Genomic DNA, 144,179 nt, shown 5'->3' with positions numbered 1-144,179 from the left:
CAATTTAGAGAGAATCTATGTGCCTTTGTTCTAAAATGCAGAGAAAAAAATCACCTGCCTCAGTCAGTGCAGCAAGACATTTTAGATGACGTTAATTTCTTATTTAGTTTTTTCAAAGAGAACTATGATGCATTTCTTGCATATCACCTTAAAGAAAATGGATTTAATCTTGCTGCATGCCCAGAACTTCAAGAAGTGCTACAGTCCCCTGACTTTTTTTCAGAGGCCTCAAGACTTGTTAGGTCTCCATACATGTTCAAAGAGTTTTGCAAATCAAAATTTGAGTTGACTGAGCCTGTGCAGTATACACTAAGAGACTCGCATGGTAACAAGACTGGAAGTTACTCGTATGTTCCTATATGTGAGGTATTGAGGAAATATTGCTCCCATGAGGACATTTGGGACCAAATACAAACTGAGTTAAACACTGAAAAAGATGAACTTGTTCTAAAAGATTATCGAGATGGACTTCATTTCAAAAACCACAAATTCTTTGCAAATAACCCACAAGCCCTGAGACTACATCTTTATGAAGACGAATTTGAGGTGTGTAATCCTTTGGGTTCTAAACGTAACAAACACAAACTTTGTGCATTTTACTATACAATTGGAAATATAGGTACAAAGTATTGTTCTCAGTTAAAACATATTCATTTAGCTTTACTTGCTCGCTATTGCCATGTGAAACAATTTGGATTAGATGAAATTTTGAAGCCATTGATAGATGATCTTAAAAAGCTTTCATCTGAAGGAATTAATGTACTTGTTGATGGTGTGGAAAAAAATGTTTGTGCAGCTGTTGCAGTTGTATCTGCTGATAACCTTTCATCTCACTTAATAGGTGGATTCAGCATGTCATTTAATGTTGGTAGAATTTGTAGATACTGCATGGCCACACATAGCAACATTAAGAGATGTTTTACTGAATCTGACTTTGTTTTAAGAACTGCTGATGTCCACAGATACCACTTGGAGTGTGTAAAGGAAAATCCTGACACGAAAGCCATTTATGGTGTTACCAGAGACTGTCCTTTTGACAAACTGGACTACTTTGATGTCACTTCCTCACTTCCACCGGACGTGATGCATGACTTTTTAGAAGGTGTAGTTCCTCTAGTGTTGCGCCTTGTTTTAAGTAAAGCTCACAGAGAAAAAGTCATAACCATACAAGAGTTTAACGAGGAGCTGAGGAAATTTACTTTTGGACAGAATGATAAAAAAAACAAGCCTGTTCCTCTTTCTGAAAAACTTCTACACAACTTGAATGTAGTAGGATCTGCCACACAGAAATGGTGTTTATTTCGCCTACTGCCCTTTTTGGTAGCACACAGAATCCCTGAGGGCTGTAGATACTGGCATGTCTACTTACTTTGTCGTGAAATTTCTGACATTATAATGGCACCAGTTGTAAAAAAAGAATGGCTTCCCACTCTTGATCTCTTAGTTTCTGAGTTTTTGTCATGTACAGTTGAAGAGTTTGGTGATGTACTTACTCCAAAATGTCATTATTTAATACATTACTCTCGTTTGATGCTATGCTATGGGCCTTTGCGTTCTTTATGGTGTTTGAGGTTTGAAGGCAAACATCAATATTTCAAACAGGTCGCTAGCGCTTGTAAAAATTTCATTAACATTTCATCCACTTTAAGTAACCGACATCAGCATAGACAATGTTGGGAATTGTCTTCTGTTAATATGTTGGGGGAATATGAGAAAGTTGCTGGATGTTGTGTGAACACACCCTTTCAGTCTTTACCTTCAGCTCTCCAGCATTCAATAAGTGTGAACAAGAAGTACAGCCATGTCAATTTTGAAGGCAAACAGTTTCAACGAGTAACAGAAGTAGAGATTAATGATGTCAAATATTGTGTTAAAGATGTGCTTACTGTGGGTCACCTCCATGCAGAAGAAGTTCCATTGTTTTTTCAGATTAAGTACATTCTTAACATGGACACAGACTGGTTATTGTGTGGCAAGCTGTTAATACCTGAATCCTTTTGTCGTCATTATTACTCATACTGTGTGAAATATGAAAATGAATGGACTGTCCTATCACCAGGTGAGGAGGTTGACTACCAGGCACTAGATACCTACAGTGTGGATGACAAATTATTTATTAGCAGTAGGTATTCTTGCTGAAAGTGCCCTTTGCTATTAACTTTAATGTGCAGAACATGAAATATTTTTAGCTGTATATCAGTTCTTGTATTTTTCGGATGTGATTTGTAAGGATTCTACAGTAAAGACAATTTCTTGTATTCCTGTTAATTTTATTGAAGAGATTGCTGTTTTAAAACTGTTTTATACCTTTATTTATATTTAAGTAATGTCTGATGAGCTTTTATGTGCTATGAACTTGTCTATTCTTGTACCTGCTGTTGTGGTATGATGCAATACATTTCAAGTATTCATTCTTTTTGTAATAGAAAGTTTATAAATAAAATTGCATCTGTAAAATCTGCATGTCTGTAAGCCAGTTTAAGATATTTTTTTCACCCACATAGGATCAAAACTGCTTTCATTGGGGTATACCCTGGGAATCCTTTTAATAAGGTACAATTGTGTGCTCTTTTCAGAATGCACAATTGTACCTTGGGGTACAAAATTGTTCCTTAAATGGTTCAAAGTTTAAAGGTACAATTTTGTACCTTGCTTTAAAGGTACAATACTGTACCTTTGAGGGTACCACCCCAGTGACGGCCACATGTACCCTAAAAGGTACTGTTTTGTACCCTAAAAGGTACTGTTTTGTACCCTAAAAGGTACCGTTTTGTACCCTAAAAGGTACAGTTTTCGTACCCCAAAAGGTACTGCTTTGTACCCTAAAAGGTACAGCTTTGTACCTTTTCTCTGACAGTGTGGGGTACAAAGTTGTTCCTTAAATGGTACAAAGTTATAAGGTACAATTTTGTACCTTGCTTTAAAGGTACAAAAAGGTACCTTTGAGGGTACCACCCCAGTGACGGCCACTTGTACCCTAAAAGGTACAGTTTTGTACTTTTTTTTCTGACAGTGTGCCGTGGGCTCTGATGTTTCTGAGATATGATTTGTCTTGTGTAGATCAAACGGCCGATCTTTGGTCTCATCATCTGAGGATTTTTTTCAGACATAAAATGCATAATTCTCTCGTCTCAGGGGGACATGAGGGAGGAAAGTACGATAATTCGAAATCGAATATACTACCAGGTTTCTACTGATACAAAGCTTAATGCTAAAGCAACCCTTTAAGAAGATTTTTGTGAATCCGGCCCCAGACTCGACCCGAGATCAATCAGTCAAAAGTCACAACCAATCTTGCTTGCCTTGTTTTTCTTCTTTGGTATATATTGGCGGTTGGCGACAATAATGGAGCCTGCCAGTCATTTAGCCTAGCCCAGACTTTTCAGCTAAATCTCAATGTTAGTGAAATGGGTATAAAAAATATTGGGATTAATGAATTGAATTGAAAATAAATGTTCGTTTTACAGTAGGCCTATGTGTACAGGTTTAACTATAGAGACTAAGACTGTAGCTATAGACTGTGAGGGCCAATACTGAAATATCATAATAAACAACTTATGAGGACATTTAATGTATGTCCTCACTAGTTAAATGCTTATAAATCAGCCAAATCTTGTTTTAATGATGTGCACGTGGTTCTGTGAGGAACTGATAGTAACTGTGGCTACAGATCAGTGGCAATGAGGCATTTGTTGAGGAAAAAATAAGTGTTTTTATTGTAATATATATATGTAAATCTACACCATCTGACATTGTAGAAAATAGGTGTAACTGACAAATAATTTTTTCAATCTTTTAAACCTTTTATCATTTTGGCATTGACTTGGCCCCAGAATGTAACTAAGAGAATTTTAGAAGTGCTGATAAATTAAAATGGAGTCATGAAATAACTCAATAATTATAAAAGAATCAGACAAATTGTTTAATAGGCAATGACACAGGGCTAGCTTGACATTTCATGTCAGCTATTCAAAAACAGATTCCACAGTGTGAGAAGAGACTTTAGTATTTAATTATCAGATATGACTGTGCTTATTGTCATCTTTTTATGTCAGACACCTTAATGGTGTTATTATGTATTTGAGAAGGACACGTGGAAGCCAATTTGGTATACGTCAAAATGCAGGTGGAGTAGAGATACACTACCCTATTAGACAATGTCCTAAAATAAAGACAGGAATTAGACATTGCGCAACTGGTGTAGTCAGTTGACTGAGACAGCACTCCTTTTGTACGTTACAAAATATGAAAAAATGCAGGTAAAAAGACACACCTGCTGACTTGGACACCCTGGGCAAATTGACACATGCAGAAAACAATGACAATAGCAATGATATCATGTTAAGATTAAGTAATCTGAAATATGTAATTTTATTTATAGGTAAGAAATAGCCTTTTATGGGATAAGGCATGTCTGGTTAAAGTTAATTGGCCTTAGGCATTACTAAGTTTTTGTATTTGTTCAATTACTTTCATGCTGAAAGAACAAATATAATAGGTATAATTGTGTTTTGTAGCTCTTCATTCTCATTTTCTCTTTTCATTTAAATGTGGTTATGCTAAATAAACACTTACAAGGAAATGGGATGTGCATTTTAATGACTTAGGGAAATGATTTTGCTGAATAGGTTGGGAGCCATGACCTCTCACCGTGTAATATATGCTTGAAAGAGGAACACTGAAGCTACTTCATGATTTATATAGGCAGACTCGCCGAATATATTCTTCTGAAGTAACCTTGCATCCATTGACCTGGGTGAGTATCTACTTAAAATCCACAGAAAAAATAAGTCAGCAAGCGAATACTGCAATCTAAAGACTGACATAATGCAACTTAATGTAAGCAGAGCATCAGAACTCATTTTAGAAATAGAGGGGATAAAACATTGCAATATGGACACAGTTGCATAAGTTTAAAAATGAAACTCGTCTGGATGAAAAATTGGCAAAGAGATGACAGCTTTACAGTGTTTTTGAAGAAACAAAATGCTGTAAATGAACAGGAATTTTATCTTGAATTCCATTGAGGTCAATGTATGCTCTCCTGACATGCTTATATTTATGTTGTTATGAAAACCTGGCATTGGTATGCAGATGAAAAGGTTGACCCTATACAGGTGACTTTCTAAGAATACAGCATTGATAAGCAGGAAAACTAGATTTTCAAGCTGTGCCGCACCACTGTTGGCTCTTGCAAACACTTATTTTTTTTTGCCTCTGCAAAGCAGCTGGATCCTGATCTCCGCACAAACCCTCAACAATGCTTAAGGTTAGCTAGTCTTTCCTCTCTGAATTTCTTTAAAAGACTTGTAATGGAGATTTTTGTAATGAGACGCTGTTTGCGACAAACAATAGTTTTGACTTTACTTACCTAAATTGAGGAAGTTGTAATACTTGACTTAGTTTTAACCTTCTACGTGAGTAAACAGTGTAGATCTTGTGATCGTAGATTGTGTTATTCAAACACTTTTATTTTCAAATGGTATTATTTCTCAACCACTTCATTTTCTGTTTTTGGTGTTTTTTCTTTCAACAGAGAGAAGTCAAGCCATACTGGAATCTGTCTGTCAAAGTTTTAAATGGGAAGATCCATCGGTCCCATGACTACTGTGAGACAATCCGTCCTCTTAACAGCAGCCAGATATATTTATTTACACATTTAGCAGAAGTTTAAAACTTACAGCAAACATGTCTGAACCCGCTTGCAGTTTTGATTAAAAATGTGTGTTGTGTGGACTTGCTTGCTGGTTACATGTGTCTGTTTATTAATGTAATATGAGGTACAATCATTTTTCAAATCTCAAAGTCCTTTGCCCACCTAACAGATTTTTTTCTGGGCCTACAGGCACAACTAACAGAACAAAAATCTCTATTCATGATTATTAAGGGCTGTGCACTGTATACTGTAAATGGATCAAGTTTTTTTTCAGCTGTCAACTTTTCCAACCCGACCTCTATTTCTCTTTAGTGTCTGCATCTGACTGTTATGTCATCCTGAACTTACCAACGGCATCGGCCCGTACAAATCGCACCAAGACTATCCCAAATAGCGACAAACCTGAATGGAACGAAACTTTTATCTTCAGGGTCCCCAGCAACGTCAAGGTAAACCACTAAAATATTTGTCTGATCTAAGAATGTTTTCTTTTATTGTATCCTATTTCTAATTTCACTATTAAAAGAAAACATAAAAAAACATAAAAGATATGTTTTTAGTTGAGATTTAAATGAGGATATAATAGCAGTGTCACGCAGAGTAAGAGGGAGAGAATTCCAGAGTTTCTGGGCCATAGCACTGAATGATCTACCACCCATAGTAGAAAGACGGGAACAAGGTACAGTAAGTAGTTTTATGTCAGATGACCGGAGAGAACAAGGAGGAGAATAACAGAAGTTCAGATAAATAATGGGGAGCCAATCCATGAAGACATTTAAAAGTTAACAGTAGAATTTTATACGTGATTCGGACAGAAACAGGTAGCCAATGTAGATTATAAAGCAAAGGGGTAATGTGATCCAATTTCTTGACTTGATTGATGACCCTGGCAGCAGAATTTTGTACATATTGTAGTCTAGCAATTGTTCTAGCGGGCAGCCCAATAAGAAGTGAATTACAGTAGTCAAGGCGTGAGGTTATTAAAGCATTGATTAGAGTTTCTGTGTCTTTAGTGCTGAGAGCAGGTTGCAGTCGGGCAATGTTACGAAGGTGGTAGAATGCAGTCTTGGTAATAGAACTTATTTGAGCTTGAAATGTAAGTGAAGAGTCAAATGTTACACCCAGATTTTTAACAGTGTGAGATGGAATTAATGTGGCCCCATCAATAGGTAGACACAGTTCAGACTTTTTCTAAAGGGATGGTGGACCGAAAACAGTAACCTCAGTTTTATCATTATTAAATTTAAGGAAGTTTCTATGTAACCAGATTTTGATGTCAGTAATAAAAGTATTCAAAGAGTGCAGGGGAAGAGCGGAGACGGAGCGGGCTGATATGTAAATTTGCAAGTCATCAGCATAACAATGATGTAGCTGAGACCATGACTACGGATAATGTGACCAAGAGGTAACAGATAAATATTAAACAGAAGTGGTCCAAGAACAGAGCCTTGAGGAACACCCTGAGAGAGAGAACATGGAGAAGATATGAAGTTATGAATAGTAATAAAAAATTGCCTATCATGAGATATGATATGAACCAAGATAAAGCTCTACTCGTGATGCCGATAGCTGATAGCCGAGAGGTAAGTATATGATGGGATATAGTGTCAAAGGCAGTTATAAGGTCAAGCATGATGAGAACAGTAAGACAACCAGAATCAGCAGACATTAGCAGGTCATTAGTAATTTTTACCAATGCTGTTTCAGTGCTGTGAGCGAGAGTCAGATTGAAATGGACCAGGAAGATTGTTAGCAGAGAGATGAGCTTGTAGCTGAGAGGCAACTACATTTTCCAAGCAGTTTTGCAACGAACGGAAGATTAGAAATAGGTCTGAAATGATTTATCACTGAAGAATCCAGCCCAGGTTTCTTTAAAATAGGAGTGACCGCAGCTGTTTTTAATGATAGCGGGACAGATCCAGAAGAAAAAGAACAGTTGATCAGATGAACAATAGGAGGTGAGATTTCAGATAGGCAGTTTTTAAGAAGTGAGGTAGGAGGTGAATCTACCTGACAAGTAGATGAGCTAGTTTGAACAATTATGTTGTTTCCTCTGTTCTCCTACACAGAACATTCTGGAGATCTTGATCTATGATGAAGACCCATTCATGACAGATGACCAGTGTGCCACTATCTTTTTTGACATCAATAACCTTACACATGGGAAAAAGGAGACCAAATGCTTTATTATAAATGATACAGTGAGTGCTATAGAGATCTCCCATCTAAACTGACATCACAGCATAATAAAACAGACACGTGACAGAGCACTTGTGAATTTTTAACTTTCTTTCTCAGACCAAGGATGAACTGTGGATAGAGTTTGAGGTCACTAAGAGGTGAGTGAGATTGCCTTTACCAGTTCTCATTAACAATTGCAAAAATAGGTGCTAGTGAGAACCTGTTTTACAGATGCATGTGCATGCCTATACACATATGTACATGTCTGAACTAAATGTCTGTTTTGTGTGTCTATGTGTTGCAGCTCTGAGAGTCCAAGGTCATGTGTATCTAATGGAGTATTGGTGGTACGAATCTTTGCTACAGCTTTCTAATCGGTCTCATGGGTTTTTTATAGTCAATATTCTATGAAATTTGAAAGGGAATGGAGGATTTTGTTTTCCAAGGTGTACAAGAATCACTTATTGTCAGCTATTCTGAAACGGAGGACCCAGATGCAGAGTAAGCGTAAACAATTTATTGACAGGACAGTTTAACAAGGCACAAGGTATGGATGGACTGCATTTATATAGCGCTTTTAACAGACCTACGGCCATCCAAAGCGCTTTACATTTTGCCTCACATTCACCCATTCACACACTCATTCAGCCATGCAAGGCGCCATCCAGCTCGTCGGGAGCAGCTGGGGTTAGGTGTCTTGCTCATGGACACCTCGGCACTTGGTCAGGTGGAACCGGGGATCGAACCACCAACCTTCCGGTTTGTAGACAACCTACAGAGGCACAAGGTAGTGGAGGAGTGACAGTCCAAACAGAAGGGCCAACGGGGAACAATGACAGGACAGATGAGGGTGTCAGCTGGAACCAGCTGCAGGATACAGCAGGTCGAAGAACCACTGAGGACTTGACCAGGCCCGGTAGATAGTAGTGGCGAAGACAGGGCAGGGTGCAATGAAGCAAAGATCAGGTATTTGCTGCTCAGACTCAGGACCAGTCTAGCTGCCAGGCAGAAGGAACCAGGCAGGGAATCCCAGGGAGTAGGCAGGAACCAACACGAGACAACAATCAAGACAACAAAACAAAACAAAAAAACTGGCAAAATTAGTATAACTGAAGCTAGAAAAGGGAAAAATAAAAGACTAGCTAACAAAAAAGAGGAAAAAACAAGAAAAAACTAAAATAAAGCCTCAAGAAAACTAGAGCAAAATAAAGCCTGAAACTTGAATAGACTACAAATTCAGGAACAAAGAAAATAAATTAAAAGCTAGAACTGACAGCACTAAAGCTAGAACTGCCTTGACAAGCTATGCGAGAAACATTTGGACACACTGAATACGTACAACGAACCAGCAAAAATAAGAGGGAAAGTAGCTCAATATAAAGGGATCAGCACATGAGGAACAGAACAGGTGAGCACAATTAGTGAAACGAGGACAAGACTAGGGCTGAATCCGAAATCGCCCCCTAAATGACTCGGTTATTTAACATAACCTAAAGTTCCCTGAGAGAAGGGAAACGAGTATTGCATAGCAGTACGCTAGGGGAAAACTCCTTTCCTCGAGAATATGAAGCAGAAATTATTATAATTTATAATTGTATCTATGTAAAACGCAGTGCGGCCAAGACTGCATGCTAGATCTCCCGCACCTGGGACTGTATAAGCTACAACCCTTAGCAAAAAGAGAAGGCTGGCCATGGATTTCCCGATCGCCTGGGCAGTGGCTTTGGTGGCTCGCAGGGCCAAGTCAGTGGCGCTGCGAAGATCCTTGAGTGCTTCAGGGTCAGGGATAGACTCGTCCAGTGAGCGGAGAAGTTTAGCCTGAAACACCTGGAGTACTGCCATTGTGTGAAGAGCCGACACCGCCTGGCCGGCGGAGGCGGAGGCGTAAGCTTGACCGGCGAGGGCTGACGTGGTGCGGTAGGGTTTAGACGGGTGCAACGCCTTTGCTTGCCATCCTCTGGAGGAGGGTGGGCAGCGACCGCTTCCTTGAGCGGGGGGATGATCTCGTAACCTTTTTCCCTCGCGCCGTCGACAGTGGAGAGTGCTGGGGACAAGGCAGATTTGCCGCGTGCTGAAAATGACGCCTTCCAAGCTTTAGCTAGTTCGTCATGAACTTCTGGGAAGAAGGGGACGGGCTTTTGCGGAGAAGAACGGCGACGGCCTTGCAGGAACCATTCGTCCAATCTGCTTCGCGAAGGCTCTTGGGGCTGGGACCACTCGAGCTCTAGGTCTCCCGCGGCCCTCGTGAGCACGCGGTCCAGTTCCGCGTCAACTCTCGCCCTGACGCTCGTGGTGGCCTGCGTCGAAGCTGAGTACTCCGAGACAGAGTCCGACCACGCTCCAGATGCAGCTTGTGAAAAGCTGTCATCGTCGTCCTCTTCCCGTCGGGGTCCACCGAAGGAAACTGAACAGGTTGCTGCAGTGGAGGGCGCTGTTCTTCCTGCATGAACGTGACGGGTGAAGGCGAAACACGTGGGGAATAATCCGGCGTGTTTTGGCCAGCTTGCTCTGGTAGCCTCTGGTCACAGCGATTTTTCTTGCGCGGTGCGTGAGGGAGAGCAGAAGGGGAGGGATCGTCCTCAAAGATGGCTAGCCGAGCCCGCAGGGTCTGCATTGTCATATCCTCGCACCTCGGGCAGCCGCCCTGTGAGAGTGCAGCCAGGGTGTGGTCTCGTCCGAGCGCATGTGATGTGGCAATCCCCGCCGAGCAGAGGGCCTCTGCATGAGGCGCAAGATGGACGAGGCATTTGTAACAACGCGCTCGTACACTAGAATACACAGATAATGCAAAAAGGATATAAAGCCGGATAGCGCAGCTTGAACGGCAGAAGGTCTGAAGGCGGATGGCTCTGGCGTCCTCAGAAGTGCACGTAGTTCCGCTGAGGTGCTGTTCGACGGTGGCTTCAATGTCCGGAGATCAGCGATGTGGAGAGTCCCTATGGCGTGACAGGGTCCTTTATAGACTCAATATGCAAATTCAGGCAGGCTTTTAGGTGGGAGCTCAGGTAGTCACCTTATTGGGCCTCCCGCTCAGCCGCCTCGCCATATGTTCCCTGCAGTTGTCGCAGCACAGCCAATCAGCGTGCGTATGCGCTCTGTAGGATCTGCTGGGCAGCTGCACTGCCTTTTACATAGATAAAATTATTAAATATAATAATTTCACGAGAAAACTTCATATTCTCGAGGAAAGGAGTTTTCCCCTAGCGTACTGCTACGCAATACGAGTAATTCTCTCGAAAGGGAACCCTCAATCACTATTCCCTACTAGTCCACTAATATAGTTCACTTGAAGGAGTGAATGAAAACGAGTGCGTGAAGTCGGACAGCCGCTGTGTGTACATCGGCTGTACACTCGTTATTGCGGTGACATGTGATTGAATGAGTGCACTCAATAACGTCCACTATGGTTTCGGACACCACTACAAATGGCTGATCCATCAAATAATGCCCTAATTGAGGGTATAGGGGGCGATTTCGGATTCAGCCAAGGACTAAACAAGAGGGCGTGGTAACAGGAAACAAGGAGGCGGGACACAAGGAGCACATGGCAAACATAAACAAAGACAGTGCCATGTGCTTAGACACAACACAAACATAGAGACAATAAACAATGACAACACAGACAAGGCTGCCAGAGCAGAACCCTGACACTTATATAAGTTCTGAACTATAAGCAGGGCTAAAGATGTCTTTTTAAAAATCTTTGGTTTCAGTATAGGCTATGTTTACTCTTACCTCTAAATTCTCAACAAACAAAAAAATTCTAGATAAGCATAATCAGATAAGCTTTATGCTTTCCCATGAATCAGACAGGTCCTTTTTGTGAGCTGAATGTGGAGATTGACAAGCTTCTCAAGATGTCTGAAGGTAAATATAGACATTTTCATCCAAATTTCACATAGATAACATATGGCTACTGATGTAATAGAAAATAAAATGCATAAGCAGTGTAAAAGTAAACACAAGAAAGTGATATAATCACAGAGGTGATTTTTGCCTATTCTCTTTGTGTTCCAGCAACGCAGAACATGGTGTTAAAACTAAAAGGAGCATACAAAGAGGATTTTGTGATCTCAAATTCTGAAGAAAGCACCGGCTTCGACAAAACATTACGTTACTACATGAACCGAGACCTGGAAACTGAGCTTAATCTGACCTCTGAGACTGTTGTCAACACAGTAAATGTACGCCATTGATGTGCAAGGGTCATTCCTGACTCACATTGTTAATTGAAAATTAAAGTTAACTAAAAACTACACATTCATTCTCGATATTTGTTGCCATAGGAAACAGTATGTATGTATATATGCCTCTGTGGGGTTGTAGATTTGTAAAGCATCTAAAACAGAAAGTGTGCAACAAAAAGGCTTTAAATGTTTGTTTAAACATACTTTTCTCCAGGCTGGGACAGTTGTAGTGGATGCTGCTGTTCCAAACCCTGTCGACATCGAATTGACGTCTTTTCCTTTAAAACCACTACCAGCCAAACACCAGCTTACTGTCTCTTTCCCTGTAGGAGAGGTGAGTACTGTAAAAATCAACTTTGCTTGTAGGTTATTGATTGAATGGCTCTCCAAAAATGGTTTATTGATAACATAGTAACTTTTAAATGAGCATTATAAATGGCTCTCTTTATCTTTATAATATAATTAATATAATATAATATAATATAATATAATATAATATAATATAATATAATTAAACCATACTGTATTTGTATTCATACTCAGTGCATTTTATCTAAATAAACCTATCTTTCTTTTCTTTTTTTTTCAAAGAATAAAGTTGATCTGCAACTGAAAACAGATGATCGGTAACCATGAATTCATTTATACATATCCTCAGTAATACAACATTAAATTATAATTTGGATGTGTAAAACAAAACATTGTAAACTGCAATACTATTTATCAGCTTTCATTTCAAATCCATCTTAATGTTAGAATAAGGATGTTTTTGTTTTTTGTTCCGAAGCTCTGATGAAGAGCTGGATGTGCGTCTGGATTTTGATATTCCAGTGGAGGAAAAGAATTTTCTGGTGAAGAGAAAAAAAGTCGTGTCACAAGCTCTACAGAAAGCTCTGAATCTCAGCTCTGCACCTGAGCCCGGCAAGGTACAACTGAAGCAAGCACACAAAAAAACACACTCAACAAAGAACTAAGATTGTGATATACACAACGGTATACACAATAATAGAACAAATACCCATTAAAAACGAATGTAATCTGATCAGATCTGTGTATGATGTAACCTCTCAGGTCCCGTTGATGGCTGTGGTGTGTTCTGGAGGCGGGAGCAGAGCATTAACATGCACGTACGGTAGCCTTAAAGGTCTTCAGAAGATTCAACTTCTTGATGCAGTCAGCTACATCACAGCGGTTTCAGGTGCCACTTGGTGAGATCGAGGAGCCTCAATGTACTTTTAAACATTACTTTATATCTTGACTGATAATCACTCAGTGAGCCATTTTTCCCGGAAGTCAGTTAGATCGAGAGTACCAGTTTTGTGTGTAGTATGCATCAGACCGACTGAAAAGATACTTTTAAGTATAATTAACCTAATTTAAGAACAAAATAAGTTGATGGGTCCACCACCCTGATCTGCATATCACAGTCACAATGTCATATGGCTAAAGAATTGATCATGTTTTTTGTTTAATCTCTGTAATTCAGGGCTTTATCCTCTATTTATGAAGACCCTAACTGGTCAAAGGGGGGCTTTGATAAGTCTATGGAGTCTATAAAGAAGGAACTCTCTAAAAAGGTGCTCAGTATGTTCTCCCTGGAGCAGCTACGGGAATACAAACAGAAGGTGGAAGAGCGAGTGAAAGAAGGACACCTTGTGTCTCTCATCGATATGTGGGGTCTGGCTTTAGAATATCTTTTCAAAGGCAAGGTAAAAAAGCACAAAATGTGTTTGCTGGCTCAGTATTAACATTTGGTACGTTATATATAATACACTTTCCTTTTATAGAAACGCATGGGTACACTATCTGAACTGCAGAGGACAGTGTGTGACGGCCAGAACCCTCTACCCATCTTCGCAGCTGTCAACCTGAAGAATGGCAAGACAGAGAGTATAGTAGATGCAGGTATGTACAAGATAATGGCCATTCAGCTTCTATTCTCAGATTAAGACATATAAGGAAATGTACATAAACATCCCACGGGCAACATTTTTGTAATATAGGTGTGTTAATTGTGTCAAACAAATATTCCTGACCTAAGTCCACTTTCTGGATTTCTTTTAGGATGCAGATGCTGCCTGCTATACTGTTCTTAAATTTGTATCTCACACATGATATTATTTGACGTAAATATATATTCTGCTTTGTTTCAAGAATTATTATATTTCCTGGAATAATATGCACATATACATACAGTATTACATAATGCTTACATAATGTACTTGTACAGAGAAACTGCTGTGCCATAGTTTGAATAAGCTACTGTATCTTTTTACAGGGTGTATTATATCTGTTAGACAGTTTACATATCTGTCAGACTTCTGTCTAAATGAGTGGTTCAAATTGATTCTGATGAAAAGACTGGTGTTGAAGTTCTCTTTATTTAATAAAATGCGTTCATTTGGAACGGCCTACAGCGGCGTCAAACATAGATAAAACTTGAGTTGCCCATATTATATAACATAAATTACCTATGTTTGTGTAATATACTTGTGTATACAGTATAATACATCCATGTGTATTAATACATTTTACATTAAAATAATATTAATTGTCTGTGCGATGTTTAATATGAAAATAAACGTTATTTATACTATATGTATTATCCTATTCAATTATAATCATGAGAGTTGCATTGTAACTGTTGCATCTCACACACTTTATACCCTTGAACAGTCGACTACCGCACATTTATTGTATTCAAACTTCTTAAAGTGCTGGAGTGATCCGCAATGACTCTTGGGTAAATTTCCCTTTTAGCTTCCTGTGAAGCGATCTATTGATGGCTATACAAGCCTATTCTGCAACAGTTTCAGAAGATATAAACACATGCAAATGATTTCCTTATCCAAAGACTTACAGAAAATTTTATAATAGGTTCACTGTTTGGTCAAGAAAAGAGTAGATAACAAACAATTAGCTTGTAGCTTTACAGTGTTGCGACTAAAAGTGCTTATAGCAGATTAAATATCCCATGTTTATTTCTGTTCTCTATTTAGAATGGTGTGAGTTCACCCCATATGAGGTTGGGATTCCCAAATACGGTGCCTTTGTACCTGCACAGAACTTTGGGAGTGAATATTACCTTGGTCACATGGTCAAGAAACTCCCTGAAACTAGGTTGTCCTTTCTTGTGGGTGAGTGCATGTGTGTTTTGTACATAATGATGACATAAAATAGAAGATAACCTGAATACCATAAGGAGGAGAAAGAGAAAGTGGCATGTTGTCCTCTGAATCTGAACATTTGTGTAGCTTATTATGGCCAGTAGGGGGAGTCTAGCCCTGATTCTGTGCTGTAAGCAAACGATGTTAACTGGAACCAGTCACCATTAGTAAGTCTAAACTCTGTGTGTGTTTATTTAGGAATGTGGAGTAGCATTTTCTCTATAAATCTGACAGAGATTTGGCGTCTTGCCACAGGAGTCGCCCCTTCCTGGACCCCTTGGTTTGGAGGTGGGGTCAGTAACACAGGTGAGAGTTTTTGATGCATTTTAAACCCTATGTGTATACTTGACAAAAGTTTGGGGTCAATAACATTGTTTACTTTTTTTCAGCAAGAATGCATTAAAGTGATCAAAAGTGACAGTGAATACATTTATAATATATTAATTTTTTTAAATAAATGCTGTTTCTTTGAAAAAAAAGTTGATCAAAGAATCCTGAAAAAACTGTATCACAGTTTTTCACAAAAATAATAATTGTTTTCAACATTGATTATAATAAGATTTTTTTTCTTGAGCACCAAATCAGCACATTATATTACAAATTAGGGCTGTAAAAAAATGATTCATCGCAATTAATCACATCCAAAATAAAAGTTTGTGTTTACACAATGTGTGTGTACTGTGTATAAGGTATATTTGAATACACACACATACATGTTAAGAAATATTTGCATGAATATACTGTATATATATTTATATTATTGATATTATATATAAATATAAAATAAATCTTCAATATATACATGCATGTGTATACACATAATATGTAAACACAAACTTTTATTTTATATGCGATTAATCACGATCGTTTGACAGCACTATACAATGATATATATTTTAGCAGATTTCACAATGTTATTGTTTTTACTGTATATTTGATCAAATAAATGCAGACTTGGTGAACATAAGAGAGTTTAAAAAAGAACATAAAAATATTACTGTCCCCAATTTTTTTGAACATTTGTAGTATTAAAAAAGTATTTCATAATTATATATTAACTTGAAATAATTGTCTTCTTGTCCTCTTCTGTAAAGAGACTGACAGTAAACCAACAGCACTTGGCACATACCTGGTCAGCCCTGTGACTGACTTTGCTAAAATGCTGTGTGGCTTTATGACTAGCCGCCCCATTGTCAGCCAGATGTACAACTTCCTGAGAGGCTTCAACCTGCACAGGAACTACAAGGAGAACACAGGCTTTATCGCATGGAAAGGTCTAAGAGCTCTACTTATTCCTTTAAACACTTCAAGTGATTCTGTGTTTTTCACCCCCTTTTGTTGTTAATCAGTTCTGATTGGATTACAATTGGGTTTTTAAAATTACTTTTATTCTACTATATCTTATATATCATTTCAAGTTTATGTAATTAGGGCCCGAGCACTGATGGTGTGAGGACCCTATTGGAATTGCTCTGTTTATTATTGATGTTTATTATTGTATGAATTATAATCAGGGCCCTTTACACATTGTCTACAGACACACACCCAGATGCCTTTCCTAACACCCTGACTCCAAATGATCATGTGCTGAGTTTAGTAGATGCTGGACATGCCTTAAATTCAGGATTCCCTCCTGTGGTTCGCTCTCACAGACATGCGGACGTTATTCTGTCTCTAAACTACTCCTGGGAACAGGATCAGTTTAAGGTGAGGGAGACCTGGAAGAGTATGTAAGATTTGGTTGAAATCGATATGTCAGGATCTTAAGAAACTTTGAAAAATGAAAAATACATATTTATGCTTGTTTGTGCCCAGGTCATAAAGCAAACTCAGGAGTACTGCACTGATCGCAAGATTCCATTTCCGAAGATCGATTTCAAAAAGGTGGAGTCAGAGCCGCTGAAGGAAGTCTATGTGTTTGAGGATAAAGACAGTCCAGATGCTCCCATAGTGCTTCACTTTCCCATGGTCAATGTCTCATTCAAACAGTTCAAAGCTCCTGGTAAGCACTGGACATCACTAATAGGCCAACACTAATGTCATGTAAGGCAGAACTGTATTTATATTCCTCAAATATATATATTATATATATATATATATATATATATATATACAACGTGCTCAAATTTGTGAAAATAGATTAATTATTGCCTATAATGTTACAAAAGATTTTATTTAAAATAAATGCTGTTTCTATTCATCAAAGAATCCCGGAAACAAAAATGTTTTGCACAACTGTTTTTAACATTGATAATAATCATAAATGTTTCTTGAGCAGCAAATCAGCATATTAGAATGATTTCTGAAGGATCATGTGACACTGAAGACTGGAGTAATGATGCTGAAAATTCAGCTTTTCATCACAGAAATAAATTACATTTTTAAAATATATTCAAATAGAAAACAATTATTTTACATTTTAATATTTCACAATATTATTTTTTTTGTATTTTTAATCAAATAAATGCAGCCTTGGTGAGCATAAGAGACTTCTTCTAAAAACGTTAAAAATCTTACTAATAATTTTTTTTTGAACAGTGTATTTCTTAAAAATAAAAAAAATCAATATGACTTACTGAATGGCAGTGAAATTTAAGAGAAATTAAAGCTTCAAGTTTGAAAATCTTCCTTTTACTTGTATTGATAGAATGCTCAGCATTCAATTAGTAACTGAAGATAATGACAACATTAGTATTTGCATATCTTATTGTTCTTTCTTACACAATTTGCATACTGAGTTGTGATTGGTCTTTTCTTCATTTATAATTTTACAATGCACAGACTGTCATTAATGGCCAACCAGCTCTAAAAGTCAAAGCTTACCTAAAACTTGAACAATATTCTTTCATTGGTTTTAAGTTGATACTGTATTCTATGCATTACCGGTTGGATTGTAGTTTATTGTGATTAGACATTGCCTTCTTTCAGAAGCCTATGTCAGCTCAAATGCTCAAATAACCAATGATAATGTAAAATTATTTGTATATGTGTGGTGTAGGAGTGAAAAGAGAAGGCGAGACGGAGCGGAAGGAGGGAGCCGTTGATGTTGAATTGAACAGTACCTCCTCTCCATATCTCACTCAAAACCTGACTTACACACCGGAGGATTTCCAGAAGCTTATCAACCTCACTTCCTACAACATCCAAAACAACAAAGACGTCATTTTGAATGCGCTAAGCAAAGCACTAAACAGAAAAAGGCAGACAGGTGAAGCTGCACCAAAAAGAAGGCGGCAGTAGGAAACTGGCCGTTCAGCGTTTACACAAAAACCAGGATCACATAAAACACAAAAGACTGAGGCATGGTGATCTGCAACACTGTTACCGTACAGTACATTTCTGAACAGAAAGTCTCTCTTCTGCACCCCAATCAAAGCCTTTTTTAAATGTTTATGTAGTAAAGTTTTATCTTTGTCAATCTTATTATTAAATGAAAAATCGTTTGCAATGACATACTTACAAAATCACTTGGTTGTTGTAACTTTTCTTACAATTTTTGTTATTTGTGTTGAAAAAAATTGAAGGCATTAATTTCAACATCAAAAACAGTTTTAATAGGTTAAGGCCACTAATTTGGCAAACCAAACTGATTAATTAAAATATATTTTATTTTGTTTTAATTTATTGACATTTTAGATAATAGCTGTTACGATCTGCCTGTTGGTTTTCGTTTTCATGGACTTTTAGTTTGTTTTTCTTAGTTACCTGTTTCCTTTGTTCCATTTTCCCGCTCTTCATTTGTTACCATGGTTATTGATTTTGGTTATTGATTTTTCATCATTGAGTTCATTAACCCTGTGTATTTAAGTCATTCATTTTATTCCATGGTATTCATTGTCTGATTTTGTTGTGTTTTACAAGCTGTGTCGTTTGATTTTCTTCACTATTGGATTATCTGTGTCTCTTTGACTAATAAACTTCATTTCTATTTGAACTACGTTGTCTATCTTCTTCCTTAACGTTACATTAGGCAACACATGCCAGCAAACCCAGCAATCCGTAGTGTACAAAATGATTCATTTCTGATTGGCTAAACTGTAAGAACACTCAGGATTTTAACAATATCAGGTGTTGAAGACATATTATGAATAGTATTCCACACACAAAATATGTGGCAAGTTTTATGGCCAATATGACTCATTTACTGTGTATAGGGTGTTGTTGGGGTGTGCCATAGCACTGCATATCATTGAATGGCATCATTAAATTGTTTCGATACAAAATACACTGACCATCCTAGAGTCTTCCCTGGATTAGAAGCAGGCTGGGGCATGAATGAAAGTCAAATTGCAAATCAGGTTTATTGACAAAATGTCAGACTTTCAGCTGTTTGCAAAAACTAACCAAACCAAAGTAATTGAAATAGCTCAACACAACAAATGTGGTTTGCCCAAATTCAACCAAAAATGCAACTTTCAATGACTTTTGTAGTCTCAAAATTATTTAACTCCTTCATGGCAAGCATCTTTAGTACTTAGCAGAACACCCGTTTGCTGTTATGACCTGCTGCCAATGAGATGTATAACCAGACACCAGCTTCTGGCAGCGTTTTTGAGGAATCTTAGCCTATTCCTCATGAGCAATGGCCTCCAGTTCAGTAATATTCTTTGGTTTGCGTGCTGCAAATGCTTTCTTCAAATCCCACCAGAACTTTTGGGGTTCAAGTCAATTGACTGTAATGGCCACTGTAGCATCTTCCAGGACTTCTGCAACCAAGCCTTGGTGGGATTTGAGGTATGCTTGGGATCATTGCCCTTTTGGAAGGTCCAATGATGCCCAAGCTTCAGCTTCCTCACTGACGGCATGACGTTTTCTCCTAGGATTTACTAATACTTCAATGAATCAATCTTGCCTTCCACACGCTGCAGGTTTCCAGTGCCAAAGGCTGCAAAGCAGCCACAGAGCATCACAGAGCCACCACCATGCTTAACTGTAGGCAGAGATTTCTTTTCAACATATGCTTCATTCTTCTTCCTCCAGACATACTGCTTATCCATAGGGCCGGAGAGTTGTTTCATTGCTCCACAGAACAGAATCCCAAATCTTCCGTGGCTTATTTATATGATTTTGAGCAGATTGGAGCCAACTTTTCTTGTGCTTTTTTTTTTACTGTGCAAGCTGAAACCTGCTCTCGCTGTAGGTCTTTTGCAATCACTTGAGGGTTTTTCTGAACCTGCCTTCTCAGAAATCTGGTTGTAGCCGTTGATAGCTCCCTTTTTCTGCCCCGTCCAGGTACTGTAACCACTGTTCATTTAACTGTGTCTCTATAGGAACATTTAGTGCCTTCCCTATCTTTTTGTATCCTGTTCCTTGTTTGTGAAGGGATGATATCCTCTTAACTTTTTGGACCATTCTTTTGACTTAGCCATATTTCAAACATGCAGTCAAACATGACACTCAACAAACCTAGCCAGTTCAGATATTTCATGTGTTCTAGCGCTAACTATCTCCTAACGAAGCCCTTAGTTGCATCAGGTGTGCTTGGGACAACACCTGTTTTGCAGATTTGTGCTGTTGTGAGGGATTCTATTCAGGGGGTTGAATCGTTTTGAGACAGCAGAAGTAATTAAAAGTTGCACTTTCAGTTGGATTTAGGGGGACATTTGTTGTGTTGCACTATTTAAATTACTTTTGTTTGACTTGTTCATTGGAAACAACTGAAAGTCTGTACATTTTTGCCAGTAAACCTGATTTGCAATGGGGATTGAATCATTTTGATTACAACTGTAATTATCAGATTAAACAAAAACATACTGCATAAGCTTTACAAGGAAACAATGCAGTGTTAATGGTTTATAATGGCTCAATTTTTTCTGAAGGAGTGTGATGATCCCAGTTGAATGACAGGAGGGCTAGGCTGGTATTTATAGGCATGGGAGGGTTTTCTTCCACAGAAGAAAGACTTCCTTAGAATACACCCGAAATGTAGCTTTCCAAGTTAAGTTTCAACTCTCACAATGTATCACCTTGATTTTCATAATCACAATCAAAGACAGTCCCCAGACAATGTATTTAAAGTTTGGCATGCAGCCATTGAAAACTTTTTTCAAATGTTTTTTTCAAAAAGTTGAAGCTTTTTTTTTTCTTCTGTTCTACACTAAAAAAATGCTGGGTTGTTTCAACACGTTTGGGTCAATTGTGGGCAAACCCAACCGTTGGTTTTGGTAACACTTTAGTTTAGGGTCCAATTCTATTTGCTTATATTAGCATGCATATTTTTAGGATAAAGGCTGTTTATTAGTTATTGTAAAACACATTAATGCCTTATTCTGCATGACCATATTCTAAACTAAACAAGTAGCTTACTAACTATCGATGTAACGTACTGCTCCGAAACACGAAGGTTGAGGATCCAAATGCAGCTTTATTGAAGGGTAATCCACAATTGTAGTCAAAAACAGGCAAAAGGTCATACACAGGCAAGCAGTCAAAACAAGCAAACAAGACAGGAGAGACAGGCAAAAGGGTAATCCAAAGCCAAGAGACAAGAAACCAGGGAAAATGCTCAGAAATGCAGTGATACAACTAACAAGACTTCACCATGAATGACACAGTGAACATGGTATATAAAGGCTGAGGTAATGAGGTAAATGAGACACAGCTGCAAACAATGAGTGCTGATGAGTCCGGGCAAAGGAATATGGGATATGTAGTCCTTGATGGAGTGACAGTCTTAAAGGGGTGGTAAACCACGATTTCACTATTCTAACTTACGCTAGCGTGTAATGTTGCTGCTTGAGCATAAACAACATCTGCAAAGTTGCAACGTTCAAAGTTTAAAGCAAAGGGAGATATTTGCTTTTAAATAAATAAATTTCTAAGGACTACAGCAAACGGCCGGTAGGGACTACAGACTTCCTCCAGGGTTGCGGACATCACCAACCCCAATATTTACATAAACCCCTCCTCCGAGAATATTAAATAAGGGGGGTAAGGCCATTTTGTATTGCTGTGTTGTTGTGGTATAGTTAGTGTTGCTGCAATGGTGACGAAACGCTATTATTTTCATCCGGATTTCAGGTCTGGGGTACTTGCTTTGTTGAGCCTTCCTAGGGAGGGGGGTGCGTTGCAGTGCATTTAACATACAGCATGTTATATGCATGTGTGTTTGAGACAGAGGGGAACAGGTCGCAGATATATGCTGCCCATCATAAATCACGAGACAGACAGGGGTCGGAGGAGAAGACTGGAAAATGTGACATAATGGAAAATATTCGTCTGTATTTGCAATTCATGAGCCGCGGTTCAGCTGCGCGAGATAAACACTGCCAGTGTGTGGATGCACGACGCGCGCGCTGCACATTTCACGGAGGAAAACTTCCACAATCTTCGCAAGTTCAATGCAGGATTTGCACAACGGCTTGTCCTGAAAGATGGATTTAAAAACAGAAGCTGTTATAGGCGCCATCTATGTGTTTTCCTGTAATAGGTTAATTGTACATTGTAGCAAGGAAGTAAACAGATGACAACGCTGTTCTGCAAACCAGTCTGTTAAATGCTCATTCATACTTAACGTTATCCGACGAACACCTAACATTACAAACACCTAACGTTAAAATCTCAACAGCGAACTTGGCATTAGTGTAAATTATTCTTTGATTAGAGCTTTTATGTATTGTTTATCTACAGGCATGCTAAACATGGTTCTGTGTGTGATTTGGCTACTAGTAAAGCCAATGTTTAGTTCTAGCGACAGATATTTGGCTAAAATCGTTCTAAAAATACAGAAGTAACAGTGCCATTCAGTAGCCATCACTGTAGATCGACAGTCTTTACTCTTGAGGACTGAACAGGTTCTGCTCGATCATCTTCACTAAAATTTTCTGGGTCTGATTCAGGCTCAAATTGGTATGGTTTTATTGACGCCATTGTTTCTAATACTGACCAAAGCACAGTCTACCGGTAAAGGTAAGGGGCGTGACATTTCCGAAAAACGTGCACTACGGTTAGCGAATCACAACACACTGGGCCAGCTAACCAATCTGAGCCCATTGCGTATTTTTGAGGGACCGGCTTCACACAACCTGGAAACCATCAGACCGTTTTTACAAGGAGGGACAGAGCAGTGTAGAATAAAGGTCAAATATATGAAAAATAATGCAATTTTTTTTAAAAACGAAGCATGAACACATGTTACAGTGCACACCACAAACACAATCAAGCCTTCAAAAGAATGTGTTTTACCACCCCTTTAAAACTAACATAGTGTCCCATGCACTGACAACCAAATAAACATTCAAGATTTCCGCATTCTGTAATTTCAGTCAAATGCAGGCAATTTTTCGCTGTGTATCAAACATACAATACGCTTCAAATGATTTCGATTTTACTCGTAAATATGCACTACATTAATGTCAAGGCAAATAAGACGACCTAACGTTAGAAGTAGGCCCTACGTTAAAACGACACGCCCATCTTGGGAAATTGGGTATCAAAATTATGCTGCCTTCACGTGCTATCAGAATTATTGTTAATACGAGTTCCATAGGTAAAAATTGCACATGAACGCCCTCTGATGTCGTAATTTAGTGTAGGTAGGCCGGGTACAGTTTGTACATTTTTTTGCTTTTTCCGTTACCACACCAAAACTAGGAACTGAAAATAAGTGATTTTTTCATATTACATTTCCTTTACTTGTCTACTAAAATATTAATAATTATTAACATCCAAAAGTAGGTCATATTTGCCACAATTAGCTCATAAACACAAGAAGCTTTTTTGTTCCAAATGTACCCATGTCGGATACAGTTGGAACAGTACCCGAGTAGCCTACATTTCTCTAGATTTTATGATGACCTTGCATGACACAAAGGCTGCGTCCGAAAACCTAGGCAGCTGACTCGTTGCCTCGCTGCCTTATCAGACAATGGCTTGTAAGGCAGCAATTTGTTCATGAAGGCACCTCACGAAACTGATTTCGGACAGACTTCTTAGGTAGTGTAACAGTTTAATGATCTACAAGATAGAGAGAGCTTTGCTGAGAACTAAACACATATTTAATTACTACATTAGTAATTTCTCGCTAGAAAAGACATCAGAAGTGGAAAATGTTGGTAAAAAAACATACATTTACACACAAACTGACCAGCAAACGCAACTTTCGGACGCCATCTTTTTTTTCCAGCTCAACTGATACAGAATGGAAAGCACAGGATTGTGGGATATCAAAGGTAGTGAAGGATACAAATATGCTGCCTTCCAAAATCGATCAGATGAAGGTATCTCAGGAGACAGGAAGTGAAGCTAACATAGATTCGGACATGCCTTGGTGCCTTCCTGCCTTGAAGGCAGCATTTTCCAGGTTTCGGACGCAACCAAAGTCATGCAATAGACCTACGTCAGTTTTTAGAGCACAGATTAAGGTTTACGAAAATGTAAGTTAACTTTAACAGTCATGTAAGGAGACGCGAATTTCCCACGAGCGAAGAGAGGGCGCTAAAATGTATGGGCTTATATTTCTGCCACATTTCAGCGTGTGCAAGATCAGATTTTGACCGAGCAAAAGAGAATTTCGCACGCGCGTGAACTGAGTTTTGCAGAGAAATTTTCGTCTCGCAAATAATAAAGTATTTCAAGCGAACGAAAATCAATTTTGCGTTTAAAATATGTTTATTTGGATGTGCGCAGACGTTCTCTTTCACATGTGCAACGTTTCAGTTGCTTGCTCTCCGATACCCGCTCTGATTGCTCTCTAGACGACGGCTCGCTTGCTCAACACAACCCAAGGTTACAATATGCCATAATTCCAGCCAATCAGAGATGAGACTGCTATATACTGATTGGCTGGCGTAACATCAAAAGACTCCCACACGTAAGTATCTTTTTTTTTTTTACTAAATTAATATCAAATCGTATTGTTACATAATGGCATGCGCCAGTGTTTCCTACACCTCAATTAACCCTCTGAGGTTCTTCATTTATGGGTCACACTCAGGACCATCAGGTCAAAAATGACCCGGAGGGCGGGATTAAGATAAAAAAGATTTGAGTAAAATCAATTAAATATATTTTTGTTCAATAATATTTTTTCTTTTCTTTTTTGGTGTTTTGAGATAATTTTATGATTTATAATTTTATTTTATAATAATTTTATAAATTTATAATTAATATTTATGCAATACAATTTTTTTTTTTACTAAAGCTGTATTTCATTTTAGAGTCAAGCCTAGGCCTCATGAAAGCAATTTTTTAAATGTGTCAGGGTTCTGTCACTTCTGTCTAGTTTATTCATGGTTTTGTGACAGAGCCCTGACACTCCTGTATTGTTTGTCTTGTCTTGTGTGAGCGCGCAGCTTTGAGCATGCTCGAGCTGCGTGCTCTTCTGTCCTTGTGTTTTGTGTGCGGGCGTGGTGTTCGGATCCCATCACTTCGGTCTAGTTTGGGTTTCAGTTTTGTGTTGGGATTCGGACATTCATGCTCCGCATGTTTGTTTTGTCACTCTGTCGTGTCACGTGAGCGTGTGCTCTTCTGTCTGTGTAGCACACGGTTCATGTTTACATCGGCCGCGTGCTTTCATGTTATGTTTTGTCTTATGTTGTGTAGCACGTGGTTGGTGTTTTTCTCTGGCTACGTGCTACGTCATGTTGTCATGTTTTGTGTGAACATGCAGCTGATGAGTTCTCATTAGTTGCATGTTCATGTCATGTTTGGTGTGAGCACATGTCTTGTCAAGTGTTTCTCTGTGCCATGTGCTCGTGTCCATTGTCTAACCCCGCCCACCTTGTTTCCTGATTATTGGTTCATTTGTCCCACCTGTTTTCCCTCGTTACCCTCTTTTGTTTGTTCCCTATTTAATCTCCTTGTGTTTGCAGTCCAGTGCGGAATTGTCGTCATATGTACCTCTTGTTTTCCTGGTCAGGTCAGGTCAGGTCAGGTCAGGTCAGGTCAGGTCAGGTCAGGTCAGGTCAGGTCAGGTCAGGTCAGGTCAGGTCAGGTCAGGTCAGGTCAGGTCAAGTCAAGTCAAGTCAAGTCAAGTCAAGTCAAGTCAAGTCAAGTCAAGTCAAGTCAAGTCAAGTCAAGTCAAGTCAAGTCAAGTCAAGTCAAGTCAAGTCAAGTCAAGTCAAGTCAAGTCAAGTCATTCCCCCTCGGGGTAGTTTGTTTTGTCTTGTTTTTTGTTTTATTAATATCATTAAAAAGCCCATTATCGTCTGCATCCTTGAGTCCTCGCTCCTTTCCCTTCACCAACCCTGACAGTACGATTCCACCAAAAAGAGGACTCCGCAGACAATGGGCATCTTCCTTTTTCCTTCTCCCACCACTGTACCTTCCAACCGCCAGCTGTTGGTCCAGCATGTAAATGCCCATTACATCCGTCAGCAGGGGACTGACGTGAGAGACTTTGCGTGTGACTTCCTCATAGAATTTGACCACCTGGCGTACAGTGAGGCTGAGATTAAGGAGGTATTTAACATCTGTCTTGATCAACCTCTCAGCCTGTGGGAGATGGAAAAGCTGGGGAGTCTTTGTTTTTGGGACTTCGTTTACCATGTTTTCCATCTTGGGGAGCCTGAACCTCCACCTCAAGCGGAGTCCCATCCCACTGACTGTTCCCCTCTTCCATCGGCAGTCAGTGGAAGCCCCAGCCCTCCGATGATCCGGAAACGGAGTAGGAGGAGGAAGAACCGGCCCGCCTCATCGGTCTCCTATCCAGTCGGGGAAACACACCCTGAAGGTTTGCCCTGGTCGGGTGTGACTGCTGCAGCTCCCCCAGAGGCGGTCGAAGAGGTTGCAGTACCCCCAGAGGCGGCCATCAGCACTGCAGCTCCCCCAGAGGCGGCCGAAGATGCTGCAGCACCCCCAGAGGCGCCCATCCACACTGCAGCTCCCCCAGAGGCGGCCATAGAAGCTGCAGCACCCCCAGAGGCGGCCGTAGAAGCTGCAGCACCCCCAGAGGCGGCCGTAGAAGCTGCAGCACCCCCAGAGGCGGCCGTAGAAGCTGCAGCACCCCCAGAGGCGGCCGTAGAAGCTGCAGCACCCCCAGAGGCGGCCGAAGAGGCTGCAGCTCCCACCGGAGTCGGTAAGCACCTGACCACCGCCTCGTTCTCGGAGGAGGAGAAAGAAGGCTTCCTCCACCCTACATGGCCTGGAGGCCATCCCAGAGCCTGCTGCTGGCCCAGAGACGCCCCCCAGATGTCTTGCCCTGCCCGCGCCACCCAGGCGTCTTGCCCTGCCCGCGCCACCCAGGCGTCTTGCCCTGCCCGCGCCACCCAGGCGTCTTGCCCTGCCCGAGCCACCCAGGCGTCTTGCCCTGCCCGAGCCACCCAGGCGTCTTGCCCTGCCCGAGCCACCCAGGCGTCTTGCCCTGCCCACGCCACCCAGGCGTCTTGCCCTGCCCGCGCCACCCAGGCGTCTTGCCCTGCCCGAGCCACCCAGGCGTCTTGCCCTGCCCGAGCCACCCAGGCGTCTTGCCCTGCCCGAGCCACCCAGGCGTCTTGCGCTGCCCGTGCCACCCATTCGCTTTGCCCTGCCAGCCACAGCCCCTGACCCGAGGCCGGTGAGGTCTCCGGCCCCTGATCAATGTCTGGTAATGACTCTGTCTCCCGTCCTGTGTCCTGTCCTGCCTCCGGCTCCTGTCCTGATTCCTGTGAGGGTCCCAGTCAGCCATCCAGACCCGCCAGAGCCCGCCTGGCCCGTCCGTCTGGCACCACCCTGGCCTTCAGCCAGGACTCCTGACCTGCCGGAGCCTGCCTGGTCCATCCCTCCAGCACCACCCTGGCCTTCAGCCAGGACTCCTGACCCGCTGGAGCCCGCCTGGTCCATCCCTCCAGCACCACCCTGGCCCTCTGCCAGGACTCCAGATGCACTGGAGCCCGCCTGGACTGTCCCTCCGGCACCACCCTGGTCTGTCCCTCCAGCTCCGCCCTGGTCTTCTGCTGGGGTTCCAGGCCCGCCTGAGCCTCCCTGGCTCAACCCTCCCGTCCCTCCCTGGTCCACGCTGGAGACTCTCTGGACTGTCCTGCTGGCTCTGACTTGGCTCCCCTCCCTCCCCTCTTTGTCTCTGTGTTTTGATTGTCCTGTCTTGTGTTTCGGTCTGTGTATCTGTCTTTTGTTGTCTTGTTCCTGTCTTGTGTTTCGTCTGTGTATCTGTCGTGTTATCTTGTTCCTGTCTTGTTTTTGGTGTCCCTCGCCACCTGGCGTCCCTTTTGATGGGGGGTAGTGTCAGGGTTCTGTCACTTCTGTCTAGTTTATTCATGGTTTTGTGACAGAGCCCTGACACTCCTGTATTGTTTGTCTTGTCTTGTGTGAGCGCGCAGCTTTGAGCATGCTCGAGCTGCGTGCTCTTCTGTCCTTGTGTTTTGTGTGCGGGCGTGGTGTTCGGATCCCAGCACTTCGGTCTAGTATGGGTTTCAGTTTTGTGTTGGGATTCGGACATTCATGCTCCGCGTGTTTGTTTTGTCACTCTGTCTTGTCACGTGAGCGTGTGCTCTTCTGTCTGTGTAGCACACGGTTCATGTTTACATCGGCCGTGTACTTTCATGTTATGTTTTGTCTTATGTTGTGTAGCACGTGGTTGGTGTTTTTCACTGGCTACGTGTTACGTCATGTTGTCATGTTTTGTGTGAACATGCAGCTGATGAGTTCTCATTAGTTGCATGTTCATGTCATGTTTGGTGTGAGCACATGTCTTGTCAAGTGTTTCTTTGTGCCATGTGCTCGTGTCCATTGTCTAACCCCGACCACCTTGTTTCCTGATTATTGGTTAATTTGTCCCACCTGTTTTCCCTCGTTACCCTCTTTTGTTTGTTCCCTATTTAATCTCCTTGTGTTTGCAGTCCAGTGCGGAATCGTCGTCATATGTACCTCTTGTTTTCCTGCTCCCGTCAAGTCTGGTTTTTCCCCCTCGGGGTAGTTTGTTTTGTCTTGTTTTGTTTTATTATCATTAAAAAGCCCATTATCCTCTGCATCCTTGAGTCCTCGCTCCTTTCCCTTCACCAACCCTGACAAAATGAGATTGGTGCCATCCGGTGGACACATTGAGCATTTTTATCACGCAATAGCAAATTTTTACCACTATATAGTGGAACTTGCGTTTTATAAAAAAATGTAAAATCGTAGCTTCCTAAAACTTGGTGACTTTATTGGTACTTGGCATATGAACACCCAAACAAATTGGGGACAGGATTTGAAAAGTCTAAGTGGTCGTAAAAAAAAATTGTCACACCTTCGGGTAAAAAATGACCCCCATAGTAAATGGATGGGAAATTCGTTTTTTGTGCATACAATCTACAAATCAGCCAGGATGCAGAAAAAAAGGACTCAACAGTGAAGGGGTGAATCTCTAAAAAAACCAAGAGTGCAAAACAGACAAAAAAAAACACACACACACACATACACACAAAAACACACGCACACACGTTTGTTTTTGTGAAATGTGAGGACATTCCATAGGCGTAATGGTTTTTATACCGTACAAACCGTATTTTCTATCCCCTTACACTGCCCCTGTCCCTAAACCTAACCCTCACAGGAGACTGTGCAGTTCACTTTCTGTGAAAAAAAAACTCATTCTGTGTGATTTATAAGTATTTTGAAAAGTGAGGACATGGGGAACATCCTCATATTTCACCCTCTTTTTGTAATACCTATGTCATACCCATGTCATTATACACATTTGTGTCCTGATATTTCACGAAAACATGCCCAAATTAACACGTGTTAAGTGTGTGTGTGTGAGTTTTTTTGTCTGTTTTGCACTCTTGATGTTTTAGAGATTCACCCCTTCACTGTTGAGTCCTTTTTTTCTGCATCCTGGCTGATTTGTAGATTGTATACACAAACTCTGTATTTTCATATTTTTGCCAATTTCCCATTCATTTCCTTTGGGGGTCATTTTTGACCCGAAGGTCCTGAGTGTGACTATTTTTTTTACGACCACTTAGACTTTTCAAATCCTGTCCCCAATTTTTTGGGGTGTTCATATGCCAAGTACCAATAAAGTCACCAAATTTCGGACCATTCCGATGAAGCTACGATTTTTTAACATTTTTTCTTTTAAAAAATTCGGGTCAGAAATGATCGAAGAGCCCCAGAGGGTTAAGTGGTAGTTCTAACTTCTTTACTGATCTTCAAGTTATGTAATTATTGGAATTTGAATGTGACTGAGCTAGGGTTTCTTTCTAATGTTACATATTTTCAGAAATGAAGATGGACATACTTTTTCCATTTTAATTAGTTAAGTGTGTAAGCACTGAACAAAATTGGCATCAGAATTTTTAAAAATAAAAACCATCAAATTAACGTAGAAATGCAATAATAACAGTAAAATAATAATATTCATATCCTTGAAATTATTTAAACAAAAAACATTCACAACAGAGTTCTGTAAAAAAAAACTATTGTGCTAAAAATATAGACTGGATTACTAATATTACATAGTACTACAATACTACTATATATAACATTAAGTGAATATCTTGGGTGTGACCCCAGACTTTGTGGGTTACACACCCAAGATTTTCACTTACTGTTATATTTGCATGTACGTAATTGTTACCCACATAACTAGATTTATTGCAGTGAGGGAGAACAAGCCTGCATTCCAATGTGCATACTAACCATACTAAATAGTAGGCTATGTAAGATTAGTAATCCAGTTCACGCGCGTGCGAAATGCCCTTTTGCGCGCTCAAATCTGTGGCAGAAACGTAAACCCATAGTAGTGATGTGCGAAGCAATATCACAGATCAGACTGGGCACGCAAGTTATTTAAGGTGTTTCAAATGTAGCCTACCCCTGTAGCTACCTGGTCTACCTCTATGTTTGATAGGCTACTTTAGCCTGCATTTGACTGAAATTGAAAAATCGGCAGATATAAGCGGATATCTGGAATGTTATGGTTGTCAGTGCATGGGACACTACATTTTATGTTGGTTTTCCCAATAAATAGGCAAGAATAAACCTGGTGTTCTCCATGATTCCTGTTTATTCCGACCATTGACCGTAAAAAATAGATTCCGACAACAAGCACTTGAATGCAACAACCTCCAATCACAACTTCTAACGTGGGAATTAGGAAATTTCCGATAGCACGTGAAGGATAATCACACCATCAAATATTTTATCAGGGTGCGAAGGGCTGGTGACAAACAAGTTCCTCGGGTTTTCTGTGTTATATCTCACTTTGACTGGCGATATCTTCATTTGATCTTCTGCCTTTGAGACTTCACTGTTGGCTTGCTGAAATGACGACAATGCTGAAGGTAGGCTACTTAAGCTCAAATATGAAAGTGATGAATTAACCTACTTGTTTTTTAGTATTAGCCTACTATTTTAGCTTACAACCCACAAATAGCAGCTTTCTGAACAAACCTGCAGGAGCTCGATCAAGGGTCCGTTATGACAGTGATTGCCAACCAGGGTTAGCAAATTGTTTAGAGTGCTTCCTGGAAAGATTGTTTTGGTTTGTTAACCAGAAACTATCGAGAAGGAAAATTATGCATCTCTCTCTTTTTGTAGTTAATGTGTTAACTCATTCGAGAAAAGAGTTGGGTTTGGCTATTCATTTTGGCACTTTTGTAAATTATTTGTACATTAATACAAAATTATTTTGGATAAGAATTTGTGAATTTGGTTTAAATACATTTAAACAAAAGCGTAGAACATATAAGCTATCTTTGTGTCAGAAGTTTCGTTTTTTGCAAGCTAGTAAATGCTTGTTTTGCTATGCTTATTGTTATGTTAATTTGATGTAAATCTATTTGTAACAATAATAAAACCGAAATGCAACTCTAAATATGACAATTTACAAAAAAATAAGAAAAAAAGTAATGATAATGAATGCATAATTTTTATATGTCATCCTATATTTTTATATTTTCATTTGTTGTGAAGTTTAGCCTGAAGGGTTCAGTTCAAATGAGTGAAATTAATTCACATATGTCTTATATTTTCTGTATGAAGCATATATTTTGCTACTACAAATTCCAATCAAAATGTCTGTTTAAACCAGTTTCATTTTGCTTCTGTCTCACAGAAAGAGTTCATGCCATACTGGAACCTGAGTGTTACAGTGTTGCGGGGAAAATTCAGTCAGTCATATGACATTTGTGAGTACATCAGCCCTCAAAAACATTGTGACTTGTGGTGAAATATGAATAAAAATGCTTGTGTGAGTGTGTGTCTTAGGGGGTATTGTGTTATTGGGGAGAAAAGCAGAGCTGTGGTTTATGTTTTAAATATACAAGATGTGGTATCTGCACAAAATGCCAATAAAAATATTGTGGAAAAAAAAAGCTTTTTAACAGGTGATATGGGTGTGTTATGTGTTTGTGTGACTTTGCTGACTTTGATTTGCTGCATAGTACAATACATACTCCACCTAAGCGTGCTAGCGTGCACTAACTTTGCTCTCTCTCTCTCTCCAGTGTCTAAATGTGACTGCTACGTCGTCTTAAAGTTACCCACGGCCTGTGCCTGCTGCCATCGCACCAAGACAGTGAAAAATTCTGATGCTCCAAATTGGAATGAAACGTTCCGTTTCAGAGTGTACAGCGGTGTCAAGGTGAAGAACTGTTTGTTTTCAAACTGTTGCAACTGGGCCTTGCCCTTCCAACCTCAGATTCTCCACCCTCATAATTCTTGAATAATGTCAGAGATGATGACTGACATGCTGGTGGTGCCACATACAGTGAAATGCTGTTATGCAAGCAAAGTCATCCTTTACAAATAATTAGAATAATCTAAAACTTTATTCACAATAATTCAACCACCAAAATATTTTCCGAGATAAAATTGACAACCAATGGCTATGTTCCATGTTCCATTGCCCTGAGTTTTATTTTGATCTGAACTTGCTAAGTTGCAGACATCCGAAGTCTCCCGGAAGTGCCGGGAGTCTCCCGCATATTTATAGCGGCTCCATAATGCCCGCAAATTAGTTAAATTCTCCCGCAATCTAGAGCGAGCGAGCAAGAGCATGCGCGCACGACAGAGAGGGAGAGAGAGCGAGGCTGCGTCCCAAATCGCCTACTTATACTACGTCCTAAAAGTATGTACTCTTTTTGTGAAGAAAAAGTACATACTTTTGAGTGTGTAGCAGAAGAGTATGCAAGCTTTGGGACATACTACTTCGTCATCTTTAACGGACTCTGTGCGTCCCGTCACCGTTTAAACTGCCCTGTCAATCATCGTCACAGTTCAAATCCCCCACTTTCAATTTAATTTCCTACCGTATTGGAGAGAAATGTAGTCGCTCGTTGATCTGCCTTTCGTGGGTCTTTAATGCAGAGACTCCTCTCATGTGTTTGCAAAGTTAATGGCCAAACGTATCATTACAAAAATTCTCAATGCTGCTGAAGGAGAAATATAATGTGGATAATATTGAATAAATATCTTTTCGTCAGGTTAAATACTGATAATTGCTCACTCAAACCACTTTATCTAATCCTCTCCACTTAACCGTCAGACTCGCGTAACCGTCATGTTTGTAGTTTTTTAACACTTTTTATCCGCGTTTGTAGTTCTAATCGAATCCTCGTCCATCTCGCAATGGGTTGTGGGCAATATCAGCTGTTAGAGTGCGCATCGATCTGCACTTCGGATTCTGACCGGAAATAGTAAACCATCCGGGAATCTTTGGAATACTTTTTTCAACATACTAAGATTTGGGACATACTAATTCTTTTTTCGAATACTATTTAGTACGGATAGTATGCGAATTGGGACGCAGCCCGAGAGACCTTGCGTGTGTGTGTTCTAGTGTGCACCTAATGAAGCGCATGTAAGACAGAGAGCATCCTGATTGGCTTGTTTCGGTAAGTCAACCAATCAATTGTCAGTGTGGGCGGGCTTTTATCTCTTCTCCCTAACCGAATTAATCAGTTCAGTGTATCTAGAAACTGGAGCGCAATGGCAGAGGGAGAGTGCCCCCAAAAATGAAAGTATAAACATAATGACAATCTTGCACGCTGTACAGTTTGTAACTGACATGTTATGGTTGAGTTAAACAAGTTTCATTTCATGTGCATATTTTTCAGGTCGGCTTGTTGCCAAGGCTACATGAAAACAACAAACTCCTTAGACCTGTTTAAAGTTGCAATGAAATATAAATAAAAGCATAAATAGTATAAGCAGCTTATGTAAATAGTAAAAGTGATCTACATAATTTCTTACAAATAATTACCTAGGCCTATAGAAATTATATATTAATGACATTATATTATATAGGCTACTATACAAGTAAAGTCATGTTCTGTGGTGAAATGTCATCTTCGGGACACCTTTCCTCCTTTCATGTTTTTTGAAACATGGGGGGTCTTCAGGATACCTCCCTGAAATGACTTTTTTCAGGTTGGGATGTCTGAAGTTGTGATACTTATAATATGATCTAGGCAGAATTTTGACCTTATATTTGACATTATGTTCTTGTCTCCTCAGAACATTCTGGAATTCCACATTTTTGACGCTGACGTGTTAACGAAAGATGACTACTTCTCCACCATCCTATTCGACATCAATAACCTCTCAATTGGACAAAAGCAAACAAAATGCTTCATTTCAGATGGAAAGGTAGATATGTTTTTGAAGATGAAACTAACTATCTAACTTAACATTTTATTTTACAAAGTCTTTAAAGTGGAAGTGGCATTTGGTGGTTTCCTTTAAACATTTGTGAATGTTGTTGAGTGAGTCCTATCAATGATTACGATGTCCTTGTTCTTTCCAGAAAAAGAGTGAACTGTGGGTGGAGTTTGAATTGACAGAGAGGTGAGTGAAAATGGTAACAATCTGTAAAAAACAAACAAATACAAAAATCAGCTAAAACAACAATGGTGGGGTCATTACCACCACAAATAACCACTCAGTCATACGTACGTATCATACAGATTAGTTTGTAATAGTCTAGTTCCTCCCTATTAAAAAAATGCATTTAAATTACTATAACATTAATCTGAATTAATCAGTCATTTATCTCTTCCTTTTCTTTTTAAAGCTCTGAGAAGCCTGTACCATACTTCTCTAATGGAGTGCTGATGGTAAGAGTTTTGATACATAAAAAAAAGAACAGGTTAGAAATGTCATGATATTTGATCAATATAATCTAATTTTATATTTCAGTAAAATCAATCACAGCTAAAACCACTTACACTTGATAAAATGTTTACATGATGTTGCAAAATAAACGCACATATTGTATTCAGTAAAACACTTATGTGCATCATGTGACATTTATGTTTTATGGCTGTATATTTCACACAGACATTGTGTACAATTCTTCAGCAGTATCATAAGGAACAAGTTCAGGTTGACGTTGAACTTAAAAGTAAAACTCTAAAAACACAAATTTTTCATAATTTTTAGGCAGGCCCATTCTGTGCATTGGATGTGAAGGTGCAAAAACGGCTAAAGACTAATGGTAATGGGATATATACCGCAAATCAGACCCTCAATCAAATATTTATTTATATACATGAGGCTTCATAACAACCACTGAAAGCATGAGAAAGAAAGTCTTCTAAAATAAAATGTTTAAAAAATGTTTTTGATTTTGTATAAATAGGACCTTATAACATTTTTAAAGGTGTTGCAATAAGAACAGAGCAAAAAATGATCTCGTCTTTTTCTCTGTGTTTACCTCAGTGGAGAAGAGCATGATGTTAAAACTGCGAGGTGCATACAAGGAAGACCGTGTGATCTCGGGCTCTGTGGAAAACCCCAGCGGCACACAGACTATGTGCTACTACATCAACAGAGACTTGGAGACTGAATTTAGTCTCATCCCACCAAAAGTGTGTCATCGATTAAACTGAATCTTCGCAGATTTCTTACTAAAATGATTTACAACAGCGCATGCACATGACTAGAATAGCTGACAGTATATGATGCTTGTTTGTTTGTTTGTTGTTTGTCCAGGCTGTGACGGAAGTGGATGGGACAAATCCAAAGACTGTAGACATTCTGTCATCAGTCTCTATTAAACCATTACCAGCCAAACAGCAGATTAAACTCTCCATGCCTGTCGGACAGGTGAGTTCTGGTGAAATCAAATTTGAATGTCTTTTTTTCCCACAATAAAAAGAAAATCTAGTAACTAACTGCAGTAATAAACTCTTTTAGGGCGAAGTGGATCTGCATCTAAGCACAGCAGAGGGCCGGTAAACAATTAAAATGTCTTTTCAAAGAAACTATTTTGGCATGTAATATCAACCAAAACTGAAATTGATCATTGTTAAAAGACACTGTAAACCAACAAAATGTCCTCGATTAGTTTTGGTCTGATTCCATTCAACCCTCAGAATAATCATGTGTGTGTGTGTGTGTGTGTGTGTGTGTTCTGCAGCTCTGATGAAAAGTTGGATGTGCGTCTGGATTTTGATATTCCAGTGGAAGAAAATAACTTTCTGGTGAAGAGACGAAAAGTCGTGTCACAAGCTCTACAGAAAGCTCTGAATCTCAGCTCTGCACCCGAGCCCAGCAAGGCAAGAAAACAAACGCAAATATGAGGAGCCTATAAACACATTCAACTCACACTTCCTGGCATATACCTGACATCATTTTTTATTTAATTTATATATTAATTGTTATAATTCTGATGAATTATATACGATTTAATAAACTAAATTACCTGTTTTTTAAGTTATTTATTTATTTACATTTTAATAGTTTAGTTTATATGGTATTTCTTATTCAGGCAGAAAATGCTTGTTTGATTAGTATATTTATAAGACTGATGTGACTCCTCAGGTCCCATTGGTGGCTGTGGTGTGTTCTGGGGGCGGGAGCAGAGCAATGATTGGCACATTGGGAGCCCTAAGAGCCCTGCAAAAACTCCAACTTCTTGATGCGGTCAGCTACATCACAGGGGTTTCTGGCTCCACTTGGTGTGTATAAAGAGCACTACAGGCTCCGGTTTGACCTGTTCAACTCTAAATAAGTGGTTCTGGTTCTCATCAGGTTTTGTTTCAAAACTCAAACTTTCTCTCGTTGTCTCACAGGACTATGGCTTCTCTTTATGGTGACCCTAACTGGTCAAACAATGACCTAGACGGGGTTATTGAGTCTATAAAGAAGGAGGTCTCTAAAAGTGTGTTCAGCGTATTTTCTCCTGAGCAGCTACATCACTACAAAGAGAAGATGGAAGAGAGCACAAAAGAAGGACATCTCGTATCTCTCATCGACATGTGGGGTCTGGCTATAGAGTATCTCGTCCAAGGGAAGGTACATAAAACCCTTGATTGCACAGATGTGAAATTCATTTTAAGAATAAAAATGACATAATTTTCTCTGTCAGAAACTACTTAATAAATTCTTCTCTTCCTCAGAAAAAAATGGGTACGCTATCTGACCAGCAGATGGCACTATCAAAGGGCCAGAACCCTCTACCCATCTACACAGCCCTCAACATGAAGAATGGCAAGACAGGAAGCGTCATAGAGACTGGTACGTGCTACTTTCAGTCCTACAAGATAATGGTCAATAAGTTAATTATGTTTCATCCTTTACAGAACAATTCTTTGTATTGATACACTGTAAAAAGTGGTCAGTTGACTTAACTTAAAATGAAGTAATAAACTTATTTTAATTAAGTAGGTAAGACACAGAACCATTGGGTGAAGCGTCATGTAGGCTAGGCTATCGAATTAGTTTCATAAATGTCAATATCCATGGATCACTGGATCTTTGGTAAGTTGTAAGGAACTATCGAGTCCAAAAGTATGTCATTCCACAATTTTCATTCCATTTTTTCAATTACACATTAAGTTTATTTAATAATTGAATTTTAAGGCAATGGGTTTCCTCCCTTTTTTTTTTTAAATTAAGCCAACTGATCACTTTTTACAGTGTAGCAACTAAAGTGCTTACTGTAAATATGTTGTCCAAGCTTCTCTTTGCTCTCTTCTTAGAATGGTGTGAGTTCACCCCATATGAGGTTGGATTTACCAAGTATGGTGCCTTTATACCTGCACAAAACTTTGGGAGTGAATATTACCTCGGCCACATGGTCAAGAAACTCCCTGAAATTGGGATATACTCTCTTTTGGGTAAATATTATGTAAATACTCCAAAAGTTAATGAATGGTAAACTATTTTAAGTTAAAGATAGTAAATTATTTGTATTCAAAATGTTATTGTGTGATGTGCTGTGTTTGCAGGGATATGGAGCAGTGTTTTCTCTCTGAGTCTGACTCAACTTTGGAGTGTTGTGACTGGAGTGGTCCCATCTTGGGCCAGCAAGATTGGGGATGAAGTGAACCACACAGGTAAGAAGAAGGCAATATCCATGAGAATACCGGATCAAATATTCCCAGCGTATCTTTTCAAAAGTTTGGTTGACTTTTAGCTTTATTAATGAGTACCCCAGTGAAAAAGAAGTGCGCTTAATTGTATTAAATATATGCACTTTTAGTGTACTTCAGATCTTAAGAGTATATTAAAAAAACTACTTGCAGATAATATCACTAAATAAAAGGCCACTTAAGTGTACTTGTCATGAGTTGTAGCATGTGTGGTATAATCCACAAGGAAAGACGTGTGACACAGGCAAATAGATCCAGGAAGTCTTTAATGAACACAAAGAAACACAGAAAACATACAACACTTCCACAAAAGTGTTAATTACACCGAACAAAGAGCAGTCAGAACTCAGGTGCTGTGTCCCAATTCGCATACTATCTGTACTAAATAGTATTATAATAGTAAATAGTAAAAAAAGAATTAGTATGTCCAAAATCGTAGTATGTTGAAATGAGTATTCCAAAGATTCCCGGATGGTCTACTATTTCCGGTCAGAATTCGAAGTGCAGATCAACGCACACTCTAACGGCTGATATTGCCCACAACCCATTGCGAGAACTACAAACGCGGATAAAAAGTGTTAAAAAAAACTACAAACATGACGGTTACGCGAGTCTGATGGCTAAGTAGAGAGGATTAGATAAAGGGGCTTGAGAGAGCAATTATCAGTATTTAACCTGACGAAAAGATATTTATTCAATGTTAGCCACATTATATTTCACCTGCAGCAGCATTGTGAACTTTTGTAATGATACGTTTGGCCATTAACTTTGCAAATACATAAGAGGAGTCTCTGCATTAAAGACCCACAAATGGCAGACCAACGTGCTACTATATTTCTCTCCGATACGGTAGGAAATTAAATTGAATGTGTAGGATTTTAACTGTGACGATGATTGACAGGGCAGTTTAGACGGTGACGGGACTCACATAACTAAGCAACAGAGTCCGTTAAAGATGACGAAGTAGTATGTCCCAAAGCTTGCATACTTTTCTGCTACACACTCAAAAGTATGTATTTTTTCTTCACAAAAAGAGTACATACTTTTAGGACGTAGTATAAGTAGGCGATTTGGGACGCAACAAGGGCTTGAATACACAGGGATGGTAATGAACAAAACAAGAACCAGATGCTTAACTCAATGGAAACAAACAAGGAGCAAGACCTCAACAGGAACAAGGAAAACAAAACAAAAAAGAATATGACCATTACAGTACTTAAAGAGAGTATACTTTTATTACTTAATTTCTGTACACACTTAAAGCTGCAGTCCGTAACTTTTATTGGAATACAAAGTATAACAATAATAATAATTTGCACGGTTTGATGTGATATGGGCTGTTGGTAGCGTGATTTAATGAAATGCCTTTTTTCTCAGTCGGTCAGAACAAAAGTGGCAGACATGTTACTTACTTGTTCAGATGACATTTTCCGGTGAAACGTATTATTTTGGTCATGCTTCCGAGACGAAGAATCTGTGATTCCGAAGTATAGTATCCACACCGGTGCGGTGACAGCCTACACATTTTACACCTCAAAACGTTAGATTAATCCACGTTGAGGACCCATGACGATGCACAACCCTCGTAAAAATAATCATTCTAAAACTAACTGCAGGAAAACTGCACATTGTAATAATGTCAATATAAATGTTTTGTTATAGCTTTTGTAGCTAGGGTTGTACTTTTAAATTCTTTTAAATTGTTTATGTTTATATTATTTTTAATTAGAGTGGAAATCAATTTATTAAATAATGTTACCCCTAAATAAGGGGCAAATTAGTGACAAAGCTTTACCCTGCCCCAGTGACAAGTTATACCCTTAAATATACAAATAACTACAATAAAGTGCAGTCTGGCAATATGTCATAACCCCCCCCAGAAAACTACACAGACTGAGTATACATAAACAGCTGTGATTTATAATGTTGATGCAAAATGTTCAGTTTTATGTTAACATTTGTTTTATCTACATGCAAACAATGAATAAATGCAATTCTCTCTTATCTGTAGACACAGACAACAAACCAACAACGTCAGACACGCTTCAGGTCACCCCAATGACTGACTTGGCAAAAAAGCTGAGCAACTTTTTGACCAGCCGTCCCGTTATTAGCCAAGCGTTCAACTTCCTGAGAGGCTTCAGCCTGCACCGGAACTACTATGAAGGCTGTGACTTCACAGCACGAAAGGGTCAGAACATCATTTATGTTGTTAAGTTTAGCCTACTTTGTATCATTACCCTTTTGAATAAGTTTAATCAAACTGGGAATGGCCTAATTATAAAGTAGACTTTCTGCAGACACACACCCAGACGCCTTCCCGAACTCTCTGACACCAGCAGATGCCACGCTTGGCTTGGTGGACTCTGCTTTTGTCCTCAAGTCAGGATTCCCTCCTGTGTTACGGAGTAACAGACATGCGGACATCATTCTGTCCCTGAACTACGCTTGGGACCCAGACCACTTCAAGGTGAGAAGTCCTGAAATATTCAACCGATTACAGGGAGAAGGTTCATGAGGAAAATGTGATTTTGATGTTTATGTGTGTGTCCAATAGGCCATTAAGCAAATTCAGGAGTACTGTGCCGATCGGAAGATTCCATTTCCGAAGATCGATTTCAAAAAGTTGGAGTCTGAGCCAATTAGGGAAGTTTATGTGTTTGAAGATAAAGAGAATCCAGAGGTTCCCATAGTGCTTCACTTTCCCATGATCAATGTCTCATTCAAACAGTTCAAAGCTCCTGGTGAGTATGGCCATCTTTAACTTTTACTATTACCATAATGTTTACTATTAACACAAGTTTGAATTATTAGAGGGATAGTTGACCCAAAAATGAAAATTCTCTCATCATTTACTCACCAAAAGTAGCTATTTTGAAGTTGTTTTTCCCCATGCAATGATAGTTAATGGAATCCAAAACAACTTTGGACCCCATTGACTTTCACTGAATGAATAAAAACACTGAGGTATTTTCAAATATCTTCAGTGTTCCTCGAAGGAAAGAAAGTCATACACGTTTAGAACAGTAGGAGGGTGCATAAAAGATGGCAAACGATAGTTCTTTTAAAAATCTTAGATCGAGATTCTGCTTTAGCATGAAGATACTCAGTAGATTACGAAGTGTATTCATATCAACTAAAAGCAATTGTGTGTGTGTTTGTGTGGTAGGAGTGAAGAGAGAGGGTAAAGAGGAGATGAAAGAAGGAGATATTAAAATTGACTTTAGTACGTTCTGTCAATTCGCCACTCACAACCTTACCTACCAGCCTGAAGATTTCCAGAAGCTGGCCAACCTCACCACCTACAACATTACAAACAACAAAGACGTCATTTTTAACATGCTGAACAAGGTGCTTAAGAGAAACACGGAGAGAATTCCTGTCACTAAGTCATCCAAATTTTGAGTTGATTTTGAGGCCGGAAGTTAAGGCTGACAGCAGGAGCAATTAGCGAGTGATTTCTGTATATTTAACTCTAAAAGGATTCATTTAATGGGATAGTTCACCCAAAAATATAATTCCTCATGCCCATGTTGTTCCAAAAGTATGTGGTTTTCTTTTTTTCTGTAGATCAGAGGGTGTTAATGCAATAATATATTCTTTACAATGAAAGTGAAGGGTGACCTGGGGCTGTCAAGCTGGGAACTCTTATGTTATGGAATGTTTTATGATGGGAAAAAGCAGGTGTAAAGCAGATTTGCCCTGTTACACAAGCTCTTGAAATAATCCCCCCCCCCCAAAAAAAAATATCAGCAGTGCTGGGTAGTAACTGATTACATGTTATCTGGATTACGTAATCAGATTTTAAATTAAAATTAAGTACTTGTAATTAGATTATATTACATTACATTTTAAAATACTCATAATCAGAGTTACTTTTCTATTGATTACATGTTATTCTCATGATGGCAGTAAATTATTCATAATTCATTGATTATACTTTATGTTTATAACTTGATATGCTCTTTCCTATAAAAGCCTACTGCTTACCGGTGTATATATGTTCAGAAGGTCTTCCAGGTTTGTGGAATTGCACACACAGACCAGCCACTAGTCATGTGACTTTCACTGAAAACTGAGACCCACACAGAACTTGATCACTGGCTTTACAGAAATAATTTCACTTTTAAAGGAGTCATGAACTGCATTGTTTTATTGTTTTATAATGTTTCTTGTGGTGCACTTATAATATTAGTATGATTTTGTCATGAAAATTGTCATTGATAATTTAGAAATAAAAGGCATTTTCCTACCCTGATTTTAGCCCTTTGATTTGAATGCTTTGTTTGAAGGGGCGTGTCTGCTGTGAGACGTCAGTGTAAATGCCCACTGCATATGAAATAGCTAAGTAGTACATGTGGAACTCAAAAACTTTTAGCATGTTTTTACTATTACAGCTCTCAAGGTGAAACGTGTTATAGCATTATATTTAGATCTAGCATTATATTTAGATTGCAGCAATAAAGGTTGCAGCGATGAGCATTGTAGCCAATCACAGTAATGTTGAGTGCATGAATGCAGCGATCTTGTCATTGCAACTGGATTTCGGCACACTAACAAATGCTTTCATTATAACTAACAGTGCAAACACAATGTAAATTAGAGATTTGTAGATTATTACGGGAATTTTGGCGCAAGTCCAGAACTCGGTCACTGATAAACTCTCGCTGTTTGATTGACAGCTCCAGCGATTGCAGAGATCACTCTTTGATCGCTTTCTATATATAATTTATATATTATAAATAACAGATTATTTTCATCCTACTAAGAGAAACAATGTGAAGTTGACCGTTTAGTCACTTGGTTTACTGACACATAGACAAAGAACATCTGAACAGATCAAGCGTTAGAATTAACTCAGAAATAACACGCTGTCGCATTACTGTCGAGTCCATATCGTAAAAGTCCGTTTGCAAAGCCTGCGCCGAAATTGCGACTGATTTACCAAAGAATCCACATTGAAATACAAATAAATAATGCTCAACTGAGACATTCACATTATTATCATTTGTAGTTCATCCTGTATTGCTCTTCTCTCCTCGTCATCTCACTAACACACCAGTGGGCGGAGCCAAATTTTCGATGAGGTGTTCTTTCACGATCACTGTAAAGAATTATCGTGATTTTAACGGTAAAAGACTGTAAAAATGCTACGGTGAAAATCAGTTAATTGGTGAACAGAAAGTTTCCGTACTATACAGTGAATACCTGTAATAGATCTAACCTTGCACAAGAACTACAACTGACTTCAGCCACAGCCTTAGATGAAATCAACTGAAGATAAAAGAATATATTAAATCTCTCAAGATCTCAGCAGAGGAGGATTAAACAACTCCACAAACAGCATTACCAGCTTCACACACTAACCAGACTGACTTTATTACTGTCATTTATGTTTTAATGAAAATAATAGTTTCATTTGAGTGTGTTCATTTCAGTGTTTGCTTTAGTTGGGCTCTTGACCCTTTTCTTTTTAGCTTAATTTTTTTCTATCTGCTTTAACTGTGTGTTTATTAAGCACATTTGTTATGGCAAGAAAAGCCAAGAGAAAATGTGATCAGGTGATGTTGGTTGTTTATTGCTGATGATATAATCATCATGTAGTGGCCTAAATCGCTGATCTCATTCAGAGTCTAATGCTCTCGTTATAGAGGTATTGTGTTATAATTGAATAGAAGCCATTTGATTCTACAGCATGAGATCCAGAACGATTGTGGTAGGCTATTCCAAGGATATGCAAGATTTAAAAAAATACAATTAGTGTACAACAGGTTTTCATCTACATAATTACTTAGACACACACAGACATTAAGAATCAGTGAAGCAGCCTAACCCTTGCGATGAGCTTTGGGTCATCATGTGATTCTCAACACCACTGTGTTTGGTGGTTATCAGTATGTATTAGTATTGTTCTCCTATAAAAGGTGCTTGCAATGAGCTTTGATTCATCATGTGATTCTCAACACCACTATGTTTGGTGGTTGTCAGTATATACCAAAGGTACATAACAGATATTAGTATTTCCATAGGTTGGTACTGTAAATTTAACTTAAATCTGTAAAACCTAAAATGTTACTTCTGTATTTTTTACGGTAAATTTCTGGCAACCAAAGCTGTCAGTTTTTTAACGTAAATTTAACAGATATTTTTTACAGTGTATCTATAAATAGGCACATTCCACAATGAGTCGTTATGGGCTACTCTTTTTGGACTAACATCAAAGTTTTCAGTTCTGAAACTTGCAAGATAATCATATAGTATGATGAGTCATCATTGATGACCTCTTACTATATGTCAAAAGCTCAAGGAAAATTAATTTTCTCAGTTCATGACCCCTTTAAGAAGAGTGTTCTTAACATTGCAACCCTGCATATCTAATAAGCTCCTGACAAACATCATTATTTGAATTATCACTCAGTCATTTAAGTCATTCAACCATGTATTACTGCACTTTGGAAGGCTTTTGTATTTCAAACACATTAAAATGTACAAATTCATATAATTTTATGTTATACAGGCTTTCAATGAACTTAAGGTCTGGACTCAGAGGTACCAATTCATGTGTGAAAATGATTCTTCATGCTCCCTCCCAACCATTCTTTTCCAAACATATTAATCACTGCATTAATGAAACAATCATTGACTCTTAAACATTTGCCTATTTTTAAATCCAAACAAAGATTAATTAAATTTTTTACTGTCCCCAAATTTTTGTGTAAGGTGTAAGGTTCATGATATTTTCGGTTACACTTTTGAACATGTCACAGGCCTGTCTGTCATTGATTAACTTGAGATATGCACTTTCTTCAATGTATATCAGTGTTGTGCTGTTGCAGTTTTTCTCGGGTTTAGCTTCTATTTTGTCTCTGACTTGTTTGCAAGGAATTATGGAATGAATTATGGTGTCTCTTGAGACACAGCCGTTGCCTGTCATGATTTGTTCAACAGGAGTGATATTGATGCACAATGTTCAAAAAACCCCGGGGCTAGTATGTGTGTGAATGTGTTACCAGACTAAAAATATATGTTTTATTAATAACCAAGAGGAAAAGCAGGTGCAAAGAAGCACCTGTTTGTGCAGATTTGATTGATTTGCCCTGGGTGACACAAGCTCTTGAAATTCCATTGAGACCCCCCAACAGACACACACACACTTTTATAAAAGTTATTTTTCCTCAGTTTAAAATGTAGACATTACATTGATCTATATTTAGATGAATATTAAAAATGCAATATTACATTTCACTTTTTACACTTAATTATTCACAAAGAGTTTTGGTTATTAAAGAGACCAAACTCACACATCAGCAGTTTAACCTAATTCTTCACATTGCCAAATGAAATATTGATACAGAAGCTGTTGAGTCATATGGTTTCCATTACACATATTCTGAGTTTAGTCATTATCTGACTCGGAACATGTTGCACCACTGTTATTTGGAAAAAAATATGCTAAAGAGAAACTAAATCTGACCTCAAAGTCAGACTGACGATGCAGGGTGTAAATATGACGCTTCATCATGATCATGATCCTGTTTTGCAACTAAGATGATTTTACCAATAAAGCTGAGCTATTTTTATATGAGAAAGAAGAAATCCACCACAGAAGTCTGGGAAATATTGTAACACAAATATTACAAGAGTGTTTTTGTATGTTTAATATTACACATTATAAACAAACACTGAAGCTGTAATCTAAATTAGTTATGTGACTGTAGTGAAATGTATTTTTAATTCTCAAAAGATGAAGTTAAAGAAAAACAAAAGTAGAAGTCAAAGAAGTTTGTTTCAACAAACAGTAGAGGACAAAATAAAAGACAATCTAAACAGAAGCCATGATATTTATTTTTGTGTATGTGTGTGAGAAAATGAAGATCAAAGAAGCTTTGAATGAACAGATCTGGAGTATCTCACACAGTTTGTTTCATGTTTAGATTAAAAGGAAATAGCAAGCTATTTTCCCCAACAGTAATTTGTGATGATGGAAAAACAAACAACCTTTCACTAGTTGATCGAAAAACATAAATTTGTCCAAATCAGAACCATGCAGCACTCAATGGATTTGAATTTAAGATGGATACCCCCGCTGGAGTTTTGTAGTGTTTGGAAACAGCAGTGGTGTTGTAATTCAGCTTCATGGCAAAACATATTTAATTAAATCAGTATTTTGCCTGGTTTTTGAATAACATTCATCCATTTTTAAAATTGCGCAAGACATTACAACTTGTTTTCAGAGAATATGGGCCCTTTCATACATCCGGCGCAATGCAACTCCAGGCGTAACGCAACTCCAGGCGCAACGCAAGTGTTTTTGGTAGTTTCAGCCTGACCATTTTCACGTCCAGAAAATTAAATAGTTTAAATAGCACATGCACTCGCATGTTTGCCCATAGGAGTGCTGGTCTGAAAACGAGATGTGTTCAGGTGCATTGTTGCTATTTTGAGGCAACTGAAAACATCTCGGGTTACGACTGTAGCTTTCGCTCTTCAGCAGGCGCTCTGTGTTACTGTTTGTCTTATTTGGTGTTGTCTGTCCAGGGCCGGCTCTAGCTCTTTGGTTGCCCTAGGCGAGATTGAGTTTTGTGCCCCCCCCCCCCCCTAATTGTTAAGCCCACCGGCAACTATAGTTGCCAGTGTATAGTTGTCATTTTCCTTCTGTAAGTATTTTTCTAGATATTATCCATGTTTTACATCTTAAAGCTACACTGTGTAACTTTTTTAGTCTATTCTTAGCTAAAAACACTTAGTTCTTTGAAAAATATATGTGCTCATTAATGTATATTTACTTCTTTCAAGTAATAAAGTATTCTCGTAAGTTTATAATATGCCATTGAAAATACATAAGGTAATGGGATCTAACGGTGGTCGCCATGTTGCCCCTCCATCTTGAAAGTACATTAGCCAAAGAGGGACATACCCGTAAATTCAAGCTTCGCCTTTTGCGTTTCACTCGATGGCACTGTACAAAATTCTCTGCCTCGCGCATGTGCGCGTCAACTTGTTCAGACTTGTCTGGTGCATGTGCAGAGAGTTCATCTCAGCAGCTCCAGAGTTATACAGAGTTTTCCTGGCTTGTTTATTCCTCAAAAGTCTGTTTTTCCTTGTGTGGTATTTCTGTGCGTTAATAACTCCGTAAGTAATAATAGTTATTGTCATTGTAACGTTAGATGTGTTTCAGAGTGTGTCATCGCGTAATTCAGTTGATGTCACCTCAGAAGTATTTTTGTGTCAACATACAATAGCGTAATGCTCACCTATTTGAATAATCATTCAGTTATTTTGTTATCAACAATGTTTATTCGTTTTTAGAAAATATTTGCTTGTAATGTATGTTGACGGAAATATGTATCAGGTCTGATCGGCATTTTAACAATTGTTATACAGAGCGCACTGCAGTGCTACCGTTAAAGCGCCGCACACACTTTTGTAACCGGACACCGCTTGTTAGCAGCGGCAGCTCCGCTCCTTTTAATGCAGCTGCCTTTAGCGCCTATATATGGTACAATAAGCTCTGGTTTACGGTTACATTATACAAATGTAACTTATAAGTATACTTATACAGTTCTTAACTGTGTATGTATATTTACCATCCTTATTTGTTCTCTCACAGAAACCACATTTATGTACATATCCACGCAAACCTGTTTATGCCTTGCAATTGGATGACTGAATAAACATTACTATCATCAAAGTTCACTCTGGATTAGCTGCAGTTCTTTCTAGCCGAATAATTAGGCCAGTTGAGTTCCAACCATCCCACTGCGCACAGAATATCCCACAGGCACCGTGTCGAATGTGGACAAGGTCGAACTGGAAGCCATATTAATCTTGGACTAATTCGGCCACCGTAGGAGTTGAAACGAAATCGGAATTGAGAAGAACAGAAACTAAAATTCACTGGATGGTCATATACCTTTTAACCGCTAGATGGGGGAAAATATCACACAGTGTAGCTTTAATGACACACAAGCAGACAACCAAATAAAGGATTTCAAGAAAAAAAAAAATATTAACTTCCTTCCTGTCACATGAGACTGCCAACTTCCTACCCCTACTTCCAGGGAGCACAGCGAAGGCAAACCCTCCCAAAGAAAGGTAATTTTCATGTTACTAATAAGTATTTTTTGTTGACATATATATATCAACATGATCATGAAGGTCTCTAGAATCATCCAAACAAAACACATCTTACAACAGATCTATAGTTTTTGTTAAACATAATAAATTTGATTATGAATAAAGATTGATCTGTTGAAAGCAGTTATTTTGAGTTAGATGCTAAATGTTCTCCTCTTATTCATATTTGACATTGAAGGGGTGCATACGACATATTTGCCCACCGGCAACTATAGTTGCCACAGATTCAAATACGAATTTTCAAGAAAAAATACAAAAACCTGGGGAAAATAAATGCAGAACATACCATTCAGAAAAAATTGGGCACAAATGGGTTAAGTATTTATAAAAACTATTTAAACAAAAATGCTCCTATTGTTACTCCAAGACTTAAAAAGCTAATTATGACTTAAATTATACACTCTAATAAATTGCACATACAAAAATGCTACAAAGAACGTTGGAGGATATTTAACAAATTATGACTCAAACTATGGATGAACAAACAAAAATGCTTTTATAGTCACTCCAACACTTAATCAAGAAAATTAAGACTTGAAGGATCAACTGCAATAAATTGTTCATACACAAATTCTAGAAAGAATGTTCAAGGATATTTACCAAATATTAACTCCAAAAACTGTGCAAAAACTCTCTTAAGCACCTGTAAAGACACTTAAGCAAATGATGACCCATAAACTGGATTAACTATACCCTCTACAAACAAAAGTGCTATTATGGATACACTGTACTTACCACTACAAAATTAAAATATATAAGTTCTTGTAGCTCTATCCCTATCTTAAATAATAAAAGATGAACAGTTGTTTCTGGCATTTCTATTCACCTTGAAAATTGACGCAGCATTAAAATTTGGCTCGTCTGGATTTCCTTATTGTCAGTGAAATGCGTAGAAATATGTAGATAACTAGCTAGCTAGTGATAGCTTAGTGACAGCAATAAAACGTCCAATGCCGTCCAATATTAGTTGATAATATCGATAATACGAAGTAAATTTATTTCGTTTGACACCTTTATGGCTGAGATGAGAAGACTTACCTCTATACTGGGCTTTCTTTTGATCGTCTGCCTTTCTCTTTTTCCGTCCCTGTGTACTCGAGGGTTTAGACCGCGTCATTTTTGAAGAACGCGCCAGTGCTGAGCACTTGCCTGACATAACGCCTGTGCTAGACAATATTCACTTTCAATTCAATCTAATAATCAGGTTAAGTAATTAAACTTGCGGCTGAGGGGGCGCCCAAGGATGATCATGTTTAATAAACAGTATGTTTTATTTCGCTTGTTTTAATTCTATGCTTAATGGGAAGTAAGTTTAAGGGCGCCACTAGAGGGCGCCTGGCTGCGCCCCCAACACATTTGTCGCCCTAGGCAACCGCCTAGCTCGCCTATAGCAAACGCCGGCCCTGTGTCTGTCAAGTAACAAAGTCTGTGATATGGCGAGTGAACAATTCAGGAGGTGTGTGCATCCCTGCCCGCGTAACATTTCGGGAACGGACACACATCAACATCAACTTCAATGTTCTCCCTCTCCGTGTGGAAGCCCGCACTTTGGCTTTCTCCCCCGGGGTGGAGAACAAGATGCTTGAGCTGTCTGATTCCGAGGATTTAGACGTGCTCAGCATCGAGGCAGTTGAAGTAGTAAATGAGAGCTCGCCACTTCATAATGCAAGGCTCGATCTCACGTTTGCAGAGGCAGCGCATAGATTACGGGTCTGCAATAAGATTGACACGCGATCGGTGTGCATGTGATACTATTTGGGTGTAAGGCATGCACAGTCAGCTCGCTTTCAGGTGTTTCAGCCTCGCGCCTGTTGATTTTCATCTCGAGGGATGAAAGCCAAATATATTGATCGAATCTCGCATTTGCCGAGGCAGCGTGTAGATTGCGAGACTGTATACATAAATATTAAAACCGTATCGTCTGGTGATTATGCCTGCATTTAATTCTGAGGAATTAAAATGAAATATTATCTGACTTTGATGGTTAGATATTTTAAATCAGCCTATCATCCAAACTGTGTTTCACTTGTCTGAATAATCATCTAAGATGGGGACATAACATGCATGGGGTGGAGCAATCGAGGTCGCCTCCTCTGAGAAGCTCTCTGGAAATCGATGTTGCGATCCCCCGTCCAGGACGCTCGGGCCATATCGATTTCCAGCGAACGCACACTGCTCCATCCGCCTCACAAACATCCGGGGGCGAATTGTTCCAATATCGGGATCTTCCGTTTGGTCCAGTTCTTTCCCCTCGCATGTTCACCAAGTGCATGGACTACATTAACGACTGGCTCATATTGGCTCAGTCACGAGAAATGGCATTTCGGCATCGAGATGTAGTCCTTGGCCACATTCAGTGCTTGGGGTTGAGACTCAACTCGAAAAAGAGCGTGTTGACGCCTTCTCAGAGGACCACGTTCCTGGGAGTTGTATGGGGACTACGATGCAAGCACAACTCTCTCCAGCCTGTATCGAGTCTCAAGAATGAAGAATGATGACAGCGGCATCCAATATAATACCTTTTGGCCTGCTGCACATGAGACCCCAAATCCGTTCCGTATGATCAGGGTAACGCACAGATGCCTTCGTTCCCTTTCCATATGGAAGAAATCTTGGTTTCTGTCCCAAGGCCCAGTGTTGGGAGCGTCATGTTGCCGGAAAACCGTTTCAACAGACGCTTCCCTCACTTGTTGGGGGGCAGTCATGGACAGCCGCTTTGTGGAGGTCTGTGGCAGACCCAGCATTCCTCCTGGCACATAAATTGCTTGGAAATGCTAGCAGTCTACAAAGCTCTGAGGAGCTTTTTCCCAGACCTCCGCAGCCACCATGTCCTAATACGGGCAGATAATATGTCAGTAGTCTCGTATTTGAATCATCAGGGGGGTCTGAGGTCGCGGACTGGCGCATAAGATCCTCCTGTGATCCCAGGGGAAACTGTCGTCTTTCAGAGCGACATACGTCCCTGGGGACCAGAATCAGGGAGCAGACGTCCTGTTGAGGCATTGAGACTTAACCCAGAGGTGGTGAAGGCCATATGCGAGAGGTTTGGCCCAGTGGGAGTGGATCTATTCGTGTCTCTAGAGACAACCCACTGTCCACTGTGGTTTTCTCTTATGCATCAAGCCCCACTGAGTCTTGGAGAGGGTCCGTTGAGAAGGGATCAGTCTACTTCTAGTAACCCCCTATTGGCCAGCCCGAGTATGGTTTTCAGACATCATGGCACTGCTAGTAGGCCTTACATGGCAGATCCCTCTGAGGAGGGACCTGCTGTCTCAGGCAGGGGGCACAATATTTCACCCCCGGCCAGAGGTGTGGAAGCTCTGGGTCTGGCCCCTGTGGGACCCGGTACTTAGAGGCTGGCCTATCGGCAGGTGTAGTTGAGACCATATTTAGCTCCAGGGCCTCTTCCATAAGGAAGTTGTACTGCCTAATGTGGAATGTGTTTTTCACTTGGTGTAGAGAGTGTGAGTTGGACCCAGTTAACTGCCCGGTGGCTTCAGTGCTGGAGTTCCTCCAAGATCGCTTCTCTGCACTTAAGGTGTACGTGGCTGCCATTACGGCTTTCCATGTTTTTTGCCTCTGGGGAAGCACCATTTGGTTGTACGTTTCCTCCGTGGTACTCTGAGGATGAGGCCTTTGGTACTTTTTTATTCATCTTCACTCAAGAATTGATGAATAAGAATAAACAACACAACTGTTTTCAACATTGATAATAATGGGAAATGTTTCTTGAGCACCAAATCCGAATATTAGAATTATTTTTGGAGGATCATGTGACACTAAAGACTGGAGTAATGAGGCTGAAAATTTAGCTTTGCATCACAGAAATAAATAAAACACAAAAATAATTTGTTTCACAATATTACATCTTTTACTTTTTAAAAATAAAATAAATGCAGCCTTAATGAACATAAGACTTCTTTCAACAGCATTAAAACTCAAACTTTATCACACACACACACACACACACACACACACACACACACACACACACACACACACACACACACACACACACACACACACACACACACACACACACACACTGGAACACGGGGTGAACATACTGATTAAGATAATCATTTTGTTGGACTTCCATGACAATAATGAACATCCGTTCATGACTTCATTCATGTTGCTGGATGGATGCATTATGGAAATGCATGCATGCATAATATTTAAAACAGCAGGGTTTGCGTGCTCTGATAGTATTAATCAAGCATTTCATTTAATATAGGACCAAAATAGCAATATTAACCCAAGACCCAGTTTTGTGGTTCCTTTTCAAAATTGTTTAGAATTACACTCAATAGGTCAATAAAGCTGATTTGAGCACAAAAAGTGCCTTTAAGATAGACTCTAAACATAATATAGGACAGTGTTGTGAAGTGATGAAATGCCATCTGACCCATGCATGGGGTCATTTTTTGTTCCACAGCCCATCTCTCTTCCACAGCTGTGGCATTTTGTGCAGATAGAAAGAGGTGATTTTGGTTTGAGATGAGCATTTGGCCTCTTGGCCCTCTGGTTTGATGGAAAACTGCAGCTGAGGGAAAGCAGGCACGATGACTGGAGTCTGTGGGGAAATGAACGTGATGTCTGATCCGAGGAAGGAACCACAAGAATGAAGAGAGAATGGAAAAGAAGATGAGACTAATGAGATGGCGGGTATGGGGTTAGATAAGAGAAATGAGGACAGAGGGATGGTAAACAAGTGTTTTTAAAAAGGCAGATGGGGAAGGGAATGAAAATGGATGGAGATCTCAAGAGAGGGAGGGATGAATGAGTATGTTTGGTGTCCTTATTCTCAACCTGGACCTCAGCATGAACTGACAGTCAAAGTCAGAGGGGTTATTGTTCTCTAGAACACAGACATCTCCAACTCCTCTTCCATGACCTTAAAACTCCTCAACGCTCACTGCATCTGGAAAATGTAATGTTCTTTCATATATTCCCCAAATATGGACATTTAATGCTTATCAGAAAATGCTGTGGAGTCTGTCATCTTACAGATGGGATGCATCCTGGAATAGACTGTCGAAAAAAAACTATAAATCCAAAACATAAAAAGCGACAATTAGCTGTGTTAAAGATGATAGATGGTTTTAGATTGCACTGTATTTAACTGATCCTGTCTCCATAATAATTTAATGTCCCCCTATACTAAAAACACAAAAAACTAAATGCACATGTAAAAGCATGTGCCAAATCTTTTTGCTCTTGCTTTTTCCTCTGCATCACAGTAAAGAATTATATGATCAATAAGTTATGACAACATATGTTTTTACATTGCTTTAACTTATCAAAATAAGTCAAGCTATTTTTTTTACTTTTTTTAGAAGTTATATAAGATTCAACTCCTTTAAGTCAGTCTAATGTAATTTAAGTTGAAATTACTTAAACAACCAAGTTGATTGTACATGATTAATATACATTCAACTGATGAGGTATTTTTGAGTACACACACACACACACACACACACACACACACACACACACACACACACACACACACACACACACACACACACACACACACACACACACACACACACACACACACATATATGTATATATATATATATATATATATATATATATATATGTATATGTATATATATATATATATATATATATATATATATTCCAACTGTAGGATGACAGACTCCACAGCATTTTCTTTGATTTTAGCCATCCTACATGTATTACGCTACATGCTCTAGGCCAGGGGTTTTCAAACCCAGGGGTCCTCCAGAAGGTTCCAAGGGGTCCCCAGAAAATTTCAGAGGATAAAAAGACAAAGCAAAATGGATATCTACTGAACATTCTAACTGTTTCATTTATAAATGTTTCTCTCCTTTCTTGCTGTATATGTACTTTCCAGAATTGTATGTGCTTGCTTTGTATCTTTCTAGTGAGTTTTTCTCCCTATAGTCCCCTTTATCTTGATCACTGGGGTTGTAAGTATTCTTAATGCAGTACGTAAGCTTCTTACATACCTTGTAACATTGTGAAAATACATTCTTCTTCAGGTTTAAATCCAACATTAAGTATAGTCAATTTAGGTTTGGAATATGTTGTATTTATAATTTCACACTTACTATTTATTTAACAGTTTTAATGTTTTTTCATACATACATTGGATTTTAGGAAGGGGGTCCTTCATAAAAGGTTCATCATATTTGGGTCCTTGACATTATAAAGTTTGAGAACCCCTGCTCTAGGCTACTTTTAAACGTCAACATAACAGACATCTTTTAAATGTCAAATAACGGAACATTGCATTAACACTTCAATATCATATAGCTAAGTGGATTGAACACAAATCAAATTATAAGTACAAAATGTTTAGTAATTATGCTGCTTAATTTTTAATCAAGTAATTTAAACAAGCAGCAAAACTATTGTTTTAGTGTAGCATGTGCAAAACGAATAATATCAGCTTTAGCAACATCCATTTAGCAGACATCATAACCTCCAACATTTCTTTTATACAGAAAGATTCCGTTCTTGCTGATTCTATTTTAAAATCTTATTACGATCATCCTTCATCCACTGACTGCATAAGATCTCCTTAGATTCACACTAATAGGGACACTGTCTCAATCTTTCATTTTGTGAGGTAGTCCATGGTCGAGGTACGTTTTGGAGTTTTGTCTTGTTATTTCTTCTTTTCTTTTTATCAGTGCTTCCTGAATATGTTGATGAAAAATCCACTCATTCCTTCCTCCCCCATATCTTCTGCTACAGGCTACCATGCAACTGCCAAGTATAGCCAACCCTCCCCCATTCCTAATAACTGCCATTTGGTTTTATCCATGCGCTTCCTTTTCATAAACCCCTAAATCTTCCTGCATGTCCTTTGCATTGATGTGGAGATTATTATATAGTACTGTTCTTGATAAGCGTACAAGCAGTTCTATTTCTTCTGAAATCTGAAAATCTGATTTTGTATTGACTTGAACAATTCCTTTTTAAAGTCTTTAAAATACAAACCATACAAAATTGCAAGCAGGAAGCATATAGATGGGCTTCCTCTGATCTGTACGAGTCTGTTTTTCTCATCCTCTGCCAGCCCCTTAGAGGAGCCCACGGTTGTTGAGCGTATCCACAACATCCTGAGGGACTAACAGTGTTCATTAAACTATGGAATTGTCATCACCTGATTTAGATTAAGACCTACCAAGTCTATTAAGTTCTGAGACCTTATAAAAAAAGTTTAAGTGGATCAAAAATGGCCAAATTATTCCACAAAATGTAATATTTATAAAATGCATAAAGATTAAATCTTAAGTTTTCCATTTGCAGAGGTTAACTGTTTCACTTAAAAACATGAGCATGAAATATTTCATAAAAGTGACATTTCTCTTCTCTGGCATTAATAAGGGTATGTTTACACGACAATGATGTGCTAAAAACTGAAAAGTTTTTTCTTTGAACAAATGATAAAGTTATCAAAACAATCCCTGTTCACATGGTTCCGCAAAAATGACTAATAACGCTGTGTTATGCATGCCAGACAAGTAGTTGGCCATTTCACTTTGTAAAGAAAGACTATGTGGCTGCGCACTATACGTATTCTTTTATACAGTGCACTTGAGATGAACACAAATATACATAATCCATAATCTATCATTTTTTGTACTGTAATCCCAATTTTAGAATGTTCTCCAATGATATAGAAAAAGGGAAAAGTCCCTATACTTCCTTTAAGAAAATGTCAAAACATTTGAACTTTTAAGTCTGTTCTAAGGAACATTTAATTTTTCATGATGACAAAATGTTATATTGTGTTGATTTGTGTAATTCTTATAATCACTTGTACCCCCTTACTGTTTCTTACTGTTAATATCTGTATATCCTTTCACTTGCAAAAAAAGAAAAGCCTATAGACTAAACACGGAATAGCCTACGCATGTGCATGATGTCACTATTTTCACAGATTCACGTTTTTGTAGTTTACACAGAGATGGTAAGCGTGTCATTTTCAAAAACGTGCACTTTGAAACCTGTCAGTTTGCGTTTTCAGGCCACCAAAATGCTGTTGTCGTGTAAATGAACGGCCAAAACACATCTTCCGTTTTTAGTGGAAAGCGATGCTGTGTATACGGCCCCTATTAAAATACAAAGTTCTGACATGAAACCAGATGGTGCAGGCTGATAGGTCCTTAACTCAACCGGCTTGCAATCGTATCATTCTCTATAGGGCTGATTGATTCCTGCTGTATCAGACGTCAATTAGCTTGCTGCTCAACCTTCAAATACTTGGTCAGCATTTGCTCTAGCAGTTTGCAGCGCAATTTCAGAAACCCTCCACCTTCCCCAGCTCCACCTGTATAGCTATGGGTAATTAATGTATGCTAAATTGTACAGAAGCAGCATGTCTTACTTGCTCATAGCAGCATGTTGTGTATGTATTGGCAGTAGCAAGTCCAGATGTATTGTAACAGATGTATTCCTCCAAGACCAAACATATCAGCACTGTCATATCCATTGCCATGCATTTTTGATTATTTATTATTTACCCTTAAAATAAGACTTTATTGATCTCAGAAGGGAGTAATTCATTGATTTCGAATCATTAACCATCCTTTTGACAAAGTACAGTACAATTGTCAAGTCATATTCTTGCTTTACGCAGGCCCATAGTGTATGTGTGTCAATGTATTAGTCCTTGAAACATTTATAACTCATACCTTGTCTGTACTCTCTCATAGTGACAGCACACAGGAATGTTTTCTGGAATGTTTTCTGGAATACCACTGAACTATTCCATCCCAGCTGTAAATATATTCTCAGCTCTTCAGCACACTCAACCTGAGTATGAAGAGAGGATGGCACAGGGCCACATTTTTTCATTTTCCTTGGTGTTTGTCACTCCTCTGTTTTTTTAAAAGGACAGCTTTGAAAAAAATAATTATTTCCACACAGAAGAAAGTATAATTGTTGCATTTTATTACATGGCTCTCTGGAATACTTGACTCTGATTGGTTAATCATGGAATTCAGCGGTCAGATATTTTCTAATCTTGACTGTTGTCCAAAGCAAAGTAACTGAACCCGGCTCTACATGAATTTCTCTTTGCGGACTCAATCTTCCGTGTTTCATTCAAACGCAAATGCAGCTTTAAAAAAAAAAAAAAGGTTCCAAAAGGTGTTTTTTTTTTTTGCAGTGATGTCATAGAATAACTATTTCGGGTTCCCCAATAACCTTTCAGTGTACAATTCTTAAAATTTTTCTTTGTACAAAACTTTTGTACAATGTAAAGGCTCCATGAATGATAGAGGTTCTTCATGGAACCTTTATTTTTAAGGGCGCCATCTTGCATCTAAATTTGCATCTCGATTGTTGTGAAAATAACCCCAGTATTATTTTTATTCTTTTATTTTATTTTTATTTTTACACGTCATGGATTTTTTTCTTAGTGGAAGTTTTATGATAATAATACAGGCCAAAATATAAAATCAATATTTCATGTCCACATATTTATTAGGTGTTATTATCTACAATTTGTCAGACACCTGGCTGAGGTTATAGGTCAGTTTAGGAAAATGTTGAACTGAGATGTCTACTTTGCATTGATATCTTTTACCAAATGTAACATGCTGTAGTTTTCAAAACAAAATGCATTTAGCGTTTTTTTTTGCTTTCCCAGCTGAGATCTGTAACAGCTTGACAAGAGACTTGTTAGGAACAATGGATGAAGGATAAATCAAACACTCACATCACAAAAACATCTTCAAAAACTAAAGGGGAATCTTGACCTCTATTCTCTGAAACCATGGTTTGGTAAGGAAATGGTACTGTTTGTTCAACCTACCTGAATTCAGATGTTGCAGGCTTTAAAGTGTATGAAATATGTAGAAAGCCTAAAAATGAATTCTGGTCATACATTTGCAGGAGCAAAAATCTAGTTTGGTTTGATGAGATTTATTTGTCTCTATGGTGTCCTGTTTTGACATTTCATCAAGCGCCAAGGTACCATTTGCAATGAGTGGGCTGACTGCCTGATGACAAATTAGAGATAAGACCTGAATAAAATATCAAAAAGTAATTTGATATTCCTCAACGACTTAATTAACATCATCAGCTTCATCAAGACATGAAGGATTTCTCAGAGTAGAGTGGTGAGTTGATCAGCATTCAGATGAGATGTTTATAAACACAACTCACCCATCCATGTCTCAGTCATGAATATGGATGAAGAGCAATTGGCTTATTCAAAGAACATTTTCAATCAAAAAAAAAAAAGAAAGAAAGAAAAATTCTAAGAGACAAGTACTTTGGGACTAATCCGATGATTTATTTTAGAAAAGATTGCTTGCTTTATAAATTTGTTGTGTTGCATTCCCAATGTCTCCCCCAGTCCCCCAGGTTTTCAAACATAACAGTGATATAAACTGAATGTGGAAAGAATTTCACAGATAACAAGCCTTGGACAACAGCCCATGCTTATCTTATCACACAATTACAGCAACATTTAAAAGCATTAAAAAACACTTTTATTTAATCTTTATCGTAATTTTGCTATATTCCCCTGTTGACTCACCAACTGTGTCAAACTGGCAGAATAATCCAGTTGGGTTTGGATGATTACACTTATTTTAGGATTTTATTAACCATTTGAGGATGCTTGAATCTGTTATTTTGTTCTCTGCTGAAACCCTGCAGTTTGCAGTGTTGGGGGTAACACATTACAAGTAACTTAAGTTACATAATCAGATTACTTTTTTTACAGTAACACGTTGCTTTTAAATGTACAACAAAATAGTTACTTTGTTTTCCCATTTATTGACCTCCACTGTACAGGTGTGAATGTGCATTTCCGTCAGCCAGAGACTTGTTCATTCCACTTTTGGTGAAACTTTACATTTGTCAAAAATAAAAATCAATCAATCCATGAATCCATCCATCCCCCCAACCCCAATTTCTACTCAATAAAATATGATAAAGCTTGGCATAACTGAAAGATGTATATACTTTATAAAGATAACCAGAAAGTTATTTTAGCTTATTTAGCTGCAGCAAAAGTGCGCATCGAGGACGCATATCGACTGCAACGTAGGTGCTCGCAAGCACCCCTAAAATGACAAATGGGACACCCTACTGTCTCATGGACTTAACGGACACGTGCACACGGCAGCCATTGCAAGTCCACAAGACCGAAAGAGCATTTGAAGTGTGTAATTTGGGACAGGGCCTATGTCACCAACTGCTGTTAACCATGCATGGCTGGTGTGGAAGCACATCTTCAAGCATAAATTCAATCGAGATATTTAATTCCTCTAATTTGAAGAAACATGTTAAGGTACATTTCGAATTTCTGCTTAGCCTTATAGATGCTCTGCCTTAGGACTCAAGTTTGAACTCTGACTCATTTTGTAGTCTTTGTCACAATCGTCCGAAATCACTGTACTATTGCTATACATTCACTCTATGGCAAAATATCAAGGAACTGACAGAGAGATAATTATGTCAGTGTGTATATCCATATTTGTATATTATTGATTTATACAAAATGTCTCATGCTAAAAAGTTCCTGAATAAATAGAGAAACAAGCAACAAGTAGATGATGAGCCAATTCTGGACAATTCCCCAGCAAAATAAGCAATGTGAGAACATATGTGTGCTGATAAATCTTGATTCATAATTAGGCTTGAGCCCACAGAGTTCTGCAGAAAGCTCAGCAGATTTCCTCATAATTCAAAGCTCAACACATTATTTTTTTGTAAATTGAATTGTAATAATATCTTTTTCGTCATTTGATCATACTTTCAGTAACCAACAAATCCCCTACTCTGCTCTGCATATTTAAACAGTTTTTTACAGATTTATCCCACAATCAACACAGAAAATATAAAAGATCCAAGATTTCGACCAATGAGTCAATGCTGTTATATATCTGTATGCACAGGATTCAGAATGCAGAGACTGATCTTTCAGAATCAAGTATTCAGAGTGCCGCATAATAAACAGAATTACAGTTTATCTCAATTGCTTTGGCTCAATTCTTGAATAAGAATTATTTTACTGTTTGTGTTGTCTTATTTTAAATAATGTAAAGTAATCTTGAGGCCTCCTTGGAAGTTTGTTAAGGCTCAATGTGTAAAGTAACGAATTACAAATACTTAGCCTACTGTAATTGTCACCATTATGTTCTGTTAGTTTCATTATCATGGACTTTTAGTTTGTTTTCAGGTTCATCATGTGTTCCTTTGTTCAGTTTTCCCGCTCCTCATTATTAGTTCATATGTGTCAGCTGTATTCTATTTGTGTTTGCTATTTAAGTTGGTCCCTCACACTCACTCTTGTTCCGATCACCGCTATGTTATGTTGTGCTTTGCGTTTACCTGTCTGCCTGTCTTGAATTACCTGAGATTAAACTACGTTTTGGAACTTGATTCCTCTGTCTGCAAGCCAACCGTGACAGATGATCGGGCAGCCCAATATGAATGAACAGGCCAAGTTAATCATCCTGGCTCTGTCAGGGTTCTGTCACTTCGGTCTAGTTCACTCTTGGTTTGTGACAGAGCCCTGACACTCCTGTATTGTTTGTCTTGTGAGCGCGCAGTTTTGTGTGCGGGCGTGGTGTTCGGATCCCAGCACTTCGGTCTAGTTTGGGTTTCAGTTGTGTTGGGATTCGGACATTCATGCTCCGCGTGTTTGTTTTGTCACTCTGTCTTGTCACGTGAGCGTGTGCTCTTCTGTCTGTGTAGCACACGGTTCATGTTTACATCGGCCGCGTGCTTTCATGTTATGTTTTGTCTTATGTTGTGTAGCACGTGGTTGGTGTTTTTCACTGGCTACGTGCTACATCATGTTGTCATGTTGTGTGAACATGCAGCTGAGTTCTCATTAGTTGCATGTTCATGTCATGTTTGGTGTGAGCACATGTCTTGTTAAATGTTTCTTTGTGCCATGTGCTCGTGTCCATTGTCTAACCCCGCCCACCTTGTTTCCTGATTATTGGTTAATTTGTCCCACCTGTTTTCCCTCGTTACCCTCTTTTGTTTGTTCCCTATTTAATCTCCTTGTGTTTGCAGTCCAGTGCGGAATCGTCGTCATATGTACCTCTTGTTTTCCTGCTCCCGTCAAGCCAAGCCTAGTCAAGTCTGTTTTTCCCCCTCTGGGTTGTTTGTTTTGTCTTGTTTTTTGTTTTATTATCATTAAAAGCCCATTCCTCTGCATCTTGGAGTCCTCGCTCCTTTCCCTGTACCTACCCTGACAGGCTCAGGAGAGCCATGATTTATTTTATTTTATTTTTGTAGTGATGGCAAAGTGAAGCTTTCTGAACCAGTGAAGCTTTGAGCACAATTGTATTTGAAAATGGTTCATTACTCGAAGCTTTTCAAATCAGAGCTCGACGTGGCCCTCTGTTGATGAAAGTGAGGGAAAGCACTGTGTCGCAAAATGTTTTGCAACCATTATCTTAGAAGCAACAATTAATTAATGGATAGATGAATGAATGAATCAATAAATTAAATACATGACAACAATCTGTTCCATTGCATACACCTAGTAACTCAAACCAATAAAGATAACATTTTGTATTGTGAATGTGGACATTTCTCATGAATAAAGGAAGTAGACTAAATAATTACAGGTGCATGCACACAAAGAAACACACACACACATATACATTATATATATTATATTATAAATGAGAGAGAGAGAGCGATTTAATAGGTTCACATAATAACCAATGACAACAATATTTTTAACCACTTAATTTTTCCAATACTTGAAAATGAACAAAGTTGGGGAAAAAAAGTAGGATGGCTTTCACCCATATATATATATATATATATATATATATATATATATATATATATATATATATATATATATAAGGCTGCAGAACAAAAGCCAAATATATTATCAATTGGGCGAACTCAAATGAAAGTGTCCCCACATTTCTGAACCATGACAAAGTCTTGCAAAAATAAACTAGTGCAATACAACAGTTCTAACAACGTGTTGCGCATTTTTAAACCTTTTTTAATCAGAGTACGAAGCAGTCACGTGGGTGTGTGTGAAACGAAGCTTCGGACGTCATTGGTCACGCGATTTTGATAGAACGAATCAAGCACCGATTCAAAGCTTTACTGAAAATCGTTTCATTTTTTTGACACACGCTTCGGAGCTTTGGTGTCACTGTTAACATCACTAGATTTTTGTGCCGAGGACAGCGTTGACCCTCTGCCCGGAAGAGGAGTTCCCCAATGAATCTGACCAGGGGTTTAAGCCAGAAACATTGGTGGCCGAGGGTATATTGGTGGAATTAGCGACTGAGGACAGGCTAATGAACTTCAGTACGGAGGTATCATTGCCCACATAATTTCTCATTCACCATTGCTGTTTTTAGACAGCAATATAGACTGTTTGGACTGTGGCAACCAGGATTCAACACAGTTTCTAAACTCCACAGAGACTTGAATGTTATGTTATTACCTGCAACCCCTCCCAGTCTCCATCTGCCTACGTCGCTGACCTTCTCAGTCAGTCCTACAGCCCTGCCTCTGCTGAAAGTGTGCAGCACTTTGCCATCTCTTGAATCGCCATGACTTGACATCGAGCCTCAGGTCCAGCAACCTCCATTAGGGCCGGAATGAGTGGATCCTGTGGCTCTGCTTCCGGCCTCTGATCGCCTCGCTCTGTCTTGGCCCGTCGACCTGGAGGTGCTCCCTGGCTCCTTCCACCCTCGGCTCCACCAGACGCCCTTGGGCCCTTGACTAAACCAGGATCTCTCGTCCCAGTGGCTCCCCCTTGGTCAGTCATCACACCACCTCCGCCACAGACTTGCGTATCTTGCGCTATATGCTCCAATCCTCCACCCCTACGGCTGCAGTGGGCTCCTCCTTCCCCTCGGTCTGCTGTCACACCAGCATCGTCTTAGTCCTCGGGTACTCTGGTACCTCGTCCGACGGTCGTCACCATGACATCGCCTAGGCCTCCGATGCCAACTATGTCACTCAGCTCTAACGACTCTCCATCTGTGCCCAGGGATCCATTAGCTCCGCCTCCGTTGGTCGTCCCCCAGATGTCGACCGTTCTGTCTACACCTTGGCGCCTCCCTCCCTTGTCTCCACCGTGGGCTGTCGTCACTGCCAGGCTCTGGGTCCGTGCCGTCGGCCAACCACCATCGGCGCCGCCAGGGGATCGTCGTCTGCCTTTCACTGTACCGTCCCGTCACCATCACCTCGTCCTCCTCCAAAGCCCCCTCCGGCAGAACAGAGGGAGGGCCATTATATATGTGACCAGTCACAGAAAGTAGGGACACAAGTCGGCAGCACAACTTTCGAGCAAAATGAGAAAGAAGTGGGGTTTTTTTTCAAAATTGGTGATTTTCGCTTTTTTGCAGAATCTGTTAGTTGAGATCACGAAGAAGCCTCTCCGTGTTTGAGATAGCAGTATTGGTATATTTAAAAGCATACACTTTGAGGTTGAAATCGGCTTGTTTTTCGGAGATTCTAGCATGCAGCAGAGGCGTGTTTCTTTTGTTATTGCCCCCGCCCTCCAAGGGAAGCGTGGCTCAGTGTTGCCAAGTCCGCTGTTTTTCATGTCCGCGGGTTGAAGCGACCCCAATTATGTGATATTTAGCCCCGGGAATGCAAATTTTAGTAGGCAACCATGCCAAAAAAACACATATTTTACCCCCCAAATGCGATTTTTACCGGAGAAGCCCCCCTGAAACGCGATTGGGCTTGTTTTGGGCTAGTTTTGAGTAGCAATTGTGTGGGTTTTGTTGTGAAAACCTGACAACCCTGGTGGCTGGCCGCGCACAGAACTCTGCACTTCCACAAAAACATTTTCCCTCCGTGTTTATGAAGGCCTTACAACTAAATTTTAAATGTATTTTTTCATACATGATTTAAAATGGTGATGAGTACTGAAAGTAACTTTTTAATCTTTTCATCTCATGTAGTATTTCCCTGTTGTTTTGGAAGTAGATATATTTGATAAGTGATGTAGCCTAATTTAAAAAGTTAAAACTTTTGAGCGATATGACTAACAGCAAAAGAGAATATAAATTACAGTATGTACAGTGTTTTCTACATTTTTTTTTTGCAGTGTACAGTGTTTATTATAATGGGGTAGAATCTGCAGTTCAGTACTCACTACTCTTGAGTGCTTTAAGAATAAGCTACTCTTTAACTCAAGTAGTTTTTTGGACAAGTACTTTTACTCTACTGGCATGACATGAAAATCAAGTTTCTTTAAGGCTACTAGGGATGGGCAATATGGCCTAAAATCCATTTTGCGATATACATTGCAGCGATAACGATATATATCATGATATATAAATTGTAAATAGTTACATAGACCCTAAGGAAAGCTAAAATGCTATTTTTTTTTAAGAAAGAAAGAAACATTGTATGTATTAATTGTGCAAAACTGTAATTATACAACATAATGTTGCAGATAAATACAATTCAAGTACACTAGCTGCAGAGACTTTAACAAAGAAATTGCTTAAAGTATTGGGTTTCTTTCCTTTAGTGCAAACCATTCTAAAAGGCACTACACTTTAGTTCTTAAATGCCACCCAAAATGCAGAGAACAGGAAAAACTGGTGTCTTTTTAGTTAAGGAACAGACACTGTACTGAAAATACTTTCAGTATTAGGCAAAGAAAATTATTTTGTGTAATGCACAGATGCTTTAAATAAAAACATATTTCAAACAAAGTTTCTTCAAAAAATAGTTTATAATGGATAAGTTAGAGAGTTTTTTTCCGACGGAGGAAAAATTGGAAGGTCTCACGAAAGATCAATTGCGTAAAGCTGGTGAGCATTTTAATATTGAATTGGATTTACCTAAAACTGCTAACCTACAACAAGTTCGTAAAGTTGTTAAAGAAAAATTAGTGGAAAGGTTAGTTTTAACTTTAGATACGCAATCTGATGTGGACAGTTTAGCCCCAAAGGGTGCTTCAACGCCGCATTTAGCTGAACTAAACAGTGACGTGGGGAATTATGGTTTAACATTCGAGCAACAAAAATAATTGTTAGAATTTAAAAGCAAGGAACGCGCATTAGATCGTCAACTGGAATAGGAAAGGGAAAAGAGTAGGGCTCGTGTCCCGAGTCCAGAGAGGGCTCCGGCCCGTGTCCCGAGTCCAGAGAGGGCTCCGGCCCGTGTCCGGAGTCCAGAGAGGGCTGCGGCCCGTGTCACGAGTCCAGAGAGGGCTCCGGCCCGTGTCCCGAGTCCAGAGAGGGCTCCGGCCCGTGTCCCGAGTCCAGAGAGGGCTGCGGCCCCTGTCACGAGTCCAGAGAGGGCTCCGGCCCGTGTCCCGAGTCCAGAGAGGGCTGCGGCCCGTGTCCGGAGTCCAGAGAGGGCTCCGGCCCGTGTCCCGAGTCCAGAGAGGGTTGCGGCCCGTGTCCCGAGTCCAGAGAGGGCTCCGGCCCGTGTCCCGAGTCCAGAGAGGGCTCCGGCCCGTGTCCCGAGTCCAGAGAGGGCTCCGGCCCGTGTCCGGAGTCCAGAGAGGGCTCCGGCCCGTGTCCCGAGTCCAGAGAGGGTTGCGGCCCGTGTCCCGAGTCCAGAGAGGGCTGCGGCCCGTGTCCCGAGTCCAGAGAGGGCTCCGGCCCGTGTCCCGAGTCCAGAGAGGGCTCCGGCCCGTGTCCCGAGTTCAGAGAGGGCTGCGGCCCGTGTCCCGAGTCCAGAGAGGGCTCCGGCCTGTGTCCCGAGTCCAGAGAGGGCTCCGGCCCGTGTCCCGAGTCCAGAGAGGACTCTAACCGGGCTACCTGCTCAGCCTGCTCCACCATGGGGGTCTTCAACCTCGTCTGCGCTGATGTGGTTGTCGTCTGCTCTGCCGTGGGGGTCTTCAACCTCGTCTGCGCTGATGTGGTGGTCATCTGCTCCGCCGTGGGGGTCTTCAACCTCGTCTGCGCTGATGTGGTGGTCATCTGCTCCGCCATGGGAGGCTTCAAGACCGTCTGCGCTGCTGTGGTGGTCGTCTGCTCCACCCTGGCTGCCTGCTCTGCCTACGCCAGCCTGGTCATCTACTCTGCCTGCTCCAGCCTGGTCATCCGTCCCGCCTACGCCACCCTTGGTCATCTGTCTGGCCTGCACCACCCTGGTCATCTGTTCAGCCTGCTCCTTCCTGGTCTTCTGCTCTGTCCCCAGGCCCTCTTCCGCTCCATGGGCCTGGTCCTCCATCCCACCCCCAGGTCCGCCTCCGCTCCACCTCCCTCCGGGATTATTATTATAGGAGTGTCTGGAAGCCACTCCTTAGGAGGGGGGCTATGTCACAATTCACCAGTGTGAGTGCCCATGAGAACCACCTGAGGGCACTCCACTCCAGACTGTCACTCCATCAAGGACTACATCTCCCATAATCCTTTGCCCGGACTCTTCAACACCGATTGATTACATCCACCTGCACCCCATTACCTAGTTAGCTCACCCTATATAAGCCTGTTCATTCTGTCAATCATTGCTAAGTCTTGTTTAGTGCTTCTACTGCAATTCTGAGCGTTTCCCTGGTTTCATGTATCTTGGTCTTTGATTACTTGCCCATTTCGTGGATTACCCTTTTGCCTGTCTCTCCTGCCTTGTTTGCCTGTTTGGACTGCTTTCCTGTGTATGACCTTTTTGCATGTACTTTTGACTACGATTGTGGATTACTCTTTTATTAAAAACTGCGTTTGGATCCTCAACCTTCTGACTCAGAGCAGTACGTTACAGATTGTCAAGATGCATTTGAAAACGCCAAGTTACTGTTAAATACAGCGCCTGTTTTGACTGCACCGGTGGGATCGGGCGTTTCAGTTGTATGTAGATGCCAGCCAGGTCGGTGCTGGTGCATTACTTTTGCAAAAAGATGACGCTGGAATTAATAAACCTGTAAGTTTCTTTTCGAAGAAGTTTAATTGCCATCAAGTAAACTATTCGACTATTGAAAAGGAAGCACTTTCCTTGCCTTGCAGCATTTTGACGTGTATGTGGGGGGGGGGACAGTACCCATTGTGGTATTTGCACTCCTTGCATTCTCCGAATCAGCGCCTAATACGCTGGTCGTTGTTTCTGCAGCCGTATTGCTTGGATATCAGACATGTTCGTGGAGTTAACAATATTGTGGCGGATGCGATGTCTCGTTCGTTTAGAGAATTGTGAATTGCCTTTCTGCTGTTTCTCTTTCCTTTTTTCCTGGTGTCCTGCTCTCGTTGGTTTGATGTTGAAGAGGGCCGGGTGGTTTGGGGAAATTGGGGGTAATATTTTAATGAGTGGAACAAAAAAAAGAAAAGAAAAGGTGATTGTATGGTTGGATTTATCTTTTGGATTTATTGTTTATTTGGAAAATTACTTTTGATTATTGAATATTTTGGATTTGCTTAATTTAATTTAAATTTGGATAATTTATATTTGGTATTTGGAGAGAATAATTTTGGGGTTTGGAACAGAGACTTTGAATAGTCTCTGTCTTGAGGGGGAAGGTGTTACGGATAAGGGTAACACGTTTTCCCGAAACGGAACCTGGTCGCCTTTAGGTGGCGTTCTAGATTCTGTTGTGTCTGTGTTCGTCTTTGTGTTTTGCAGGGTGGAGTCGAGTTACAGGTGTAACAGGTTGCCTATAATGAGTGGACTGATAAACCCAGATAGCCAATGGTCATTGAAACTATGTTAAATCAACATTATGTTGTCAACATTAAGTCATTGAATCAACATCGATTTGGTAATGGTGATTCAACATTTATTTTTCATTGAAATTATGATATCAACCATACTGATGATTCAGATGGAAAATCAATATTTATTCAATGTTGGCTTGCTGTCTGGGAAAGGATCCGTCTTTCCAAAGAGCGTGGGATCTGCGCCTGGGTTCCTAATTTCATTTGGACTTGATCTCTCTCCAGCACCACTTTATTGTTACTTTTTGTTTGTTAGTTTATTACGTGTTTCTTCTTTAAATAAACATATTTTTGAGTCAACTTGAGTTGAGCGTGGCCTCCCTGTTGTGTTACGCTGCCAGGAGCCAGGTAGCCTGTAACAGTAACGCATTTGGTTTTAAACATTTTGTTCTCCTAATGAAATGAAAATTGGTGTCTTGGTAATAAAGGAACGGATACTGTGAATTAGGGAAATACTTTCAGTATTAGATGAAAGGCTCCATGGTATGGCTCGACCACAGGTACGTTGGCAAAGTATTTCAAGTCACACAGCTCTTTTTCAACTTTTCCTGGTAATTTCAATCCATCGTGGGCTCTTCCTGTAAGGAGAAAATGACTGTTGGATAGAGGTCTGGATCAGTTCCTGTTTTTTCTGTCCTGCGTTCTTCGGAATGGATCTTGAGGTTGGCTGCATTGCCTGGCAATGCTGTCATTCAATGATTCAGTTTCGTTTTGAGGTGGTAGAACAGATTAGTCGTGTTACCTCTCTTAGCTGGAACTGTTGCCCCACACACTCCAAATAGAACCAAGTCCAAATAATGGATGTTGCACCGGTCTTTTTTACCAGCTCTTTCAGCCATGTTTACTCAAGATGACGAATACTATGATGCATTGCAGCCGGTTGCAGTTCGTGGCTCTAAATTTCGCAGGTAGATTCAACATGCATTATCGCGGTAGAATGATAGAGTGCAATGGAATTAAAATCTCTATCATAGGCCAATTTTGTATCGTTTATATTGCATATCGTTTCTATCGCCCATTACTAAAGGCCACAATCTATTTCATCTGTTTCTGCATTGAGACAAGACCCAGTTGTTCAATCTCTGATTCTGAGTTGAGAACAGACCATTGAACAAACATGAGGATGTGACAGTGTTAGTCAAATCCCATTCGTTACGGCGAATTAAATTTTGATTTCCCAGAGGGCAGTTCTCTTTGAAGAGGTGGGCTGCTGGCACTGATGGCAACACGGAGAGATAGACAGAGAGTGAGAAGGAGACAGAGAGCGATTAGCTCTGCGACATGGCATTGGAATCTAGAGCATGCTGCTGTAACAAACACACAAAATGACTGAAATATGAGAAAGTAAGCTTAGCCTTCAGAGTAGCTTTCAAAAAAATATACTAATTAATATTCCATATTTACACTTCTGAGGTTTACAAAAAGCTGAACTTTTACAGAAATTATAGATAGTTACGCAAGAATGATGCTCTGCCTTAGGACTCAAGTTTGAACTCTGACTCATTTTCCAGTCTTTGTCACAATCGTCTGAATCACTGTGCTATTGCTACACATTCACTCTATTGCAAAATATCAAGGAACTGACAGAGAGAGAATTCTGTCAGTGTGTAGATCCATATTTGAAAATGATTCGAGAATGAAATGTAAATGAATGAAAATGAAAAAAGTTCCTGAATAAATAGAGAAACAAGCAAGATGATGAGCCAATTCTGCACTCTAAAAAATGCTGGGTTAAAAATAACCCAAGTTGGGTTGAAAATGGACTAACCCAGCAATTGGGTTGTTTTAACCCAGCGGTTGGGTTAAATGTTTGCTTAAAACAACCCAATTTCAGGGTTAAAACAACCCAATCGCTGGGATAAAACAACAAAATTGCTGGGATAGTCCATTTTCAACCCAACTTGGGTTATTTTTAACCCAGCATTCTTTAGAGTGTGGACAATTCCCCAGCAAAATAAGAACATATGTGTGCTGGTAAATCTTGACTCATAATTAGGCCTGAGCCCACAGAGTTCTGCAGAAAGCTCAGCAGATTTCCTCATAATTCAAAGCTCAACACATTATTTTATTGTAAATTGAATTGTAATAATATATTTTTGGTCATTTGATTATACATTTTTAGTAACCAACAAATTACCTACTATTTAATTACATTATACATTACAATTACATATATATTACAATCAGCACAGAAAATATAAAAGATCCCAGATTTCGACCAATGAGTCAAGATAACTTATAAAACAATGTTCAATATTTGTATGCACAGGATTCAGAATGCAGAGACTGATCTATCAGAATCAACTATTCGATAATAAACTAAATTACAGTTTTTCTCAATCGCTTTGGCTCAATTCTTGAATGGGATTTTTTTTTCTCTCAAAACAATAAGTTCAGATCTCTGAACAATTAGTTTCTTGTTGACATCAGATTTGAATTTCTTATTGATTTGAGCAAAATTTCACGTGTTTTGGCACGTGTGCAAAAGAGTATGTACAATTGACCTATAGGTAAGCCCCGCCCCCCTAAGTTACTGTTGCTAACTCGGACAAACAAAGGGAGTTGCTATATCTTACAGTGACAGCTGTCAGTGTGAAAACATTATCCCAAGATGTTTTTGGACACAGAATGTAACGTATATCCCGTCCGAATGATGGCCAAACTTAACTGATGGTTTATCAAGTTTATTATGTCATTTTTCACTCCAAAAAATCATCGTAAGAGCTGAACAAACAAAGCATAAGAAGTGCGCATTAACGTCTCATTCACAAACTATCTCTCTCCGTTGCATTACCATTAACATACACAGCAAATTACACAAAAACACTCATACAACTAACAGTAAACAAACATATACACAGACCGTATGCCTTTTTGAGGGTGCAGTTAATATAAACTTTGTATCTGCAAAACAACTCCGATAAACTGCGTGCAAGCTCTTCCTTTCACTACCGTACACTATAATACCCATCAAAATAGGAGTCCTCTTTAGTAGGACAGATAATGTAGACCTTAAACATATCTAAAATTAAATGAATTTACATATAACCAGTTTAATATGGAGAGGCACTGAAATGTATACCTTCGTGTTTTTGACCTACACCGTCACATGATGTGAGAACAGTTAGTTATTTCGGTTTGTATGTTAGCAGGGACTTTAATCGTAACTTAACGAGAGTATGACAAACAGAAAATCCTCTCAGGATCCCTGGAATCGGTGTTACAGTACCTCAGGTATGACATTTTAGCATTTTTGTAGCATAAACACCAAACCGATGAGAGCTTCGGATTTTCCAATGTTTCTCTATGGCGCTGACACCTAAAGATGTCCGAGTTCCGGTCCCAGCGCAACTGATACTCAACTGCTATTGGCTCATCTGCGTTCGAGGGGAGGGGCTTACCGATAGGTCAATTGTCTTTGGCACAATAACTAAATGCACATGGCTTGTTGATAAAAACTGATAAGCTAATTCTCACTTCTAAACATTCTTTCATCGTGTGAGCCATCACATTTCTACAAAAATGTACTAAATAAAATGTAACATTTTAAAACAGACAAAAACACCAATTTTTGACAGACAAAGATTCACATAGAGCGCTTGCTGAAGACACAGCAGCTAAATGTGTTTGGTGCAGGTGTGCTTTATAGTTTCCTGGTTGATGACGTCACCCGCCTATGACGTTCTGTCACTCCATTGGACTGATTCCATACATGCTTCACGACGCAATTACGCATGCAGAGGCGTTCCCACAGCGGTGACGCAGCACGAGTTCCCTTGAAAGGGAACTAACAACATGAGGATATGTGTTTCCACTTTAAAGGTCCCATGGCATGAAATTTAAATTTTATGAGTTTTTTTAATATTAATATGAGTTCCCATAGCCTGTATATGGTTCCCAAGTGGCTAGAAATTGTGATAGGTGTAAACCGAGTTCTGGGTATCCTGCTCTGCCTTTGAGAAAATGAGAGCTCAGACAAGCCGATCTGGAATCTTCCCTGTATGCCGTCATACGGGGAACGGTTACCTCCCCTTCCTCTGCTTTGCCCGCCCAGAGAATTAGGAGAAAATGGATTCCGTTTATCAGTCGCGACGTCAGACAGGCTTTACAAACAGACTTTTACCATATGGATTCGACAGCACCGCCACAAACAGTGAGTAACAGTGTTCATTAATGCCTGATCTGTGATCAGTGATTTCTGATGTGTAGCTAATTATTCACATTCACACAGACTTTCTTTCTAAATTGTTTAATACTGTCAGTCCTGCCACTGGCCATCTTGATGCCCTAAGCGTAATGCCTCAGTGAATCAAGCCAGTGACTAAACGATCAACTTCACATCGTTTCTGTTAGTAGCATGAAACAAATCTGTTATTTAAATGATTACAGAGAGCGATCAAAGAGCACTCTCTTTATAATGTTCAGATCGGTTCGGATCTGTCAATCACACGTCGCGAGTGTATCTGCACACTTGCCCAAACTGCCGTTATAACAAATGACGCTGTTATGCTGCACAACGAAGCTCTTACTGTATTCCTGTCGATGTCGTGTTTGCTGTTAGTTGTGGTGAAAGCATTTTGTGTTTATTCAGAACTCTCAGATACAAACAAAATAAACTTGCGCTCACAGCACTCTCAACAACTCAGCACAATATAACTTTCTCAGCTATCTTGTGTGCCCAGTCCGTCTCTATCTGGACTGGCAGTGCTTGCAGAGTCAGATGGTGCCTCGCTAAACCACGCCCCCTCCGCCACATAATCTAATACTCATTGCAAATGCAAAGGTGTCAGCCAATCACAACAGTGGGCATTTTCACTGAAGTCTCACAGCAGACACGCCCCTTGAAATAGAGCATTCAAGCCAGAGGGCTAATATCAGAATAGAAAAAAATGCTTTTTATTTCTAAATTATGAAATTTTTTGATGTAAAAATCATACTAACAATATAAGTAGCTACACCCCAGGAAACATTATAAAATAATAAAAAAAATCCATGCCATGGGACCTTTAAAACCATTTAAATAGACTTATTTTCAAGTTTCGTGTCACACAGAACCTACACATCCCAGCATAAACGCGAAATGATTTGTTATTATTCGTTATAATCTGACTACACTTGTTATAATGAGAGAATTTAAACTCACCATTCAAAACACTGTTTATTACGGAGAAAACTGATTCTAGACCAGCTGTTACAGGCAGTTTTTCCATATGGAAACTTGTTTACCGCTATGAAAACAAATAAAAAAAAAGATAATAGTAACATTTTATCTAAAAATTCTGACATTTCTCACAATTGGGATTTTATCTCACAATTCTGACTTCAGCCTATAACACGCAAGTGGGACTGAATATTATGCACTGACTTTATAACCTGCCTCCTCAATGCCCCTAGCCTGGTTAAAACCAGACCATCCTCAGTAGTAACTGAGTTATGGTCTGGCAAAGCTTCATAGACAAATCATTTCCAAAGGGGCGTCACCAACGGGCGTCGCTCAAATGCTTCTCGGCGCAATTGGATAGACCTAAAACCAATCAGAGCGATGAGGGAGATGACGTATGCAGAGCGACGGAGAAACATCTGAGACTCTGGCCGTCTCTCAAGATAAGTTCTTGTCTGTACTTGTGTTCTCAAATAGGAAATGTCCCCGGTTTCCATTTCAGAAATCTGGTCACCTTACCTAAACCACATATTAATATTTCATATATTATTTTTAAAATGTAGACGAAAAGAGGCAGGGTGTTTTATACTTCGTTTTATTATAAATAGGCTATATAAGATAATCAATGTAGGCCTAGCTACGCGTTGCCTGAACCACATTCGTGGGGCTATTATGTTTAAGATTTTTATTTTTTATGAAATGAGGCAGTGGTGTTTTATGACATATTTCGTATGCGAACTTCTGACTTGCGTCCGTGACTTGCCAAGTTTGACTCCGGAGAACGAACTCCCGAGGACGGCAGGACACTAGTCCGCCTACAATGCTGACAGTATCACTCAGTATATATTTGTATATGTAGAGCAGGCAATGCATATTATCTTCAATGCATGTTTATAACAAAACGAAATATAAAAAACCCAGCCTCTTTTTGTTTACATTAAAAAAAAAACATACACATAATATAGGCATAGATTATCACTGTAATAAATTAAATATGACATAAAACACAACCCAGTCTCTTTTTGTTAAATGTCAGTTTATGTGTGATCATCAATAGCAATTATAAAAGTAAGTATGTAGTAAACGTTGTTTGTACGGGAAGAAGGAGGCGGGAACCGGCGAACAATCAAAACATTTAATCAAAATAAAATGGCGGCGGCAGCCCCTCATGGTCGACTGCCGCCTACATACAAACAAACACAAAATGAAAATAAAAAGCTGCAGCCCCTCACGGACGACTGCAGCGAACACAAAATAAAACATAACACAAAATCCAGGCCTGGTCCTCTCTCGTCCCTCACTGTCGTCACTCCTCCTTTATACTCCCTCACTCCTCCGCAAGGGCCGAGATCGCTGCGGCTCGCAGCTGGCGCTCATCCTCTCTGATGAGCGCCGCCTCGTCCCGCCCTCACGGTCCCTCGGCCTCGCTGCTCGCCACATACCCCCAACGCCCTTCGCAGGCCGGGGGGCACTCCCGAGTCTGCGCTCTACTCCCCCCCCCCCCCCCTCCCCGGGGGGGGCCGATCACGGCGGCCGCGGGACCTGGGGGTAAGAACAGCGAGGTGAGAGAACGGAGCGGGGAGCACGAGGAGCGACATAGACGAGAGAGTGGAGAGAGGAGAAAAAAAAAAAAAAAAAATTCTGGTCCGGTTCCCAGACACACTGCCGCTCGGTCCTCAGCCAGCCGAGAGGCTCTTCTTCGCGGTGCCATGCGGTGGCACTGGACGCTCGGTGGACGGCCCGAGACTCCTCCGCCCCCTGGCGGCCGGCGGTGGCTCCTCCTTCTGAGGGCGGCCGGAAGCGAGTCCCCATCCCGCGCTCCCTGCTCCTCCCCTATGCGGCGGACGACAGCAGGCTCCGGCTCCAGGCAAGCGCTGGGGACTCCTTCGCCCCCTCGCGGACGGCAGCCACCCCACCTCGACCCAGGGGCGCGGCAGCGAGCTCTCCGTCCCACCGATCTTCATCCGCTCCAGCACCACCGCTTCGGGCAGCCGCTCGCGGACTTCTCTCCTCCGCGCTGCCCGAACTCCGCGGCACCGCGATCCCCCTCAGCTGCGAGGGCTCTTCGACAGCGTGTCCCTCCTTCCTCCCGGGTTTCGGCACCACTGTAGTAAACGTTGTTTGTACGGGAAGAAGGAGGCGGGAACCGGCGAACAATCAAAACATTTAATCAAAATAAAATGGCGGCGGCAGCCCCTCACGGTCGACTGCCGCCTACATACAAACAAACACAAAATGAAAATAAAAAGCTGCAGCCCCTCACGGACGACTGCAGCGAACACAAAATAAAACATAACACAAAATCCAGGCCTGGTCCTCTCTCGTCCCTCACTGTCGTCACTCCTCCTTTATACTCCCTCACTCCTCCGCAAGGGCCGAGATCGCTGCGGCTCGCAGCTGGCGCTCATCCTCTCTGATGAGCGCCGCCTCGTCCCGCCCTCACGGTCCCTCGGCCTCGCTGCTCGCCACAAAGTAAAAGGTATAAGAAGCTATACAATAAATAAAGCAATTCAGTCAAAGTCAGCGCTAGGAGACTACAACGGTAAAGTTTAATAGCTTAAAAATATAAAGTTATGAAACTTCACTTTGCCCTCAGACAAAACGATCTGTCTGGGAACAAATTATAGATTAATGAGAGCAAAGATCAGCCGTTAGATCTACACAAGACGAGACGAATCATATCTTATGTTTAACCACTACAGAGACATCAGAGCCAGCGGCAGACGGCAGAAGGACCGGCCGAGGAAAGGCGCCTCTCGGCGGGCTCAATGATCGATTGAGCGCCGCTGAACCACTGGAACTCACAACTCTGAAAACGGCAGATCAAATTTAAAAAAAGGCGCTCTTTATAAATAAACCACAGATTTGATCTTTAAACAACTACATTCTCGCCTGAAAAGGACTTAAAACTATATTTTGTAAAGCATTAACACTACCAGAGGGCTCTCGCTAAGACCCATTCGTTTAGCCACCAAAGGGCCAAGCTGGTATCAGACTTTTGCCGAATCCAGTCGGTAAGACAGCGATAACATCTTTAGATATGAAGGCTTCGAGTGTTGTTCTTTGCTCGGGTTTTAACGAAAGGAAAAGTTTAAATCGCTTAAAACAGACGCGATAGCTGATTCGAACGAGTGATACTCCACGGCGGCAAATCTACTTCAATGTCGCTGCGCTGTCGTCATCGTCTAAAGCCCGCCCCAACGTTTCTAATTGGTGCCGCGATTTCTAGGGATTAGAAATGTGTTTGAATGGGGTCTTTGCCAGACTACTTGCAGAGCAAATCTAAATTTGCCGGAAGTTGTCTGGGTTTTCCCAGGCTACAATGCCCCCCTTTGGCCCTCCCAACATTTTTTCTGGTTTGAGAAGCCATTTTTAACTTTGAATATACGTCACAATCGGGAAGAAAAGACTGTCACACTTGTAAATTAGCAATGAAATATCTTTCTGATGATGTGTTTACTAGCACGAGGGCAGGACAACATGTCACTCACATGAAATGTGACAACCTGTCACTCACAGCAGCAACAATGATCCAATCAATTCCGCATGGACAAAATCATAATTGTTCAGAGTAGGTAGGCCTACTTATTGTCATGAAATTTACATTTCCGTATTCAAGCCATTCATTGTTATAAAAGTTATTTCATATTAGGCTACTTTTCACAGAATAACAAAGGTTTGCTATCGTTCGTGTTTTAATTCAAAAACTATTTTGCTCCTCTGTTCTGATTTATTATTAATCTCAAGTAGATTGATTTCAGAAATAGCTGGGATTGGTCGGAGCACAGCACATCAGTAGCAGCATGCGCCGTATGCCACCCCCTCCACTGACTGAACCCCTGATGAGAGAGAGAGAGAGAGAGAGAGAGAGAGAGAGAGAGAGAGAGAGAGAGAGAGAGAGAGAGAGAGAGAGAGAGAGAGAGAGAGAGAGAGAGATTTGTGCTTGAACAGAGACAGAAAGGCTTTCATCAACTCAGTCGCTCAGAAAGTTCTCTGTATCGCGGTCTCAAACGAAAACACAAGCGTTCATTGGAATATTAAAGCTGGACAAGTTGTCAAGGTAAGTTTTTTTACGCGAGTAATATGGAGGTATTTTGACGAGATTGTTTGAATCAGGCTAATAGATTTACCCAGACATTAGATGAGAGCCAGGCGCTTAGCGATGCTCCGTCTGGCACTGACTGGATGTTAAAGCGTCAAAAAGATGATTTCTAAAACTAGTCCATTGAGAAGCGCTTCGTAAATAGCGGCTCTCATCAGGATTTTCACACGCACAATGTTTCATTCAGATCGGATGGGTCGGGATGCTGCTGTGACAGAAGATTCGCTGTGTAGCCTACGACCTCAGGCAAGTTCAACTGCATTATTACCCTTACAAACATTTACCATGGCAACCACAGTTTACGCCAAAATACCAGTTATAGTTATTGTTACTGTAAAACCATGAATGGGTCGCTTGGCACTTGGCAGGCGGCGGTTTTCACTCTTTGTTGAATATCTCTTGTGAAACAAACATTAAAATAAGCCCTTGGGCAAACATCAGACAATTTCAATGTCACCAAATACTATAGGTTACCCTATTAACTTTTGATAATTAATAACTAAAGTTTTGTTGTTCATTTGAGACAAACAATGAGGACAATAAATATTTTAAGCAAACTCAACCCACATTTGTGTGACCATAATTTATCAGTCTTCTGAACCTTATATCAAAATGTAACTCGTTCCCATAACCAACATTTATATATTTTAAACATCTATTTCTGGATTATTTTTTTTAATAACATTTGTAGCTGAAGGGGTTAATTTTTGTTTAAAAAAGAAAGAAAAAAAGTTGTCCTCAACTCCAGGCTTTAATCTTTGATCTTAATAAAATCTTAGTAAAATCAATGAATGCGGAACATTCTGTGCAAACATTTTGTGACATCAAATGACCCAGAAACTATCCCTATAATTTAATTTAATTGAACATTTTTGGTGATGGTGGCTAATACCAATATTTTTTTGTGAATGCTAGGGCTACCATGGTAAATCTTTGGAAGGGTGGACTATAGAGCTATTTCTAGATACCCACAGCACACTAAATTCTTGTGCTTCCATAATGAAACACACATCATTTAATGTGATTTATTCATGTAGGCTACATATGTACAATATATATATATATATATATATATATATATATATATATATATATATATATATATATATATATATATATATATATATATATATATATATATATATATATATATATATATATATGTAATTTTATTTTGATAAACAAATAAGTCAGTCAGTCATGAACAATTTCAGGCCATTTTCCAATTGATATAGGCTTTATCTTATTCTACAACTCTGGCATGTCCACTGACCACCATCCAATAAGCTCCACCCCTGACTGTGATTTTAGGAACAGGGTTTAGAATGAGACTGGCAGGAATGTTGTCCTAGGAACAGCAGTGGAGGCTGATAGAAGAACACCTCTCACTTGGGTTTCATGTTGTGCATATTTCCCCAATGGAATATATTGACAGATATAGAAGAGAAAATAATGGATGTAGTCTTACATACCTGTTGAAATCCATGCTGTACCATAAAACCTGTTAATCAGGCTGTAGATGGTTAATTTTAACCAACAATGAACTTAGCAGTTTAAATGGAAGGTTATATATACATTTTGTAAGAAAATAAAGAGTTGCTCTATTACCTCAAGGAAATTGCCATGGAGAGCTTTCATGTTTGTCATGGCTACTGCACTCTGGAGTGTCTAGGCTGTGATGTATTAGTAATTGTTGGCACAAGGAGTGTGTATTGGATGGCTAGAGAGTCTCTTCCTTAGCAAGACATTCACCAGATCTTAACAGCTGCAGAATATATAACTCACGCTGAGTCAACATGCTATCCATACCAACAACCAAACCCTTCATCGCTCTGACCCACTGTCTGCCTGCACGCACACACACACACACACACACACACACACACACACACACACACACACACACACACACACACACACACACACACACACACACACACACACACACACACACACACACACACACACACACACACACACACGCATGTACACACACATTTCAGTTTTACACGGCATAAAAATATATAGTACAGTGTGACAGCTCTGGTTTGTGAAATCAATAATATTTTTCCTCAAACCATTAGGCCATTTTTAACCATAACCATTTTAGCATTTTCTTACTCTTAAAATAACATTTGCTTTGTTTTTTATTTAAATGAACAATTCTGTTTATATAAGTGAATAATGTTTCTAACTTTGTTACATCCATTCACTTTGCATTGTTTTCTATTTTAACTATCATATCGAACGTTTCCCAATGTAATTTTCTTATTACATGTCAGATTTTATATATATCATGGTCATTGGGCAAATCATTTTTTTATGTTACACTTGGCCTGTGATGAGACAAAAAAATTGATAACTTGACTTCACAATCATTTTCATTATCATAACATTACATAAAACTATGCTACTTCTTCAGGAATGCCCTCAGTAGAGGAAGACAGCAGGGTCTCACAGAGCTCACACTATAGGACTCAAGGCCTTTATTAACATTTCTCGTCCTTTTTTTCTGAGAACCGCAAAACTTGGCCAGACAGGTAGACAGATGCCCTTTGGCTTCTGACGAGGATCTGTGTTTCTGCATGAGTGTGTATATATGTGAATGCCTCCTTCCTCCTACCTATGTGTGTGTATTGTTTGTGTCTAGCCTCTGGCAAACCCCTCTTTAATTTTTTATTTTTAGAAAATTAAAGGTGCCTCCTATAACCTTTGGGGGAAAATAAAAGGGGATGAAAGTTGGAGAAAAAAGCCAATGAGAAAGAATTCAGTTATTTATGGCTCATGTCATCTGTTTCAATGGTACAATTTATGCTCTATAAAGGCTCTCCATTTTCTCTTTTTGCAATTTCATACCCCAGCAAATCCGATATTACACAGCTTTGAATTTTTAATATTGTGTGACCTGCACGAGATCAAAAGTTTACATCTAGTACTTTAAATGACACATACGCACCCAGCCATCCACATGATGTAAAAGAAAACGTGATTCATTAGACCAGGCCACCTTCTTCCATTGCTCTGTAGTCAAGTTCTGATGCTCACGTGCCCACTGTTGGCACTTTCAGCGGTGGACAGGGGTCAGCATGGGCATCCTGACTGGTAGAATACTGTGTATTCTGACACATTTCTATCAGAACCAGCATTAACTTCTTGAGCAATTTGAGCTACAGTAGCTCGTCTGTTTGATCGAACCACACGGGTCAGCCTTCTGACCACTGAAGACCGGGAACACCCCACAAGAGCTGCAGCTTTGAAGATGCTATGACCCAGTTGTCTAGCCATCACAAATTGGCGCTTGTCAAACTTGCTCAAATCCTTACGCTTGCCCATTTTTCCTGCCTCTAACGCATCAACTTTGAGGACAAAATGTTCACTTGCTGCCTAATATATCCCATCCACTAACAGGTGCCGTGATTAAGAGATAATCAGTGATATTTACTTCACCTGTCATAATGTTATGCTTGATCGGTGTGTATATATATACAGCTCTGGAAAAAATTAAGAGACCACTTAACATTGATTTCTCATTATATATATATATATATATATATATATATATATATATATATATATATATATATATATATAATTTATTTATTTTTTATTAATACTTTCATTTATCAAGGACACTAAATTTATCAAAAGGGACAGTAAAGAAATGTATAATGTTACAAATAAATTAGTTAGTTACCCTCATCTGTATCACCTGTGTCCCTCGTTAGTTAGTCTTCTGTGTTTGTATTTAAGTTCCTCCCATTCCTTCAGTCTCTGTCTGATCTCGTTTGCGTTTGTGTATATGTATGGTGTGCTACTTTGATTTGAGTCTTCTGAAGTATTAAATGTTGTTGGAGTATTCTACTACCTGTCTTTGCCTGTTCCTGCCTGCACACCCGTAACAGAAGATCAGACCAATACAGCGAAGGGACTTCAGCGAGATGGGCATTTTCCTGTTCCCGTTCTCTCCAGTGTCCCCAGAAGAAGGCACTTCTGCAGAGGATCGCCTATGGGGGATTAGGCAGAACGGTCGCCCACTGGAGAGGTATGTGGAGGAATTCTCTGAGCTTGCTTATCTGGTGAACTGGCCAGATGCGCCGCTTAATGCGGTTTTTCTGATGGGCCTGGACGAGGACACTATTCGGTTCCTGGAACCTGCCTGTTCCTTTTCCCTAGTCGAGACAATCAACCTGGTTTTGTCCCTAAATTGTTCCGAGTTCGAGATAACAGAAGAGGTTCCTATGAATATGTGTCTTCCTCGTCCAGTCCCCTCAGAAAAGCTCGCTGCCTGGTCAGTTCACCCGCAGCCATTTTCCTCTGCATATCCCTCCAGTGGGCCTGCCGGGAAGGTCCTGCCTGTCCCCAAGCCCAGGAGGAAGAGGAGAGCTACCCCAAAGCGCCTGTCTCTGGTCGCGGCAGCCACTACCACGGCAGATTCACTGGAGCGGTGGTTGATAGACTTTGGGAGCGATCCTACCGCTCCGTGTTTCCTTGACTCCGCTCCAGCCCTCCTGGACTCCGCTCCAGCCCTCCTGGACTCCGCTCCAGCCCTCCTGGACTCCGCTCCAGCATTCCTGGATTACGCTCCAGCACCCCTGAACTTCCTGGACTCCGCTCCAGCACCCCTTGACTTCCTGGACTACGCTCCAGCACCCCTTGACTTCCTGGACTCCGTGCCAGGCTTTCACGAGCCCGCTCCAGGCTTTCACGAGCCCGCTCCAGGCTTCCACGAGCCCGCTCCAGCCTTCGACGAGCCCGCTCCAGCCTTCGACGAGCCCGCTCCAGCCTTCGACGAGGCCGCTCCAGCCTTCGACGAGGCCGCTCCAGCCTTCGACGAGGCCGCTCCAGCCTTCGACGAGGCCGCTCCAGCCTTCCACGAGGCCGCTCCAGCCTTCCACGAGGCCGCTCCAGCCTTCCACGAGGCCGCTCCAGCCTTCCACGAGGCCGCTCCAGCCTTCCACGAGGCCGCTCCAGCCTTCCACGGAGCCGCTCCAGCCTTCCACGAGGCCGTTCTACATTGCAGGACTGTCCCTTTCCACAGGCCCTCCATTCCAGCCCTTAATTCCCCAAAGAAAGTTTTGGGGGGGGGGCTATATACCTGTGGGTGGGAGACAGGCGCCCAAAGACTCTGGTCCGGCCAAGGCGCCCAAAGACTCTGGTCCCGCCAAGGCGCCCTAAGACTCCTGTCCTGCCAAGGCGCCCAAAGACTCCTGTCCCGCCATGGCCGCCCACGGCTCCTGACCCGCCATGGCTGCCCACGGCTCCTGACCCGCCATGGCCGCCCACGACTCCTGACCCGCCATGGCCGCCCACGGCTCCTGACCCGCCATGGCCGCCCACGGCTCCTGACCCGCCATGGCCGCCCACGGCTCCTGACCCGCCATGGCCGCCCACGGCTCCTGACCCGCCATGGCCGCCCACGGCTCCTGACCCGCCATGGCCGCCCACGGCTCCACCCTGGAGGCACCCCAGCCAGCCAGACCCCAGTACTCCCGTCCTCAGGACTCCAGGGTGCCCACCCTCCCTCCCTATTTGTGTCTTTTACGGCGCGAGGACGCGCCTATTGGGAGGGGGGCGTTATGTCACATATACTGTCTGTCTCTGTTGTGTTTTGTACTTCCTGGTTTCAGTTATCACATGTTCCTTTGTCTGAGTTTCCCGCCACTTGTCTGTTTCCTTAGTTACCCTCATCTGTATCACCTGTGCCCCTCGTTAGTTAGTCATCTGTGTTTGTATTTAAGTTCCTCCCATTCCTTCAGTCTCTGTCTGATCTCGTTTGCGTTTGTGTATACGTATGGTGTGCAACTTTGATTTGAGTCTTCTGAAGTATTAAATGTTGTTGGAGTATTCTACTACCTGTCTTTGCCTGTTCTTGCCTGCACACCCGTAACAATATAAAATAGAAAACCGTTATTTTACATTTTAATAATATTTCACAATATTACTGTTGTTACTGATAACAAAAATTCAGCCTTCGTGAGCATAATGTCTTTCAAAAACATTAAAAATCATTACCGACCCACAAAATTGTGTGTTTATATTAGTGGTGGGCATAGATACATTTTTTTTTTTAAATCTAGATTCATCTCACTGTAATCTTGGAATTAATCTAGATTAAAATGGCTCATTTGAATTCTGCCGAAGGCATTCAGAATATGTGTGCTCGTAAGTGATCGTTTGTCTTTTTGTAGTTTGAATAATAAATAACTTCTGTCCCTTTAAGACCTGACGCACGCATGGATCCCAAACAGTGTTCCTGTTAGCTGGTTACGACTGTGTTTACGTTAAAACTCACCAAGATGGGCATTGAGACATTTTATAAAATGTCCATTAATATGCTGGAAAAAGGAGCTAATTTTTGCACTTGTATGTCAGAGGCGGCTTTATTATGGTATGTGTGTGTGCGCTTCAGATGCGAGCGCGAAATCTGCGGGAATTAGTTAAATTAACTTTGTGTGCAAACCCGCGTGAAATTCAGACCGGTCACACCAATAGTAACACGCTGTCATGAGGAAAAGTCCAGCAGAACACCCGTTCGCCATGTTCAGAGGGTTAACTGGACTGAATGAGAGGAGGCGGGTGCGTGTCAACTCGCTGTCGGTCGGAGAGGAGAGCGCAGCTGATATCGATACTATAGAAAATGAGTATCGTATCGTTTCAGATATTTCAGTATCGATACATATCAAAATATGGATATTTTTGACAACACTAGTAGGCATTCACACAGGTTCGAAGACTCGTTCTCTCGCCCCTACAGTGCAATTCGGCTAGGTATACATCCGCGCTAAAATATCAAGGTGAAAGTCGTCATAGCTTGCATAGTGTAGACCCAGCTCCCAATCCAACTTTGAGAATAGATTAACGGCGATATTTTTTTTATCGCCCGATTAACGCCGATAACGGCCCACCACTAGTTTATATATATATATACACATATGCATGAACTTTGACTTTAACGCTGTCATTTATTTATATATATATATATACTGTATATATATATATATATATATATATATATATATATATATATATATATATATATATATATATATATATATATATATATATATATATATATATATATATATATATATATATATATATATATATATATATATAAACTAGTGGTGGGCCGTTATCGGCGTTAACATGTATATATAAATAATGCAATTCTATTAAAAAAATTTGAAATGACAGCGTTAAAGTATGCATGCATGTCACATGAGATGCACACACTTTATCCATATGAGAAATTGTGAACTGGAATCCTTGAACTGGACTCATTCTTTGTTGTGCAGGTCCTCTTTGCTTCACAGGACTCACAGCCACTGCAGTTTAAATGAACACCATAGCAACAACGAAGATGATTCACTAAATTATTTCACTCCACACTTTCCCAATTGTTAATTGGTAACCTAGTCAGCTGTATATTTGGCCATCCGTGGGAATATAACTGATGTTGCCTCCAGCCATGTTGTGTATTTTAGACATGCTAACAGCATTCCTACAAGTAGAAGACCGCGCGTGCCATTGTGGAGTCATTTGTATGCAGCATTAACTTGCATGAGTGCTTTTTGCTAGTCTTAATGGTGTCGGCCTGAGTGGTATTAATCTTTTGTGTTGTGTTAGCCAGTCTAAATGGTGTACGTCTGTCTGAAACGGCCAAATAGGGAGATGTGTCTGCCTGCTTCAGTGAGCTATAGTGAGCTTGTGTTAATGGTCTGCTGTGTTCAGTCATAAAATATTTCTGGTAACTCTTAAGTGACCTTGTGACATTTACTGTAATGGACGTGCTACTCAACCTATGCAATACTTGTTTCCTGTTTATTGTCTAATTGCTTAATGTGGGGCTTAAAGTAATTAAATCAAAGACAGCGGTTTGTAAAGACTGCTTCAAAATATTGATATTATGGATTCTCGCCAAGAGAGTGGAAAAGAAGCAGAGTTTGAGGGGAAGTCATTTTCAGGACGATGGCCCATTCCACCAGGATGATTCATCATGCAGGGCGCCTAGAGGGTTACATTGCTTTACTTTTTGAAAATATGAACACATACATCTTCTCTTACGCACAGTCTATTCCAAATTTTTTTTTTCCATATCATAAGCTTACATAAGTGCATACTAAATGTAAAAAAATTAACTTTAGCTAGCTGCTGTAATGTACTTCTTGGCTGCATCACTGTATAGCTTCTGTCTAAGAGTAAATCTGAGGGAAGTATATCACTTATGCATATCCCTGCCCAGTGTTTGGCTCAGTGGCTTAAATGCCTATCTTCATTTCATTCTAAGCAAAAAAAAAGAGAACATGTTATGCAGTTTGTCTGTGAATTTCTATGCTCTTGACCGCCCACAGTCCGCTCACTGACCGCCTGATGCATATTGGACACAAACCTGGAAAGTACTTTCACAATCTGGCAAGCTATTATCTGATTGGCTGGCCTTGTGCAGTTCAGGGCACACAGGTTTTTTTACTCAGTCCGCCTGCAAACAGTTATGTTTACAAGTTACCGATTCAGCAAGGGCTTTTGCGCTTTTTCATCATCAGTGGATTTGTTGCTATCAAATCTTCAAAAATAATATTTTATTTTGTTTAAAATAATTTTAAATGCTACAAGTTTAGCCATGTAAATAAAAATGTAGGCATCGCAACATTAGGCAGGTTTCCATTACATATTTGCGCAAAACTTTTGCAATATTTTCTTAATGTCTGTAAAAAACTATTGCGAAATTACACCGTTTCCATTAACTGATGTTATGCGACTAAAGCTTTTCGGCTGTTATGCGTCTAAAAAATGTTCCTCTCGCAATAAGTCATTCTAGAAATCATGGTGATGGATTTTGGTAGGTTTATGCATATAACAGCCACCGCGCTAGCCATTATTTTTTATTAAAGGAGATGTAGGCGTGTTATCCAAGCATTAATTGCAAGGAAAGCCTCTTTTACCTGGGAGCGGTGACATATGAGGTATTTCTGGGAGGTTATAGTACGCCAGCATAGAGGATCTGTGGATTGAGAATTTCCAGATGAACAGATCAACCTTTTTTTGAGTTGTGCAGTGCAATAGGGCAATAAATAAAGAATAAAGAACTCCATCTCATCTTCTGTCCAAACGTACCACGCCATCTTTAATTCTATTTCATGCATTCTGAGTTTTTTTACACTGTTAAAGAGTTGGATTCCCATGCTAAACATGGCAAAAGTTTCAAAAAATTTGTTGGACGTATGACGGAGTATTTCTGTGCCAAAAATACTCCTTCCGGTTTCTCACAGGTTAATGAAAGTTTTTTTTAGAGTATTTTTTATTTGATGTGTTGTGTGTGTGCACTCGTGACTCTTTAGCTCTACTCATAGCACACCTCCCGGAACTCTGCTTTTTTCAGAAAGAGTCGGTACAGCTTATCTGTCTTTTATAAATCTAATAAAACTAAAGACTTTTTTGAGATATGAAGGATGCAAAAACTACTCTATAGGTACTCAAGATTAACATGCGATTGGCTGAAACTGTGTGTTACCCCCCCTTTAAAGAATGATCAGTGATCAATCTATTGCAGTTTTGCGAAATATTCTTTTTTCGAATTGCCTGAAAAACCATCTCATGTGAGCGCAAAAAAACCTTTGGGCGATATATAGGAGTTTTTGCTAAATTAACGTGTTTCCTTTGGGCGTATTTTCAATTCGCAATTTCAATTTGCGCAATTTGAAGGGTAATGGAAACGCAGCTATTGTAACATAAAGTTCAACTTTATTTTAAGGTGTCCTTGTAACTGTGTAATTATACAATTAAAGTGTCATGAACCCCCTCTCCTTAAAGGTGCAATATGTTGGATTTTTGCAGTAAAATATCCAAAAACCACTAGGCCAGTGTTATATATTTGTTGAGTTGAGTACTTACAATATCCCAAATGTTTCCAACTATTTGTAAATCGTGAGAAAATTGTGATTTTAACCAAGGACGTGTGTGGGAGTCGCCTGTCAAATAAACAGACCTGTATGAGTTGTAATTCAGCACTTGCAGATAGTTCGGCAGAATGTCCTCATTTCTTTATATCTCCCGGGACTCGTGTGTGGCGCTGATATCTGTCTCTTATTAGTACTCACATCCTGCTTCATACCACAGCCATATTAAAAACATGAATGCTTTCACTCATCCATAAACATTATTTCCCCATAAACATTATTAGATCCATCGGTATGACAATAAGACACAATTCCACACTCATTTACTGCGCCATCAATCTATCGCTTTGTTATAGTTTTAAAGAGGTTAGCAAACCCTAGCGGCGAAAAAATGCATAGTGTAGCTTAAGTGTTTTCAATGATGTGCAGTCTGTACATATCTGTTCACATCTCCAAAAATGTGTTTTGGGGTTTCATGCCCGTTTAAGTAATATTAATTAAGTAGATGGGTTTGATTTAGGGTTAATTGCATGTAATTATGGTTCATTTACTGTTATTACTATAGTAACAACTATATGTGCGTGCAAAAATTATATGATGACAATGGTAAATTAAATCCTGTTCCCCATGTACATGTTATGTACTTATTATAGTTATTGCAATAACTGGGTAATAACTAGGTACTAACCCTGAACCTACCCTAAATCTAACCTTAATCCATAATTACGTATATTACCCAGTATTTACTTAGGCAAGTACACTGTAAGTACATGACACATACTGTAAAATAAGTGCAACTGAAAATCAACGTGAGAATGAACAATTGAATATTTAATACTGACACAGGTTTTTTTTGTTTCGTTTTGTTATGGTAAAGCAAGCAAAGTCGGTCAGACAGTCCTTTCCTGTCTTATTAGACTGTTCTTCGCTAGAATAAGCTGGAATGAGGACCAGACCTCTAATCAGAGATCTGGCTACACAAGACTATGCAAACCACAAACAGCGAGACATTGGCCTTCCCAGTGTCCCCTTCCCCCAATACAGTGTATTTATAGCACCTGCACTAGTGAATAAGTATTATCAACAGGCACAGAATTAGATCAGATTAAGTCCTAATATGATTTTACTTGAGGTGTCAGGCCCCCTGAGGCTCAGTTCTCAGTTCTGCTTTCATGCCTATTTGGAGCAGAAACATAAACATTGTGCACCAGTATCAATGGAGGGAGGACGGCCTCTGAATGCTGGGCTGAGTGAGTTCACTTCTCCCCCTCTCTTTTGGTCATCTGTGCCAGGAGCATTGGTCTGCTGCCCTCTTTAATGATGCATGGAACATTAGCCAGCCACTATTCAAAGATAGGACGAGGCCGAAGGCATTCTCTGGTCAAAAGAGGCTGCATTGTTTGGGTTCAGAATAGCATGGTCTACTGAGAAAGGGGAGAACAAAGTGTGCTGTCTGTCAAGTTTGTTTTCTAAAATTGTTGCCACAATCGTAATTTGTGATTACCAAAAATTACATTTTAAGGTCTTTTATATTCAAGCACATTTCTGCCATGCATGAGTGATGGGAAAGCAGACAGTGTTAGAAGTAATATAGATACAGTACATACAGGTTTAATTTACTTAGTTTGACATTTGTAATCATGTTACACTGTATTTATACTATTATGTTAATTTAAAGCAGGGGTAGATAGATTCAAATTGGGATAGATAGATAGATAGATAGATAGATAGATAGATAGATAGATAGATAGATAGATAGATAGATAGATAGATAGATAGATAGATAGATAGATAGATAGATAGATAGATAGATAGATAGATAGATAGATAGATAGATAGATAGATAGATAGATAGATAGATAGATAGAGCGAGGCGAGGCCATTTTGTATTGCTGTGGGGAAGAGTTGTTGTGGTATAGTAAGTAGGCTGGAGTGTTGTTGCCCCAATGCAGACGAAACACTGCTATTTTCATCCGGATTGCAGGTCCACTTTGTTCAGCCTTCCAAGGGACGGGGCAGTTAGGGATCAATGGTTAAAATAATTTTTTAACTCGGTCCCTCACAATTAATACCCAAATCTCGCTCTCTGTGCTGCACATTTCACTGAGGAAAGCTTCCACAATCTTCGCGAGTTCAATGCAGGATTCGCACAACAGCTTGTCCTGAAAGATGGATTTAAAAACAGAAGCTGTTTACTCTTTACTCTTTAAGCTGTTTACGGGCCACAACCTGTAAGGATCATTTATTTTTCGTCGATGTGTTTTCCTGTAATAGTTTGTGTTGTTAATTGTACGTTGTAGCAAGGAAGTAAACAGATGACAACGCTGTTTGGCTCTGCAAACCAGTTTGTTAAATGTTCATTCATACTTAAAGGATTAGTTCACTTTCAAATAAACTTTTGCTTATAATTTACCCCCTTGTCATCCAAGATATCCATGTCTTTCTGTCTTCAGTCAAAAAGAAATGAAGATTTTTGATGAAAAGATTTCAGGATATTTCTCAATAAAATGGAAGTCAGTGGACTCCATATGGTTCAAGGTCCAAATGAGAGGTTCAGTACAGCTTCAAAAGGGCTTTAAACCACATCAAACGGTACCAGACGATCAATAAGGGTCTTATCTAGCAAAACGATCGGTCTTTTTCTTTTTTTAATAAATAAATTTGAAGTTTTATAAGCACAAATGCTCGCCTTGCTCTGGTCATTGATGTGCGCTCGTGACTTCACGTAATACACAATTACTTTGAAACGGTCACGCTAGACGCAGGCAGAAGTACCGAGTCAGTGTTTACAAATGAGCGGAAAGAGGACCGTATCCACATATTCAAACGTCTTTGCGCCTGCTTCTAGCGTGACCTTTTCAACGTAATTGCGTTTTACGTGACGTCACGAGCGCGCATCAATGAACAGAGCACGGCGAGCATTTGTGCTTATAAAATTTCAACTTTATTTATTTAAAAAAAAATGACCGATCGTTTCGCTAGATAAGACCCTTATTGATGGTCTGGTACCGTTTGATGTGGTTTAAAGCCCTTTTGAAGCTGTACTGAGCTGTACTGGACCTTGAACCATTTGGACTTCCATTTTATGGAGAAATATCCTGAAATCTTTTCATCAAAAATCTTAATTTCTTTTCGACTGAAGACAGAAAGACATGGATATCTTGGATGACAAGGGGTCGAGTAAATTATAAGTAAAAGTTTATTTGAAAGTGAACTAATCCTTTAACGTTATCCGACAAACACCTAACCTTACAAACTTTTTTTAAATCTCAACAGGGAACTTGGAATTAGTGTAAATTATTCTTTAATTTTTAAAGTATTCTTTAATTTTCTTTAAGCTTTTATGTATTGTTTATCTACATGCTTGTTTATCTACAGGCATGCTAAACATGGTTCTGTGTTTGATTTGGCTACTATAGTAAAGCCAATGTTTAGTGTTCGTTTTGGGTTAATAGTTATTGCGACAGATATTTGGCTATAATCGTTCTAAAAATACAAAAGTAACAGTGTGATTCAGTAGCGATCACTGTAGATCCGCAGTCTTTACTCAAAAAAATCCCTTCGAGGACTGAACAGGTTCTGCTCGATCATCTTCACTAAAATTGTCTGGGTCCGATTCGGGCTCAAATTGGTATGGTTTTATTGTGGCCATTTGTTTCTAATACTACCAAAGCACCGACTACCGGTAAAGGTAAGGGGCGTGACGTTTCCATCAGACAGTTTTTACAAGGAGGGACAGAGCAGTGTAGAATAAAGGTAAAATATATGAAAAATAATGCAATTTCTTTGCGTTAAAAACGAAGCATGAACACGTTACAGTGCACCCCACAAACACAATCAAGCCTTCGAAAGAATGTGTTTTACCACCCCTTTAAAGAGTAACATTTTTTATCAATGATAAATCATGATTAAATTGCAAATAGTTTTGTGGAAAAAAAATATTATACAAGAAGCATTACTCAGTAAATATAACTCTTTCAAAATCTAAAATAAAAAGAACTTCCAGATAATATTTGAGTGGTCTTTTGACATGACAATAAACATATGATTTAATTTTACAAGATATTTAAATAACAATATGTTGTCTTTGTAATATTAATGGGACTCTACTGCACATGAAAATACTTTATACTACCTTTATATTTTAACAAAGGAATCTCTTGCAAGGAACACACTATATTTAGTTATTTGGCAACAAAAGGTATATGAAAAACCCTGTCTTAAAGAGTGAGGTTTTGACTAAACTATAAAAATACAAAAGGATCAATGGAAACCTAAGATAAAGGGAAAAAAAGAAAACAAGAATATATTGTGATAGGCAAAAGCTTGTATAAAAGAAAAATGAAAGCTGCCTTCCGTAACCTGCATCCGGGGGTGGAGAAACATAAAAGAATAGGAGAGAGAGAGAGAGAGAGAGAGAGAGAGAGAGAGAGAGAGAGAGAGAAAAAAAAATAAAGCAAATGAAAAAAGGATTCTTGGAGTTATTTGTAGCTCACGTCTGTTCATCCGGATGCTCTATAATGAATCTCCCATCCTTCTATATTCTACTTGTATCTCAACTCTCCCAGTCCCAGGCAGCAGATTTAATTAAGAATCCAGTCTAATACATCATTTATTTATGAGATAAATTCAAGTGGCTGTTATCTGAAGGTATAGAATCTGCGTGACTTCGCATTTTTATGCACAACTTCACTGCTGACATTTGCTACATATTATCCTTGAGAATTTTCCTTGTGGATGGTAACAAAGAACAGGCTATTGATTAAATGGCAAGAGGAACTTGGATCTATTGTTGTACTGTGTGCGTATCTGGGACATAAAAGGTCTGGGAGGAGGTGTCCTGAGTTGCCTGTCAAGCACACAATAGTATTTCAACGGTGCATTGTCAGGAAATACACAACAGTGCAACACATGACCATGGAGCTGTTAATTAATAGCAAGGGAAGTAGTAGATGTTAAAAAAATGTCCTGACACCACGAGTATCCGCATTAATTGATTCTGATAATTCTTTGTTGAGAAGTTTTTTTTCTTTCTTTTTAATTAAAAAAATTAAATAACACAATTATATTAGTTAATTTCAAAATATATTTTTCATTTTATAATATTTTTAATTATTATATTTGTATGGAAGCTTGTTTCTGTCACTGAATTAAAAAAAAAAAAGATAATTGTGACTTTTCATCTCACAATTCAGTTTTTTGAGACCTTTCTAACTTTTTTCTGAGAATAGCGAGTTATAAAGTTTAAATTGTGATATAAACTCACAATTCTGAAAAATAAAGACTTCGAAATTGTGAGAAATAGTCAGAATTCTGAGATATAAACTCGCTATTTTTCTTGCTATAGTGCGTTTATTGTCTAAAATGTGTGTGCGATTCTGAGAAATAGTTCGCAATTCTGAGAACTAAAGTCAGAATTCTGACTTTTTTCTCACTATTGCGAGTTTATATCTAAAATGGGTGAAAGATACTGATGTATAAGGGTTCAGTCTTTCTTTCTTTGTTTCATATCTGAGAAGTGTTTATTCACATAGGCAGCTGAGTGACGCACCTGAGGGAACTTCTCTTCTCTCATCTCTGTTGTTTAATTACACTTCTTTTCTTCTCCGCTACTGCTCTTTTCAGCGTGGATTACATAACCAGTTCTCCCCAGCTTCCTTGCTTTGGTGCTGCACACGCTGCACAGAATAAGACAATAAAGCCATCAATGCACTGACAGCCTGAAATCAACAGCAAACCACGTGCCCCAAACGTTTTCAAGCACTGAGACGGAAACATCTTCTTCAAACCCTAAAACAAATCTGCCAAACTGAACATGAGCCTGTCATCACATATGCATGCTGGAGTATTAGAGGGAATAAAGGGCCATTGAGAAAGGCCTACTTCAGCAGGAGTTCACATAACATCACCCATAAGCGCATCTGTCTGTCAGATGGGTCCCAATTTATACAAGATGTCACTAATAATAACGGCTGTATTATTTATACCCTTGAATTTATCAGCTTAGGAAAAGACAAGTAGCATTTTAATGAGAAAAGTTCAGGCTTTACTGACCTACTGCAATGATAAATAAAAAGTGCACAGTGCTATAAAATGTCACATGGTTGTTACTGACAAAAATGATAGCTAATTTAGGCCGTGGTTAGGTTTTGTGGTAGAAATTTCCCTATGCACCTGACTTAAGAACCCAGGTGTCCCAGACACCTATGCTTTTATACTGGTGTACTTCAATACCTGTTTGAGACTATCACTTGGAAATAAGGTCTCTAGTGCTCCACTAAACACTATCACTTGAGAATAGAAGTAAGATCTCTAGTGTCTAGCCTGCTGCGCAGCAATAATCAAACAGACTCCAGACAATGCCTTCGAATATTCTTTAATCACGGCTGGAGGGCCTCGTATCAATCACAGAGAATCCCACCAGCAAAAAGAGTACAGCAGTTTTTATAGGAGCATGGAAACGGTGACATGATTCATTACATCATTATTTTACAATATGATTGGTTCCTCATATGTATAATTCAGCAAACCCTTCTGTTTCTAGGTAAAAGCAAATCTGTATTTCTTGATTACTTCACCTTATTACTCAAAAGTCACAAGTTGATGTATTTAGACAGCTGTCTAGTTTCATTTCCATTTTTCATACTTTTTTGTGTTGGGGACATTTAGTTTTCAAAAACATATAAATGTTAATCATACAAGAAAAAGAAATGTTAGTTATGTTTAATTAAAACAATTCCCAAAAAGTTTACATAAATAAAAAACATGCCAACTTAATAGCACACAAAAATCATTGATATAAAATAGGATATCTTGTCAGTTTGTGTGGCTTTTCCTTGATTGAATATGCAATTTGGGGTCTATCTCCATAAAGTGCACTATCAAGGGCAGTGTCAATGCAAACCTGAGGATACCATGCAAAGTAATTTTTCAAGCCTAAAAAGTAATTTCGGAAACTGCTTGTGCAAATTAACATGACTGAATGGCAGGAATTAATCTGATTCGGGTTATGCACCGGCTGCTGTCTCTATGATAAAACGGAGACATTGAGAGCAGAGAACACATACTGTAGATACCCAGTGCTGCTCGAATGGATTAATGTCCATCCATCCATCTTCTTCCGCTTATCCGGGGCCGGGTCGCGGGGGCAGCAGTCTAAGCCGAGATGCCCAGACTTCCCTCTCCCTAGACACTTCCTCTAGCTCTTCCGGGGGGACACCGAGGCGTTCCAAGGCCAGCCGGGAGACATAGTCCCTCCAGCGTGTCCTTGGTCTTCCCCGGGGCCTCCTCCCGGTTGGACATGCCCGAAACACCTTCCCGGGAAGGCGTTCAGGAGGCATCCGGAACAGATGCCCGAGCCACCTCAGCTGTCCCCTCTCGATGTGGAGGAGCAGCGGCTCTACTCCGAGTTCCTCCCGAGTGACTGAGCTCCTCACCCTATCTCTAAGGGAGCGCCCAGCCACCCTGCGGAGAAAGCTCATTTCGGCCGCCTGTATCCGGGATCTTGTCCTTTCGGTCATGACCCAAAGCTCATGACCATAGGTGAGAGTAGGATCGTAGATTGACCGGTAAATCGAGAGCTTCGCCTTACGGCTTAGCTCTTTCTTCACCACGACAGACCGGTACATCGACCGCATTACTGCAGAAGCTGCACCGATCCGTCTGTCAATCTCCCGTTCCATCCTCCCCTCACTCGTGAACAAGACCCCTAGATACTTAAACTCCTCCACTTGGGGCAGGAACTCTCCACCAACCTGGAGTGGGCAAGCCACCCTTTTCCGACTGAGGACCATGGCCTCGGATTTGGAGGTGCTGATCCTCATCCCAGCCGCTTCACACTCGGCTGCAAACCGTCCCAGTGCATGCTGAAGGTCCTGGTTAGAAGGGGCCAACACGACAACGTCATCCGCAAAGAGCAGAGACGAAACCGTGTGGTCCCCGAACCTGACACCCTCCGGCCCTTGGCTGCGCCTAGAAATTCTGTCCATAAAAATTATGAACAGAACCGGCGACAAAGGGCAGCCCTGCCGGAGTCCAACATGCACCGGGAACAAGTCTGACTTACTGCCGGCAATGCGGACCAAACTCCTGCTTCGGTCATACAGGGACCGGACAGCCCTCAGCAAAGGACCCCGGACCCCATACTCCCCCAGCACCCTCCACAGGATGCCGCGAGGGACACAGTCGAATGCCTTCTCCAAATCCACAAAACAAATGTGGACTGGTTGGGCAAACTCCCATGAACCCTCCAGCACCCTGTAGAGGGTATAGAGCTGGTCCAGTGTTCCGCGACCAGGACGAAAACCACACTGTTCCTCCTGAATCCGAGGTTCCACTATCGGCCGGATTCTCCTCTCCAGTACCCTGGCATAGACTTTCCCGGGGAGGCTGAGAAGTGTGATCCCCCTATAGTTGGAACACACCCTCCGGTCCCCCTTCTTAAAAAGAGGGACCACCACCCCGGTCTGCCATCCCAGAGGCACTGTCCCCGACCGCCACGCGATGCTGCAGAGGCGTGTCAGCCAAGACAGCCCCACAACATCCAGAGACTTGAGGTACTCAGGGCGGATCTCATCCACCCCCGGTGCCTTGCCACCGAGGAGTTTCTTGACCACCTCGGTGACTTCAGCCCGGGTGATGGACGAGTCCTCCTCTGAGCCCCCAGCCTCTGCTTCCTCAATGGAAGCCTACGTGACGGCGGGATTGAGGAGATCCTCGAAGTATTCCTTCCACCGTCCGACAACATCCCCAGTCGAGGTCAACAGCCGCCCATCGCCACTATAAACAGCGTTGGTAGGGCACTGCTTCCCCCTCCTGAGGCGCCGGACGGTTTGCCAGAATCTCTTCGAGGCCAGCCGATAGTCTTTTTCCATGGCCTCACCGAACTCCTCCCAGGCCCGAGTTTTTGCCTCCACGACCACCCGGGCTGCAGTCCGTTTAGCCTGTCGGTACCTGTCAGCTGCCTCAGGAGTCCCACAAGCCAGCCAGGCCCGATAGGACTCCTTCTTCAGCTTGACGGCATCCCTTACTTCCGGTGTCCACCACCGGGTTCGGGGATTGCCGCCTCGACAGGCACCGGAGACCTTGCGTCCACAGCTCTGAGCAGCCGCTTTGACAATGGAGGTGGAGAACATGGTCCACTCGGACTCAATATCTCCAGCCTCCCTCGGGATCCGGTCGAAGCTCTGCCGGAGGCAGGAGTTGAAGATCTCTCTGACAGGAGACTCGGCCAAACGTTCCCAGCAGACCCTCACAGTACGTTTGGGTCTACCGAGTCTATCCAGCTTCCTCCCCCGCCATCGGATCCAACTCACCACCAGGTGGTGATCAGTTGACAGCTCCGCCCCTCTCTTCACCCGAGTGTCCAAGACATACGGCCGCAGATCAGATGAAACGACCACAAAGTCGATCATTGACCTACGACCTAGGGTGTCCTGGTGCCATGTGCACTGATGGACACCCTTATGCTTGAACATGGTGTTCGTTATGGACAAACTGTAACTAGCACAGAAGTCCAATAACTGAACACCACTCGGGTTCAGATCAGGGGGGCCGTTCCTCCCAATCACGCCCCTCCAGGTTTCACTGTCATTGCCCACGTGGGCGTTGAAGTCCCCCAGTAGAACGACGGAGTCCCCAGTCGGAGTACTTTCCAGCACCCCTCCCAGGGACACCAAGAAGGCCGGGTACTCCGCACTGCCGTTCGGCCCATAGGCACAAACGACAGTGAGAGACCTATCCCCGAGCCGAAGCCGCAGGGAAACGACCCTCTCGTTCACCGGGGTAAACTCCAACACATGGCAGCAGAGCTGGGGGGCTATAAGCAAACCCACACCAGCCCGCCGCCTCTCACCATGGGCAACTCCAGAGTGGTATAGAGTCCATCCCCTCTCGAGGATTAATGTGATACAAATTTATTTCTATGCAATTGTTTGATTCAAAATTACATTGAGCACACAAAATCATCACTGAATGTAACGCATATACAGCACACTATATCTCTAAAGCCCCTTTCACACAGAGATTCCGGAAAACACTCTAATAATGTGTCCCTGGATCATTCATTCACACTGCCAGCAGTGATTCTCTGGAATCTGTGCGTGTGTTCACACCAGTGATGCGCGGGTTGATCCAAAATGAGCGGGTGCCCGCGGCCACCCGCGGTTACGAGTCATCCAAAAATATTTTTAATGATATTCGGGTCACGGTCGGTCGGATCGTCAATAAATCCTTATTTACCTTTTGAATGTTGAGCGTTATTAACTTTTGAATAAATGCTGACGCGGGACGAAATGCCCGATTTCCCAAAACGTTGAGCTGAGCAATGCCATTGTACCATTTTAATAGGCTACTTTTAAACGCATTTAAAGTCAGTTTTATGTATTTTCTGAGAGGGGGCGGGATTTTTGTTGGGAAAGTCGGGGGAGAGACGCACACTTCGATTAGACTGGATAAACACATGCAGCATCTTAATTGTTAAGAAAATTTAACGAAATAAATGAATAAATCAAGCCTGTATTACATAACACTAGGCTATATCATACAGCATTCAGAAAAATAACAGTTTGCGCTCCTAAGGGCTTTCACACTTTTCCAAATGTTTTCCAAATGTGGGCTGATGAATTCTTCAAGCCGGGTCGAAACATAAACATCGCGTTCATCAATAATATGCATCTGGAGCTGAAATGGAAAATGATGGGCCGCCTCAAGAACTTCCTGCTCTCGCTGCTGCACCTCTGAGCGCACCACGCCAGGGCCTGAAACATTTTCTCAATGGCCCAATGAGCTACGATGAGCATTTACTACTTTTAAAAAATGCGGGTCAGGAAGCGGGTCGGGTACAATATTTTCTTCTTTTTTTTGCGGTCCGAGTTGCGGGCGGGTTAGTTGAAAACGTCGGTCGGGTGCGGGTTGTTTATACATTGACCCGCGCATCACTGGTTCACACACATCCCCTAAAGACACATGACATCAGGAAAGAATCAAAAGGAAAAAAAGAAGAAAAAAACATGCTCCTTTTTTTTCTGATTCGATCATAAACTAGCATGTACTGTTCCACTAAGCTGGCGAACATACCCCTTACGGCATTGATCCTGCCTTTTGTTCACACATGCAGGGCGCATTGCGGGACTCATCCCAGCAATGTTAATAGGCCCCCATCATAGGACGTGTTTGCGTTCACACAGAAGGCATTTTCTGGGTTTATAGGGTGATAAAAAGAGATGTCAAAAATACCTTCTGTAAAAACCTTTGACTCTAACGTGTCAACAAAATAAAACACATGAATTTTGAACCTGGCTTTATCCAATGTTCAGATTTCTGTTTTAGAAAAGTATGCAAATTAGTGATTATATAATAATATAATGCCTCATTTGCATATTTAAACATAGCATTTCAGAATATATATATATATATCTTTGAATTTTTACCATTCATTTCAGATAGAGACATTTCAAATGCTGTCAAGTGTTGACAAGCGAACTAGAACGTCTGAGGTTTTTCACAGTGTGACTATATTAATTGAACTGTCATTCTCTTAGCTTTTTTTTCTGGGTTGTGTTTGTGAGATGTCACATCCTTGTACCCAGAGCCTTCACTCATAATGTCTTTTGTCTTTCTTTTCAATTTCAATTGCAGGCCATTTAATCAACACTGTCATTGTCAGTCGGGAAACAAATTTCATGCATTATAGTATTGAAGACGTGCAATATGCAGTACATGTCCCAGACTTTAAATGATTATTCAGAAATATTTGCTATTCTCTAACATTATGTATAATTGCATTGAAACATAGGCAAATATTACAGTATATTATATTACAGTGGGGTTAGAAACTCTGATACCACTTTAAAAATCATTGAAAGTCACAGCTTTTTTTTTTTTTACTTAAGGGGTGGGGTTGAAATGCTGTTTCATTCATACTGAGCTTTTAACACTGTTAAAGACTTGGATTCCCATCCTAAAAATGGACTAAGTTTAAAAAAAAAAAAGGTGGACGTTTGATGGAGTATTTCTGTGCCAAAAATACTCCTTCCGGTTTCTCATAAGTTTCGGAAAGTTTTTTTCGATAATGGGTATATGTGACGTCAGATGGGGCGGAATGTCCTTGTACGGGCCGTACGGGCTCTTCTCCCGGAAGGGCGCGCGCACGACTAGAGCGAGAGAGCAAACGCTTTAGGGAAGCCGGCTGCGCTGCAGTCACAGGACTTCACGAAATCAACAATGTCACCAAAGATGTGTGTTTTTGGTTGTCACGGCAACATTGGTAAGACAATCATGTTTTTCCGGAGCAGCAACAGAGTTGTGCAAGTGTTTGTTTGTTCCCTGAATTTCGGCGATTATGGTTTATAAACATCCATCCATCCATCCATCCATCCATCCATCTTCTTCCGCTTATCCGGGGCCGGGTCGCGGGGGCAGCAGTCTAAGCAGAGATGCCCAGACTTCCCTCTCCCTAGACACTTCCTCTAGCTCTTCCGGGGGGACACCGAGGCGTTCCAAGGCCAGCCGGGAGACATAGTCCCTCCAGCGTGTCCTCGGTCTTCCCCGGGGCCTCCTCCCGGTTGGACATGCCCGAAACACCTTCCCGGGAAGGCGTTCAGGAGGCATCCGGAACAGATGCCCGAGCCACCTCAGCTGTCCCCTCTCGATGTGGAGGAGCAGCGGCTCTACTCCGAGTTCCTCCCGAGTGACTGAGCTTCTCACCCTATCTCTAAGGGAGCGCCCAGCCACCCTGCGGAGAAAGCTCATTTCGGCCGCCTGTATCCGGGATCTTATCCTTTCGGTCATGACCCAAAGCTCATGACCATAGGTGAGAGTAGGAACGTAGATTGACCGGTAAATCGAGAGCTTCGCCTTACGGCTTAGCTCTTTCTTCACCACGACAGACCGGTACATCGACCGCATTACTGCAGAAGCTGCACCGATCCGTCTGTCAATCTCCCGTTCCATCCTCCCCTCACTCGTGAACAAGACCCCTAGATACTTGAACTCCTCCACTTGGGGCAGGAACTCTCCACCAACCTGAAGTGGGCAAGCCACCCTTTTCCGACTGAGGACCATGGCCTCGGATTTGGAGGTGCTGATCCCCATCCCAGCCGCTTCACACTCGGCTGCAAACCGTCCCAGTGCATGCTGAAGGTCCTGGTTAGAAGGGGCCAACACGACAACGTCATCCGCAAAGAGCAGAGACGAAACCGTGTGGTCCCCAAACCTGACACCCTCCGGCCCTTGGCTGCGCCTAGAAATTCTGTCCATAAAAATTATGAACAGAACCGGCGACAAAGGGCAGCCCTGCCGGAGTCCAACATGCACCGGGAACAAGTCTGACTTACTGCCGGCAATGCGGACCAAACTCCTGCTTCGGTCATACAGGGACCGGACAGCCCTCAGCAAAGGACCCCGGACCCCATATTCCCTCAGCACCCTCCACAGGACGCCGCGAGGGACACAGTCGAATGCCTTCTCCAAATCCACAAAACAAATGTGGACTGGTTGGGCAAACTCCCATGAACCCTCCAGCACCCTGTAGAAGGTATAGAGCTGGTCCAGTGTTCCACGACCAGGACGAAAACCACACTGTTCCTCCTGAATCCGAGGTTCCACTATCGGCCGAATTCTCCTCTCCAGTACCCTGGCATAGACTTTCCCGGGGAGGCTGAGAAGTGTGATCCCCCTGTAGTTGGAACACACCCTCCGGTCCCCCTTCTTAAAAAGAGGGACCACCACCCCGGTCTGCCATCCCAGAGGCACTGTCCCCGACCGCCACGCGATGCTGCAGAGGCGTGTCAGCCAAGACAGCCCCACAACATCCAGAGACTTGAGGTACTCAGGGCGGATCTCATCCACCCCCGGTGCCTTGCCACCGAGGAGTTTCTTGACCACCTCGGTGACTTCAGCTTGGGTGATGGACGAGTCCTCCTCTGAGCCCCCAGCCTCTGCTTCCCCAATGGAAGACGTGACGGCGGGATTGAGGAGATCCTCGAAGTATTCCTTCCACCGTCCGACAACATCCCCAGTTGAGGTCAACAGCCGCCCATCGCCACTGTAAACAGCGTTGGTAGGGCACTGCTTCCCCCTCCTGAGGCGCCGGACGGTTTGCCAGAATCTCTTCGAGGCCAGCCGATAGTCCTTTTCCATGGCCTCACCGAACTCCTCCCAGGCCCGAGTTTTTGCCTCCACAACCACCCGGGCTGCAGTCCGTTTAGCCTGCCGGTACCTGTCAGCTGCCTCAGGAGTCCCACAAGCCAGCCAGGCCCGATAGGACTCCTTCTTCAGCTTGACGGCATCCCTTACTTCCGGTGTCCACCACCGGGTTCGGGGATTGCCGCCTCGACAGGCATCGGAGACCTTGCGTCCACAGCTCCGAGCAGCCGCTTTGACAATGGAGGTGGAGAACATGGTCCACTCGGACTCAATATCTCCAGCCTCCCTCGGGATCTGGTCGAAGCTCTGCCGGAGGCAGGAGTTGAAGATCTCTCTGACAGGAGACTCGGCCAAACGTTCCCAGCAGACCCTCACAGTACGTTTGGGTCTACCGAGTCTATCCAGCTTCCTCCCCCGCCATCGGATCCAACTCACCACCAGGTGGTGATCAGTTGACAGCTCCGCCCCTCTCTTCACCCGAGTGTCCAAGACATACGGCCGCAGGTCAGATGAAACGACCACAAAGTCGATCATTGACCTACGACCTAGGGTGTCCTGGTGCCATGTGCACTGATGGACACCCTTATGCTTGAACATGGTGTTCGTTATGGACAAACTGTAACTAGCACAGAAGTCCAACAACTGAACACCACTCGGGTTCAGATCAGGGGGGCCGTTCCTCCCAATCACGCCCCTCCAGGTTTCACTGTCATTGCCCACGTGGGCGTTGAAGTCCCCCAGTAGAACGACGGAGTCCCCAGTCGGAGCACTCTCCAGCACCCCTCCCAGGGACACCAAGAAGGTCGGGTACTCTGCACTGCTGTTCGGCCCGTAGGCACACACAACAGTGAGAGACCTATCCCCGAGCCGAAGCCGCAGGGAAACGACCCTCTCGTTCACCGGGGTAAACTCCAACACATGGCGGCAGAGCTGGGGGGCTATAAGCAAACCCACACCAGCCCGCCGCCTCTCACCATGGGCAACTCCAGAGTGGTGAAGAGTCCATCCCCTCTCGAGGAGTGTGGTTCCAGAGCCCAAGCCATGCGTGGAGGTGATTCCGACTATCTCTAGTCGGAACCTCTCAACCTCACGCACAATCTCAGGCTCTTTCCCCGCCAGTGAGGTGACATTCCATGTCCCAAGAGCCAGATTCTGTGTCCAGGGATCGGGTCGTCTAGACCCCCGCCTTCGACTGCCGCCCGATTCGCTTTGCACCGGCCCCTTATGGTCCCTCCCGTGAGTGGTGGGCCCACGGGAAGGTGTCCCCACGTCGCTCCTTCGGGCTGAGCCCGGCCGGACCCCGTGGGGGAAGGCCCGGCCACCAGGCGCTCGCATACGAGCCCCAACCCCAGGCCTGGCTCCAGGGTGGGGCCCCGGCTGCGCCGTACCGGGCGACGTCACGGTCCTCGATTTATTTGTCATCATAAGGGTTGACTTTAAATGATTATTCAGAAATATTTGCTATTCTCTAACATTATGTATAATTGCATTGAAACATAGGCAAATATTACAGTATATTATATTACAGTGGGGTTAGAAACTCTGATACCACTTTAAAAATCATTGAAAGTCACAGCTTTTTTTTTTTTTACTTAAGGGGTGGGGTTGAAATGCTGTTTCATTCATACTGAGCTTTTAACACTGTTAAAGACTTGGATTCCCATCCTAAAAATGGACTAAGTTTAAAAAAAAAAAGGTGGACGTTTGATGGAGTATTTCTGTGCCAAAAATACTCCTTCCGGTTTCTCATAAGTTTCGGAAAGTTTTTTTCGATAATGGGTATATGTGACGTCAGATGGGGCGGAATGTCCTTGTACGGGCCGTACGGGCTCTTCTCCCGGAAGGGCGCGCGCACGACTAGAGCGAGAGAGCAAACGCTTTAGGGAAGCCGGCTGCGCTGCAGTCACAGGACTTCACGAAATCAACAATGTCACCAAAGATGTGTGTTTTTGGTTGTCATGGCAACATTGGTAAGACAATCATGTTTTTCCGGAGCAGCAACAGAGTTGTGCAAGTGTTTGTTTGTTCCCTGAATTTCGGCGATTATGGTTTATAAACAGTCGTGGCCTAATTTTTTGGCCAAAAGTCGTGGCCTATAAACAGTCGTGGGGCAGTCATGGCCAAATGGTTAGAGAGTCGGACTTGTAACCGGAAGGTTGCAGGTTCGAGTCTCAGGTCCGGCAGGAATTGTCGGTGGGGGGGAGTGAATAACCAGCACCCTCCAGCGCCCTCCTCCACCCTCAATACCATGACTGAGGCGAGACCCTTGAGCAAGGCACCGAACCCCCAACTGCTCCCCGGGCGCCGCAGTATGGCTGCCCACTGCTCCGGGTGTGTGTTCACTACTGTGTGTGTGCACTTGGATGGGTTAAATGCAGAGCACAAATTCCAAGTATGGGTCACCATACTTGGCCTCACTTCACTTCACTTCACTTTAAACAAGGTACAGTTCAACTCCGGATTTGTAGCTCGCCTAATGCTGAAAGATGGAGCAATCCCAGCGATTAAGGTTCACTGTTGTGTGTTGGTAGCAGACGGTGAGTAAAAATGCTTCAAATGTTTTTGTGTTGTTAGCTATCGATTCCATTGTTTTTCTATGTAAACATGCATAGCTCAATAGCTCAGTGGTTCAACATAAAAAAACAAAGAAATTCATTAATAAAATGGGAAAACAGAATAATAAGATTTCATGTTAATTATAATAAAATAAAATAATACAATAAAACATTTTGACAACTACAGTACATTCAGAGGTCAGAAATTCTTCCATTTTGCTTTTTTTTTTAAATAATTTACAAAAAATTTTATCAGCTTAAAGGAACATGCAGACTTTTGGGGACTTTAGCTTATTCACCATATCCCCTAGAGTTGGATAAGTCCATACATACCATTCTCATCTCCGTGCATGCCATACCTCTGTCTGACGCAACCACTGCTAGCCTAGCTTCGCACAAAGACTGGAGATAAACGGCTCCAGCTAGCCTACTGCTCATTGCGCCGCTGCACTCATGGTACGGCAGCAAAGTTCCATGATTATTACGCAGGAATGAGAGTATAGTTCCTAGCCATATCGGTCTAGAAAAATCGCAACTTTTCATTTTCTGTCGGTCTTAGTACACGATATAACTATACACATCACAACATGTAAATAGAAAAATGTTGGCGTTATTTTGTCACTTATCGAGCAGTAGGCTAGCTGGAGCCATTTACCTCCGGTCTTTGTGCTAAGCTAGGCTAGTGATGGGTGCGTCAGACAGAGTTATGGCACGCACGGAGATGAGAATGGCATATATAGGCTTATCCAATTCTAGGGGATATGGTGAATAAGCTAAAGTCCCCAAAAGTCTGCATGTTCCTTTAATCTGATGAAAAATTTTGTAAATTATAAAAAAAAAAAAAAGCAAAATAGAAGAATTTCTGACCTCTGAATGTACTGTAGTTGTCAAAATGTTTTTGTTGAGCATTTTTGGATGTTGGTATTTCAGCTCAGCTTTAGCGCATTAACAATCATCGTGTGTAAACACGTACAGCTAACCAAACAGCTAACTAAGCCTGATTCTCCTTTCATTATGAGAGTCTAGGGGAAAAAAGGTTGGGGAAAAGATAAAAAGAAAAAGAGTGAGGGTATTAACTCAGAAATGTTACTGTCACAATGCTTTGAATAGGTGACTTCAATGAATATGTAATTTAAGTGCATCCATTGCAGATTATTCAGTTTGATGTAATCAGTATACTAATAAAACTGACTGATGCCATTTCAGACTCGGCTCCACTGAGCTTCATTATCAGTCTCTATTGGCAGCCGCATTCATTCATTTCCTCTCACTTGTACTGACTGTGGAATAGATGTGATCCCTGCATGTTTTCCCTCTATTGACGCCGCACAAATAGAATGTGTACTTGTTAGTCTGTATGTGTGTGTGTGTTTAAGCGTGTGCATATTAGACGAGAATTTAGATTAACTCAGGAAGAGATAGCGAGCATTTTGCTTTCTGTGTCTTCTTTGAGCGGGAGAGCTGGATTGTAATTTCACACAGGCTCACATATAAAATCAAGATAGATAGATTTAAAGGGATTTAGACTTTAAATGGGTCATATGATGCGTTTTCAAGTTTGCCTTTTTCTTTAGTGTGTTATGTGGCTGTTTGTGCATGTGATCTGCAAAGTTACAAAGCTCAAAGTCTCCCACAAAAAGATTTATACTATAAAGAGAAGGCAGATTCAAACCTAGCAAAAATTCTCCCTCACATACCTACACTAAGTGGAAATATTTGCTCAATGCTGCCCAAATGCATACACAAAGAAAGAAGGCGTTGTTGTAGTAGTGTTGTCGCCACCGCCATGTTGTGGAGACACTGTTTCTATGCGAAAGCAAAAGCACATTTGGCCTTCTGAAAGTGGACGCAATTAGGAATCAGTTGTTAAGATTTATTTACAACACACCCAAAATGTTTCCTGAACCTGGGAAAGTACAAGACCGGCTGTGCTATTTAAAAAAAAAATGGGGAAATTCCAAATTTGCTAGGCAACCTGGCGCTTCTGAATCAGAGTATGTTTTATTATTTGTTAAAGTACTTGCTATCGACCGTTCAAATGCAGAGTTTTGTGCAGTGTAGAGTAAAGCACATTGTTTGTCGTTCTTATGATTAAAAGTGCAGAGATGGATATATGTTTACAAACATGGTATCCTCTATTACCAACCCACTGAAGTGCCTTGAAACACGCAGCTTTATTTAATGTGTTGACGTAATTTCCAAGAAGACAGGGCGGGAGATATCAAGCAGCTTTTTAAAAATAGCCAATAGCATTTTCACGATTTTGACAGCTTATGACATCCACAGTGTAATATATTCTTCTTTTAAATTTAATATGAAACTGTTATGAAAGCGAAACAGTGGGTATAATCATGCTGAGAATATGTAGTTTGAAAATCATGTAATTTATGTTGGCGCATGGCTTCGGTGTTATCTCTTCTACTCGTCAGTGCTGTTTCTCTTCCTAATCTCCTCCATTGCTTTAAAATATAGCATTCTGTGTAGAATTCAAATGGGTTCCGATATGTTTGATATGGTCTGTGCTGGCATATGATCCGCTCTGTGCTATCGTGTCTCTGGACTGGAGCAGACTGTGTTCGTGCTGCGGCGGTTCGGAACACTAACGTGAAACCAGACTTCGATCACCCCAGTGGAACGCATATTTACACTGTCTAAATTATACCCTATCCCCATAGTGCACTATGTGCCATTCACCATATAGAAAAGAGTGCGAACAAAAAAAGGTTTCAGCTACAGCTTCAGTGTCTTTGTAGTGCAGGGGGTGGGACACTTTTCTATAGAGCATTTCATTGGACAAAAAATCTGATGAGAAGCTGAAGTGCAGAGTGATGTCATCAAATATTTGATCCATATTGCTGGAAGTGAGAGACTATAAGTTTTGGACACTTATATTTACTAAATGCAAATTTTGTCATTGTTTAGGAGGACAGTAGCCTGACGTTGTCATACTCAATTCTAGTCAGAATATGAGTCTGATACTGCTCCGCTGGGCTGTGATTATGGGGCGTGTCTTAACCGAACCAGGAAAGACCTCAATTGGATAGACCTACAACCAATCAGAGCAACGGAGCGACGCATTACGTTAGTTGTCAAATGTCAACAGAATTCAACTGCACACACAGTGTTGCCAATGTGTTTTTCAGTGTTTTTCCATGGCCGCGGGTTGAAGCGACCCCAATTATGTGATATTTAGACTTACTGGTACTTACTTACCAACACGATCATCATTTCTGAGAGAAATAGTGAAGGTGAATGCATACCAAAAAGTTCTCAGTTTAGGATTAGAACAAATTCAACCCAAGCGTTCTTTGGTGACGTGGATGCTTACGTTACTGTTTATCATCTGTCCATCATCGTCTAAAGCCCGTCCCGACAATTTGATTGGTGCGAACAGCTTCTGTTCGGGCATAGTTGCTCACAACGGATCGAGTACAGACCGAACTGCCCGACCTCAAATGTTGTGGGCGAGGCTAAATTCGGCTGGCATCCAGGCTAGGAGGACAGTAGCTTATAACATTAACGCTAACATATTCATTCTAAAAGTAAAAAAAAAAAAAAAAAAAAAAAAAACATTTTGATTTCATGGGGACTTTAACTTTTATTTAATTGTTTTGGAGGCTGAAGCTCGTGATTATGCAGCATCTTCCGACACAGGCTCGAGGTGTTTGGCCTATCACAGCGCCCTGGGTCAGCTGGCCAATCAGAACACTGCATTTTTCAGAAGGCGGGGCTTTGTAGAAATTGACGTGTTTTTGAAAGACTACAATACTGTACAGTGTGTGAAAAATAATGTTTTTTAAAATAAAATAATTAAAAATGTGTTAACATATTCTATTAGACCCAATACACAAAATAATGATCTTTAAAAATAGCATCATATGACCCCTTTAAAATGTTGTATGTCATTGAATTCGATACAAATATCCATTTGCCATCTGCAAAAAAAGTGTAGTTCATCACACTATGGACATGTTTTTTTTCGTTGAATAATTTCTACTTACTCATTTAAAGTTTACTTTGCAATACTGTTTTAAGTTCATTTAACTCACTCTTTCTTTGTACATTTTACTCAAACTATGTAGCACTGAATTAAGCCATGATTTTAAAGTGTATGTTTTACTTAAAAACATTTAAGTAAACAACACAGTAGATTTCTTGTTACACTTTGTAAGATTATATATAAACAAAATACAGGTAATGGAGGTACCCAACCGAACACAGAGACCTCTATACTTTGTACACAACATAAAATAACGGTAACAGTGAAAATGCAAACTTATTAATTATTCATAGATACACTCAAAAAACAAGCTGTTGAACGAACTTAATTAAATTTAGGAAAACTTTTCCACGAAACTGAATTACGTTTTTCCAACAAATTCTAATTGGTTTGAAATTATTTGTATGAACTTAAATTAATTTAGTCAAGACTACTAAAAAAAATCATGTCATTCCAACTAGATAAGGTAAAGAGGGGTAGAACTGATGAGGGGTAGATTGTGGGAACTGTGTCAAACTTATTTATTTTCTTTATTTCTATAAAAACTAAAAGTCAACACAACACTTTTTCACATGCTAAGTGTAACATTTGTAGCATGCAAGTAATGATTAAGTACATTTCTCATCACTGGCATTAGCAAAGTTACAAGGTCTACACTTCACAATAATAGTAACCTCAAAAATCGGCACAACATAACACAACTTTTAAATGTCCCATTTTTAAACTGTCAAATATAACATCAAACTTTAACAGGTCTTTCCCTTTACTAAAAAACACATTAAACAGCACTTAATTTCAACATTTACTCTCCTGATCCATCCCTATACAAAGCATGCTGGGAACTAGAAATACACTGCTCAGTTTCAGTCAGTGCAACATAAATGATTCATGTAGTCCCAACACAAATGGTTTAGGTTAACTTAACGTTTTACAAATTTTATTTCATTTAACGTAATAAAATTGAGTAAAATGGCAATTAAGTAAAAAACTAAAGATTTGTGTTGTTTCGGCTTATCTTATTTAAATAAACTAAGCAAACAGCTAGAATACGTATAAGTTCAAGCTTTAATTCTTGTCTGAACTAACTTATTCAATGTAAAAATTAAATGTTTTATTCTATAGTATTTACTTCACCACATCATTGTTTTATCAGTGTATATCTATTGTTTTATCGTTCAAAACTTTTTGTAAAATGTTTTACTTTGAAAATGTCACTTGGTTTGATATTTTGCTATCTAATGCAATGACATTCATTCTTTTTTAAGTGTTGCTTGATTGTCCAAATATTTTTTGATGGCCACTGTTTATGCAAAGGAATTCACAGACCACAGTAACATGTATCACATCTTCTGTCCTTCCTACCGCTATGCTTCTCCTCACGATATTCCAGGAATTGTTTTTTTCTTTACATGGTTTGTTGTGGGCTGCAACTTAAGATATGACTTCCCCCCCGGATCCTTGACATCCCCTTCCATCCACCCGGATCCATCCCTGCTTGATCAGTTAGTCATGGCACTGGCTGGCACGGACAGAGTAGCCTCTGTGCTCGGAGGCAGTGGTCTTGACAGCTCTGCCGTCTTCTTTTTATGACTCTGGAAATGGATGAGGGAGGGGGCTCAGAGAGACGTATGTGAAAAATGTCCTGCAGCTCTCATAAAGAAACATCACAACATCCTGACACACTCCTTCAAGAGTATGATTACCAACCCAACATAGCAACAATGGCTCAGTCAGTGGTGTGAGTTTGGGGCGGGACAATCCATTTGTCCAACCAATGGAAGACAGAGGGAGTGTATTTATATTGATTCCATATGTATTTGTGAGGTAGTGTTGTATTTTATGACATTATATTAGTGTTGAAACAAAGACGCTATAGAAAGGTGTTCATCTTGTTACATAGTTGAAACATTTGCCAACTGCGAAACATTTATGCGTATTACATATGCTTTATATATTTGTGTAATATGCGTATTACATTTAATATTCTTATTACATAGTCTTGGTTGTGGCAAATTAAGTTTAAAGTTCCCATGGAATGAAATTTTCATTTTATGAGGTTTTTCAACATTAATATGAGTTCCCCTAGCCTGAATATTGTCCCCAAGTGGCTAGAAATTTTGATCGGTCTAAACCGAGTTCTGGCTGTCTTTCTCTGCCTTTGAGAAAATTACAGCTCAGACGAGCTGATCTTGAATTTTCCTGTTATGACGTCTGTTACCTCCCTTTCCTCCACCCAGAGAATTTGGCACGCCCATGCGAGCGCCATATTTGTTTGGCCTCGAGAGATCATGGCTTGTGATCTAATGAATTCTGGCAGTTTCTCAGTGTTTGGATGTACAAATGAAAACAGAAGTCTTTTTTCAGTTCCTTCTGATCTGTGATCAGTGATTTCTGATGTGTAGCTAATTATTCAAGTTCACACAGAACTTTATTATTCGTGCTGCGGCTTCTCTCTCTCCCGACAGAGCGGTGTTTTCGTGTTTTCTATCTTGTGAGTCAGTGTTTTTGTCTATCTGTTCTAAAATGTGCATACAGTCGTGAGTTTCCGCTCAACATCGGCAGAGCCACATCTTTAGAGATAAACCTCACACACACACGAAGCTCGGGCTGCACTGACTGGTCGGCCTTCAACATCACCGACCCCCAGTACTGCATCTCGTCCACAGCGGAGGCACCAAACGCGGCGCGAGATTAAGCAGAAGGGGGGTAAGCGCGGGGTATCTGGGCTAGGCTAGCCAGCTATCCCCACAATAAACTGGATTACATTCAATTACTGCACTGTTGTGTCTTTGTTTGCGCTGTGTACTGCACTGACGCTTTTCATATGATAGGAAAATATCTAAAAATAATGCTATAATCAACACTTACTCGTAACTCGTTCATCTCCTGTAATGGTACATTACATGTGTTACAAATTTGGTAGAATAAGGAGGAAGACGGGCTCGGCCTGACTGGGACTCGTGTTTATTCAGAACTCTCAGATACAAACAAAATAAACTTGCGCTGACAGCACAGCGCTCTCACAACTCAGTACAATATTACTTTGTTAGCAATCTCTTCTCTGGTCCATTGATGTCCGGTTTCGCGAACCGGTCGAACCAGTTCACCAAATCGGACTGAATCGTTCTAAATGGTTCGCGTCTCGAGTAAGCGCTGATCCATCATTTACTAAAGTTACTAACTTTCTGACATGAGTGACAGTCCCTCCGACTAGAAATGAACTAATAACCTGAAGTATATGCTAGTAACTACAACAGTTCACTGAACTGAAACGTGCTTAGAGAACTGATGAGAAGTGAACTCAGGTCCATCCGTCTCTCTGGCAGGCTCGTGCCTCGTAGACCTCGTTAAACCACACCCCCTCCGCTCATTTCAAATGCAAAGATGTCAGCCAATCACAACAGTGGGCGTTTTTACTGAAGTCTCACAGCAGACACGCCCCTTGAAACAGGGCATTCAGCCACAGGGCAAACATCAGTATAGAAAAAATGCCTTTTATTTCTAAATTATGACATTTTATGATGTAAAAATCATACTAACAACATAAGTACACCTCAGAATATATTATAAAATAAAATAAAAAATCCATGCCATGGGACCTTTAAGTTCTTGGAGTTACCACATTTATATTTAGCAGGATAACCTATGGTGTTTTGTGTAAACAAATTAAGAATGAATGACCATTGTTTGTCGCACTGTCGTTCTTATATTTGTTTATCATTCTCAGTAAAGTAAAAGTAGTGAGTGACACACGGTAAAAACATTGTTACATGTTTTGCGGAATTACTGTCGGAGCCAATGTAGTCGGCACTGCATCATCTTTTATTTTCAGTCTCTCTGAAAAGCCTGCATCGAACTGTCTTTAAAAAGGAATCAGCAGTAGATACAGCCGAATATGAACAGTGTCTTGATTTCATTAAAAATAAAGTTCATCCACACTTTCTTAAAGGTGCAGTGTGTAGTATTTATGAGGATCTATTGACAGAAATGTGATGTAATATACATAGCTATGTTTTCAGAGGTGTATAAAGACCTTACATAATGTACCGTTATGTTTGTGTACCGTTTATGTATGTGTACCTTAAGATGAGCCATTTACACAGCGGGTCCCCTTCCGTTTAAAATCGGCATTTTGTGCCACAATGTTTCTACAGTAGTTTTTGTTGCTGAAGTAATCCTGTATTTGCTTCTCTCTCGTATTTACGACTTCATGACATGCATGAATCGGTGGGCGGGGCTAAAGAGGCAATGATCTTTTTCAGCAGGGACGGCCTTTCGTCACACTATTACATCATAGTAAGACAAAAGCTGAAAACAAGTATTTTTTTATGAGTTTTGTTTCAGCAAAAGCTTTTTGGACTAACAAGGAAATTTTGAGTTCTGAAATGTATAGGATATTTTTATAGTACAATGACCTGTTATACTGTATGTCAAATGATCAAGGAAATTTGTATTTCTCAATTCATGACCCCTTTAACAAAAACTCAAAATGGAATATAAATGAAAACATGTCTGTTTACTGAAACAAAAATAAATGTTCATGCCAGCAATATAAACTAAAATGAAAGTAAAAGTGGACACAATTAATTGTAGTTTTGTTTTTTGTTTTATCTAATTAATTACACAATGTGTTACACATTAAATTTGACTGAGAAATTACTCCCAAGAGATCATTTAAAGTCATTATTGTGTAAAAAATCAAATAGACATAATAAAAAGTAGCTTCAGAAAGAAATATTTTTGGGTCAACTATACCTTTAATGTTTGTTTTTATATGGAAATATGAAATTATGCTCTAAATAAGAAACTGCCAGTAGGTGGCGGTAAATGAGTTTCTTAACATGAGCCATTAATTCGATTCGTTCATTCAGGAGTGAAGTAAATGGTTCTCTTCATGAAAACGGTAAATGTAAATGGTTCTCTTTATGGTCCATTGAATCATTGGTTCATCCGATTCGTTCAAAACGCCAGTCAGAAATGTGTAGGCCTATTGCTCGGAATTGGAGACGAGCAGTTCTGCTTTGTTTTTATATTTTCATTGGCTAAACTGAGCAAAACAGACTAACATCACAATGTTGTCTAAAACAACAAACGTACTTATTTTATTAAACTGTTGTATTAGATCAGTATCACATTTGCACTAGTCTCGTGCTATTCTGGACAGAGAACTGAACTTGTGAGATACTGCTTGTTTTTTTTATTTTTAAATTTTTTAAATGTCTAGTTCTGCACAAATGACACACTAAAATGGACAACTTTGTAAATGATAACAGAATTTTCATTTTTGGGTGGACTATCCCTTTAACCTGTAAGGATCTTTGAATTGTGTCAGTTTTGCATAAACAGCATCAAAAGCATCAATAGGCGAGCAATTTGTAGAGCTCGTCACTTGTCGTTTTGATTGACAGGTATAATGATGCAGCTTCTCAGTAATGAATCATTGAGATGTGGACTGCTGTGGCATTCCCGCAGCGAGTGCTCATTTCAGCACTAACGCATCCTCTCGCTGTCCCGGGCTCCTCCTCTACTTCAGTCAGATGCGTAATGAAAACATGCTCGCAGATGCCTCACCTCCCCGCACTTAGAGCTGGGTTTGTTATTCTGAAATATATTTAAAGTGGCAGCACACGTCAGCTCAACTCCAAGCTAAAGTCATCAGAAATGTAACGCTTGTGCTTAAAATAAACACCCACGCTGACAGCGATGGAGGTTCTCGTTGGTTTACCTCAAACTCTTATTTTCGGCATGGATATAGCGAGACCTCACTTATTTTCAATCAACGTGCGTCAGGCGCACAATCTGTCACTAGGAGGTCATTTAAGGTCAGTGTACGCATACAAACACTCCCAGTGTCTATTTTCCATAGCAACACTGATCAATGACACCTGCCTTCATCTCCATGGGAACGCACATGTCCTCCTTTGACTACCTTCCCTCTCTTTTTCTTTCATTAATCTCTCTCCATTTCTCTGTCTCCCTCTCTCACTCTCTCGGAGCGTTATACAAACCTTTTATTTTAGTGCAGAAATAGGAAATTATCTATAATTTATGAGACCTACATCTACTGTATTTATTAGTTCAGCATGGATTACTGTGGTCTGTGTGGGCTTTGGTAGAGTCACATTTCTGTTAATGATCTCCCCAAGGTAAATTTAACCACAATTAGGCGGTAAATAACAGCCCTGAACTGTCTGATGAAATGATGAAGGCAAACCCTCTACCAGAGGATCCTGCAGGCCCTTTAATTTGCCAAAATAAAAGGAAGTAACCAAAATGTATTTGTTTTAGGTTTTTTAAAAGCCTTGCTCTAGAATTTCCAACCCTGCATATTCAGCGATAAACAAGCCATTAGGTCTGCATTGAGGAGAAATGCTTTGTTGTTCAGTTTTGTACTTTTCTCCCTCAGCCTGACTCTTGATTTTGTAGGAAGAGATTGGAAGGAAGTGTCCTTGAGTTTAATACAAACACACAATTACAAGGAAGATTCATAATTAGAGCATAGATATTTGGGACCAGCATGTCATCACTTGCAGATATTTATCAAGAATGAAGCTATTCGTTTTACCAAAGACAACCCGAAACAAACTGTCCACTGAATACAAACAAATATTATTATAATAATGATATTCCCCTAAAATAACATTAATATTGCATTAATAAGGGCACTGTAAGTCGCTTTGGACAAAAGCGTCAGCCAAATGCATAAAATATATAAAATAAATATAAAAATATATGATCTAGATTTTTATTTGTATTATTTTTAGATAAATTATTGTGAAATATTTGTGACAGGTAAATCTACAGTATAATGAAGTGATAAATATAGCAATTTATATATTTTGTCAATGTTTTATACAATAATTAATTTCATGATTATGAAGCGTCTTTTTGTTTTCATGGACTTTTAGTTGTATCTAACTATTTCCTGTTTCCTTGGTTGTCTTGGTTACTAAGTATGTTTTCATTTGTTGTCATAATTGATTTCACCTGTTCCTGATTTAGACCATTAGTTTACTCAGTATATATAGTCCTCAGTTTCAGTTGTTCTTTATCTGGTATTGACTGCGCTCTAGCACACTGCTTCCCTTGTTTGTGGATGTCTCCCTTTTGTTTTGTTTAGTAATGTGACTGCTGCATTTAGATATGTTACGCTAGCCTTATCTTCTTCCTCAGCCTAATCGTTACTAGTGATGGGAGAAACAGGGGGTGCGTCTCAATCAGCTCCCTAGTTCACTAGTCAGGGCACTGATCAGGGAGTCGGTCCATTGACTTATGTCCTGATCAGTGCCCTGACTATTGAACTAGGGAGCTGATTGAGACGCACCCAAAGCTTTTCAAAGCTTCGAGGTCAATTTAACCAATTGCTTCGCAAAATGATTCACTGTTTCGAAGCGTTCGAAACATCACATGCTGGTGACCCCTGCTGGTCAGAACAGTGTAAATACAACAAAAACTCAGGCCAAACATGCAATAAAAACATTTTACAAACAAATTGCAAATGCTTTTTTGAAAGTAAAATATATCATATTTAATTAACTAATCATCTAAAAAGATGAAAAGTCTTATATAATATATAATCTTATAAAATACAAATTTTCAGGGCTTGTTTGTTCCATGGATTGCTTAGCTAAACAGGTCAATAAGAGACTATAAACTGCTATTATTCCTTTTAATTATACTAATGTCTAATTAAATGTCTACAAATGTATAAAACTGATCAGAGATCAGGTAAAACCCATAGTCACTTGTTCAATGGTTCGCAACTGGGGGTGATCTCAGTGAATCCGCATGTCATCAAGTAGGGCTCGCTGCATTCTACAGTGGACATCTAACCCCGCCCACATTCAAGTGTGAAATCAGAAGCCACGCCCGTGTCCAATGCGTCACCTTGTGACTCCCCATCCCCGTTACGCCCCGGGAACCCTTTTTGTTTTTAACCCTTTTAGGCAAAATGTTATTATTCAGCTGAACTGTGCATATGCATATTAAACACATTATGCTTTTCATCTATGCAATAAATGCATGTCCTGAATGAGCGCAATTTTAGAGTATATTTAATTCAACTGCTCAGGGAATATTAGTGGTATGACCCATTTCAGGGGCGGCCAAAATTTTGACTTAAAATTAGTTAGAGTTAGTTATCTAAAATTAGTTATCTTCATATTTACTGGTATACTAATTTCTTTGACCCAACATCTTGTTTTGATATCCTTCAGGGGGGATCTTTTTTAGGGGGCAGAAATTCAGAGAAAAGAGGTTATGAAGGGTGAGGAGGAGATGGAAATGCAGGGAGGTTTGAGGGGGTCTGACCTGCCCTAATTAAAGGGTTTGTTCACCTAAAAATGAAAATTCTCTCATTAATTACTCAGACTTTCGTTCATTTTTGGAACACAAATGGAGATATTTTCGATTAAGTCCGAGAGCTTTTAGTCCCTCCATTGGGAGCAACGCAATTTACACATTCAAGATCATTTAAATAATCCATGTGACTCCAGACTTTTACATTTTATGAAGCGATGCAAGTGCTTTGTTTGCGCAAAAAAAACATAATTTACCTCAATACTTATAATATTATCCAAAGCGCGTTCACAGGCTTGAGTCAACACAACACGCATGTGTCGTGGTGCTCCCCCTACGGAATTGTGGAAAATATCTCCATTTGTGTTCTGAAAATGAATGAAAGTCTTCCGTGTTTGGAATGACATGAGGGTGAGTATACTTAATGACATAATTTTCATTTTGGGGTGAACAAACCCTTTAATTAGGGCAGATCAGACACAAACCCCCTCAAACCTCCTTGCATTTCCATCTCCTCCACATCATCCTCCTTGTTTTCTCAGTATTTCTGCTTTAATATCACAACATTTTTCTTGCATCATTGCCAGGAATTAAAGAAACAGTAAATAAAAAAGACACAGAGAGCAAGACAGAAAAAGAGAAGGAGTGGAGGTTGTCAAATAAATGTATCTATTAGCTTGCAGCTGGTCTACTGTGTTCTTAATTAGGCATGTCCTGAGGCTATCATGTCTAAATGGATTACACCCTAAACTCTCCAAAACACACAAACGCACATGCGCACACACACACACACACACACACACACACACACACACACACACACACACACACACACACACACACATAGGGCCCTATGATTTCCGCGATCACCGAATCGCGGACGGAATCGCGGAATTGGCATATTAACGCGGAATCTATTGTTAACGCGGAATTTCCCGGAATTTGACATATTTGGAATGAAATGCGGTTTTGTGTGGGAGAAGAACGTATGTCTGGGGAAAATGCAGACCGGGGGAAGCAAATCTGGGCGACTCAACCCCTCCCGTCATTTCAGCTCCGCCTTCAAAACAATGAAAGTATGGTGAAGCGGCTCACCACCACGGCTCTGCTTTCATCAGCGGAAAAGTTAAGAAACTCAACGCTAAAGCCCCGTTCACACCGCCCTCAGTACAGAGCCGAGCAGTTCCCTCAGGTAGTGCTTGCTGTATTTTGCCTTGTTTTTAATGCACTTCAATGTACTGTATGGAAAATAATGCCTTAAATGAACTTGAGAGAAAATGAGATGCGCGGATCAGCGCGTCTTATGCTGCCTTCACGTGCTCTCGGAATTATCGTAATATACGAGTTTCCTAGGTAAACATTGCACCTGAACGCCCTCACATTTTGAAACTTGAATGCAATGCGCTCGTAATCACGACTTCAGAAGTCGGAATCATCAAATTTCCGATAGCACGTGAAGGCAGCATTATCCACATCATGTTCAGAAGCGGCTGTTCTTAAAGTGACAGGAGCACTGATAATGTCTGTCATTAATGTTCAAAGAACAACGGGAACAGAAGATTGTAGCTTTAATGATGATTCATCTATATTTCACTTATTATTTATGCAGTTAAGAAAGGTGTTGATAACTTTATTCAATTTCTGTGTAGACTATGCCTGACAGGGAAGGCCACAGGTAAATATAACATTTATTATAATGGGTTTATGTAAAGATTGTTTTAAGTTCAATTAAATTAAAAGTTATTTTTTAAAGCCTAATAAATGGTGAAATTGGTAGCTTTCAGTTATACTGTAATGTAACGTCATCAATGTTTCATATAGACATTAATATCAGTGATACTGGCCTTCATTCATAAAAATCCATTACAACACACATTTAAAATATGCTGTCTTTAAATTGTTTCTAAATTAATTTGGAGAGTAACTGAAATTATTACAATATCAAAATATTAAAAACTCCAATGTTTTTAATTGCAATTAATCATGATTAATTACAGAAAAAATTCAATTAATTCTGGGGTTTTTTTATTATCAATTCACAGCACTAATATCTAGTTGTGACTTGAAGTGCTTAGAGTGCAGTGTTATGTTGCAGTATTTGTCCTGAAAAGTAAATGTGATGTTTGTTACCTGTTTGATGTTTGTCATTCCTATTTTATGTTTTATGTTCTATTATATTAACATTAAAAACACTCTTTTTACGACTAAAATAACAGTTAAGGGTAAAAAAAACTGAATTTGCAAAAATTAAAACGGAAAAAAAAGGAATTAGCAAAAATTAAAACGGAAAAAACGGAATTTGGGAAAAAATAAAACGGAATTTGGGAAAAAATAAAACGGATTTCATAGGGCCCTACACACACACACACACACACACACACACACACACACACACACACACACACACACACACACACACACACACACACACACACACACACACACACACACACGCACACACGCACACACACACACACACACGCACACCATATGCCACACAGTCTGTGGACTGTGTAATCTTCCTGCCATCCTTTCTCTGATGCTTATCCAAACCTCATCACAGAGTTACTGGCATGTGTGAGAGACAGAAACAGAGTATTACCAATATCCACTGGATCCTAGACCCAAATCAATGAACCATCTTCGTGTACTTATGGTTTATCGCTCTTTTTTGTCTTGCAGGATTAGACCTTTCTGTTATCGGAGCTGCTGTTGGGGCGTTTGTGACCTTGGCAACCAAATCTGCACTGTGTTTGTGCTGGTGCGCTGTCTGCCGCTGTGTCATTTGTGGCAGCTAAATTGAAGGAGTGCTCCAATCGCCTTCCACAAGTCTTGCCCCTTGCCACGCTTGCGGGAAGCCCTGCTCATTCCACTCTGTCTGTCTTCCTGCCCACAAACATCCCATCATAAACAATGACCTGAAGCCACACAGCATCTGCTGCATGAAAGATGTCGATTTCATTGGCAAAACACTGCTCTTTTGGGTTATGGTGCACTGAGCGGTATGATGGAGCAGACCTCGTGCAACAATAACTCACATTGATGGAATTCACTTTATATGCAAAGAAAACACAACTAACGTAAGCACAAAAATGGACCACAAGCATGGTCTTCTAAATGCCTCTGATGAAAAACTGGAGTACTGCAAATACAAGCCCAGCAACAGGTGGACGAGTGTATGGACTGTCATAGAGAACAACAGGACACAACATCAGGCATGGGGCAGGTGGAAACTTGGGTCTGTACGGAAAATCAAAATCTTAAGCTTCCTTTTTGGGCTTACAGTCACCGTTCTAATCATGGCGTCCTACATCTTGACAAGAGACCAGAAAGGGCTCTTTTTAACGCCTTCACCGTATCACCTTACCGTAGTGTCTCATCCGGCACCGCAGCCCTTTAATCTGTCCTTCACTACTGGCTACACAGTTGTGAGAGAGGTCGTGAGGAGCATTGTGGCCAAAGTGGATTTCAGTCATAGAAGAGTGCCTGGCCTGAGAGAAGTGAGAGAGAAAGAGGCAAATGTATGTGCATTTGAGTAACATTGCTATATATAATATGTCTGGCTACCACCAGACCAAGCTCAATTTAAGATTGAACATTGGTCTGGGGAGTCTGCTATGTATTTTCTACTGCACAAGAGGCGTGATCAACGAGCATAATTCAAACGACTCTGTATGCAATTGGATAGTCCTTCAACCAATCAGACCATAAGAGGCGTGATCAACGGGTAACGACCCAATGCTTCTCTATCCGTCATCGTGTTAAACCCGCCAATAGTGCGGCAGGTGGATAAGCCAGTCTGTGATTGGTTCCCGCAAAAGTGTAACAGAAGCAGTAGAAATTAACGTACAGGTTTCCAGACTGAGTTGCAGGGTGAAATCAAATCGCAGATAGCCTAGAAATCTAGACTCACCCTAGGGGCAGAACATGTATTTGCCGCGAGTGTAGTCTAGCAACTCTTGGTAGACCTGAGAGCTGGAAAAACCAAACTCTGGTCAGGCCAATCACAGCGTGTGTAGAGTCGGTGGGCGGGCTTAACATAATGACGGCACGTCACGGCAGAGTTGCGGAGGTTCTGCGTGCTACTCGTAAACAAAGAGGCTGATGAACAGCGGTCTTTAGAATCGGCTTTGGCCACGACTCTGGAAGACTTGGAGATAAGCTTTTCTTTGAGAAAAGAACAAAGAATGGAACTGAAGTCATTCTTAAGAAAAGAAGATATGTTCGAAGTTTTGCCTACCGGATACGGCGAACGTCTATCAACTAACGTTAGCTCGGCTTCACCTTCTTCTTTGCTCTGGTTGGTTGTGGGGCTCATGGTGCTATCCAATTGCTTGCAGAGGAAATTTGAAAGACAACCGTTTATCCCGCCCCTCGGATTGAGCCCTGTCAATGGTGAGTTTCCAGACCCAACATCTTGATGTGGGTCTGGCTTGTCAGGCTAAATCACTTGGTTTACCCAGTCTAATATATCATTGCAAATTATACTGGATTTTTTTTTTTTTTTTTACAATAAAAAAAATCATACAAATAAAAAAGAAACAACATCATGACATTTAGTTGTTTCTATGAATTTTAAGATTTAGATCATTATCTAGAATTACAATTAAGAGTTAGTTTCATTTCTACAAATGGTGCAAACTCTGCAAGATTATAGATAAAAGATTGCCATTCCCCTGCCATTCTGTGATCGGCAGTGATCGGCAATCGGCAGATCATGATCTTGGTGATCGGTAATCGGCCCCAAAAATGCTGATCGGAGAATCTCTACCCTCATGTCGTTCCAAACCTGCAAGACCTTTATTCATCTTATATTATTTCGATATTTCGAAGATATTTTTGATGAAATCCGAGACCCCTCCATAGACAATAATTTAATTAACACAGACACAGATAGCTGCGTGTTCTGAGTTAACACAATCAGAACGTAAAAATACGGGATATTTTACGGGAAAATACTAAAACGGGAAGACAGCGGGAAAAGAGCTAAAATACGTGAGAAACCCGAAAAAACGGGAGGGTTGGGACACAGACGTGAAGAAATTGTTGAATAAAGTCGTTATTATTTTGTATAGCATTCTTGATGCTTCATAAAATTAAGGTTGAACCACTGTAGTCACATGGACTATTTTAACAATGTCTGTCCTACCTTTCTGGGCTTTGAAAGTGTTCATTAAACTGATGTCTATGGTCAGAAAGCTCTCGAATTTCATCAAAAATATCTTAATTTGTGTTCCGAAGATGATCAAAGGTCTTATGGTTTTAGAACGACATGAGGGTGAGTAATTAATGACAGAATTTTCATTATATTATCAGCAATTATATTAAAGATATAACATTTTTTATAGCTCATGTCAGAGCGAGTTTGTGTTTTGACTTATCAGAACTTTAATAATATGCCAAACCAAAATTAAACAATTTTATAGCTCATGATAATGCCATATAATTTTTATGAAAATGGGTGCAAACTTAATTTACATAGAGAGTTTTAAAAGTCAAAGAATATGTCAGTAATTCTTCATGAGCTGAACTGGAAAGTTCAAAAAGCATTTATTTGAAATAGAAATCTGTTAACATGATAAATTACTTTATTGTCACTTCTTGCCTCCTTGGTGAATAAAAGTATTACATTTCTTAATGAATAAAATCTTAATAAAGATCAATAATCTTACTGACCCCAAACTTTTGAACGGTAGTGTATATAAAGTAAATTCACACCTTCATAGATAAACATGTGCAAGCTACACTGTCAAATCTTAGTTTACTATAATGGTCTTTCTCATCCACAGATATTCACTGCAATTCCTCAGAAATTTCTTCCCTATCTCAAGAACCACTGCTGGTATGAAGAATTCTTTGGGAATATCACAGCCGATCCATATGGGAAAAACTTGTATGCCCTTTACTCAAAGCGCTTCCAAGCAGTATATGACCACCTGCGCAGAGCGTTTCCTGCTCACCTGTATCAGCATGCTGGTAGACATTACCGCCTGCGCTGCCTCCCCTTCTTTTACATCATCGGTCAGCCCAAGTGTGGCACCACAGATCTCTACGACCGGTTACGGCTACATCCAGAGGTCCGATTCACCACTATGAAGGAACCACACTGGTGGACACGAAAGAGGTTTGGTGAGTCGGGTTTAAAAGGTGAATTCATGATGCTAGTTCATCACTTCCATTTTCTTACAACGCAAAGCATCTGCTTGTTGTTAGACAGATCATTGGGTTCTATTACATTTAGTTTATTACACACATTTTACAGGTACAGAACAGATGCCCTGTAATTCTGTTTGTAAGCTCTTTTACAATCAAAATAATTATACTTTGGTTCCCCCCTGGTTTAAGGTATCATCAATGGTTTTCACAACCCCTATCCACTGAATGACTACCTGGACCTTTTTGACCAAGCAGCCAATCAGATTCAAGATCACTTGATGAGCAATTCCTCCAAAAGCCACAAAAAAGTTGACATCATAATTGGTAATGTTTAATGCGTTTCAATCATGTTTTAGATTTAGTTACTTGTGTAGGCCCAAACTATTTGCAACAATTTGCAATTTGCAATTTTCTAGTGACTGGTCACATCTAAAATTTTCAATTGGCCAAATTGAATTTCTGTGAATTGAATTTTATCCATTGTGGCAACAGCCTGTTAACATGGACTCAATTAGAAATAATATGTTGAGCCAATGGAAAAATGTAATTTACCAACACTGTAAAAAATGTCAGGCCTTTCCAATTTAAAATTTTCTAGTGACCGATCACATCTAAATTTTTCAATTTGGCCAACTAAAAAATTTAGATGTGATCAGTCACTAGAAAATTTTGAATTGGAGAAATGTTTTACAGTGAAACTGTATGGTTGGTCCAATTAAATATTTTAAATTGTAGTAACAATTGTTTATTTCTCACTGTCCCAAAAGACAAAAATGACTAAAAACATAAATATATTAAGCAAAATACAGAAACAGACAACAGGGTTGACATTTTATCACATTACTTTATTAACAAGTAAATTCCAACACAGGATATTTGGGTGAAAATACCTTATTTTCAATAAGGAAAAACTCTGAATACATTCAAGAAGTCTTCTGCATAACAGGATGTCTTAATGTGGTGAAGAAAATGCGGCACTGCAGGCTAAAAACCTGCAAATAAAAGTAAAAACTAACATTAATGACAAAGCTCCCCTGCATCACATCTGGCAAGAGACAGAACAGAAGTTTCTTCATTATATAATGAGGATGAGACGAATGAATGGACATAAGAAAATCACGAGCTTGACGTGTTTGATATTAAAAGGCAATAACTCAAGCCCTGAAAGAGGCCGACGCCAAACGCACCGTGTTCAACAGTCGCATGCCGCACATATCACACAAATGACTTAATTTCCTTATTACCTTCAAAATTCTACAATATGTCTTTTAAACTTCATACCCGGTCATAAAGCAAAACTCTGGAGAATAATTTCAGTGCTAAATACTCACCAACGTCTTTGTGAGATGAATATCTCTATTCTCTTGGGATTGTCTGTTTCGGTCTTCAGCAACTGCTGGTTCGGCTCCGCGTTTGAAATCTCCACACGAACGGTTTTCTTCAAGTGCATTTTGCGCATGCGTATACCGTTTTTCGGACGTAGGACTTGTTCAGCCAACATGGATTTTTCACTTCGACTTCATAGATTGACTGAGCATAATTAAATATGTTCGGTGAATATACAATTTTAATTTTGAGTGAAGACCTTAAGCTATGATTAGTACAATGCATCTTTTTGCATGGCGATAATTATTTGGAAGTCATTTATTGGGCCAATATATAATGATCAATTTGCACAATTTTTCCCCCCCAATTTTTTTTTACAGTGAAGCCAAACCTCTCTGACCTACAATATTTACTATTATGTATTTAATGCTTTATGTTTAATAATTAATATTAATTTAATCTTAATATTTCAAATATTTAACAGCACATTGGCATGTTCATAATTCTCTGATGTCAGTTAATAGTCACATGACATGCAGATACAGTAAACAAATAATTATTGAATTTTTTCGTAAGTGTTTTATTTTAATTTTAAGATTATTTATTTTAATTTTACATTTTTATAATTTAATTAATTACTAGCTTTCCATCTATTTATGAACCCCATGCAGTTCCCCAATTAAATTCACATCGTCTAGAAACACAGGCTCTCATTAGCGGTGCCAGATGTTATAGTCAAGGTCTGTCCTGTTGTTATGACTCATACCAGAGGTATTAAAATGGAATTAGAGGCCAGAGAAATTGAAGCCAGAGAAATTGAATCAGCAAAAAAATAACCCAGTCAAAAATAATCACTAATATATCATTAATTAGATTATCCTTGTCTTCAAATGAAATATTCAAGTTGGTTGGGATCAAGCAGAACTGTAAACTTTGACTACTTATCTCATACGCATTTTTTGATTGACAGGTGAAGCGAGCGCATCCACAATGTGGGACAATAATGCTTGGGTTTATTTCTACGACAATGGAACAGGGGCGGAGCCTCCTTTTCTGGTGCAAGACTTCATTCATGCTGTCCAACCAGATGCCAGATTCATTGTAATGCTCAGAGACCCAGTAGAGAGGTACTAATCCACTTTTCAAATATATATTTACAGTATATTTATCACTATGTTTCATAACCTGTATTAGACTACTGTGTGAGAGATGCTCTTTAGATTGCCCTCTTACCTTTTATTGTGTTTGCTTGTGCACTGTGTGTATTTGTGTGTGAGAGAGCAGGCTTTACTCAGACTATCTGTACTTTGGCATGGCTAATAAATCTGTGGAGGATTTTCATGAGCGAGTTTCAGAATCGCTGCACCTGTTTGAGGGCTGCTTGGCTGAGAGGTCCATCCGTTCCTGCATTTACAACACCACTCTCAACAACCTGATGCCTGTGAGTGCAATATGAATCATGATCACCTCAATATTTAATATGATATTGCTATCTTAAAGGGATAGTACACCTAAAAATAAGGATTCCGTCATCATTTACTCAACCTCAAACCTGTGTGATTTAAAAGAGATGTAGTAATGATGCATTGAAAGTGAAGTGGGAACAGGGGCTGTCACGTTCCTAAAACGATTCCTTCAGCTCATTAAAATGTTATCTTCCGAACGATAGATGGATATGTCTAACCAAAGCATCACAGTTGGCAATTCTCATTAGGTATGGGCTCAAAAGTGGCTGGTGTGAGTTCAGTGTGATATGATGTAATTGGTTCAGCCACCAGGTGCAGCCGTGTAGATAAGATATACCCACCAGGGGATGAGCTGTTCTGGCTCTTCCCCAAAGCTGTGCAGCCAGTAGATGATCTTCTCCTCTGGTGAAAGCTGTTGGAAGGTGAAATGAAAGCAGTTTTAGAGAAATCTAAACGTGTTTTGAAAAGTACATTGTTTTTCTGCACGGATCTGGGGATTAAAGTCATGAATGTTTGATTTATGGCTGTTATGCTGGTTCAGCTGGTTGATGAACCAGCAAAACTCTGTATCATTGCTGCTTAGTCTGGTAAATTGGATGTAATATAATACAAATAGAGGGTTGTGCACCATTCAGAATTGAATTAAGAATGTATATTATATTCTGAACTGAGGTATCATTTGAATGGTTATTTCACTAAATTAATTGTCATTTTGTGGACCATAGTAAACCATTCATTATAGCATTTCCCAGAATTCCTTGATCACCACACTCTTCAAAATGGAGGCAAACAACAATATATAATCAATAGATGTTAATATTTATTGGTATAATGTTATCAGAATACAGTTGTGTGGTCGACATTTTTTTTTTATCTACACATCAAGAAATAAATAATAAAATTTGTTGTAATTTGTCTCAACTTGGAATTCATACTCAATTGAAAGAGATAAGAATGTTGTCTATTCCTGATAATATAACAATATAATATATTAAAAACATCTGTGTCAGAAGCTATTTTTAAAAAGACATAGTAATTATATCACCATATGATATATAGCAGTACATAAAAATCTGCTATAACACTGAAAAAAATAAAGGATTGTCTCATGTTATTCTGAACCTTTGGGTCCCTCTGTTGGTGAACACATGAAACTAATGGCCAAAAAATAACTTAATAGTTAAGTTAAAATAACCAAAATTAAAGATGTAGACTGTTATATTATTTTTCTCCCTTCAATTACTATTGGTTTTATCTTCAGCATACAGAATGAGAATCTTGCATCTTTAGGAATCACAAAATTAATTTAAGTCTTTCCCCGCGAGCGATTTACAAAAAAGTTGCCAGCCACCGCCACATTGTTTGATCTTTTTAACAAAAATGTAATGTCCCCCAGAATATTTTGTTGTATGAATATCTGAACATGCAATATATCAAAAGAAAGAATAGAGTCTCTGCTTAAATAACTGTTTTATTCTAGCTTAATGCATTCTTTTGTTTAAATGTTTGGAATTTGGGTAGGTTTCATAAAAAAAGCTACATTTTGAGCAAAAAGCTGAGATTTTCGCATTTTTATCAAAGACTATATCCAGATCGGATTCAGAACGATGATCAAAACAGATCGATTCCATCAACCCCCCCCCCTAAAGCTTCACAGTCTACTTCCTGGGTCGACATTTCATTCGGCAACATTCATCAGCAGTTTTGATTTATATGCATTTTAACGTTGATGATCACGTTATTTTACATATGCATCTACCCCCTACCGTATAACAGTAAAAAAAAAAGGAAAGCCGCAAATGTCCGTCAATGGCGGAGAAGCATTGTCTCATAAATGACAGAAATTTCTGTCAATGGCGTGGAAGCATTGTGTCATAAATGATGGAAATTTCCGTCAAAGGCGGGGAAAGAGTTAAAGGGCACTTCAGCGCTGGGAAGATGAATGTGTATTTAAACTGTGTCATTTATGTAGTAGAAATGTGAAATTATTTTTGAATTTGGTGTCTTCTAGACCAGTGGTTCCCAACCACGTTCCTGGAGGACCCCCAACAGTGCACATTTTGCATGTCTCCTCAATCAAACACACCTGATTCAGGTCATCAGCTCATTAGTAGCTACTCCAAGACCTGATGTGGGTGTGTCAGACAAAGGACACATCCAAAATGTGCACTGTTGGGGGTCCTCCAGGAACGTGGTTGGGAACCACTGTTCTAGACTGAGAAAAGACATTTTTGTCTCATGAGGATGAAAGACAACAACTCCCAGAATTCAATTGCTTCGCTGCCCTACGAGGCCACTCCCAAAGCCACGGCTGTTGGTTTTCACTTGCCCACCGCGGCTCCACCCCAACGTCGTTTTGATATTCATAGTATTAAAATAATTTCGTTCAGTTAGACTAGAGAATAGACACTACAATTAATAACTGAACGTTTCTTTTCAATAAAGTGTGAGTGAGCCGAACGAAAGTCACGTCACAGACGCAGCAGGAGTCAGATTTCATTCCTCACCAGAGAGAAGATCTGAGGTAAGCGCAGTCATTCTCGGCGCGTGTCCAGTCTGGCGCGTTATCAGATCATGCCTATGGAAGCTAAACTTACATAGGATTTCATTGAAAAGTTGAAACACTCACTTTACTCCGTACCACTCCGTTATGAATGCCCGAGCTGAGTAGGAGCAGGCATGCACATTTACATTCTGTGAGTGAGATCCCTCCCCTGTGGGCGGGTTGAAAACATGCGGAACTAGCTCCTGTAGTCTCTAGCCTCTGGCCAAAAATCCTCAGATGACGCAAAATGACGATATTTGCGTCAACGGAGGATTTTTTCCAGAAATAAAATGCATAATTCTCTCGTCTCAGGGGGACATGCGGGGGGAAAGTACCATAATTCCAATATACTACCGGGTTTCTACTGATACAAAGCTTAATGCTAAATCACTGAAGTTACCCTTTAAGTTAATATATCAACAGCCCCAGTTTCCGGTAATAAAACGTTTTGAAAACAAGCAGTCATATTTACAGCAGAAATGTGGGACAATAGGTCGAGAACCACTGCCTTAATACATCTCTGACAAAAGATTGTTCTTTTGTAAATGACTGTGTCTATTTTGTTTATGCATTACTACCACTATACAGATAATATGAAGTGTTAGGTCTATGTTGGGAAATGTGCCTTTTACTATGTCTATTTCTGAAACTCTTTAAGCTACCTGTCAATGACCAGCACAACTGGTCTGCTTAATTATGTCTGTCATGAATGCTAAAGAGTGTGGCACTGTATTTGTCCTGTTTTTGTAGGTGAGGCTTCAGGTGGGACTGTATGTCATGTACCTGCTGGACTGGTTGAGTGTTTTCAGTAGAGAGCAGATTCTCATCCTACGACTGGAGGATCATGCTGCCAACCGGAAAATCACTATGCGGAGAGTCTTTGAATTTCTTCAGTTGGGTGAGTACTTCTACATACATAAAGTACATTAATGTGTGTCTGTTTGTTTAACCTCTTAAGTCTTCATAAATTTGTCATTATGTGCAAATAAGTGCAAACATCTATTATTTCACTTGCTTTGTGCTTCATTGACCCTTCAGGTCCTCTTACCCTGCAGAAGGAAGCAGACATCACGAAGAGCCCCGCCTCCAACACCAGACGACCAGCCGATCGAAATCTTGGCCCAATGCTATCCATAACCAAGGAGATCCTGCAGAACTTCTACAGGCCTTTTAACCAGCACCTGGCACAGGTGCTAAAGGACCCTGCCTTTCTCTGGATGTAGCCCTGAGGAAATGAACAGACATATATTATTGTAATAGATAAAAGTGATACAAATTAAACTCTTAGATTTGTTAAACCGGCACTGGGTGGCTGGTATCACCTTTGGGCAGAATTTAAATTAAAGCAAAGGTTTTATATATAGTGATACCACTGAAATTATTTTTTTTCTTTGGTTATTTGGTGCTGGACACTTACATTATTGCACTTTGATACTCTTGAGAGTATTTGGTCACAATGACCACTGAGAAATGAATAGACAATTTATTTAGTCACCATGACCACTGAGAATAATAGACCATTTAAAAAAAGAAATGGATCTGTTATATGGATCTGGAAGGTAATGAAATTGAAAGCATGCATTACACAACAGAAAACGGTAGCAGTCAAAATGAATATAAAAACAACAACAAATAATAAAACAATGTTGTCAATGTTTTGGCTGTTATATAGCTTTAAGTTTAGCAGAATGCAACCTCTGTTCAATGTAAAACAAGACCATATAAAGGATTGTGGAAAGTGCACAAAAGCCATGGACATTGTACTAGGTGAATGACATCTGGTGTCACTGTAATGTAATTTTAATGTTGTAATCTGTGTGATTGTACAGAGATAAGGGCAAGAATTGATTAATTCCTACTTAATTCAACTTTGATATCTTCTGATTGAATTGCAATAGTTTTTATTCCTTTTTTGTCTAAAACTTAATTTGTCAGAAAAAACAGTGATGGTAAGATTATTCAAAAAATAAATCAATACATTTAAAAATAAAAATTTTATGTAACCTAAGTGTCTTACTCAAGTCACTGATAATATAGCCTACATGGAAACTAATAGGCCTATTAAAGGAACACGCCGACTTTTTGGCACTTTAGCTTATTCACCGTATCCCCCAGAGTTAAGCCGCGTTTCCACCGCAGGAACTTTCCCCAGGAACTTTGGGGTGGTACCTGGTGTGTTTCGACCGCAGGAACCAGGGTCTAAATGAAGTTACGGGTAAATATTTCCCCCTCCAAACGGCCCTGCTCGTGAGGTAGTAATTTTTCAAAGTTCGGGAACTTTCGGGGGTGGGACTTGGGCGCCTAACATGCTGATTGGTTGACTCCATGCAGCATTTTATTTCAACTGGCATTTTTAAAAGTCTTTTGCGAGGTTCGTTCAGCGTTCAGTAAATATCAGTCTTGCTCTTTCTGTCCAATGGCGCGCGTTCGTCTCAGCAATCTCACGGTCAATGTCCGTAATAGCTGATAATAACATACGTTGTCTTATTTTAAATCTAGCTTTACGAGCTTTCAGAATACGCTTTAGTATCAGTGCTCGTCTCTTTTCCACCGTTTTGTTAATGATATTTAGTAAACCAATACATAACCAGCAAAAGCAGTGCTGCTTCCATCTCCTCGTTATTGTTGCAGACAGTGTCGCACAAAAATGATTTCTGTCCGTCGCTGACTGGGAGGAACAGTCGCGCGCAGTCCCATGTCTCTGGACTAATTTGCCTAATCTTCACGGTACTTTAGACCGTAGTGGAAACGCAGACAGTAGCAGGTCTGGGGGGAAAAAAGTTCCTGGTACAAATTGTTCCGGGTAATTTCGGTGGAAACGGGGCTTTAGATAAGTCCATTCATACAATTCTCATCTCTGTGCGTGCCATAACTCTGTCTGACGAACCCACTGCTAGTCTAGCTTAGCACAAAGACTGGAGGTAAACGTCTCCGTCTAGCCTACTACTCAATTAGTGACAAAATAACATTTCTTATTTACATCGTGTACTAATGCAAGCAGGTTTTTGAGCCTGTAAGTTCCAGTGCTCTTTCACGGGTAGAAGGTTGGAAAAACACGGGTTACGAGTTGCCTGGAACGCAGCATAAGACCGACGGAAAATAAAAAGTAGTTTTTTTCTAGACCGATATGACTAGGAACTATACTCTCATTCTGGCGTAATTATCAAGGAACTTTGCTGCCGTATTACGCAGCACCGGAAAATAGTCCCCAGCACACTCTCTGTGCAAGCAGGATGTAATGTTGGTTGTGTTGACGGAAGTTAGCCTATTTTCAGGGGCTGTGTAATATCATTGCGCCGCTGCACTCATGGTACGGCAGCAAAGGTTTTTTTTTTAAAGGGTAACTAAACCCCTGCTCAGAGCTTAAAGGGGCTATATGCGTTTTTCTGAAATTTAAACTCGCGACTGACACCTGTGGCCAAAAAACAGAACTGCTCTCATTTTCTGATCGCTCTCGCAGCGGTGGTGACGTCACATCCGCAGACAGCGCGGGAAAAGACGACCCGCCAGAAAATAGGAAAAATAGGATACAGGCTTATAGGTGCACCCACTGTGAGCGGACAAGGTGTCAGTATGCTCATCAGGAGATGTTTGAGTCATAAATGGTAAAATAAAAAGGCTATTGTTACGTTTATTTTGGGGAAAAAGTTGCATATAGCCCCTTTAACTCCACCCACTGGCAATTTTCAAAAAATGCTGGAAAAGTGGGCAGAGCCCGGCGGACACAGAGGGGACGAACCGAGGGCGGGGCTGAGCGGAGGGCGTGCACCTGAGACCCGCAGGGACGGGTTGATTGACAGCTGTCTGACTCGCGAGTCGCAAAGATGGAGAATGACTGGAGTGACGCCAGCTTTGCAACAGAGCGGTCATTTCTCCTACCTTCACCTGAAGTGGAGGAGGGTGGATTGTCTGTAGACATAAACCCGGAGCCTTATCAATGCGAGCCGCTGCTCAAACTACGTTAACTCCCGATGCCGACGATGCTAGTGAAGCAGCCGCGCAAGAGAACTGACCTAATCTATCTGCGTCCGCGGCAACCAACCACTTGCGTGTCAGGGTTTGAAAGCGCGTCTCATGTATGAAAATTATCTGTACACATGACGGGCGGCAATAAAATCGCAAGAAAAGCCTGACGTGTACTGACAACTGCATTATTTAACCGTATTTTCTTCAATACAATGTTAAAGCATGTGTCAAGTGAGTTTCATTCATGTTAGGCTTGTTTGAGATGCGCCTCGCCTCGCCTGCAGTTCAGCCGAGACTAGGCGGCTGCAGTGAGGGGAGGAGTGAAAAAAGTGCAGGCAAGCCGGACAGATCTCTCTTCTCGTAGTGGATCCGACACCTGCGAGATCAAAGGCGGATATCGCGGGATTCACTCTCGTGCGCTTTGTTGCTGATAAACTGGATGTTATTTAAGTTCTGTTACTTTTATATGAAAATAAATATTATGAACAAGACACCTAAAGTTTTTGTTATTTATTTCCATTTGAAAGACGTGTTTATCAATCATTTTGACTTTAATTAGGCCTACATACATGTTTTTATATATATATTTTTATAAATATGACAACAATCACATAACCCACAGAGAGATCGCCTTTGCTAGAGAGTTTGGGAATATTCACACATAAAAACATGATCTCAGAGTTTTAAAATCAAACATTTTAAAAAAAGAACCATACATCACGGTTGTTTAAACCAATAAGCATTAAGCTGTGTCGTCAGCAAGTCGTTTCCCATCATGCTTTTGCTCCGCGCAGTCGGTGGAGAGCAGCTGCGCTCGACTGCAGAATCCGACACATCCGCCTTTCGCTCGCGAGAGTTTTTTGACATACGTCAGCATGACATCAGAGCAAGGCGGACCGCCCTCGGACACTTTTCTAACCGGAATGCATCTCGCGCTGATCACCGGTGATCGGTTCTGCGCAGATTTCGCTCATCTCAAACAAGCCTAATGTTTCCACTTCATGTAATATGACAGTTCCAAGACAGTTCATACTGGAGTAAAGCCGTTCTCATCATGTGATTGGGGGAAACATTTCTGAGGGCGTGGTGAGCTCGTGCCAGGGGCGCGGATAGTGAGCCGTTGGAGGCATGTCTATGGTTGGAGGTACCATCCTACGTCACGATGTACCACAACGTCCAATAGGAAAATTCAACTGCAGTAGCCACCGTTCAACCTTAAGAGGGCAGCACTTTGGCGGTTTTACACCATATTTTATAGAATTAAAACACTTTATACTCAAATGTCAAAACATTTACTCGAATCAATGAACAGCATTAATAAAGCCCCAGTATTACAGATCATTAACTAAAAAAAGTTGGTTTAGGGTTTAGTTACCCTTTAACAACTATTACCGGTACTTTGTGTTGTTGGCCAGATAAAACGACACAGAAAAGAAAAACGGACATGAGAATTTTTCAGTGTACCAAAATGCTACAAATATACATACAAGTAGCCTACTTATGGCTGCATTATTTGTGTCCCCTTCATGGCCCTTTTTATGTTAATTGTCCCCCCCAACTCTTGGATGAAATTTACGCCCATGGGCTGGAGGATGAAGGGGCGAGGGAACATCAGAAATTTGGGGTCACGTTACGGCAGTCCTTTCATTCTTCTCCAAATACACTTTGGTAACGCAAACGCTACAGACGGTGGGTATCGCTGCGTTATCGTCGTGGCCGCAAGGGCGCTCGTGAGCGCTCTACATCCTCGTGGACTTCACACACACAGACAAGGCCATCTTGACAGGAACACGGTAGTTCTGCGTACTCGGACGCCCTAGCTTACTCATTTGCCTTTTGCTTACTATACGGTAGTATTAAAAATACAGAATAAGTTTTAACGCTGCAGCGGATAGTTTAAATATGCATACGTTAGCCGTGTGTAAGAATTGAGTTATGCCAGCTAGATTTGAACCACAACTTACATTTCTGTTGGTTGCTCAAAAGTATGAGAAGTTCTGGAATGCATTTCATAAATCATATGGACTATAAGGACCACAATTGCCATTCAAGAAACTGGACTGAGAGGTGAGTAACGTTAGCCTATCGTTTTTTTTTTGGTGAACATGCTATCGAAATTAGCGTAAATATGATTTTACGAGTTTATAAATAAATATTAGTTTAAAATTGGACATGAACGCCCTCTCGAGTGGTATTTACGTTACCTCTAGGAAGCTCAGTTTTGATAGCCTAAAAAATTGTGGACTAACTTACGCGCCTTCACTTTCTTCCGTTGACGTAATTGAAGCCGCCAGTGTTGACGATTTCCTGCCTAAAAGCTCACCAAAACCCGCCCACTCCAAGAAAAAAACAGCACAAATCTTTAACAGCCAGAATAATGTGATAGAATTGTCAAAACAGGGAATACATTAAATGCAATGAGCAAAAAACTAAAATGTCCAATTAGAAACTGTCAAAACGGCAATCAAGATGTTAACCGGTGTTTTAACACTCAGAAAAACGCATGCATAAGTTGTTTAACAGCAATAAGCCAATTTAAGCGCAAAACGAGTCCAATTTAAGAGATCGGATTAGGAAAAAGCAACAAAATTGGCAAGCATTCCACACATGTAACGTGGAGTCACACCACTGCCAAAATGCGCCATTCATTACTGCATAATCCGCCAACAAAAAAATAACAACAATGCGCTTACCTTTGTGTTGCGCTTCTAGAACTACAGTAAATATTTTGTGAAAAAGTTACAGAACATAACGCACTTAGCACAGTCAAAACTGATTAATTGTTTATTCAGACCTCTTTCAGCAGCTGTCGGGGACGTGTAGAGTGCAGAGTCTAGACGGTTTAAAAGTTGCAGGTGTCCAATCAGTGTGCACATGATGATGGACAGGATAGTCCATCCTGTCCAAACCCCATATTCGATTACAAATTAAAGTCAGTCAACTGTGCTCTCAGAGTTGGTTATTATTTATATAGTCACCCACTACAAATTGGCCTATACACACAGGTGTAATCCATGTTTTGAGAGTCACTCTCCCTCTGTTTATTGTAGATACAACGTAGCCTACTGTATATTTAAGCCAATGGCATAGCGATTACATGAAGTAGCCGTCTGCCTTGCTGATCGCTGATTGGCTGTAAGTGCCTGCTCGTCATCAACACCAGCAGCTGATACTGCATGGGCCTGTCATGTTGACTGATTTTATGCTGTACATGCACACTTGAGGTTTGTCTATTAACCAATTAGACTATAAAATGCAGATATTTGAAACCGCCGAACTGACCCCAAACCACCCCAAAGCCAATTTTTACCTGCACAATCAAATTCAAAACCCACCCACCCTCCCAATCTGGCAACACTGTATGGCTCTGACATCTTGGAGCCCATGTCTGCACAGTAGTTTTACTGCTACAATGCTTTGTGAAATACTCTTGGAGCAAAAATTTAGGAGTCCTAAAATTAGGACTGACACGGCCATTATTTTTAAGAGTTTCTCTTAAATCGGCAAGTCAGGAGATCATTTTAGCCTTAAGATGTTTTGTGAATATGGTCCCTGTACCTTAATTTAGATGGAAAAATGTAGCCACAAAAAACTAAACAAAAAATCACACAATTTTGGTGGAATTATAAAAAAACAACAAAAACAAAAAACATGTAAATATATATATATATATATACACATACATACAGGGCTCAACATTAATGCTTGTCCGCTTGTACGGGACAAGCACATTTTTTTGAAGGGGCAAGTGAAAGACAATTTTACTTGCCAGATCGTCCAAGTATCCTGATTAAAACATCAATAACAAAAAATAACTAGCGAATCACCAAAATGCAAGAATAATTCTGCATTCATATAGTGTAAGTAGCGATCCATAGTGGATAATAATATATAATGTATAATGAACTGACGGTAACAAGGTTCCGCTGCAGCCTCTTCATGCAGAAGTTTTTATATTTATAACATATGGTAGAGTTAAACAACATCACACAACCAAGAGTGCTGTTTTCCTGAATACCATCACGACTGAAAATGTGACACGGATTTCATATGACAGTTCCATAAACAATTAATTACCATTAAGTCACTTACATTTTAGACGCAATATTGACTGATTTTGTTCTATTTCAGCAGAGAAAAAAGTTCCAAACAAAGATTCCAAACAACAAAGTTTCAAACAGCAGAACCATAACACGCATCTCACAGCAACAGTGCATTACTGAATGATTTAGCGTTTTGAAAGAATCGGTTGAATCAAAGATTCAATGACCTATTCGTAAACGACTGCCTCATTCTTGGAACGAATCAGCCGTTTGAATGAATCATTTGAATGAATGACTCAATGACTCACTCATTAAGACCATAGACTGTACAAAAATATGGACGTAGTGTCCGTGACTTCACCCATAGGATTCTGATGAGCAGTTTTGAAGCGTAAAGTAGGGTCGAGCTGGCCGTTGCCATCTTGGCAGCGCGTCATCGCGCTTCACTCCCGGATAACAGAAAATGGGCAAAAAGGCGGGACGTGGGCGGAGCTGAAGTGACGTGATGACTAACAGACAGCAGATAAATGGCTATCCACCTGTCACTCGAAGTGGCCACGCCCTTAATTATGCAGAATTTTAATGCTTTATATAATGTAAACTTCAAAAAATGTAATGTAATGTAAAAAAAAATTCACCCCCCTCACAGTTGTCATGAAGGGCAAAATTAGCCGTATAGACCAAAACCACAATTTGTACCAGGCTGTAAACATGTTTTAATCTGCTGTAAAGTTGGGCATTTGAACATGGGGCTCAATGAGATTCTGCTCCCTTCTGGAGCCTGAATTTGAAAATCAAGGTAAATTGTACTTAATTTGTCTTCTTGGAAACATGCAAGTATCTTCTGTTGCTTCTGAAGGGCAATACTAAATGAAAAAAAATTCTATTTAAACAAGATAAGAAAAATTTGGACATCTTCACCCTGTTAAAAAGTTATCTTAATGCATCGAGTTTCCTTCTGGAGCATCAGTGAATGTTTGAACCTTTTTTTAATAGTTGTGCTTGAGTCCCCAAATTGTTTCCTATAGCTCAAACAGTAGAGCGTGGCGCTAGCAACGCCAAGGTTCCCAGGGAAAGCAAGAACTGACAAAATGTAAAATGTGTACCTTGAATGCAATGTAAGTCGCTTTGGATAAAAGCGTCTGCCAAATGCATAAATGTAAATGTAAATGTCCTCAGTGTGAAAAGATCTTAAAATTGTACAGTCATTGCTGGAGAGGGTTCAAATACTATTTTTGAAAAAATAAAAAAATATTTTTTTTTCTTTTTAATTCAATTAATTCAATTGGATAGAATAATATTATTTATCGCTGTACGTGAACATGACTGAAATTAAATATTTTCTTTTACCTGTATCTTTTCTCGGGTATCTCTGTGGTGAAACACCGTCTCTGTGGTAGTCACTCATGAATGGTTATTTTATTGCGTTGGTCATAATTGTCTTTGGCTGCATTATATTGACTTCCTTATTCAGAATATGATCAGAGATAGCATATGTGGACGTGTTCGGAGAAATTAGCCATTCAAAAATTATATTTTAACTATCAGTATGTTTAAATGAGTGAAATGACTGAAGTCAGTAAAAGTCAGTAAAATTAATCTACAGTATCAATGCTGCGTATGGCTGAAGTTACACACAATACAATATGTATAAAGAGAGCCTATTTTATCTAAATCAAGTGCGTAGCAACCATTATAGCCTGCATTTTACAACTATTAAGAGCAAATTGTGAGTGATGAATCATTCATAAACAGCATCACTACTTGCACGCCACAGCGCGCAGCCTCCTATAGGCCTAAGATAAAACTGAAAATGTTCTATAGCCTATATTTATTTTTGTAATGTAAGTTATTTGTAAATTAACCAAAGTAATAGCCTACTATACATTGTTTATTTTCATCATGTAACTTGAAATGTGTGCTAAATAAGAGAAGTGATTTTTCTGTACGTTGTTTATTTTTGTAATGCAAGTTATAATTTGTACATTAAACAAATTCTTCAATACATTTTTGTCATGTAAATTAATATGTGTAAATGAAAATAAATTGGTAGTATATACATTACTTAAAGTACTTTTACAACTTTTTATACAATATAACTTAAGTTTAACATCAGAAAAAAAGAAAGAAATTTAAATTAACAACTAAAAAAGAAAAAAACATTTGTTTGTACACTTTAATTGAGCTGATCGGGAGACGCTGGACCGGGATGGGCTGTTGTACCACACCTGCTATTGGCCATTTAACGCCGCTCAGTTCTGTGTTGCCAAGTCTGGAATTGGGCTATACTTTTACACTGTTGCTCTGAGTTGTTTGTATTAGTCCAGAGGTTTAAGTTGTCTTTACTTTAGCAATAGTTTTTTCGTCCACCCCCCGCATTTTGGCCTGCCTTCACAGGCACGCTTTCCCAGCGTTATCCAATACAGTCAGCTGAGTGGGTCTTGCGGAACAGCAGCTTTGACTCTCCCTAGTGAAGTGAAGCCGCCAGTGTCCAAATTTGGTGCTGACATCTTGGGTCTCGAGTCTGCGCAGTAGCAACTTGGAGCCAATGTCTGCACAGTAGTGAGTGTGAAGATGAGCTGCGATATCAAGGTCCCACCCAGACTCCGCCTAATCAAAACTTTTTGTGGAATAAACAGTTATGGAAATGTAGAGATTAAAGTTAAAGCTCCAATCTCCTCCCGAAAAATGTCCGTTAGTGCCTCAGTGACTACTACGCTCAGAGAAGCTGTCAATCTCAGCTGACAATCATAACGTCACACCCCGCTTTTATAGCATCAAATAACTAACTAAAGCAACAATTATTTAAAGAACGAACACTTGAACTAATCAGCGTGATAAAAACAGCCTAAAATGACAGAAACCACCTTTGGGAGAAGATGTATTTGAAGTGTAATTTGATTGTTTAGTTTCTCTATGTCCCATTAGAACAGGGTTTTTCAAACTTGATGATGCCAAAGACCCTCAAATATGATAAACCTTTTATAAGGGACCCCCTTCTTAAAATACATATATATGTGACCCTGGACCACAAAACCAGTCATAACAAGCTTTACATTGATGTGTGGTTTGTTGGGATAGGACAATGTTTGGCTGAGATACAACTATTGAAAATCTGGAATCTGAGGGAGCAAAAAAATCTAAATATTGAGAAAATCGCTTTTAATGTTGTCCAAATGAAGTCCTTAGCAATGCATATTACTACTTATTATACATTTTTTAATATATTTACCATGGGACATTTACAAAATATCTTCATGGAACATGATCTTTATTCTTTACTTAATATTCTAATGATTTTTGGCATAAAAGAAAAATCAATAATTTGGACCCATACTATGTATTGTTGGCTATTGCCACAAATGTACCCGTGCGAGTGCGACTTAAGACACGGGTCATAATCTTATGGTTTTGGGGTCACATATTTTTATGTACGAAAAAACATTTAAACTGTTAGATAAATAGAAAGTGAGTGACATTATGAATACAACATATTGTTTCCAAACTTAAATTGGCTTTACTTAATGTTGGATGTATAAATCTGAAGAAGCATTTTTTATTAATTATTACTTGTATAAGCACCTTTCACAATAAATGTATCTATAAGCAGCTTACGTACTGCGTTGAGAATACTGCCTTACATCCCCAGTGAGCAAGATAAAGGGGACTATAGTAAGAAAAACTCACTAGAAAGATAGAAAGCAAACATACACAATTCTTAAATTCAGTTAGAATGTTCGGTAGACTTTAACCATTTTTGCTTTGTCTTATTATTCTCTGAAATTTTCTGGGGACCCCTTAGAACCTTCTGGAGGCCCCCTGGGGGTCCCCAAACCCCAGTTTGAAAACCCCTGCATTAAATGTCAGAGATGCATGCTTTGTCCGTCATTTACAGCCGCATCCAAGGCAGTAAGTTCATTACGTTTTCATTACAGGTTACAAAGCAGGGGCGTCCAAAGTCCGGTCCGCGGGCCAAATGCAGTAGTTATAACCTTAACCCACTTCCAGTTCCTCTGCCTTGACACAAGTCATTGCCTGATAAGCCAGCAAGGCAACAGTCAGCTGCCTAGGTTTTGGGATGCAGCCAACATTTGCTGCACATGTCATTAAAGAAACGAATGCATATGAATAATCATTTGAAGCGTATTTTATGTTTTACGCACAGCGAAAGCCTGTATTTAATTGAAATTCCAGAATTGCAAGCAAGCCGACTATCTATTTCCTTCAGTACTCCGTCTGGGATTGCAGTATATTCTCTGGTTTTCTCCAGTGAAATTTTAACTGGTCCAATCAGCGAACAGCTGGAGTGGCTGAGAACGATGATGTTGATGTCGTGCGCTAGTTTGAGATGACGTGCGTCACAACCAAACGTTAGCGATCCAGGGGTGCGTTTCCCGTACAACGATGCAACTCGCTGGTTTAACTACCATGGTACGATGCATCTTTAAAGAAATCAACTAGCTAGTCACTACTGTTTCCCGAAACCATGGTACCTGTGTCGCAAAACCATGGTTTGAACCACATTGGTTGGAGCTGTCGTTATGACGTTCTTCTTCTTCTTCTTCGATCTAATGGCGGACTGGTGCTATGAGCACATATCGCCACCTGCTGTAAATTTGGTTTTTTCCTCTTTTCGACTGCGCTTTCTTAGTGACGATGTGGAGTAATTACGTTAACAACTCAACATTCATTCTTTGCACAATGAAATATAAACATATATAAACACAATGTTGTCTTCTCTGATCCCAAAAATCTATAACTATTAATTTCACAATTTCATATTTATTAATTTCTTATTGAATAGTGATAGATCAGCACAATTAAAATGAAAATAAATGATGGGTTTTACTGTTGATCAATGATCACTGTGATTGTTATACTATTGTGTACACCTGTTGCATATTTTGCTTAAGATCATCAGCCTACCTATTTAAGTCCCCTTGCCATACAGCTATGTGTTCATATGACCTATATGACAATGACACGAAAACCACAATTTTCAAAAAATTAAGTTACAGTTCTTTTGGAGGAGGTGGAGAATAAAAAAACAGCTATTTTCAAAGCTGAAAAATTGTGTAACAAATGCTGATAAAAAAAAAAAAATCCTGGGCAGAAATCACCCAAAAAAGAAATGCTTCTGCCTATTCCTTTTCAGACTTTATGTTGATTTATGTCATCATTTGTTAAATGTTTAAATGTCAGAATAAAATAAATCTGATTCTGCCTACGTTTCCTTAGCGCTAAGCACTGCATGTGTTGCGTAGGCCTATATGTGTAATGCTACAGTACAGATACAATTTAATATTTAAGGGTAAACCCCTTTTTGTAAAATATTGTTATATGACCATTTGTCTTTGGGAATTTAACAAAGCCACTTGCACACTCGTTTCTTCGCACAAACGAAACCAAGACTGCGTCCCAACCAGCATAAATAATCCTTTCGGAGGGCACTTCGAAGGGAGAATAATTGCGATCGTCACGCTATTATATCGTTTCAAATAATTTGTAATGAAGAAAGCAAATTGTGTTAAACCTAGGCACCTCGACTTTAAGTCATCCAAATTACTTAAAGTAGATGGTGAAACCTTCGAAAGAAATAGGCTATAGGGTCGATAGCTCTAAATAGAACACATCCCAGCTGCTGCGAAATCAATGACGTCGACACGACAAACTAACAAGGAACTATACTTCTAACCACAGGTCAAGAGCTGTCGTTCCAACCACACAAGTTTGCGATGCAGTTTGCGAACGTTCGTTGGAACGATGGTTTCGGGAAACACCAAATCGTTGAACTATGCTGATAACGACGGAACTTGCGACCATAGTTGGCCAACGATGCTTTCGGGAAACGCACCCCAGAGTGGCTCTTGGCAGATCCAATAGTTTTAAACTTCAACTGAGTGCCCGCCTTCAAGGAAGTTAACGCTTGTCAATGGAGAGTTACCAGACTCTCTGTACAAATGAAATGTACGAGAGTCTGGTAGGACCTGGCTAGTCAAACTGACGTACTGTATATCATTTTTTTTTATATAATTTTTTTCCTGTACTTATTTGCATGTTGTTGTTCCAGTAATTGTATCTTGTATAGGCAGTGTATATTCTTATTAATATAAAAAATGTGCCTCACATTTTGTACATTTTTAGCATGGTTAGCATTTTTGTCTGTGTCCTAAAGGATAATTCCAAAAATGTAATTTCATTTCCTTTGACTCAGAGTATGGGGGAAAAATAACTATAGAAGTCAATGGGGCTCATCAATTGTACCTGGTTACCAACATTCTTCAAAATACCTTCTTTTGTGCTCCTCAGAATAAAGAAATTCATACAGATTTGGCCTGGGACAACTTAATGAGTAAATAAATGATGACACAATTTTCATTTTTGTTTGAACCATCCCTTTAAATTCAGAGCCTGGTGCTTGGTTTTAAACGTAGTTATGCAATATTACCACTAAGGGGCAGACAATACCAATTTAAAATATCACAAAACCTTGTGGCGTCTCAGCAGCAGCTGTACCTGAAACCAAACCAGTCAGTAAATCCCAGAAATGTACATACAATCAAACAGGCCCAGAGACTGTATGTATGGGTCAGGGTTTGTTTATTTTGAAGGGACCAAGAACAGTAAAACCTGAATTCAAGTGGACTTTGCTGTACCTTGATAAACACAAACATAAAGGCATTAATGAAAATGTTAGAAGATTTATCTGAGTGTTAGGTTTAGGGTGAAGGAATGAAGAATAAAACACAAGAATAAAACAAAAAAGTCTATGGAAAGTCGCCACCAAAATAGATACACATTAGTATTGTATGCAAGTGTATAATAATGCTTTGGACCTAACTTGACAAACTGTTAAATCTACCACTTATGTAACACATATATTTGGCAATAATTCTAAATGTGAAAGTTAAATTGTATTTGGAAAGAGATTTGCTTTTTACTGTGTAGGCTGAAGAAATTTGTATGTTTTTGTGTATGTGCCAAAAAGATGAAAAATGAAGCAGTCTTCTTTGATCACTTTAAGTTTTAATAAGCTATCATTGTGAGTGTCTGAATTAATAAGAGCTGTGGAGGAAGGCAGGGCACTCAGGGTCATACTTTAAAGTATCCATCCTTTTTTCTCTCTTCCTCTTCTGCTCTTGTACGACCCTTGCCCTAGGTCAGATTGTCCACTCCAATTGGTGATATTAATTTGAGCAACAGTTTTCTCCACAGTCTGACCATTGTTAACATTAATTGATAACTCACACTCTTGACAAATGCTCTTGACAAAACAAAATATTTACCCTTATATGTACAAAAATAGGGCAACAAAAAGGAAAGCAAAATAATAATTCATTAATCGTAATCGAGGTAAAATGTTCAATTAATCAATGAAATCATTCCGGCCCTCATTAGGGGGGCAAATACTTTTTCACAGCTCTGTTGATGTGTGAACCACTAATGAGGAAATTAAATGAACTCTGAAATGTCACTGTGTCAGACAGGAACTGCTTTAAAAACAATGGTTAGTCATGGAATTACTGAGATGAAGAAATGTCAATTTTGATATTTGTGGGGTAGTAAGTGTGTAAGATAATGTGCACGATAAAGCACATTTTTACTCATCAGAGCAATATCTGGGTTTCAAATAAGACTGGGATAAGGCAACATTAATTATATTTATGTCAAAATTCTACTGACACCGATTCTGTGCTTCAGGTAGTTTGTATGTCTGGTCCCCGAGTGCTTAAATATGTCAGATAGACACAGACCAGAAGAAATGGGTCAAAAACATTGTAAGCTTACATGTTCTTCTGCAATAATGCAGCCCAGCACCTTGTAAATTTACTATTGCTATTCAGAGCCTTTTAATGTTCAGTCAGTTGACCTAAAAATGTCAGACAGTTCTTACGTTGAGCCCTTTTCTCCTTTTGGCTTTTGTATGTAGAGGAAATTAGGACTTCCAAAGACACACTTCAGTTGTGTTCACACCTCAGAACTGCTCAGAGATGTTCTTGTCAGCCTCTTGCTATTGTAGGAGAGATTTTCCAATTTAAAATAGCACAAAACCTTCTTAATTTGTTGCTGTGAAATGACACAATCTCTGCAAATGTAAACCAGAACACAAGGCTGTTTTGGTGAAGCATAATATTAAACCTTTCTATATCATTATTATACCTCTCAGCCTCTAGTCTGAGAATTGACTCACGATGAGCTGGCCACACTCTGATGGAGTATGACATTGCAGACACACACCCCTCCACACACATTATTCATGGCTCTCTGCTCCATTTCCTCAAACACATTTCTCACTATGTCTGCCTCCTTTTCACCTGCTCTTCCTA

General features: G+C 40.2%; 2 protein-coding genes across 10 annotated transcripts; both read left to right on the top strand.

The window, feature by feature from the left end:
* The first annotated feature begins 5,157 nt into the window (after window positions 1–5,157).
* On the top strand, window positions 5,158–42,687 carry pla2g4f.1 (phospholipase A2, group IVF, tandem duplicate 1). The gene is made up of 43 exons (XM_079832755.1): window positions 5,158–5,269; window positions 5,537–5,609; window positions 5,969–6,105; window positions 7,726–7,857; window positions 7,955–7,995; window positions 8,142–8,184; window positions 11,647–11,704; window positions 11,855–12,015; window positions 12,239–12,358; window positions 12,616–12,650; window positions 12,812–12,950; window positions 13,096–13,232; window positions 13,511–13,733; window positions 13,812–13,929; window positions 15,024–15,161; window positions 15,390–15,497; window positions 16,286–16,465; window positions 16,729–16,898; window positions 17,007–17,193; window positions 18,190–18,399; window positions 26,003–26,064; window positions 26,385–27,053; window positions 27,788–28,143; window positions 31,351–31,390; window positions 32,164–32,236; window positions 32,555–32,691; window positions 34,566–34,697; window positions 34,855–34,895; window positions 35,122–35,164; window positions 35,490–35,544; window positions 35,769–35,917; window positions 36,042–36,155; window positions 36,246–36,283; window positions 36,469–36,607; window positions 36,873–37,009; window positions 37,124–37,346; window positions 37,451–37,568; window positions 38,033–38,170; window positions 38,282–38,389; window positions 40,437–40,616; window positions 40,726–40,895; window positions 40,983–41,169; window positions 41,595–42,687. Exons 1-43 carry the CDS (start codon window positions 5,261–5,263, stop codon window positions 41,828–41,830), a joined length of 5,964 nt encoding a protein of 1,987 aa, XP_079688881.1. The 5' UTR covers window positions 5,158–5,260; the 3' UTR covers window positions 41,831–42,687.
* Window positions 42,688–77,220: 34,533 nt separating this feature from the next.
* chst15 (carbohydrate (N-acetylgalactosamine 4-sulfate 6-O) sulfotransferase 15) lies at window positions 77,221–129,850 on the top strand. Of its 9 annotated transcripts, XR_013817814.1 has the most exons (10): window positions 77,241–77,414; window positions 77,644–77,702; window positions 119,033–119,871; window positions 122,140–122,497; window positions 122,696–122,830; window positions 124,803–124,959; window positions 125,117–125,273; window positions 127,744–127,822; window positions 128,594–128,741; window positions 128,882–129,844. XR_013817814.1 is itself a non-coding variant. In XM_079833838.1 (9 exons), exons 3-9 carry the CDS (start codon window positions 119,443–119,445, stop codon window positions 129,015–129,017), a joined length of 1,503 nt encoding a protein of 500 aa, XP_079689964.1. In that variant the 5' UTR covers window positions 77,221–77,414; window positions 77,644–77,702; window positions 119,033–119,442; the 3' UTR covers window positions 129,018–129,804. The 9 variants fall into 9 exon arrangements, 7 of the variants coding, with proteins under 7 accessions (XP_079689964.1, XP_079689961.1, XP_079689960.1 ...); XM_079833838.1 differs by lacking the exon at window positions 127,744–127,822 and having other exon boundaries at window positions 77,221–77,414; window positions 128,899–129,804; XM_079833834.1 differs by lacking the exon at window positions 127,744–127,822 and having other exon boundaries at window positions 77,237–77,414; window positions 128,882–129,850.
* Window positions 129,851–144,179: the final 14,329 nt, after the last annotated feature.

Source organism: Gobio gobio, assembly GCF_949357685.1.
Source record: "Gobio gobio genome assembly, chromosome: 13".
NCBI lineage: Eukaryota > Metazoa > Chordata > Actinopteri > Cypriniformes > Gobionidae > Gobio > Gobio gobio.
This window is presented reverse-complemented; position numbering and strand designations above follow the sequence as displayed.

Excerpts from the sequence above, each read along its gene's own strand:
- chst15 (XM_079833835.1), top strand. The coding sequence starts at position 119,443 with ATGGACCACAAGCATGGTCTTCTAAATGCCTCTGATGAAAAACTGGAG. Across the intron at positions 124,960-125,116 it reads CTCAGAGACCCAGTAGAGAG|GCTTTACTCAGACTATCTGT; the intron begins GTACTAATCCAC and ends GTGAGAGAGCAG. Across the intron at positions 125,274-128,593 it reads CTCTCAACAACCTGATGCCT|GTGAGGCTTCAGGTGGGACT; the intron begins GTGAGTGCAATA and ends CTGTTTTTGTAG.
- pla2g4f.1 (XM_079832755.1), top strand. Across the intron at positions 7,858-7,954 it reads GCTTTATTATAAATGATACA|ACCAAGGATGAACTGTGGAT; the intron begins GTGAGTGCTATA and ends TTTCTTTCTCAG. Across the intron at positions 35,165-35,489 it reads TCTCTAATGGAGTGCTGATG|GCAGGCCCATTCTGTGCATT; the intron begins GTAAGAGTTTTG and ends CATAATTTTTAG.